At 48.0% G+C, this 144,179-nt stretch overlaps 1 protein-coding gene across 1 annotated transcript; it reads left to right on the top strand.

Moving 5' to 3' along the window:
• Window positions 1-35,700: 35,700 nt before the first annotated feature.
• On the top strand, window positions 35,701-136,086 carry gcgra (glucagon receptor a). Its single transcript, XM_060844770.1, has 14 exons — window positions 35,701-35,868; window positions 92,078-92,235; window positions 101,988-102,084; window positions 103,597-103,704; window positions 104,655-104,776; window positions 105,694-105,800; window positions 106,455-106,608; window positions 116,640-116,799; window positions 117,700-117,760; window positions 121,900-121,969; window positions 122,073-122,161; window positions 124,369-124,507; window positions 127,056-127,097; window positions 128,933-136,086. The coding sequence occupies exons 2-14, from the start codon at window positions 92,182-92,184 to the stop codon at window positions 129,236-129,238; spliced, it is 1,509 nt and encodes a 502-aa protein (XP_060700753.1). The 5' UTR covers window positions 35,701-35,868; window positions 92,078-92,181; the 3' UTR covers window positions 129,239-136,086.
• The last annotated feature ends 8,093 nt before the right edge of the window (window positions 136,087-144,179 follow it).

Genomic DNA, 144,179 nt, shown 5'->3' with positions numbered 1-144,179 from the left:
CCCTCTGTTTGAGCAGAGTGGTGAATTTGTTTTATTTTCTTGTTGGCATTGACCTGTCTTGTAATAGATAGCAATAACTGGTCACTTCATGATTTAGCTTCCTTGTTTTGAATGTTGACCTTTCATTTGCTTAGTGACTTTACCAAATACTGTAGCTATAAACTGACAGAGGCTAAATACTGATATAAGCAACATGTCGAGTTTCCGATCACTCGTGTGCCCCATGCACTAAGACCCTTCATCCAAATAGTCGTCTGTGCTTTTCGCCAGGCAGAATATATCAGCCCGCCTCTCTGCCTATTGAGTCTGAGTGTCGATGTGTCACAGTGGGTCACATTCTCACCTTTACATCAGAAGGTGCTGAATTCAAGCCTCAATCCAGAGGTGTAAGTACAGGTCGCTAGGCTGTAGCTCCAGTACAGCACTGAAGGAGTGCTGCTCTGTCTGGTACACCTGTCTCCGATGAAATATTAAATCAAGGCCCCTTCCTCTCATAGATGAATAACTCCCCAGAGGCTGATATCCTGTCACCAAGTCCCCCTTTATTTACACACGGAGAGCCCTTGACACTGATCCAGCTCCCTCAGAGTGAACAGAACCTCTGACCATCCTGTTTTTTTTTATTTTATTAAACAAATTACAAAAACAGTTTACAAAAAAAACATTTACAGCTGTACAAGAGACAGCAATTTTACAAGGGAGAGGAGCAGCAAAGCTAGGCCCCAAACCCTGCCATTTGACCATTTTACAGGGAGATGAGGACAAACCTCAAACCCCAGTTCCACACATGACAAGATAGTGACAACGACATTTGTACATTAAACAATACGATTACATACAGAAGTGCAGACAATACAGACCCAGCAAGCCCCTGCCCCTCCCACCTTCCGACCACTCTAAGGCAGACTATCCTGGAGTCCCTGATTGGGGCTGTTAACCTGGTTCAATCAGGGAACTCATATTCTATGAGGTGCACCTGGCTGACCTTGTTCCAATCATTACAAGAGACACAAATGATTGCATAGCACTTTTCTGAAGCAGAGTATGCAGTGGTGATGGCCTAATGGTTTATCACTGGGCTATTACTCCAGAGACCCAGGGAATGCTCTGGGGACCCAGGTTCGAATCCCACCATAGCAGATGGGGGAAGTTTGAATTCAATATAACAAACCTGAAATTGCCAATTGTTGGGGGAAACATCCAACTGGCTCACTATCGTCCTTTAGGGAAGGAAACTGGCATCCTTACCTGGTCTGGCCTCCATGTGACTCCAGACCCACAGCAATGTGGTTGACTGTTAACTGCCCTCTGGGTAATTAGGAATGGGCAGCAAATGTTGACCTAGCCAGCGACACTCTCATCTCGTGAACAAAGTTTTTAAAAATTACCACCTGGTTAATATCAATTCCTCAATCTGATTGTGGGATCTTGCTGTGCACATATCAGTTACCACTCTTCTGTATTGGCTCTAAAGCCCATTGGGATACCTGAGGGTTGCACAAAGTGTTGTGTAACTGCTGGCCTCTCTCCTGTGTTATGTAACTGTTTTGGGGTAGTTCTTGGCTAGTGCAAGTCTCACTCACAATGTTATTGTCAGCCAACAGGTAGGAACATCACACAGTGGTTCATGTGCATTGTGGGTAATATTCAGTAGCAGTGTGCCTGTATCCGTGAGGCTTCTTTCACAAGAAGCAATGGTTGTGTACAAGTTAGATTACTTACAGTGTGGAAACAGGCCCTTCGGCCCAACAAGTCCATACCAACCTGCCAAAGCACAACCCACCCATACCCCTACATTTACCCCTTACCTAACACTGCGGGCAATTTAGCATGGCCAATTCACCTGACCCGCACATCTTTAGACTGTGGGAGGAAACCGGAGCACCCGGAGGAAACCCACGCAGACACGGGGAGAGTCGCCTGAGGTGGGAATTGAACCCGGGTCTCAGGCGCTGTGAGGCAGCAGTGCTAACCACTGTGCCACCATGCTGCCCACATTGCTGTCGGTCTGGAGTCACATGGAGGCCAGACCAGGTAAGGATAGTGCTCTGTGCACAAGATCTAATTATATCAACAGCAGAAACTCACACAAGGCAGAACAAGCCAGGTCAAAGAGGCCATCTGTTCTACAAAATTCATAAACTCATCATTAATTAACAAAAGGATGGATTTCAGGCTTTCTGGTCCAGGCTCCATTGAGCTTTGTTGTGTCTGTTGGTTAATTTGTATTTGTGTGTGATTCTGGGCATGTCACTCATTGACCATTTCACAAGCATTAAATTAGACAGGGGTCTGGCCTCCACTTGTGAATGATCTACGGGAGCTAGAAGGACTGAACAATGGAGGTCCTGCTCTGTATTTAAAGACTTATATAGAGTCAGGATTGACTTAAAGCAAATAATTCCCGGTGTGCCCTTGTTCCATTGCTACAGCCTCAGCACAGAGACTTCACCTTAACGCACACGGTCTCAGGTTCAGTGAGAGTTGGAACCAAGTTTCGAAGGGACAAACTTAGTTTGCTAGCTATCCTGTTTTCGGATTCCTTGTTGACACCGCTGCTTATTAACAGGACACCAGTGTCGGTCAGACTTGATCTGGATGACTCCGCGGTCTGCTGGCTCAGGGAGTTGTGGGTTCAAGTTCCATTCCTTGGAGTCCTGTACAAATCCTTCAGTGACATGTCAGTGCAGGGAAAAGGGAATGCGGCACTGTCTCAGATGCTGGTGGCTCAGGGTGAGATGTTAAACCTGTGCGCCCTCCTCAGAGGGACATCATACAGCCTTTTGCCACTCATCCTCTGAAGAAGACCAGGGTTGTTCTGACCAAAGCCACTCCCTCAAACAACACCTAAATATAGGTTGTCTGTCACTACCTTCATGTCACTGGACAAGAGATAAGGGGTTTCCTCCAAAATAATATTTCTGAAAGTATTTTATTGGCTGTAAGGTGATTTTTAATGCTGTGAAAGGTGCTATACAAATGTACATGATGCACGATTGAATACTGCAGACTTCAATACAAAGTTCAGCTCTTTGATGCTGACAATGGTATGGCTGTCTGGTGAATGTTGTTTGGAAAGAGTAGACTAGAATAGAAATATCTTGTCAAGTGTACTTTTACATGAAAAATACAGTGAAAAGTTTCATGAGTCTCCCCATCGCGGTGCCTACCTCAATCACACCATAATAATAAAAAGTAAAATTAAGACAAAGTTCAGCACAGGGGCCAAGATCAGAGTGGTGCTGGAAAAACACAGCAGGTCAGGCAGCATCCGAGGAGCAGGAAAATCAACGTTTCTGGCAAAAGCCCTTCATCATGATTCCTGATGAAGGGCCTTTGTCCGAACGTCGATTTTCCTGCTCCTCGGATGCTGCCTGACCTGCTGTGCTTTTCCAGCACCACTCTGATCTTGACTCTGATCTCCAGCATCTGCAGTCCTCACTTTCGCAAAGTTCAGCACAGTTCAGTTAATATCTCCTGGGCTTGGGGAAAGCTGATTGAGGAACGATGGAATACCCAGAAGCTGCAGCCGGGACAAGGCTGCCATTCCGGACCACTGGAACTCTGGGCAACGGTCTCTGTTTGAATTTCTGCTTTTGACATATCTGGACTCCCACAGTGAGGAAAGGGGAATTGGACTTGAAACCTTCACTCTGTTTCTCTCTCCACAGACACTGCCTGACCTGCTGAGTTACTCCAGCAAGTTCTGGTTTTGCTCTTCCGAAATGCTCATTCACCACAAAGCAAGTTGGTTCAGCCCATGGATGTGGAAGGTGCTATGTAAAGGCATCTTTCTCCATTGTTATTGCAGTTTTGCATCACTGATTTGAAGATCTTACCAGGCAAATTCTTGTCACAAGTAATTCATGTTTACACCGAAAGTCTGCATATCACACAATACCATTGTGTGAGCATATTATAGAGAGAGATTCAACAGGGACAGATTCACTCTGGGGTTTGGAAACTCTGTGTACCTGCCAGATGTTTAAACCACCTTCACTTACCAGAGTTCTGGCCTTATTGCATTTCTCCTTTCATCTTTCATCCATAGACATTGAAATCCTTTCTTCTCCATCACGGTGGCTCAGTGGTTAGCACTGCTGCCTCACAGCACCAGGGTCCCAAAGTTCAATTCCAGCCTCGGGCGACTGTCTGGGTGGAGTTTGCATATTCTCCCTGTGTCTGCGTGGGTTTCCTCTGGGTGCTCCAGTTTCCTCTCACAGTCCAAAGATGTACAGGTCAGATGAATTTGCCATGCTAAATTGTCCATAGTGTTAGGTGGATTAATCAGAGGGAAATGGGTCTGGGTGGGTTACTCTTCGGAGGGTCGGTGTGGACTGGTTGGGCCGAAGGGCCTGTTTCCACACAGTAGGGAATCTAATCTAATCTTAAAAAAAAATCTGTGCTTTGTGATTTCTCAACTGGGTAAACAGCCCCTGAATGGGCCTTCAAACCTTCACTAAGGCTCATTAATTGAGCAAGAACATCAGGGTTTAAGATAAACCCAGCCCGTCATAATAAATGACAAACATTGCTGGTTCTCATTGAACTTGAATAACCTGAAGAGAATTCTGCATCTGCGGGGGTCACCGTACTGATATATCGCATCTGATGAGGAGGGAGAAATCAGCTGACCTCTTTTTTTTTTGATTTCCACCCTCATGGTTAGTCAAAACAATTACTTAATTTCCTCTTGGCATGAATTAAATTAATGATTAATTAGTTAACAGATCAATTAAAGTGTAATTCTTTAGTTGTAAAAGAAAGAGCTAACTACAAGGTTTCCTTGAGTGAAATAAAGGGTTTGTAAAGATTAAAAATTAAAAATGTAAAACTACAAATAGGAATTTAAGAAAAAAATAAAGAACTACAAGTTAAACAAACACACAACTTCGGTAATAACTTTTAGCCAGAGACGAGGGAGTGGTACAGACAGAGAGATGGAAGGCGAAGCTGTTTAAAACTTCTTAGAGTTTTTGAGGAGTTAGATTTTAAACTGATGCCACAGTTGGTTAATTTATCACTCTTATCTACAGCAGCAGCAAAGGCAATATGCACTTTTGCTGTTAAAGAGTCATGGAGTGATGCCACATGGAAACCCTCCATATCTCTAACTCCTCTATCCTCCCTATCTCTATATCATCCTCCACCTCCCTCACACTCCCTATCTCTGTAACTCCCTCCAACTCCTCTATTCTCCCTATCTCTATAACATCCTCCACCTTCTCCACCCTCCCTATCTCTATAACACCCTCCACCTTTCCCACCCTCCCTATCTCTGTAACTCCCTCCACCTCCCCCACACTCCATATCTCTATAATTCCCTCCAAATCCTCTATCCTGCCTATCTCTCTAAATCCCTCCACCGCTCCCATACTTCCTATCTCTGTAACACCTGCCACCACCCCACACTCCCTATCTCCATAACACCCTCCAACTCCTCAATCCTCCCTATCTCTGTAACCCCCTCCAACTCAACCCACCATATCTTTGGTCCGACCAGTCCATGCCATCCAGGTTTCCCAAACTAAACCAATCCCACTTGCCTGTGTTAGTCCCATGTCCCTCTAAACCTGTTCGTCCCATGTCCCTCTAAACCTGTTAGTCCCATGTCCCTCTAAACCTATTAGTCCCATGTCCCTCTAAATCTGTCCTGTGTTAGTCCCATGTCCCTCTAAACCTGTCCTATGTACATACCTGTCCAAATGTCTTTTAAATGTTATAACTGTACAACAATGATCACTTCCCCTGGCAGTTCATTCCACATACGTAAAACCCTCTGTGTGAAAAAACTGCCCCTCAGCTCCCTTTTAAATTTTTTCCCTCTCACCCTAAAATCATACCCTCCAGCTTTAAATGGCCCTAACAGATGGAAAAGACCTTGTCTATCTATCCTATCCATGCCCCTCATGATTTTGTAAACCTCAATAAGGTCACCCGTCAACCTCCGACGCTCCAGTGAAAACAATCCCAGCGTTTCCAGCCTTTCTTTATAACTCAAACCTTCCATATCCACAACATCCTGGTGAATCTCTTCGGAACCTTTTCCAGTCTAATGATATCCTTCCTACAGCAGGGTGACCAGAACTACACACAGTACTCCAGAAGAGGCCTCACCAACATCCTGTACAACCTCAACGTGACATCCCACCTCCTATACTCAATGGTCTGAGCTAGGAAGGTAAGGATGCTAAACACCTTCTTAACCACCCCATCTACCTGCTGGATTTCTCTCGCATTTTCCATTTTAATTTCTACTTGAATGGAGCCAATTATGCACAGCATACAATCACAAACATTAATGCGATAAATACTCTGTTTTCATGGCGTTGGGTAAGAGAGTAGGGAAGCTCCTTTGCTTTTTAGTAAATATCTAAAAAGAGATCTCAGAGTCATAGAGATGTACAGCACAGAAACAGACCCTTCGGTCCAACTTATACATCCACCTGGGAGTACAGTCAGAGATTATCGTTCCCTGTAAGGACAGAGTCCTAAAACAGAGTGGCACTCCCTCAGCTCCACAGTGAAATATCAGCCTGGTTTATCTGCCCAGGATTTTGATGTGGGGTAATGTTGTCATTTGTTAAACTTTGAATTACCCTCCCTAAACTTCCCTTTATGTCTCTGTCACTCCCCTCCTCTTCCCCCCCCCATTAAGGACAAATCCTTTAACAAACTGTCCATTTGACCAGGACATCTACTCAAACCTAGACTCATGTGGCTCAGTGTCAAACTGTGTTTGGGACTAAGTTAAAGGTGCTATATTAATGCGAGTTGTTGGCAATCGAAGCATTGAGCTGAGGTGTCGGGAAAAGTCTTGTCAGAGTTGATTATTCAAACACAGCTCCAGAGCAGTGCAGAGTGGGCCCTGCCACAGCCTGCGTCTGCTGGTGTTGTCTACATGATCAGTGAGTTAATGGGAGGGTACACACTAACTGCAAACAATATCATTAAGGGAATTGAAACAGAATGGAAAAGCAAAGTTGCTTCAGTAGATAAGCTTGGATAAACAAGATAACTGTTTAAATAATCCAAATTAACTCAAAACCTACAGTCACTAATAATCCAAATGACTAACAGGATATAAGCAGAGGGAATGATGTGATAGTGGTTGGTGTAACGGTTACACTATGATTTCATTGGACCGCATAGCTCACTCCCTCCAGCTCCTCAACCCTCCCCACCTCTGCAACTCCCTCCAGCTCCTCAACCCTCCCCACCTCTGCAACTCCCTCCATCTCCTCCAAACTTCCAATCTCTATAATTCCCTCCAACCCCTCAATACATCTTATCTCTGAAACCCTTTCAACTCCAGACCACTGCTTAAGATTCCAGGTAAATGCCATGTAGCATGTCCATTCTGAAGAAAGGCCACTGAACCTAAAATGTTAATGTTAAATGAACCGGGAGTCGTTAACTGAGGTGAAGGAACAATAGGGTTTCAATAAAAAACTATTTTACAGCTTGCCTTTGTCCCTCCTCTGCCTTTTTCAGAAGTATGAAAAACAAATCACCTTTTTCCAATTCCTTTCCATTCTGAAGAAAGTCATATTCAAAGTGGAAAGGTGAACTCAGTTACTCTGTCCCCACAGATGCTGACAGAACTGTTCCAAAATTCGCTGTAAAATACAACAAAAACCTGAGTCTGAAACACACAAGGGCGCGGGGTTGGCACAGCAGGTCTGGTGGCAAGAGAGAAGCAGGGTTGGCATTTCAGGTCCAGTGTCTCATCTTCAGAAGAAAGGTTCTGGAGTGAGTGGGGGTTGGGTTGGGGGGGGAATGTGGAGAGGGGGCAGGGGTTTCTGGACTCGATAAATTAACTCTGTTTTTCTCTCGCAGATGCTGCAGGGTCCTGCGATGTTTCGCCGGCAATTTCTGTTCACATTTCTGATTTTTCACCAGCAGTTCTGGTCACCTCACGACCGGACTGACGCCAGAGTACCAGAGAGGTTCACCAGGATGTTGCCTGGGATGGAGAAACTGAGCCATAAGGAGAGACCAGATAGGCTTGGGTTGTTTTCTTTACAGCAGAGAACACTGAGGGAGATAAGATTATGAGGGGTATGGAGAGAGCAGCTGTTCCCCTGGGGCAAGGGAGCATAGTTTTAGGGTAAGGGGCCAGAGATTCAGAAGGGATTTGAGAAAAAAACTTTCACTCAGCAGGCGGTGGGAACCTATAACGCTCTGTCTGGGAAGGTAATAGAGGCCGAAAACCTTAACTCTAAAACATATTTGGACAAGCACTTGAAATATCGTAACATTCAAGGATATGGTGCAATCACAGAAAATTGGGATTAGAGCACCTTTATTAGTAATTATTTCGATACAACATCGATGGGCCAAAGGGCTTTTTCTGCACTGAATGGCTCGATAACTCCTCAACCCTCCCTACCTCTATCACCCCCTCCAAATCTTCAACCCTCCCTATCTCTATAACCCCTTCCAAATCCTCAACTCTCCCTACCTCTATCACCCCCTCCAAATCCTCAACCTTCCCTATCTCTATAACCCCCTCCAAATCCTCAACCTTCCCTACCTCTATCACCCCCTCCAAATCCTCAACCTTCCCTAGCTCTATCACCCCCTCCAAATCCCAACACTCCCTACCTCTATAACTCACTCCAACTCCTCAACCCTCCCTACCTCTATCACCCCCTCCAAATCCTCAATCTTCCCTATCTCTATAACCTCCTCCAACTCCTCAACCCTCCCTACCTCCATAACCCCCTCCAACTCCTCAACCCTCCCTACCTCCATAACCCCCTCCAACTCCTCAACCCTCCCTACCTCTATCACCCCCTCCAAATCCTCAACCTTCCCTATCTCTATAACCCCCTCCAAATCCTCAACCCTCCCTACCTCTATCACCCCCTCCAAGTTCTCAACCCTCCCTACCCCTATCACCCCTCCAAATCCTCAACCTTCCCTACCTCTATCACCCCCTCCAAATCCTCAATCTTCCCTATCTCTATAACCTCCTCCAATTCCTCAACCCTCCCTACCTCTATAACCTCCTCCAACTCCTCAACCCTCCCTACCTCCATAACCCCCTCCAACTCCTCAACCCTCCCTACCTCTATCACCCCCTCCAAATCCTCAACCCTCCCTACCTCCATAACCCCCTCCAACTCCTCAACCCTCCCTACCTCTATCACCCCCTCCAAATCCTCAACACTCCCTACCTCTATAACTCCCTCCAACTCCTCAACCTTCCCTACCTCTATCACCCCCTCCAACTCCTCAATCCTTCCTATCTCTATAACCCTGTCCCGACTCCTCAACCCTCCACATCTCTATAACTCCCTATAACTCCTCAATCCTCCATATCTCTATAACACCCTCCCGACTCCTCAACTCTCCCTATCTCTATAACCCCCTCCAACTCCTCAGCCCTTCATATCTCTAAAACCCTCTCCAACCCCTCAATCTTCCATATATCTATAAGCACCTTCAGCTCCTTAATCCTCCATATCTCTAACTCTGTCCTGACTCCTCAACCCTCCATATCTCTATAACCCCCTCCTACCCGCTAACTCTTCATATTTCTGCAACCTCTTTCAGTTCTCCAGCTTTTGATGTTCTCCATGGTCCAATCTTTCCCAATTCTGGTCTTTTGCGCATTCCTCACTTTGCGCTCTCCACCGTTGGTTGTCATGCCAATACTTGACTACATTCTAAGCACTGGAAACCTCTGCTTTCTCCACCTAACCTCTTTCTCACGATAGTTTGTCGAACACTCCTCTTCAACCAAGCTTTTGGTCAGTTTTCCCCAGATCTCCCGATGCTTGAACTTTATTTGAAAAATGTTGCTCTGAAGTAGCTTGGAACATATAACTAGGTGATGGCTGCTATACACGTGCACCTTGTTGTTGTTATTGCTTCTATTGAAGGGTGAGTGAGTTGAGCCAGCAAATAGCAGGGATGCGGAGCTCATGAAATTTCAGAGCTCTGTCCTGATGAGCCTAGTCATTAAATAATCACAAGTTGGGAAATTGGAGTTAGTGTGGAAGGGCATTTTGGTTGGATCAGTTTGGGACAAAAGCTCTTTATGTGCTGTGCCACTCTAAGACTCTATAAGTTGTCTTTAACAATCTTAGCTTTGAAACATATAGTAGGAAAATTGGGAGATTTCTTGGGCAAAAACAATGATCATCTCCAATAAGAGACAATCTAACCAACAGCCCTTGACATTCAATAACATTACCATGACTGAAAACGCCTCGGATGCTGATAGTGGGGTAATCATTTATCAGAAATTCAATTGGATTCGCCATATAAATTATAGAGACTATAAGAGCAGGCCAGAGGCTGGGAATCCTGCTGTGAGTAACTCACCTCCTGACTCCCCAAAGCCTGTCCACCATCTACAAGGCACAAGTCAGGAGTGTGATGGAACACTCCCCACTTGCCCTGGATGGGGGCAGCTCCAACAACACTCAAGAAGCTTGACACCATCCAGGGCAAAGCAGCCCCCTCTTGATTGGCACCACATCCACAAACACCCACACCCTCCACCACTGACCCTCAGTAGCAGCAGTGTGTACTATCTACAGGGTGGACTGCAGAACTTCATCAAAGATACTTAGACAGTACCTTCCAAACCCACGACCACTTCCATTCAGAAGGACAAGAGCATGGGAACACCACTCCCTGCAAGTTCCCCTCCTAACTACTCCCCATCCTGACTTGGAAATATATCGCTGTTCCTTCACTGACGCTGGGGCAAAATCCTGGACTTCCCTCCCTAAGGGCACTGTGGGTCAACCCACAGCACATGGGCTGCAGCAGTTCAAGAAGGCAGCTCACCCCCACCTTCACAAGGGGGCAACTGGGGACGGGCAATAAACGCTGGGCCCAGCCCAACAAGTGAACAAACAAAATACTGCTTGAGATTTCTTGAGTTCCTGTAACTGAGAATCTGGGATCCCTGCTGGGATCTGTGCACCAAGGACAGTCAGTTGGGGGCAGAATTGGGCCTGGCAGTGAATCCACCACAGTCTCACTCAAACAATGGCATGTTTCGCCAGGCATGAAGCGCAATAATGTTGCTTCATGGGTTAATGACCAGACTGGGGAAGACGGGGGCATCGAGACAGACATGGCAAAGAAGAACGATATGGAAAGAGGCAGCAGAAACAATCTTTGAGCGGACCCAACAGGAAGTATACTGCCTCCCTGTCCCTTCAAATCAAATGGATCATTCGTTTCTTCAACTGCTTCATTGACCATTCAACGTGCTAAAGCCTTTACTCCCTGCACCCACTAGGGTCATTGTTCTGCAGTTTTAACATGACAGCGTAGTTACGGTCCTTGTTTTCTTTGTGATGTATAAGGTTTTGGCAAACATGATCCGAATGAGATAGTTTGTTGTAGGAACATGACGACAAACAGGCCATTAGCACTCTCGGCAGGTCAGTGACCTGTTTGTGTAACGTTACTGAGCAGGAAGCAAACATTAATCAGGTGCTTAGAATTGAGCAGGAAAACACAACTTGGCAGTGCACCTTACCACTTGTAAACCGATTGTTCTGCTATATCGCGCGTTTCGTCAGCGCAAATTGGCTATAACGTGATTGATGAATTGTGGATGGTGTTTGGATAACGTAAACTTTCAATTGAACAGTTATAGCAATTTTCGATTAGTGAGCATTTACCGCAGGATTTTCTCTCGCGGTTTTCCATTCAGCGACTGTCCGTAGCATGGGATTGCAGAGGAACACAGCAGATCGGCCCGTTCTCACTTAGTGAGCTTCTGGAGGGAGCTGGGTCACGGAGGTGGCTGTGGTGATGGCATTGCCGGGTCTGGAGTGTGGCAACAGCTAGGGGCCCAGAGCGGGGTCTAGAATGGTCAGGGATTGAACCCTGCGCTGGGGGAGGGTCCCGGGATTTGCAGAGGTGGTGAAGCAGGCAGTCCATGGTCTTCTGGGAGTGGGTCAAGGCAGAGGAGATCAGGCCCTGCTAGGGAATGGAAGCCCAGCATAGCTAAGAAAGACTTTTGAACTTTTAACTTCTTTACTTTTCTATTTAGTTTCTAAACTGCACTGTAATATTTGGCTTGCAGCTTTATTTTTCTACTGAAGATTTTGTGTATAGGTACCTTTGTATCGAAGATAGTGCTGGGAATGGTGATATTGTACACATATCCCTGTACTCCACATTCTGAGTACATGGGGTGGCACGGTGGTTAGCACTGCTGCCTCACAGCGCCAGAGACCTGGGTTCAATTCCCGACTCAGGCGACTGACCGTGTGGAGTTTGTACATTCTCCCCATGTCTGCGTGGGTTTTCTCCGGGTGCTCCGGTTTCCTCCCACAGTCCAAAGATGTGTGGGTCAGGTGAATTGGCCATGCTAAATTGCCCGTGCTGTTAGGTAAAGGGGTAAATGTAGGGGTATGGGTGGGTTGCGGGTCGGTGTGGACTTGTTGGGCTGAAGGGCCTGTTTCCACACTGTAAGTAATCTAATCTAATGTGGCAATCAAACTTCATTCTAATTAAATTTTAGCAAACAGATTTTGGTTCTTATTTGTCAGGAGTGATCGGCTACATGTACCTTCTGGTTATGGTATCAGTGAAGGAGAAAGGATTACGTTTCGCTGGGAAGAGAACTTTCAGACATCGTTAACCCTGAATCTTTGCAGTTAATGCTGGCCACATGAGATTCAACCCGGGAATCAATGTTAATGATCCTCCATGTCCCACCTAACCCCATCAGACCATAACGAGTGGAAAATCTTCAATCTGATGAGAATTTCCATTCTTATGGTGTAACCCCCTGGAAAACCCTTGAGAAAGTTTCACCTCATCCAATGAGGTGTAACTCAGTTTTTTTAATGACTTCCTAAATTCCAAATGACTTCTAAACAGTCTCTCTGGCCCTGAAAAGATTATGTTTGTAGAATTTATCCATTAGGGTAAAACGTTCCATAGATTTTTCAGGACTCTGTTCAAAATGAAACAAAGATGTGAAGATTTGAAACAAAAATGGAAATTAGATTAGATTACTTACAGTGTGGAAACAGGCCCTTCGGTCCAACAAGTCCACACCGAACCGCCGAAGCGCAACCCACCCATACCCCTACATTTACCCCTTACCTAACACTACGGGCAATTTAGCATGGCCAATTCACCTGACCCGCACATCTTTGGACTGTGGGAGGAAACCGGAGCACCCGGAGGAAACCCACGCAGACACGGGGAGAATGTGCAAACTCCACACAGTCAGTCGCCTGAATCGGGAATTGAACCCGGGTCTCAGGCGCTGTGAGACAGCAGTGCTAACCACTGTGCCACCGTGCCGCCCTCAATTGCTGGTGAAACTCAGTGGGTCTGGCAGCATCTGTGGAGAGAGAAACAGAGTTAGTGTTTCAAATCCAGTGACTTCCCCAGAACATTTCTGAAGAACGGTCCCTGGACAATTGTTTTTAACAGTTTTATTTGTCTTTGTTTGAGCTTCTATCATCATCTAATACAAATGATTTATTTCACAATCTGAATGTTGAAATTAAAAGTGAAAGGATTTAGTGCTTTTAACGTCCAGTTTTGCTGTCTGTAGGAATACTCCAATGGGATTGTTTGCTTACATCATTGCGCTGGTGATCCTCTTGATAGGATGTTAAATCAGGAAAGTCAATCCCCATCTCACAGAGATTGCCAGATCTTTGTCATTAGTTTCCCTCAAGGTCAGCAGGATCTGTTCTGCAAAAACACAAAGGATTTTCATCATTAACCTTTTTTTAAGATTAGATTCCCTACAGTATGGAAACAGGCCATTCAGCCCAGCAAGTCCACACCGACCCTCTGAAGAACAACCCACCCAGACCCATTCCCCTACATTTATCCCTTCACCTAACACTACAGGCAATTTAGCATGGCTAATTCACCTGACCTGCACATCTTTGGACTGTGGGAGGAAACCGGAGCAAACCCGCACAGACACGGGGAGAATGTGCAAACTCCACACAGACAGTTGCCCCAAGCAGGGATCGAACCTGGGTCCCCGGCACTGTGAGGCAGCAGTGCTAACCACTGAGCCACCATGTCGCCCATTTGTCTATCAAAAAAGTTTTCAGTTCAAATTTCTCATTTGTCAATAATGTTTTAAAAAGTTTAGAAGCCTCTGTGGGATAATTATATTAAATGTCTTTGAAAATTCAGAACGCTTGTGTCTTGAATCATTGATCTAGGTATTTCTTCAAAGAGTCAGGTCGATTCTCCAATCAGAGCTTGTTCCTTCTAAACCGAAATCTGACCTTTGACTTCTGCCTCCTCCAACAAGACTCACATTCCAGTCAGACCACATTCGGAATATTGTGGGCAGGTGTGGGCCCTGTATCTAAGGAAGGATGCACTGGCCTTGGAGGAGATCCGCAGGACGTTTATGAGAATGCACCTGGGGATGAAGGGTTTATCATTTGAGGAGCGGTCGAGGGCTCTGGGCTTGTGCTTGCTGGAGTTTAGAAAGATGAGAGGGGAATCTGACTGAAACATACAGAATACTGAGAGGCCTGGATAAAGTGGACATGGAGGAGATGTTTCTATCAGTGGGAGAGGCTAGGACTCGAGGGCACAATCTCAGAGTGAAGGCACGACCCTCTCGAACTGAGATAAGGAGGGAATTTGTTCAGCCAGAGGGTGGGGAATGTGTGGAACTCAATGCTGCAGGGGGCTGTGGAGGCCTAGTCACTGAGTGGATGTAAGACAGAGATAGATAAGTTCTTGATTATTAGGGGGATCAAGGCTTAAGGGGAGAAAGCAGCTGAGAAACATCAACAATGAGGGAATGGCAGAGCAGATGGACCGAATGGTCTAATTCTGCTCCTATGGCTTATGGTCTAAGACATTTTGACCTCTTTGACTAAATTCCTGGTCATCTGCCCCACTACCAGCTTCCGTGGTACAATTTCAAAATTTACTCAGTAACACACAATGGGCCGAATGGCCTGTTTCCACACTGTAGAGATTCTGTATTTTATACAACTCCCAATCTTCACCAATTCCAGTTTCTTTTAATTTCTTTTAAACAACTTCTCTTTACAAGATTCAAAGATATAAGGGAAACTTTAGATAACATGTCGGGGGTGAAATAACTCTCCAGAGGCTGGTATCCTGAGACCACATTCCCCCGTTATTTACACACGGAGAGTCCTTGACACTGATCCAGCTCCCTCAGAGTGAACTGAACCTCTGACACTCTGTTTATTCTTTTTTTCTCTTTCTTTTCGCTAACCCCCACACTCCCGCCTAACTGCGGTAGTGTTTCTTTTTTCCCCAGCACCCATGGTGTGTGTGTGCAGGTGTGAGACACAGTGAGAGACACAAGGTGCACGAATCTTTATTCAATTTCCACCACCAGGAAGATAGGAAAACACCCGGGTGGCCAGTGACAAGCAGTGTCCTTACATCAAAGGGCAATGCTGTGTGAACAAACAGTGAAGGGGAGGGCAGGGGTTAAATCAAAATACACTCCTGTTTACATCTGTCAGCCAGAGCTCCCTGATTGGACCAGGTTAACAGCCCCAATCAGGGAACTCCTATTCTATGATGTCCACCAGCTGACCTTATTACAATCACTATAGGAGGAACAAAACAAAAGTGACAAGTCACTGATAGAAAGGCTTTAAAACTCTCTGTCAAACGATAAGGGGTGAGGACGGTAAGGGGGAGCTGAAACCTAACATCAAGCATGGTTGTGTTGAATGGCTGTACAGCAGGTTCGATGGGCTGAAGGGTCTACTCCTGCTCCGTTTCTTGTGTTCTACTGCATGAGGAGAGGTCAGGCAAGTTTGTGCTGTATCAGGCAGTGTGCTCTCCACACCTCCAATACACTGTCCAGACGGTGCCCAGCAGGCAGGGACTGGGGAACTGAAGGGTGAACATCTCTTTGAAATGTACGCGTTCAGGCAGAGTGTGGAGATCAGACCGGCTGTGATGGGGCTGCAGGTAGGTAGAGCTTTAACAGGGCACTGGGTACCTTGACTGGCTGAGAGAGGTTACAGTGCAGAATGGTGGCTCAGTGGTTAGCACTGGTGGCTCCGGGATCCGGGTTTGATTCCAGCCTCAGGCCATTTGTGGAATTTGCACATTCTCCCATCTTGGTGTGGGTTTTCTCTGGGTTCCTCCTATAATCCAAAGATGTGCAGGTTAGGGTGGACCGGCCATGCTAAATTACTCATAGTGTTCAGGGGTGTGTGGCTAGGTAGGTTAGTTTTGGGAAACGCAGGGGTAGGGTAAGGGGGTGGGATGCTGTCTGAAGGGTTGCCATATTCCTGATGGGCCGAATGGCCTGCTTCCGTGCTGCACATGTTCTTAGAGTGAGGAAGACAAACAATTACAAGTTTGGATAAGTCCCATGATTCTCATTGGTTGCCCTGGGGTTTCCCATCATGCTCAAAGATCAAACCAAAACAAACCGGTTTTATTAAAACTGTGCTTGCCTTTTGCCATGTGGTCTCCACTCGTCGTCTCCAGTGTCTCTCTGAGACTGACAGGATGGTGGCCATTGGCGGTGAGCCCGGCCGCTCTGGCCTCTATCTGGTTCTCTCTCCAGAGCGGCCTGGGGTTTTCTACATCATCCTCAGTGTTATTTTCCACTGCTCCTTCCTGCTTCTATTTATCCTTTCAGTTGCATGACAATGTGATCTTTTGCTGTAAGTTCTGTGTCTTACCATCCTGCTCCACAGTTACCTGAGGAAGGGGCAGCGCTCTGAAAGCTTGTATTTCCAAATAAACCTGTTAGACTATAACCTGGTGATGTGTGAGTTTTAACTGTGTACACCTTCCTGCTTCTCTCTGTCTCTCTCTGTGTGTTACGATGCTCAGGCTTTTCCCGTGACATTCCAGGTGCTGAGTGATGGGGTGGAGGGGATGGCTTCTGTTTCCCTCAACTCCTTCAACTCAAGGGAACGTCAGATCCACCAGAACCTGGTCACAGATAGCAGGATCCATCGGGAGAAGGAAGTGTGATTATGATGTGACATTTGGCTGACACACCCCACATCTCACTGAGGGAAGCCTATAATGTCAATGGAGCAGGTTTAATTTCATTCGGGCTGCAATTGTCCAGCTAGAAAATGGAACTGTAAATATAACAGGCAGCAGGAAGGGAATACTGGAAGGGATGAATCTGCAATTGAGGTAAACACACTCCGCTGTGTGTAAAAACAGCTTCCTGAAAGGCCTCATACAAATTTTAAACTCTCTTCTTCTGGATACTGTCACGGGAGAAAAATCGTTCCTCTCAATATACTCTCTATACAAGTTAAATACCTCAAATTGCCCGAGAAGGGATCACTAGTCTTTTAGATTAGATTACTTACAGTGGGGAAACAGGCCCTTCGGCCCAACAAGTCCACACCGACCCGCCAAAGTGCAACCCACCCATACCCCTAACCTTACACTACGGGCAATTTAGCATGGCCAATTCACCTGACCTGCACATCTTTGGACTATGGGAGGAAACTGGAGCACCCGGAGGAAACCCACGCAGACACGGGGAGAATGTGCAAACTCCACACAGTCAGTCGCCTGAGGCGGGAATTGAACCCAGGTCCCTGGCGCTGTGAGGCAGCAGTGCTAACCACTGTGCCACCGTGCCGCTTGTTTATGCAACTGGTTATAATTTAACTATTTTAATCCTACCTGATAAAGGAGCAGTGCTCCGAAAGCTAGTACTTGCAAATAAACCTGTTGGACTATAACCTGTTGTTGTGTGAGTTTTAACTTTGTCCACCCAGTCCAACACCGCCATCTCCAAATCATGTTTTAATCCAGTTCTCATACTGCTCAGGATCGAACACAGTAAGTCAACCTGATCTCCAATCGAACTGCAGCATTAACTGTGGTTCCATTGCATTGGAAATGCAAATTCTTCCACCAAAGATATCGCCCGATTCAGAGGCAATGACAGGTTTTCGAAATACACCAGTATTCACTTCAGTACAATCACAGCGGAGTTATTTTCTAGACTGCCCGGAGATGTAAATCTCTCACTTATCGCAGTGTAAAATGTGCAGCCAACAGTACCTGTACTACCTCTAACATAGAGTCGTAGAGATATACAACATGGCAACATATCCTTCGGTTCAACCCGTCCATGCCGACCAGATATCCCAACCCAATCTAGTCCCACCTGCCAGCACCCGGCCCATATCCCTCCAAACCCTTCCTGTTCATATACTTATCCCTCAACCAACATCGCAACAAAGCAGACCGTCTGACTCTGGTCACATCGCAGCTTCTGGGCGTGTGCTGTGCACAAATTGACTGCTTTGTTTCCCACAATGCACTGGAGGCCACACAGTGCAAATGCTTTTTACATGTTGCAATTGTACCAGCCTCTACCACATCCTCTGGCAGCTCATTCCATACACGTACCACCCTCTGTGTGAAAAGGTTGCCCCTTAAGTCTCTTTTTATATCTTGCCCCACTCACCCTAAACCTATGCCCACCTCAGGGAAAAGACTTTGTCTATTTATCCGATCCATTCCCCTTATGATTTTATAAACCTCTATAAGGTCACCCCTCAGCCTCCGACACTCCAGGGAAAACAGCCCCGGTCTATTCAGTCTCTCCCTGTAGCTCACATCCTCCAATCCTGGCAACATCCTTGTAAATCTTTTCTGAACCCTTATTATTATATAGTACCAATCTTTTGTCTTTTCTGCATACCCCTACACACCACTATTACCCTCAATAAAAAACATCGAACGCTCTCTTGAATATCTGAGTGAAAATGCCTCCACACCATTTCCAGACAGTGTATTCCACACCCTAACTACTCACTGAGTGTTTCTTTTCCCGCACACATCATCCTCGCTTTGTTTTCACAACAATTTGAAGAGATTTTAGGGTTGGATTTGATCAAGTATTTCCACCTGCAACTAAGTGTCAAACTTTGAGATAGTTCATGGTATTAAAGGCGCTTTGTAAATGTAATCTATTGTTCTTCGTGTCCTTTCACGGCAGAAATGCAAGCTTCAGCTGAATGAATTTGAGTACAATGCATTTTCTTTTCATGGTGATTGCACTGAGACCCCAGGGCTCTGAATTCCTGCAGAAACGTGTTCCTGGACGATGAGAACATCATCCCATTGCTCTGAGCAATGGATGTTGGTCAGGGTTAGCATATCATCGCCCTCTGCTGGCAATGCACGCAGGTGCAGCAGCTGCATGGGGCAGAGATTCATATAGAGACAAGTCATGCAGCAGTAGCAGTGCAGAAAGAGGCCCATCGGCCCGTGGACTCAATGCCAGCTCTTAGCCAGAGCATCCCCACTGATGTGTTGGCCTCAAACATTTCCTGTGGCAGAGAGTTCCACAGGCTCCCCACTCTCAGGGGGAAGACATTATCCCCACTCTCAGGGTGAAGACATTATCCCCACTCTCAGGGGGAAGACATTATCCCCACTCTCAGGGGGAAGACATTCTCCCCACTCTCAGGGTGAAGATATTGTCCTCACTCTCAGGGTGAAGATTTGTCCCCACTCTCAGGGTGAAGAAATGTCTCCCCACTCTCAGTCCTAACCAGCCGACCGTGTACTCTTAATCTGTGACCCCTGAACTGGGTTCCCCAGTCATGAGGAACATCCTTCCTGCATTTATCTTGTATAAACACATTAGAATTTTACAGGTTTCTGTGAGAACCCTAGTCATTTTACTGGACTCCAATTAATTTAGCCCTAACCGATCCTGTCCCTCCTCATACATCTGTATTACAATCCCAGGGATCAGTCTCGACTGTACCCTGTCCCCAGTTTGAAAATTTGTCAATTTTGAAACTGTGCATTGATTCCTGAATCTAATAAGAGTCAATTTTAGGGATGGAAACTGCAGGTCTTACCTGGTCTGGCCTACGTGTAACTCCAAACCCACAGCAACGTGTGGTTGACTACAAACAGCCTTCTGGGTAATTTGGGATGGGAAATAATTACCAGCATAGCCAGTGATACCCTTGCCCCATGAATGATTAAGAGAAAGTCATTGATAAGGATTGGGAACCAATAAAAGAGCCATCTCAAATCCTACTGAATGATAGGTTTGCATTGCTCCAATGGCTGGCTCTAATATACAGTGTTCCACAGTACTGTTATCGTCAATGAAATGCTTTCTGATGTGTGGCCTCCAGTGCATTGTGGGAAACAAAGCAGTCAATTTGTGCACAGCACACGCCCAGAAGCTGCGATGTGACCACAGTCAGACGGTCTGCTTTGTTGCGATGTTGGTTGAGGGGTAAGTATCGAGCTGGGGATTGGAGAGAATTTCCCTGTTCCTCCCATGGTTATGAATCCGTTTACAACCCCTTGAGCAGGTCCTCCATTTAACATCTCCCCCGAAAATCTCTGTAGCAGACCATTTCCCACTTTTCATCAGTCTGAGTTGACCGTTGGCAGCACTGTTTACAAATCCGTTGCCAACTTTATCCAATTTATTTCCATATATTTATATTGAGAATAATTCTGTTGCACACAAATTAGTAGCAGTGCAGTAAAAAGCAAGGCAAAGCAAAGTGAGATTCATTTGAGTAGATTACAACTTGGTTGGAAGTTATCATTTAATTGTGGCTGTATTAATTTTGGTTACATGAGGTAGACGGGGAAAACAATATAAAATCAGTGACAGGAAAATACAAGAGAAAATTACAAAACACAGGAAAGCTGGTGGCTAGAGAGTCACTTTTCCTATTTAATTGTTTATAAAAGCAGCAAATGTGGTAATTGGCCACTTAAGGAATTCTGGTACAAGAGCTCTGATCAGAGTTTTGTTTATTTTAGTGAACTCATTCAAAGTGGCAGATGCTCATGTGGAGAGCAGAATATTTTCTGATAATCTCGACCCAGTGTGACCCTCCATCATTCTCCGGAACAGAAACCTGAGCAAACGTGCAGCTGGCCTGAATCGAATTCATTCCCCGCTGGGCCAGGACTTGTGTTTCGGCTCAGTGAGCTCAAGATACGGTCAATCGAACCGCAACACATGTTGGCTTTCGACGCCCTCCATTGTTTATTTCACCGACGGTAATCTGAGTTTATTTATCCCGCGGAGAAATGAAGGAAAGGTGCAGGCTGGAATACCCTGCCAGTGAACAATGAGGCTCGGATTACACCTCAGCACTGATTGGAAGACAGAGGAACCTTTGGGAGTACTGTGCGCAGTTTCGTGCCCCACATCACAGGAAGGATGTACTGATCTTGGAGCTTTACAAGAGTTGCCCCAGGAATGAAAAGCTTAACGTTTGAGGACTCTGGGTTTATACTCAATGGGGTTTAGAAAGATGAGGGGGGATCTAATTGAAACACACAGAATAGACTGGACAGAGTAGATTAGATTACTTACAGTGTGGAAACAGGCCCTTCGGCCCAACAAGTCCACACCAACCCGCCGAAGCGCAACCCACCCATGCCCCTACACTTACCCCTTACCTAACACTACGGGCAATTTACCATGGCCAATTCATCTGATCCGCACATCTTTGTGACTGTGGGAGGAAACCGGAGCACCTGGAGGAAACCCACGCAGACACAGGGAGAACGTGCAAACTCCACACTGTCAGTTGCCTGAGACAGGAATTGAACCCGGGTCTCTGGCGCTGTGAGGCAGCAGTGCTAACCGCTGTGCCACTGTGCTGCACTGTTGGGAAGGTGTTTCCATTGGTAGGACAGACTAGTCCCGAGGGCACAGCCTTAGAGTAAAGGGAAGACCTTTTAGAACAGAGACAAGGAGAAACTTCTTCAGCCAGAGAGTGGGGAACCTATGGAATTCACTGCCACAGAAGCTGTGGTGACCAGGTCATTGAGTATATTTAAGGTGGAGACAGATAGGTTCTTGAGTGTCAAGGGATCAAGGGTTACAGGGAGAATGTGGGAGAATGAAGTTGAGAAACCTATCAGCCATGATTGAATGACACAGCCGACTCAATGGGCCGAATGGCCTAATTTCTGCTCCTGTGTCTTATGATCATACGGATGTTGCAAAATCTTGAGGGTGTCAGAATGACTGTACAAGGCAGAGTGGTTAAACCTGACTTCAGCAGAATAGGCTGGTGAAGAAGACAGAGAACATGCAGGAAGTACAGATAGCGCTTCAGGCAAAAAAATACGCGAGTTCAACATGTTAGATGTATCATTACAGACAGGGTGAACATTAATCAGCATTTCACTTGAACACATCTAAAGTGACACTGACTGAAACTATGGTGCTGTTACATTAGCAGGTACATGTATTTACAAAGTAACACACTGTTAGTAAATAGAAGACTGGGGAAAGATTGGCTCCAGTTCAACCAACGTTTAACAACTAGCTTTATAGATCAGAATGCAACATGGCACTGGCATCTCAGTACTGGGGAGAGGGTGGCCTATAGACGTTATCGTCAGACTATGAAGCTAGGGACCCTGGCAATATTCCAACAATCTGGACTTCAATCCCACCAAGGCAGATGGTGGGCTTTGAGTTCAATACAAATCTGGAATTAAGAGTCTAATGATGACCATGAAACTGTAGTCAATTGTTGGAAAGTTCCACCTGATTCACCAATGTCCTTTAGGGAAGGGAACTGCCATCCTTATCCAATCTGGCCTACACGTGACTCCAGACCCACAGCAATGTGATTGACTCTTGACTGTGTGTCTGGGCAATTAGGGATGGACAATAAATACTGATCATGCCCATATCCTGTGAATGAATTTTTTAAAAAAAATACTGATTAAAAAAGAGTGACAGGGTTTATCCCCACAGTGACATGATTTTCATGTCAGTTGAAAGTTGTACCAAATACAGAAGAGCTGAAAATGTGTTGCTGGTTAAAGCACAGCAGGTCAGGCAGCAACCAAGGAACAGGAAATTCGACGTTTCGGGCCAGAGCCCTTCATCAGGAGTGATTCCTGATGAAGGGCTCTGGCCCGAAACGTCGAATTTCCTGTTCCTTGGATGCTGCCTGACCTGCTGTGCTTTAACCAGCAACACATTTTCAGCGCTGATCTCCAGCATCTGCAGACCTCACTTTTTACCCAAATACAGAAGAATTTTCTTTAAACTTTGCACAACAAACTAAAATGAAATAATTATGATATGGTCTCATTTTGGTGATCCAAAAATTGTGCTGTTTAGCTGTGAGTCTAATTTTGCACTGTTTTACTTTCTCTTCATTTATCCTTTTTAATTTATATTGTGGGGGGGGGGAGCGGGAGAGGGGATTCCACAGAATTTCACCAAATATTCTTGCATTCCTTTACCAAAAAGGTGTCCAACCCAGGAAGCTAGAATGAGAGGAGGGCTGTTTAATTCAAGGGCATTAGCCGAATGATATCGTAGAGGGGCCAAGTTCCTGGGTACCCCATCCAATCCTGTAGGATGGTTTTATATTGCCTTCCCTCCAGCCCTGTGCTTGCCACCAGAACACATTTCAACGATGTTCTTTACATTGTCTAAACCCAACGCAATCAATAACCACATATTCCCTAGCAGACTTGACAGCATGCATTGCCTTATTTCACTACATGTTGACAAACCCAGTGAACTCATTACTGCTTCACAAAGACTGTCCAACCCCCTCAACTCTTGGCTGACCCCACTGCAGATTGTAGACTGCACGTAACCTGTAGACTGCAGGACTCTGAGAAGGAAACTCCAGAGATCATTAAAAATAATGTTTTGGTACATATCCAGGAACTAAGATTTTAATAAGGGAAGTCTTTGCAAAGATGCATCTGTCACATGGCTGCTCTGCTGAGACAGGTAGACTTAGGAAATGGGAGCAACAGCAGGCCATTCAGCCCATTGAACTAGCTCTGCTGGTCAAACAGATCATGGCTAATCATCCATCTCAACACCATCACCCAGCACTATCCACACCTGGAAATCTATTGATTTCCTTTCTGGATCAGGTTGAATTGTGAAGCATGCACAGCCCTCCATGGTCCTGAATTACAAAACCTCAGGGCACATTAGGTGAAGAAATCCTTCCTATGTCAGCCCTCAGTGGCCCTGAGCCTTATTCTGAGAGTGTTGCTTTGGGGCTGGATTCACTTGCCCGGGGAAACATCCCATCCCAACCTGGTGTGCCGATCATGGTAGGAATTTTGGAAGCTTCATTGAGATCATCACTAGACAATAGCCAGAAAGTGCGGACCGCAGATGTTGGAGATCAGAGTCGAGGGTATGGTGTTGGAAAAGCGCAGCAGGTCAGGCAGCATCCGAGGAGCAGGAGAATCGACGTTTCGGGCATAAGCCCTTCATCAGGAAAGTGAGGGAGGCTCAAGGGGGCTGAGAGATAAATGGGAGGGAGGGGGTGGGACTGGGGTAGAAGGTAGTCGGGAATGTGATAGTTGGATGAAGAGGGGGTGGGGCTGGGAGAACGTTAGCTGTGAATGCAATAGATAGATGAAGTTGAAGGCATTACCTCCGCCTTCACCTACCTATCGCATTCCCAAATACCTTTCCCCCAACCCCCCCCCCTCCCATTTATCTCTCAGCCCCCTTGAGCCTCCCTCACTTTCCTGATGAAGGGCTTATGCCCGAAACGTCGATTCTCCTGCTGCTCGGATGCTGCCTGACCGGCTGTGTTTTTCCAGCCCCACACTCATCAACTCTAGAGAAAAAGGCCCAGTTTTCTCAATGTCTCTTCAGAAGAAAGCTCTGCCTCCCAGGGTGAACCTCAGTCACATCCCCTCTGTGTCAAGTGTATCCTCAGATGGGTGAGTCAGGCAGTAGTCAGCTCATTCATTTTATATTGACTGTCAGCATGAGGAGAGAGGTTAACAGATATTTCATCATGCTGTTGGAGACTGGAATGTTTTATCTTAGTGAGATGTTAAGGCAGAGACTGTGGCATCTTTTTTTAAAGAGGAAACTGGGTGAGCGTTTCACTCAGAGGAACATGCTGGGGCTGTTTGGAGAGAGATGTATAGGAGGATAATTTTAGTCACTCTTTCCACTGATCTTGTAGATAAAAAGGAAGGCACGTTTCAATTTATTCTGGGAAACCTCACAGTCAGTTACACGCAATGGACTGGCAGCAAGAAATAGCCCATATTCCACACTATGTTGTTGAAAGCGGACTGCAGGTTTTATAAGGAGTCGAAAAGTGTGGTGCTGGAAAAGCACAGCAGGTCAGGCAGCATCTGAGGAGCAGGAGAGACGACGTTTCGGACGTAAGTCCTTCATCAGGAATGTTTTATAATCCAGAGTGGTCTCAGGACCCCAATGAACTGAGCCTCCAATGAAATGCACTGTCTGAAAGTGCGGTGGACCCTGCACTGGAATTGTGACTTCCAAAAGGCCACTTGGCACAAAATTCCTTATTCTTTCACTGGACCGTGGTTGTCGCTGGCTGGGCCAGCATTAGCAATCCCCCCACGCCCGTCCCTAACTGCCCCTTAAACTGAATGACATGCTCAGCCATTTCAGCGGGCAGTTAAGAGTCACACACATTGCTCTGGGCTTGGAGTTACGTGCAGGCCAGACCAGGTACGGACGGTAGATTTCCTTCACTGAAGGATCCACTAGTGGTCACCATTCACTCAGGCTAGCTTTCCATCCAGATGGTTTACCTTAACAATATTAAATTCAACCAGTCACTGCACCCCCATGCATTGGACTGGCTCACTCGATATCATTAGCAACATTTTCATTATTTCACCAGTCCCTGAAGGAAGGGTAAGGGTGCAGTATACACAGAACTATACAGAAAGATCAGGAACTGACATTCCTTGACCAACATGGACACATTGTCTTCCTTCTGCTCTGCGACACTGTATGACTTGACATCCCACCCTATTGTATACTTGCTTACCTTCGTGAATACTGATCCAGAAATGGACTCTGATCTTTCCTAATGCCTTCTCAACCAATAAAAGGGAAAACATTCCTGTGGGCTAGGGCACTTCTGAACAGTGGGGTGCTTGAAAAGTACAAGTGGGTCAGGCAGCATCCGAGGAGTAGAAGAGTCGATGTTTCGGGCACAAGCCCTTCATCAGGAATGAGGCTTGTGGGCTGGGAGGCTGAGAGATAAATGGGAGGGGGATGGGGCTGGGGGGGAGGTAGCTGCGATTGCGATAGGGAGATGAAGGTGGGGAGAAGGTGATAGGTCGGAGAGGAGGTTGGAGTGGATTGACATCTCTGACTCTGGTTTGGAATATTGCTGAGGATGCAGTCAACACCAATGTTGGGTTGCCTCCTGGTGCTCTGGGGTTTCCTCCCAGAATCCAAAGATGTGCAAAGGAATGGCTGTGGGAATGTGCTCATAGTGTTCAGGGATCTGCAGAAGAGGTGTCTTATTCTTGGGAAATGCAGGGTTACAGGGATGGGGTGGGATGCTCTTCAGGGGGTCAGTATGGACTGAATGGCCTGTTTCCACACTGTGGGGATTCAATGATGTCCTAGTCATAGAGTCATAGAGATGTACAGCATGGAAACAGACCCTTCAGTCTAACCCGTCCATGCCGACCAGATATCCCAACCCAACCTAGACCCACCTGCCAGCACCCGGCCCATATCCCTCCAAACCCTTCCTATTCATATACCCATCCAAATGCCTCTTAATATTGCAACTGTATCAGCCTCCACCACGTCCTCTGGCAGCTCAACCCATACATGTACCACCCTCTGCGTGAAAAAGTTGCCCCCTAGGTCTCTCTTATATCTTTCCCCTCTCACCCTAAACGTTTGCCCTCTTGTTCTGGATTCCTCGACCTCAGGGAAAAGACTTTGTCTATTTACCCTATACATGCCCCTCCATAAGGTCACACTTCAGCCTCCGTTGCTCCAGGGAAAACAGTCCCAGCCTATTCAGCCTCTCCCTGTAGCTCAAATCCTCCAACCCTGGCAACATCCTTGTAAATCTTTTCTGAACCCTTTTAAGTTTCACAACATCTTTCCGATAGGAAGGAGACCAAAATTGCACGCAATATTCCAACAGTGGCCTAACCAATGTCCCATACAGCCGAAACATGACCTCCCAACTCTTGGAATCAATACTCTGACCAATAAAGTCTTTGGAATATGAGACAATCATCAATCCTTTTAGAATTATATTAATTTGAGACTGCTGAATTTAAAACTGTTGCAAATTTGCATTTTATCAGGAGTCAATCAGAAAACGTGTGAATGTTATTAAAAGGGGTTTCCGCTGATGGGTGAGTGCCAAACCAGAGGACAGAGCTTAAAAATACGGGGCAGACCATTTAGGACAGAGATGAGGAGAAACTTCTTCACCCAGAGAGTGGTGGCTGTGTGGAATGCTCTGCCCCAGAGGGCAGTGGAGGACCAGTCTCTGGATTCATTTAAGAAAGAGTTGGATAGAGCTCTCAAAGATAGTGGAATCAAGGGTTATGGAGATAAGGCAGGAAGAGGATACTGATTAGGAATGATCAGCCATGATCATATTGAATGGCAGTGCAGGCTCGAAGGGCTGAATGGCCTACTCCTGCACCTATTGTCTATTGTATATTGTCTATTGTCACTCCAGGAGATAGCCAGGGATGTGCATACATCAGATTAGCGTCACAATATGGTCCAACTGAAATTCAATCGCTTGATAGATAATTTCACATCAACCTGTCCAAAGATGTAATTACATGCAGGTGGGACTTGAACCTGGGACTCCTGGCCCAGAGGAAGAATGGTATTCAAGGCTGTCCAGGGAAGGTTCACCAAGCTGACAGCAAGTCTGGGGGAGAAGTTGAGTAGATTGCACCTATTACTCATTGGAATATCGAAGAGTGAGAGGCAACCTCATTGAAATATGCAAGCTTCCTAAGAGATTTGACAGGATAGATCTAGAGAGGTTCTTTATCGGAAAGTTTAGGTCCGGAGGCCAAAATCTCAGAATAAGGTGTTGCACGCTTAAAACAGAAATGAGGAGGAATTCCTTCTTTCAGTGGGCATTGACTCTGTGGAATTCCTCACTGCAGAGGGTTGTTGAGGCTGGGTCATTAAGTATATTCACAGTTGACGTAGGTCTTTATTCAGTGAGGGAGTCAAGGGTTATAGGGAAGAGGCAGGAAAGTGGAGTGGAGGATTATCCAATCAGCCAGGATCTCACTGAATAGCACAGCAGGCATGATGGGCTGAATGGCCCACTCTTGCTGCTGCATCTTGTGGACAAACCCCAGATCCAAGTGTGTTTCTTCAAAATTCCTGATTATAAACCTCCTCCAGGTTCCCTGATCTGACACTGTTATTGAGATAATGCTGTCAGGACACTGAGTAATGACAGGTCCGGAACATCCTGGGGAATTCTGACTGGGAAGCCATACTCCATTACATCTCAGTATTCCTGCCGATGGACCTGTCACCAATTCCACATCTAGGAAAGAGAGCACTTGGTAATTAAGCTATTGACAGTCACTGCAGGTTTTGCATTTGAACATCTGAACCTTAGGGAAAACTGGTGTGCAGTGGTATTGACTAATTGACTGTCCACGGCACCTAATACTTTCCATATAAGTTGATCTACTGTGACGTTGTTCATTGGGTGATCCAGAGTCTCAAATGTAAATGTAGCCTTTGACCTAGCTCCTTCTTTTAAGCACAGCCCAAGCTTCTGTTTGCGGGACAATTGGTCCTGAGGTCAAATAAATACGGAGCTCCAGCTGTTGAAATTACCTTCCTCTCAGGACAGCTCCCCTTTGGGACAGATCAAATTCAGAAATAAAAAATCACAGCATCAAGGAAGAGCAGGAGGTCGTTCTGCACATCATCCCTGTACTGGCTCTATTAGAATCACCCATTTTACCCCATTCCCCTGTCGTTTCCCACAGCTCTGTGGGTCCTATCATCCTTCATTCTGGAATTTTTATTGAGGATCAGGTGGCTCAGTGGTTAGCACTGCTGCCTCACAGCACAAGGGACCCAGGTTCCATTCCCACCTTGGATGACTGCGTGTGGAGTTTGCACATTCTCCCCGTGTCTGCGTGGGTTTCCTCCAGGTGCTCCAGTTCCCTCCCAGAGTCTGGAGCTGGTCAGGTTAGATGGATTGGCCATGCTAAGTTGCCCCAGAGTGTTCAGGGTAGGTGGGTTCATGGGAAATGCAGGGTTACCAGGGTAGGTGGGGCCAGACATCCAAGAAAACTCTTTTGAATCCTAATCATTAACATAGGAAATGTGTACTCCATGCAGAATGAAACCTCAGGGACTGTAATCATGATTAAAAATGAGAAAATCTGGCTCTGTATTTGGGTGATGTGGACTAGTGGGGAATTAATACTGTCTCAGACCCCCGGGGAGAATTCTCCTGCTGTTCTTACTAATAGCTCCAGGGTCTGATATCTCAGTGAAGACACTGACAGTGCTGCATTCCCTCAGCAACTACACCACGATTGGTAGGCCAGAGTTGCTAGTTAAGTCTCTGGGGTGAACCCAGCACCTTCTCAGCTTGGACATAGCAACAGGGACCAAGTGGTGGCTACAGCAACACAGAGGAAACTCTGTTTAAGTAAAGTCACCAGAGCGACAACTGATGCTAGTTTAACCCGAGGGTCAACATGCCTCAGGTGAGGGGAGAGGCTGACAAGGAGAGTCCTTCACAGAACTGACCCCAGAATGTTAGCGTCACTAATCAGCTGTCCAGCGATCTGAACTAACCAGCTGATTAGATTAGATTCCCTACAATGTGGAAACAGGCCCTTTGGCCCAACAAGTCCACACCAACCCTCCGAAAAGCAACTCACCCAGATCCATTCCCTTACAATTACTCCTGGCTAATCCACCTAACACTACGGGCAATTTAGCATGGCCAATTCACCTGACCTGCACATCTTTGGAGTGTGGGAGGAAACCGGAGCACCCGGAGGAAACCCATGCAGACACGGGGAGAACGTGCAAACTCCATAGAGGCAGTTGCCCAATGGCGGGAATCGAACCCGGGTTCCTGGCACTGTGAGGCAGCAGTGCTAACCACTGAGCCACTGTGCTGCCCACTAAATGGTGGTCACCACGCTAATCTATCCCTGGTCAGACCCCACTTGGAGTACTGTGAGCAGATCTGGGCACTATATCTTAGGAAGGATGGATTGGCCATGGAGGGAGCACAATGTAAGGTTTACATGAATTATACTTGGAGAAGGTGAGGGCTGCAAGGTCAGAAACCCCCTGGTCCTCACCTTCCACCCCACCAACCTCCACGATTCTCCTGCTCCTCAGATGCTGCCTGACCAGCACCACACTCATAGTGAATGATACCTGAACTTCAGGGGTTAGGTTATGAGGAGAGATTATACAAATGAGGCCCATTATCTCTTGATTTTAGAAGATTACAGAGTGATCTGATTGAAGTCTTCAAGTTATTAACAGGAAAAGAAAGGGTAGATAAAGATAAACTACTTCTACTGGTTGGGGATTCTCAAACTAGGATCTGAACTAGGTACAACTTAGGGTCAGACCGTTCAGGAGAGATAAAAACTGAAAGACCTGTGGATGCTGTAAATCTGAAACACATAGAAAAAACTCAGTGTGTCTGGCAGCATCTGTGGAGAGAAATCAGGGTTAACGTTTCAGGTTTGAGTGACCGTTCAGAGGCTGAATAGGCTGAGACTGTTTTCCCTGGAGCGTCGGAGGCTGAGCGGGTGACCTTATAGAGGTTTATAAAATCATGAGGGGCATGGATAGGGTAAATAGACAAAGCCTTTTCCCTGGGGTGGGGGTGTCCAGAACTAGAGGTTTAGGGTGAAAGGGGAAAAGATATAAAAGGGACCTAAGGGGCAACTATTTCATGCAACGAGTGGTACGTGTATGGAATCAGCTGCCAGAGGAAGTGGTGGAGGCTGGTACAGTTACAACATTTAAAGGCATCTGGATGGGTATATGAATAGGAAGGGTTTATCATAGAATCATAGAATCCCCCTAGTGTGGAAACAGGCCAATTGGTCAAACAAGTCCACACCGACCCTCTGAAGAATCACCCACCCAGATCCTTTCCCCTACCCTACTACTCTACATTTGCCCCTAACTAATGCACCTAGCTCACACATCCCTGAGCACAATGGGCAATTTAGCCTGGCCAATTCATCTAACCTGCACATCTTTAGATTGTGGGAGGAAACTGGAGTACCCGGAGACACAGGGAGAATGTGCAAACTTCACACAGACAGTTACCCAAGGCCAGAATCGAACCTGAGTCCCTGGTGCCCTGAGTCCCTGGTGCCCTGAGTCCCTGGTGCTCTGAGTCCCTGATGCTTTGAGGCAGTGTGGGCTAAGTGCTGACAAATGGGACTAGATTAGGTTGGGAGATCTGCTCAGTATGTACGAGTTGGACTGATGGTCTGTTCCCCTGCTGTACATCCCCATGACTATATAACTCTGGTTAACTCTGGTCTCTCTCCACGGACGCTGCCAGACCTGCTGAGCTTTTCCAGCAATCTCTATTTCTGTTGGTTCAAGAGAGACACTAGGAAGCACTTCAACACAGAAAGGGTGGGAGGGTTTGGAGCTCTCTTCCAAACAGCAGAGATGGTAGATTAGTTGTTAATCTTAAATCGGAGATAGATCATTTTAGTTAGGCAAGGATATTAAGGGATATTGGCCAACATGGAGTGAGTCAGTCATGATGTCATTGATAGGCGGAACAGGCTAGAAGGGCTGAATGGCGTCCACTAATCCTGTGAGGGGATCCGAGGGGGGTCTCCTGGGCTGAAGCATCGAACAGCCCCTTGTTTGAACAGACTGTCCCCAGTGATATCCCAACTGCACAATGTTCACACTGGCTAGTGCCCTTCCTCCCCTTCTCCTTCAGCAGACCTTCCTATCTCACTGGGAAACGTTTATCATAAAATCTCTGAGGGAGCAGAAACACAGGTAACCCTTCTCCAGTACAGACCCCAAGACTCCCCCATACTGGGTCCATAGTGGGGGTGATGTAGAGAGAATATAACTCTGGTCCAGGTGACTGGAAAGGTAAGAGCTAACAGCCCCAGTCCCTCTCAGATGGTGCGTTTTTCCAGTAGGAATATGCAGAGATCTATCTGCTCCTGTTCCCCTGATCCAGACGTCAGATCTCTCACAGAGAGACCGTCCCCAATCCTTGACTGCTCTCAGAGAGATCGAGATATCTCACAAAAAAAACAACTCTCATTTTCCAAGACGTTCCTCCCCATTCCGAATTCATTCTTTTCATCCCAGCGACCCATTTGGCGCGGATCACGTTAGTTGAACAGAGATGAAACAGGACAGTGAGTGTGTGAGTTACTGGGAAAGATCTCTCTCCAAAACAGGAGAGTGTGTGTGTGTGTGAGTTACTGTGGGTGCTGGAGTTCTGAGTTAAATACAGGAAGTGCTGGAGAAACTCCCCAGAGTTTTACATTCCCTGTATCAGCAGTTAGAGGGTCGGAACGCAACCCATTCCGCGTGGGAAACGTGAGTTCTGTTTCGCTCTCCAAAACAAAACCTGCAGAGTTTCTCCAGCACTTTTTGTGTTTAGTTCTCATCCATTGGGCGATGACTTTGCAAAAGATTTAAGGTCTAATCTGGGGATCAAACCTGAAAAGTCAGAGTGTACTCCAAAACAGGATCTCTCCCCGATACAGGAGTGTGTGTGTGAGTTACTGGGAGGGATCTCTCTCTGATACAGGACAGTGTGTGTGTGAGTTACTGGGAGGGATCTCTCTCCAAAACAGGACAGTGTGTGTGTGAGTTACTGGGAGGGATCTCTCTCTGAGTACAAAATGAGGTCTGCAGATGCTGGAGATCACAGCTGCAAATGTGTTGCTGGTTAAAGCACAGCAGGCCAGGCAGCATCTCAGGAATAGAGAATTCGACGTTTCGAGCATAAGCCCTTCATCAGGAATAAGAGAGAGAGAGAGCCAAGCAGGCTAAGATAAAGGGTAGGGAGGAGGGACTAGGGGGAGGGGCGATGGAGGTGGGATAGGTGGAAGGAGGTCAAGGTGAGGGTGATAGGCCGGAGTGGGGTGGGGGCGGAGAGGTCAGGAAGGAGATTGCAGGTTAGGAGGGCGGTGCTGAGTTGAGGGAACCGACTGAGACAAGGTGGGGGGAGGGGAAATGAGGAAACTGGAGAAATCTGAATTCATACCTTGTGGTTGGAGGGTTCCCAGGCGGAAGATGAGGCGCTCCTCCTCCAGCCGTCGTGTTGTTGTGTTCTGCCGGTGGAGGAGTCCAAGGACCTGCATGTCCTCGGTGGAGTGGGAAGGAGAGTTAAAGTGTTGAGCCACGGGGTGATTGGGTTGGTTGGTTCGGGCGGCCCAGAGGTGTTCTCTGAAGCGTTCCGCAAGTAAGCGGCCTGTTTCACCAATATAGAGGAGGCCACATCGGGTGCAGCGGATGCAATAGATGATGTGTGTGGAGGTACAGGTGAACTTGTGACGGATATGGAAGGATCCCTTGGGGCCTTGGAGGGAAGTGAGTGTGGAGGTGTGGGCGCAAGTTTTACATTTCCTGCGGTTGCAGGGGAAGGTGCCGGGGGTGGAGGTTGGGTTGGTGGGGGGTGTGGATCTGACGAGGGAGTCACGAAGGGAGTGGTCCTTGCGGAACGCTGATAGGGGAGGGGAGGGAAATATATCCTTGGTGGTGGGGTCCGTTTGGAGGTGGCGGAAATGGCGGCGGATGATACGTTGTATGCGGAGGTTGGTGGGGTGGTAGGTGAGAACCAGTGGGGTTCTGTCTTGGTGGCGGTTGGAGGAGCGGGGCTCAAGGGCGGAGGAGCGGGAAGTGGAGGAGATGCGGTGGAGGGCATCGTCGATCACGTCTGGGGGGAATCTGCGGTCCTTGAAGAAGGAGGCCATCTGGGTTGTGCGGTGTTGGAATTGGTCCTCCTGGGAGCAGATGCGGCGGAGACGAAGGAATTGGGAATATGGGATGGCATTTTTACAGGGGGCAGGGTGGGAGGAGGTGTAGTCCAGGTAGCTGTGGGAGTCAGTCGGTTTATAATAGATGTCTGTGTTGAGTCGGTTGCCCGAGATAGAAATGGAGAGGTCTAGGAAGGGGAGGGAGGAGTCTGAGATGGTCCAGGTGAATTTCAGGTCGGGATGGAAGGTGTTAGTAAAGTTGATGAACTGTTCAACCTCCTCGTGGGAGCACGAGGCAGCGCCGATACAGTCATCGATGTAGCGGAGGAAAAGGTGGGGGGTGGTGCCAGTGTAGTTGCGGAAGATGGACTGTTCCACATATCCTACGAAGAGGCAGGCATAGCTGGGGCCCATGCGGGTGCCCATGGCAACTCCTTTAGTTTGGAGGAAGTGGGAGGATTGAAAAGAGAAGTTATTCAGGGTGAGGACCAGTTCAGTCAGTCGAAGGAGGGTGTCAGTGGAAGGGTACTGGTTGGTGTGGCGGGAAAGGAAGAAGCGGAGGGCTTTGAGTCCTTCGTGATGGGGGATGGAGGTGTACAGGGACTGGATGTCCATAGTGAAAATAAGGCGTTGGGGACCAGGGAAGCGAAAATCCTGGAGGAGGTGGAGGGCGTGGGTGGTGTCCCGAACGTAGGTGGGAAGTTCTTGGACTAAAGGGGACAGGACCGTGTCGAGGTATTGGGAGATGAGTTTCCCGAACGTAGGTGGGGAGATAGGGTTAGGGTTAGGAGCGATCTATCTCTAATACAGGACACTATGTGTATTTTTTCTGGAACTGATCTATATTCAATATAGAACACTGTGTCTGATAATTACTTTGAGTTGTCTATCTCCAGTACAGGACTGAGGAAATGGGCAAGTGCATGTCAGAGGGAGTTAACCAGGTGGGAGTGATTGCCCTTGACATCAAGGCAACATTAAACCAAGTGTGGCATCAAGGAGCCCTGGCAAAACTGGCATCAGTGGGAAATGGGGAAAACTGTCTCTTGGTTGGAATCATATCTGGCACAAAGGAAGATGGTAATGGTTGTTGGAGGTCAGTCATCTTTGCTCCAGGACACCTTTGAAGAAATTCATTGGGGTAGATAGTTTCCCAATGTTCAGATCCATGTTAAGACACACCTCAACAGCTCTTGTCTCAGAGGTGGGGACATGATCGCTGGACCAGAAGAACCCACAACCTCCTCCAATCCCATTTTCAGCTGCTTTACCAATGACCTTCCCTCCATCACAAGGTCAGAAGTGGGAATGTTCGCACAATGTTCAGCATCATTCACAACTCCTCAGGTACTGAAGCAGCCCATTCTCAAATACAGCCCGATCTGGACAATGTCCAGGCTTGGGCTGACAAGTGGCAAGTTATGGTCACGCCACACAAATTCCAGGCAACGGGGTGGCATGGTGGCTCAGTGGTTAGCACACTGCAGCTGGGACCTGGGTTCGATGGGTTCCACACCATCCTGAGGTGGAAATATATTTGTGGTTCCTTCCCTGTTACTAGGTCAATATCCAGGAATTCCCTCCATAAGGGCACAGCATGCGGACTGCAGTGGTTCAAGAAGGCAGCTCACTATCAACTTCTCGAGGGCAACTAGGGACGGGCTATCAATGCTGGTCCAGCCAGGCACCCCCACACTCCAAGAGACGGTAATAAAAAGTCCCAAGTTGAGCTGGGGTGTGAATGGTTAAGCACTGACTGGGATCACATGAAATAGTTCAAATCCTCGAAATGTTAAACAATTGTTAGCCAACAGGGAAAGAGCCAGCAGTGGTACGTTGGGTTGAATGGCCTCACACTGTACGGTAATGATATTTGTGGGGGGGGCGTGGATCGCTGCGCATGCGCTCCCTCCCCTTGCTCAGTGCTGGGGAGTTTGTGTCCGTATTGCCCCCAGTCAGAGAGTGAGCAGAAAGCAGGCTGCAGCTCAGCTAATCCTCCAGTAAACTTTCCTCAGTTCATCACCTCCTACAATTGGACTCTGGGATTATTTGACGCGTTCGGGAAAGTGTGAGGAACTTCACACTGTGCTCAGGGGCAAGATGCTGCTGCCAGTTCCCGCCTGCCTCAGCTCCTGGACGGTGAGTTACCTACTCCACGTTTCTCAATATCTGCCCGTGTGTTGTTCTCTCTGTGTGAATGTGTGTCTGTCTATTTGTTAGTATGTGAGTGTCTGTCTCTCTGTGTGAAATTGTGTGTCCGTCTGAGAGTGAGTGTGTCTGTGAGAATGAGAGTGTCTATGTGAGTTAGAGCCTGTGTGAGAGTGTCTGTGTATGTGTGTCTGTGTGTGTGTGTGTATCTGTGCTTGAGTGTCTGTATGTGAGAGTGTGTGTTTGATTGTGTGTGTCTGTGTATTTGATTGTGTGTCTGTGTGTTTGAAAATGTGTGTGAGTGCCTGTGTGTGTGTTTGAGAGAGTTTGAGTGTCTGCGTGTGTGTGTTTGAGTGTCTGTGTGTGTTTGAGAGAGTTTGAGTGTCTGCGTGTGTGTGTTTGAGTGTCTGTGTGTGTTTGAGAGAGTTTGAGTGTCTGCGTGTGTGTGTTTGAGTGTCTGTGTGTGTTTGAGAGTGTTTGAGTGTCTGCGTGTGTGTTTGTGTGTGTTTGAGTGTGTCTGTTTGAGAGTGTCTGTGTCTGTGTGTGTGTCTGTCTCTGTGTGTGTGTGTCTGTGTGTGTGTCTGTGTCTGTGTGTGTGTTTGAGTGAGTGTCTGTGTGTGTGTGTGTTTGTGTCTGTGTGTGTGTGTGTTTGTGTCTGTGTGTGTTTGTGTCTGTGTGTGTGTGTTTGAGTGAGTGTCTGTCTGTGTCTGTGTGTGTGTTTGAGTGAGTGTCTGTGTGAGAGTGTGTTTTGTTTCTCGTCTCTCTGCGGCTGATGTTGTTGGCGCTTCTCCCGGAGTCGGTTATCCAGGGAATCCTGCCACGGCCCGGGACAGTTAATCCCAGGGAGAGCGATCAGGGAGAAGGATAGGGATGGGGAGTGGGATAGGGAGAGGGACAGGGAGACGGAGAGGATAGGGACAGGGAGAGGGACAGGGATGGGGAGTGGGATGGGGAGTGGGATAGGAATGGGGAGTGGGATGGGGAGTGGGATGGGGAGTGGGATAGGGAGAGGGACAGGGATAAGGACTGGGAGAGGGACAGGGATGGGGAGTGGGATGGGGAGTGGGATAGGGAGAGGGACAGGGATAAGGACTGGGAGAGGGACAGGGATGGGGAGTGGGATAGGGATGGGGAGTGGGATGGGGAGTGGGATGGGGAGTGGGATGGGGAGTGGGATAGGGAGAGGGACAGGGATAGGGACAGGGATGGGGAGTGGGATGGGGAGTGGGATAGGGAGAGAGACAGGGAGAGGGATAAGGATTGGGAAAGGGACAGGGAGAAGGATAGGGATAAGGACTGGGAGAGGGAGAGGGAGCGGCTCCCGCGGTCTCGGAGCGGCACGGTGGGGGTTTGGGCTCTGTGCTGACAGCGGGGTGGGGGTGTTAGTCCCCGCGGTTAGTTTCGCAGAATGGGAGGGGGGAGAGGGGTCCATGAGAGAGTCCAGGGCCACACCATCCCAGCCTCAGGAATACAGCGTACTGGGAATGTTCAGTGTCTCTCTGCATTGCTGTGGCGCTGCTCTCATCCTCGCTGCCTGGTTTGAGAGGCGCGGATCGAAAACCGCAGCCCCATTCCAGACCCAGTGCGGGCCCCGGGTATTCCCCCCCCCCACCCTCAGGGTATTCCCCCCGCCCCGGGTATTTCCCCCCCACCCTCAGGGTATTCCCCCCCGCCCCGGGTATCCCCCCCCCCACCCTCAGGATATCCCCCCACCTTCAGGGTATTCCCCCCGCCCCGAGTATTCCCCCCCACCCTCAGGGTATTCCCCTCACTCCAAGGTTTCACCCGAGTATTCTCCAGGCATTCCCCCCTTAAGGATATCTCCCTGGGTAATTCCCCCCCACCCCCAGGATATTCCCCAAGCCCTGGGTATTTCCCCCACCCTCAGGGTATTCCTGAGTGTGGGGACGGTTTGGGAGTTTTGATGTTGGGGTTGAGAGTATGGGGGTGGGGGTGAGAGTGTGGGGGGTGGAGGTGAGAGTGTGAGGAGGTGGGTTTGAGAGTGTGGGGGGGTTGGGGTGGTGAGAGTATGGGGAGGTGGGTTTGAGGATGTGGGGGGTGGGGGTGAGAGTGTGGGGGTTGGGGTGGTGAGAGTGTTGGGGGAGTGGGTTTGAGAGTGTGGGGGTTGGGGGTGAGAGTGTGGGGGGTGGGTTTGAGAGTGTGGGGGTTGGGGTGGTGAGAGTGTTGGGGGAGTGGGTTTGAGAGTGTGGGGGTTGGGGTGGTGAGAGTGTTGGGGGAGTGGGTTTGAGAGTGTGGGGGTTGGGGGTGAGAGTGTGGGGGAGTGGGTTTGAGAGTGTGGGGGTTGGGGTGACAGTGTTGGGGGTTTGAGAGTGTGGGGGTTGGGGGTGAGAGAGTGGGGGGGTGGGTTTGAGAGTGTAGGGGTTGTGGGGTGTTGAGAATGTGGGGGTGGGTTTGAGAGTGTGGGGTTTTGGGGTGAAAGTAGGGGGTTGAGAGTGTGTGGGTGACAGGTTGGAGGGTGGGTTTGAGAGTGTGGGGGTTGGGGGTGACAGTGTGGGGGGTGGGTTTGAGAGTGTAGGGGTTGGGGGGTGTCGAGAATGTGGGGGTGGGTTTGAGAGTGTTGGAGTTAGGGGGTGAGAGTGTGGGGGGTGGGCTGAGAGTGTGGGGGTTGGGGGTGACAGTGTGGGGGGTTTGAGAGTGTGGGGGTTGGGGGTGAGAGAGTGGGGGGTGGGTTTGAGAGTGTAGGGGTTGGGGGGTGTTGAGAGTGTGGGGGTGGGTTTGAGAGTGTGGGGGGGGGGTTTGAGAGTGTGGGGGTTGGGGGGTGAGAGTGTAGGGAGTGGGTTTGAGAGTGTGGGGATTGGGGGTGAGAGTGTGGGGGTGGGTTTGAGAGTGTGGGGGTGGATTTGAGAGTGTAGGGGTTGGGAATGAGAGTGTGAGGGGGTGGGTTTGAGAGTGTGGGGGGTTGGGGTTGGTGAGAGAGTGTGGGGGAGTGCGTTTGAGAGTGTGGGGTTTGAGGGTGAGAGTGTGGGGTGGGAGGTTTGAGAGATTGGGGGTTGGGGTTGAGAGTGTGGGGGGATGGATTTGAGAGTGGGGGGGGTTGGGGTTGGTGAGAGAGTGTGAGGGGGTGGTTTGAGAGATTGGGGTTGCGGTGAGAGTGTGGGGGAGTGGGTTTGAGAGTGTGGGGTTTGGGGGTGAGAGTGGGTGATGGCGGGTTTGAGAGGTTGGGGGTGAGAGTGTGGGGTGTAGGGTTTGAGAGTGTGGGGGTTGGAGGGGGAGAGTCTGGGTGGTGGGGGTTGGAGGGGGAGAGTCTGGGTGGTGGGTGTTACATTTGGAGCTGGCAGTGTGTTTGGTGAAAGATTTGAAGTGTATTTTGGGGAACATGGGAGTTGGAGCTGAGATAAGGGGGGGAGGGGTGAGAGGGTGGATTTATACCCAGATTGGGAGCATAATTCCCCCCAACCTGCGTCTCTCGGTACATCTCCCCCAAACTTCAGTGGGAAACCGCAAGGGAATGGTCAGCGAGGTGGGGTTGGTGGTACGACAGAGAGGGGAGAGGAGGGACAATATGGGCATGTGAGGAGAGAGTGGGGGGAGAATGAGTGAAAGGTGAGAGTGGGAGGGGGAGAATGGGGGTGAAGGGAGGGGACAGTGTGAGTATAAGCCTCCCGCTCCCAGACCCTGAGGCTGGGTCTCTCTGAGGGTCTCAGGTGAGAGCTCACTGTTCTATGTCAGGGGCTCAGGGTGAGGGGTAGGGAATGGGGGTAATTCCAGCTGGGACCTGGGGTCTGAGCAGGACTGACATCTCCCCCCCTCCCCCACACCACTCTACACATTCCCCCACTCTCCCATCCCTCTCCCCTTCCCCTTGCCCTCCCCCTCCCCCTCCCCTTCCCCTCCCCCTCCCCTTCCCCTTCCCCTCCCCTTCCCCTCCCCCTCCCCCTCCACATTGCTCCCTCTCCTGCATCCCCTCCACATTTCCGCTCACCCACTCCCCCCTCCAGCCCTCTGTCCGTTCCTCCTCCCTTTTCCCCTCTCCCCCCCTCCATCCCTGACCCTCACCATCCCCCTTCATGTCGCCCTCCACATCTTACTCCCTATCCCCCTGGCCCTCTCATTCCCCCCACTGGCTCTGAGCCCCCCTGTTCTCTCTGTACGCCCCTGTTCTCTCTGTGCCCCCCTGTTCTCTCTGAGCCCCCCATTCACTCTGAGCCCCCCTGTTCTCTCTGTGCGCCCCTGTTCTCTCTGTGCCCCCCTGTTCTCTCTGTGCGCCCCTGTTCTCTCTGTGCGCCCCTGTTCTCTCTGTGCGCCCCTGTTCTCTCTGTGCCCCCCTGTTCTCTCTGAGCCCCCCTGTTCTCTCTGAGCCCCCCATTCACTCTGAGCCCCCCTGTTCTCTCTGTGCGCCCCTGTTCTCTCTGTGCGCCCCTGTTCTCTCTGAGCCCCCCATTCACTCTGAGCCCCCCTGTTCTCTCTGAGCCCCCCATTCACTCTGAGCCCCCCTGTTCTCTCTGTGCGCCCCTGTTCTCTCTGTGCGCCCCTGTTCTCTCTGAGCCCCCCATTCACTCTGTGCCCCCCTGTTCTCTCTGTGCCCCCCTGTTCTCTCTGTGCGCCCCTGTTCTCTCTGTGCCCCCCTGTTCTCTCTGTGCCCCCCTGTTCTCTCTGAGCCCCCCATTCACTCTGAGCCCCCCTGTTCTCTCTGTGCGCCCCTGTTCTCTCTGTGCGCCCCTGTTCTCTCTGTGCGCCCCTGTTCTCTCTGAGCCCCCCATTCACTCTGAGCCCCCCATTCACTCTGAGCCCCCCTGTTCTCTCTGTGCGCCCCTGTTCTCTCTGTGCGCCCCTGTTCTCTCTGAGCCCCCCCATTCACTCTGAGCCCCCCTGTTCTCTCTGTGCCCCCCTGTTCTCTCTGTGCCCCCCTGTTCTCTCTGTGCGCCCCTGTTCTCTCTGTGCGCCCCTGTTCTCTCTGTGCGCCCCTGTTCTCTCTGTGCCCCCCTGTTCTCTCTGTGCCCCCCTGTTCTCTCTGAGCCCCCCGTTCACTCTGAGTCCCCTTGTTTGCTCTTTACACCCCCCCAATTTGCTCCATGCCCTCCCTCCCCGATCACTGTGTACCCTCCACTACTCCCCTCCCCCCCACAGGAATCTGTGATTGACAGCAAACCCCAGTACAGCACCCCCTGTACTGCCCAGTTCCCAGCCTCATGTTCCCTTCCCAACCCCTCAGCTCCAGCCCTGGCGCCAGAACCCCTGTTCACCTATTAAACCTTCCCAACCTCATCCCCATCTCTCCTCTCCCTCTCCCTGTTTCTTGCCGTCTCCTAATCCCCACCCTCTCCCCTCTCCTTTCCTATCTCTCTCCTTTCTCTATTCCCCTTCCCTCCCTATTCCTCTCCTATTCCTCCACCCTCCAACCCTTGCCCTCCGTTGATCAGGTGTTGGGCTGCCTAGGGTTATGTGACCTCTGCACTGAGCATCCTCGGGTGCGGGGTGAGGATGGGAGGGAGAGAATGGTCACTTGTACACTCTGCCTGCGCATCTTTTAGATTACTTACAGTGTGGAAACAGGCCCTTCGGCCCAACAAGTCCACACCGACCCACCGAAGCGCAAACCCACCCATACCCCTACATTTACCCCTTACCTAACACTACGGGCAATTTAGCATGGCCAATTCACCTGATCCGCACATCTTTGGACTGTCGGAGGAAACCAGAGCACCCGGAGGAAACCCACGCAGACACGGGGAGAACGTGCAAACTCCACACAGTCAGTCGCCTGAGGCGGGAACTGAACCCGGGTCTCTGGCACTGTGAGGCAGCAGTGCTAACCACTGTGCCACCGTGCCGCCCACTCCTGTGCCTGTCCCTGCTCCCAGAGAGTGAGGAACTGCCAGGGCGATTCTCTCTGAGAGCGAACCTGCCTCTCACCTTCCAAGCTGAAAATGTGTTGTTGGAAAAGCGCAGCAGGTCAGGCAGCACCCAAGGAGCAAGAGAGGCGACGTTTCGGGCATCAGCCCTTCTTCAGGCAGAAGGGCTCATGCCTGAAACGTCGACTCTCCTGCTCCTTGGATGCTGCCTGACCTGCTGCGCTTTTCCAGCAACACATTTTCAGCTCTAATCTCCAGCATCTGCAGTCCTCACTTTCTCACCTTCCTAACCAAGACATCACCCTTCATACCTTAGCTGCCCCCACACTGCAGCCGTTCCTCAGGTCGTCAGTCAGGGTGGGAGCTGCGTTGATCTCGCTATTTGTATGCAGTGGTTTGATCTGGAGACCGAAGGGAATGTTGGCATTGTAGCTGTGAGACTGGTTGGCATCAGTGGGGAGCTGGCTGTGGGTTCCTCTACAGCACCAAGGAGATAAGTTTTAAAGATCTAGGATTCTCCATCCTAGGGTAAAGTCTGAATGTGGTGAGATTTTCCCTTGTCTTTATAAGGTAATCACTCTGATACTCCTGGTTGCTTGAATTCAGGCTTTGCAAACTCAGTGTCTGACTGTATTCGAGAGGTGACTGTGTGTCTGTTTGTGTGTCCATGTCCAAATGTGTGTGCAGGTCATTGTACCTGGCTTTGTCTGTATGTATGTCTGCCTGCCTGTGAGACCCTGTGTGCGCCTGTGTTTCTGTCTGCTTGTCTTCATGCCTGTGTCCATCTGTGTCGGCCTGTCAGGCTGTTTGGCCGTGTGTTTCTGTCGAGCTGTGTGTGTGTGTGTGTTTGTGTGTGTGTGTTTTTGTGTTTGTGTGTGTGTGTTTTTGTGTGTGTGTGTTTTTGTGTGTGTGTCTCTGTCTGTGTCCGTATGTCCCAGTGCTTGTAACCAGCAGTCTGCCTGTCCGTCTGGGTGTCAGTCTGCGTGTGTGTCCAGCTATGGGTGTGCAACTGACATCCAAGATTCTGTTTGAATGAAAGGTTGTGCATTTATATAGCTCTTTTCACATTTTTAGCACATACCAGCATGCTTTGCAGACCACCTAATACTTTGGAAGTTAACTCTGTAGTAATGTAGCCGAGAGTGTGTTGCTGGAAAAGCACAGCAGGTCAGGCAGCATCCGAGGAGCAGGATAAAGGGTTTATACCCGAAACGACAATTATCCTTGGATGCTGCCTGACCTGCTGTGCTTTTCCAGCAACACACTCTCGGCTACATTACTACAGAGTTAACTTCCAAAGTATTAGGTGGTCTGCAAAGCATGCTGGTATGTGCTAAAAATGTGAAAAGAGCTATATAAATGCACAACCTTTCATTCAAACAGAATCTTGGATGTCAGTTGCACACTCTGATCTCCAGCATCTGCAGTCCTCACTCTCTCCTGTGTCATAGTGTAGGACAGACAGCAGGTAATTTTCACACAGCAAGGTCCCAAAAACAACAATGATCACATAATGATGCAAGTTTCTGGAAGGGTGCTCAGAGTTACCTGCCAAGCCTCCCTATTCCCTGACCAATATCTGCCTCAGGTTTGCTGCAGTGCTCCAGTGATGCTCAGCGTAAGCTGGAAGAACAGCACCTCAGTCTCTCTCTCTCTGGTGCCTCTCAGCCCTCAGCATTCAGTTTAACAGTTTCAGAGTGTGTCCAGCCACTCCATATTCATTAATCACCCCCCACGGCCCAGGTCCTGTTCTTTTTGGGTTGCTCTCAGCATGGACAATACCTTTTCAATTATTCGCATTCCTCATTAGCACCCATTTCAGCGTTTAGCTCCCTTTTGGCTTATCATCAGCAATCCCTTTGTTGGCTGTGCGTTTTCTTCTCTCTGTCTCTCTTTCTCTCTCTGTGTCTCTCTCTGTCTCTCTCCCTCTTCTCTCTCTCTGTATCTCTCTGACTGACTGTCTCTCTGTCTCTGTCTCTGTGTCTCTCTCTCTCTGACTGACTGTCTCCCTCTCTGTCTTTTTCTCTCTCTATCTCTGTCTCTGTCTGCCTGTCTCTCTCTCTGTATCTCTCTGACTGACTGTCTCTCTGTCTCTGTGTGTCTCTCTCTCTCTCTCTGACGGACTAACTCCCTCTCTGTCTTTTTCTCTCTCTGTCTCTCTCTGTCTCTCTCTCTCTCTCTCTGTATCTCTCTGACTGACTGTTTCCCTCTCTGTCTTTTTCTCTCTCTATCTCTGTCTCTGTCTGTCTCTCTCTCTCTCTCTGTATCTCTCTGACTGACTGTCTGTCTCTCTCTCTCTGTCTATCTTTCTCTCTGTCTCTGATTGTTGATTGATTTATTGTCATGTGTACAGAAGTACAGTGAAAAGCTTTGTTTACGAGCAGTACAGACAGGTCATAGTAAGCATAGTACAGATCAGGAGGATTTAGACAGAGGCATACAGTTTACACTGAGGCCAGAGAGCCCATTCATCAAACTTGGGAAGAAGTGGTTCCTGAACCAGCTGCTGCCTGTGTTCAGGCATGTTTGGAAAGTTCTTTCTCTCTCCACTGTCTCCGTGTACAGTCACCCCGATTCTCCAAAGGGCATGGGCACAGAGTATTTCTTTTGGTTAATTGAGTGCTGGATAATCGATGCTGGATAACATAGTTGGCCAAGCATCGCGTCCTTGCAATCTTGTTCAGATAATCCGAAATTCAGTTAATCGAATGCTGGATAATCGAGGTTCCTCTGTACTCTGTTCACTCCCTTCTCCACCCCCTCCCCCACCAGCCTTTCCCACCTGCTTCCTGATCCAGGGTCACTGGACCCGAAATGTTAACTTTGTTCCTCTCTCCAAAATACTACCAGACCTGTTGAGTTTCTCCAGCAATTTCTGTTCATGTTTGATTTCCAGCATCTGCAGGTCTTTCTGTTACAATTTCAATCATCTGTTTTAGTCTGTTACAGAGGAAGGGAAATAACAACAACAACAACCCATATTTACATAGCAACTTTAATGCAATGATGTGTTTGAAGGCACCTCCTGGAGCGGAAATAGGAATTAAAGTAGGAGAAATAAATTACTTGGGAATAAAAAAGAGAAATTAAGGAATTAAATGATCAAGGAACATAAAACAAAACAGTTAAATGCTTTAAAAGCATATCAGCATAAAAAAGAAGGTGAACATAGGAAAGGAATGTGATGGGGGCAAGTTGGATGATCCCACAGGTAATCACAGAGAAACAGCAGAAATCACAAACAATAAGACCGGAAGACAATGATTGTGTTTCGTTATTTACCTGAGAGCTAGACCAGGTAGACAGGATGAGACGTAGTGGAGGCGACAGAGTAGGGGCCTGTATCCATTAACTCCTGACTCACAAGGTGAGAGTGCAGCTCACAGGGCTGGCTGGGTTGAGGGTCCAATGTGCAGATATCACTGAGGGGGTTATCGAAGTCCACAGGTAGAGCCAGCCTGACAGATTGAGGTGAACTGAGACACTTTCTCAGCACTTGGCAGGACCATATCACTGCTAATTCCAGCAATCCGCGTTACACGGTCATTAATATAACTTGGAGGAGCCGGGGTGGACAAAGGTAAAAATCACACAACACCAGCTTATAGTCCAACAGGTTTATTTGGAAGCACTAGCTTTCGGAGCGCTGCTCCTTCATCAGGTGGTTGTGGGTGAAGGAGCAGAGCTCCAAAAGCTAGTGCTTCCAAATGGACTATAAGCTGGTGTTGTGTGATTTTTAACTTTGTCATTAATATCTAATTTCACCAAAACAATTTATTAGGTGGTTGTGGTCCCCATTTTCTGTGATTTGGTGTTTGCCAGAGTCTGTTTGCCGTGATCTGTCTGCGTGATCTGTCTGCCGTGATCTGTCTGCCGTGATCTGTCTGCCGTGATCTGTCTGCCGTGATCTGTCTGCCGTGATCTGTCTGCCGTGATCTGTTTGCTGTGATCCTGTGTTCTCTGAGATATTCTGGGCCACCCACTGAGGACAAAATTGATGCCTTGCAGGAAGCTGGGTTTGATCTGATTTGACTTATTATTGTCACATGTACCTAGGAACAGTGAAAAGTTGTGTTTTGCGTGCAGTACAGGCAGATCATACCATGCAGAATTCGTAAGGTGATAGAACAGAGTGAGGAACATAAGGTTACAGCTGTGAAGACAGTGCAGAAAACAAATTCAACATTCAATTTGAAATTTGAGAAATCCATTCAGAAGTTTAATAACAGCAAGTAACAAGCTGTTCCTGGTTCTCATAAGAATCCCTCCAGTGTGGAAACAGGCCTTTCGGCCCAACTAGTCCACACCAACCCTCCAAAGATTAACCCACCCAGACCCATTCCCATATGTTTACCCCAGACTAATGCACCTAACCTACACACCCCTGAACACTGCAGGCAATTTAATTTAGCCAGTTCACCTGACCTGCACATCTTTGGATTGTGGGAGGAAACCCACACAGATATGAAGAAAATCTGCAAATTCCACACAGACAGTTGCCCAAGGCTGGATTTGAACCTGGGTCTGTGAGGCAGTAGTGCTAACCACTGAGCCACCGTGCCACCCCAACTTGTTGGTACCTATATTTAAGCTTTAGTATCATCTGCCTGATGGAAGCGGTTGAAAGCGATTATAACCGGGGTGGGAGGGGTCTATGATGATGTTGGCTGCCTTCCCGAGGCAGTGGGAAGTGTAGATGGAGTCAATGGATGGAAGGTTGGCTTGTGTGATTGATTGGGCTGTATTCATAACTCTCTGTAGTTCCTTAGGGCCCTGGGTACAACAGTAGACATACCGAGTAGGTGGTAATAGCCACGAGAGTCTTCTACTTCTAACACCCAGATCAAAGGTCTGGGGATCAGCTGTGGTCCCCAGCTTCTAGCTTCACAAACAGAAACCACTACAGAGGGCAGCAGTGGGTAGAGGCACCTTCACTGTGCGCCCCCTTCCTACCGTGGCCTATCCACCATGTGTAATACACAGTTGCGAGACCACCTCCAGGCGCTGGTGGGGTAAGGCCATTGACCAGTGTGGACCCAGCAATGGTCCCTGTGATGATTATCTTTAAAGTGGGTGTGGTTCTGCCCACAGTCACATGGTAATCTCTTCAGCATGGCAACACCAAAGGAAATGATCGCAATCTAACAGCAGCCCCTGACGTTGGAAAATGATGTTCCTAAATATATAGAGCAGGTTTAGTTAGTGGTATTAGGAGCTGCAGGGAGGGTGACACTCCCAGTGGATGGTGCTTGTTTCCTGCACTTCCCTTACTCTCCTCTAGGGGAGTGTGTATGAATGATGGCAGCCTGAGGAGGTGATGGCCCAGTGATATTATCGCTTGGCTATTAATGCAGAAACTCAGAGGGCTTTCTGGGGACCTGGGTTCAAATCTTGTCACAGCAAATCAGTTCTTCAAGAATCTACCGATGACCATGAAATGATTGTCAATTGTTGAGGAAAAGCCCATCTGGCTAACTAATGTCCATCAGGGAAGGCAAACCTGCTCTGACCTCCATGTGACTCCAGGTCAACATGGTTGACTCCTCAGAAATGGCTTAGCAAGCCATTCAGTTCAAAGGCAGCTAGGGATGAGCAATAAATGCTGGCCAGCCAGCAATGCCCATGTCCCATGAAGGAATAAGTGTTCCAGTGAATACCTTCCCTAAGAAATTGTCAGATGCAGTTCATTTTTATTTGGCTACTTCAGGCACTTGGGTGCTGGGGGGAGTGGGGTGCTGCCAAGGTGAGGCAGCCACCTACCAGATGAGGTGCTACTTTGAGGCCCTGTCCCCACTCTCAGGTGAGGGTAAACGGTCTCACGCTTCTATTTTGGGGAACGGGGGCACTCGGCCTGGAGTTCAGGCTGAATAGGTTGGATTCAATGTCATCAGATGTGTCCATCTAGCCATTGCCACATTGCTGTGTGTGGGAGCTTGCTGTATACAAACCGGCTGCTGCATTCCCCACACAACACCACTTCCAAAGTACTAAAAGGGGCTAGTTTAGGTAGCTGTACGCTTTCAGCAGTACAGACTGAATGGACCGAAGGGCCTTTTCCGTACTCTGTGCACCTCATTGGCTACGAAACACTGGGAGACCTGGAGGTCATAAAAGATGATGTATGGAGTCATAGAGATGTACAGCACGGAAACAGACCCTTTGGTTCAACCCATCCGTGCCGACCAGATATCCCAATCCAATCTAGTCCCATCTGTCAGCATTTGGCCCACATCCCTCCACACCCTTCCTATTCATATACCCATCCAGATGCCTTTTAAATGTTGCAATTGTACCAGCCTCCAGCACATCCTCTGGCAGCTCATTCCATACATGCACCACCCTCTGTGTGAAAACATTGCCCCTTAGATCTCTTTTATGTCTTTCCCCTCTCACCCTAAACCTATGCCCTCTAATTCTGGACTCTCCCACTCCAGGGAAAAGATCTTGTCTATTTACCCTATTCTCAATGTATATTATTTATTTTGACATTCTGCAATAAATTGAAGCAACAAGTTTGGGGTGGGTGCGGAGATAGAAAAACAGAGGGACTGTTTACTTCTTGTTGCTTTTCCAAGACCAACACCAACATTTGAGGTAGAGGATGGGAAAGGGCTGAGAATTAAACCTGCTTTTGTCGCTATGTCCCTGAAAGGGGAGTGGGTGATTAGTATAGAGTCTGTGCGGTTTATAGGGAGATATTAAGGTGAGCCTGGGTTAGCAACAGATGGGGTTTCTGAGCTGCCAGTAACATTAATGTGACTAGTGTCTCAGCAGTAAAAAGGGCATGTGCCTGATTGTCCACATTGTACAGTAGCTATTTGCAATGGGATTAATGTGACAGGGCTACGGACAGATTTATTACCAGTTATCTTCACTTTGCAAAAGAAAACAAGGTGGATTTTAAATCATGCTACTGAGCTATAGCAAACAGAAAAATAAATATGCTGGATTTAAAATATTCATCTGACATTTCAAAACAAGCTCCCCAGTGAAATTGAACACCCCCCTCCCCCCCCAGAACTGAACCAACCAGCTCCCTCCCTCATGGAATACCTGCAGTTTATCAGAGGGGGAGAGGAATAGTAAGAATGCATTATACAGCAACACAGAGGTACACAGGGAGAAGAGAGATACTGTACAGAGTGTCTGCAGAGATAGTGGGAGAGCAGACAGTGAAATGTACAGAATAAGGGAGATACAGAGTTGGAAACCGAGATAGGTTTGGCTGGTGTGAATGATTCAGAGAGAAGAATGGAATGCACACAGAGAGGGAAGAAGACTAGCAGGCAGGATTGGCACAGTGACTCAGTGGTTAGCACTGCTGCCTCACGGCACCAGTGACCTGGGTTCAATTCCAGCCTCGGGTGACTGCCTGTGTGGAGCTTGCATGTTCTCCCTGTGTCTGCGTGGGTTTTTTCCGATTTCCTCTCACTCTTCAGCGGGTCAGTGTGGTCTTGTTGGGCCAAAGGGCCTGTTTCCATACTGTAGGAATCTAATCTTTCAGTTTACTGAGCTCTGCTTAGAGAAGACAAGTGGGGAGTACTCCATCATATGCCTGACTGATGCCTTGCAGATGGTGGACAGACCTTGGGGTGTCATGAGATGAGTTACTCACCACAGTATTCCTAGCCTCTGACCTGCTCTTGTTTAGATAGAGGAGTCCAGTTGACTTTCTGGTCAGTGGTAACCCCCAGGGATTCTGTGATGGCAACGCCATTGAATTTGAAGAGGTGACATTTAGATTTTCTCTTATTGAAGATGGTCATTGCCTGATATTTGTATGGTACAAATGTTACATGCATCTTTCCAGTCCAAGCCTGGATAATGTCCAGGCCTTGCTACATTTGGATAGAATGCCTCAGTATCTGAGGAGTCACAAACTGTGCTGAACATTGTGCAATCATGAGCAAATATCCCCACTCTGACCTACTGATGGAAGGAATGTCATTTGGAGTACTGCGTACAGTTTAGATCTCCTCTCCTAAGAGAGAAGATATCGCATTTGAAGCAATTCTAGATTGGATCACTCGGGGATGAAGCCTTTAATCTTAACGAGGAAGCATTGAGTCTGCATCCATTGGAGTTTAGATAAATGTGAGATAATCTTTTTGAGATATATATGAGATCCTGAAGGGGCTTGGCAGGGCGGACAGTGAGAGGATGCTCCTTTTTGTAGGGGGAGCTAGAACAAGGAGTCTGAGTTTAGGATGACCCCCTATTTAAGACAGAGATGAGAAATGTTTCCTTTCAGCTGTTATGGAGTCTTGGGAACTCTGTTCCCCAGAGCGTGGTGGGGTGGGTCATTGGATATTTTTAAGGCAGAGGTAGTTAGATTCCCAACCAATAAGATAGTTAGTTAGAGGTTTAATTAGGTAAATGGGGTGAGGTCATAATCAAATCAGCCGTAATCTCATTACATAATGGAACAGGATAGAAGGGCTGAATGACCGACTTCTCCTGATTTGTATGTTTGTATCAGTGGAGCAAGTTGCAACTTTTAGACCAACTCGCAGTTTTAAAGCATTAAATATCCCAAGGTGCTTTCCATGGGTGTGTGAGACTGGTCGAAAGAGAAGGCTTAAGAAAAGTGCCTGATAGAGTGATAGAAACATAGAGATATACAGCACGGAAACAGACCCTGACCAGATATCCCAACCCAATCTAGTCCCACCTGCCAGCACCTGGCCCATATCCCTCCAAACCCTTCCTATTCATATAGCCATCCAGATGCCTTTTAAATATTGCAATTGTACCAGCCTCCACCACTTCCTTTGACAGCTCATTCCATACACGTACCACCCTCTGTGCAAAAAATGAATTTGCTTTTCAAAGTAAGATCTTTAGAGAACTTAACCAGGCTGCGGTTACAAGCAGTGGAAGTCAGAAAACATTGCTGGGCATGTCAAAGGTCACATTTAACATGGATTTGAAAACAAAATTCCAGATAATGAGCCAATGGTTTAAACAACAAAAGCCTACTCTAATCATTAATAGCTACTGTTCACTCAGAACAGACTCCACAAACATACAGAACCTTAATAATCATGGAAAATAAATATGTGGCAATGAAACTTTAAAATCCTGGGCATGATAAAACTATTTGAGTCAGGACTTTGGGAAGAGTTATGTAGCAGTTTTTATTTAACTGCTGAGTCAGCAGGGGTGAAAGTTCAGATTTTCTTAATCACACAGATACAATGAGCGTGATGGAAAAGCACCAGACTGACCACTCAATATTATTGTCTGATGATGTTCATTCCAGAATAGTCGGTCCTGTTGTTAGACTGACAGTTGATTATGAGCATCTTTGCCTGTTCTTTGCAGTAAAATTAAAAAGAAAGATGAATTTAGCATTTACATAGTGCCGTTCCCAACTTCCAGATATCACAAAGCATTTGGCAGTCAGTAGAGCACTCACAAAGAGTAATCATTGCTCCATTTACACACTACGAGGAGAAAGTGAGGTCTTGCAGATGCTGGAGATCAGAGCTGAAAATGTGTTGCTGGAAAAGCGCAGCAGGTCAGGCAGCATCCAAGGAGCAGGAAATTCGACGTTTCGGGCTAAAGCCCTTCATCAGGAATGAAGAAAGTGTGTCCAGCAGGCTAAGATAAAAGGTAGGGAGGAGGGACTTGGGGGAGGGGTGATGGAGATGTGACAGGTGGAAGGAGGTCAAGGTGAGGGTGATAGGCCGGAGTGGGGTGGGGACGGAGAGGTCAGGAAGAGAATTGCAGGTTAGGAGGGCGGTGCTGAGTTCGAGGGAATCGACTGAGACAAGGTGGGGGGAGGGGAAATGAGGAAACTGGAGAAATCTGAGTTCATCCCTTGTGGGTGGAGGGTTCCCAGGCGGAAGATGAGGCGCTGTTCCTCCAACCGTCGTGTTGTTATGTTCTGGCGATGGAGGAGTCCAAGGACCTGCATGTCCTTGGTGGAGTGGGAGGGAGAGTTAAAGTGTTATGCCAAAAACCCACGCAGATAAGGGGAGAATGTACAAACTCCACACAGACAGTTGGCCAAGGTTGGAATCGAACCTGGGTCCCTGGCACTGGGAGGCAGCTTATGCCTGAAACGTCGAATCTCCTGCTCCTTGGATGCTGCCTGACCTGCTGCGCTTTTCCAGCAACACATTTTTCAGCTCTGATCTCCAGCATCTGCAGTCCTCACTTCCTCCCTGAAGGGCTCAAAGGGCTGGCAGATCTGAGGGGAGCACCACCCAATTCAAAGCTAAAGGCAATCAGGCTGCAAGAGTGAGCTTTCATTCCCGTGCATGTGCAAAGATGTGAAAAGTGAAAGATTAACAGGAATAGAACAAAGGACCAAGTGAGTCATGGAGTATGGGTGAGCTGACGCTGGGGTCAGAGGGAAATGCAAATTTATTCTAAAGCCCACTAGCTTTAGAATGTGCTGTTTGAGCTATATTACAGGGCAACATTCCTGATGAAGGGCTTTTGCCAAAAACATTGATTCTCCTGCTCCTCGAATGCTGCCTGACCAGCTGTGTTTTTCCAGCACCACACTCTCGACTCTGAGCTATATTACAGGGGAGTTTGTCACACGTGGGGATGGAATGGACTCCTCTGTTTGCACATACTATTTGGTCAAGTGTACATGTGCAGAGCTTTATCAGCAAACAGATCACAGACAATCAATGTCAGCAGAGTTCAGGGCTCTCCTCGGAGACAATAAAAGCACCGATGCTTTGCGTTCTTGTATTCATCGGCTGGACGAGCACCAAGTCAAATAGTGAAGTCCATCTGCGGAAGACAACCTTCAGGTTGTTTATTTGCAGAGACGGCATTTATTTTTCCCTCTTCTGCCCCCTCCCCCCACCTCCATTTTATTGTTTGAGAGCTCTCAGCTGTAATGTAGGACACACTGACACAGTGGGAGTCAATGACAGCAGCAATGCCCTCATGCAATGAGACAGATTGACACTGGGAATCACTGGCACAATAGATAGAGATAAAGTCATATAGATATACAGCACGGAAACAGACCCTTCGGTTCAACCCGCCCATGCCGACCAGATATCCCAACCCAATCTAGTCCCACCTGCCAACACCCCGCCCATATCCCTCCAAACCCTTCCTCTTCATATACACATCCAAATGCCTCTTAAATGTTGCAATTGTCCCAGCCTCCACCACTTCCAATGGCAGCACGTTCCATACACGAACCACCCTCAGCGTGAAAACTGAAGCTTCCAAAGGAAATTGAGGAGGGAGAGAGACTCACAGTGCTTATTGGGAAACAGCAGCAGATGGGGCTGGTGGACGTACTGGTTGGAATGAGGTTAGCCAGGTGCATCTCATAGAATAGGAGCTCCCTGATTGAGGTTGTTAACCTGGTCCAATCAGGGAGCCCTGGCTGACAGATATAAATAGAAGTGTATAATAAGCACTACCGCAGTTAGGTGGTAGTGTGGGAAAGAAAAAAAAAATAAACAGGAGTGTCTGTCACAGGCCACTCGGGTGTTTTCCCGGTTAGGAGTTAAAAGAAAAAAGAAAAAAAAATAAATAGAAGTGTAAATGCTTAAAAAAAAAGAAGTGTCAGGGGTTATAGCAGTGAGGTAGGTGTGGATGGCATGTTCATCAGAGGGTTGGTGTGGACTTGATGAGCCGAATGGCCTGCTTCCACACTGTAAGGATTCCATGACTCTATGCCTCTTCTACCAGCTGCTATAGCCTCTCTGGTACTTTATTCAGTTGTTTTATATTCTTCAATGAAAAGGTAGCTCGTTATTACACACCTTATTCCTGTTACCTTCAGGTCTAATTATCCAGGGACTGTAGAAACGAAAACAGAAATTGCTAGAAAAACTCAGCATGTCTGGCAGAATCTGTGAAGAGAAAGCAGAGTTAATCTTTCTGCTCAAGTCAACTATTCTGAAGAAGGATCACCCCACCTGAAATGGTAACTCTGTTTTCCCTCCACAGATGCTGCCAGACCAACTGAGTTTCTCCAGCAAGTTCTGTTAGGGTTTCTGATTTCCAGCGCCTGGAGTTCTTTGGGGTTTTCATTTTTCCCAGGGTCTATGTTTTGTAACAAACTTAACTTCAAAGTAAGTTTGTGCCATTCGGTTAGATTTTGGTTTTTTATAGGTTTGGGGAAGTGGGGGGGTGGGGGAGGTGGTGCGGGGGCGGGGGAGGTGATGTGCTGAATGTGTGGAATATCTATGAATTCTCCTTTCCTGGTGGTTTCCTCTCCGCTGATCTGTGCAAGGGAGACAGGCAGGAGGCTGGAAAAACACAGCAAGCCAGGAAGCGTCAGGAGGTGGGGAAGTCAACGTTTCGGCTGTAACCCTTCTTCAGGACTGGGAGTGGGGGATGGGGGGGCTGCAGATCTGTGCAAGAAGCCAATCCTAGTTCACCCAAAGGAACCGGCTGACTGGGCTGGGACTATCTGTTCAATATCCAATGAGAGAAGGACATCTTGTCAGTTTGGAGGTACAAGCTTATTGGGTCAGGAGGACCCATTCAGTTAAGGGCTTTGGCCGTTCAGTGGTAGTGTCTTAAGTTCCCTACAGTGCAGAAAGAGGCAATTTGGCCCATCAAGTCCGCACCAACCCTCCCAACCCACTCATCCCATCCCCATAATGCTGCATGGGGTTTTGCCCATGGCTAACCGGTCTAACCGGCTCATCCCTGGACACAATGGGCACTATAGCACGGCCAATCCACCTAACCTGCACATCTTTGGACTGTGGGAGGAAGCCCACGCAGACAAGGGTAAAACATGCAAACTCAACGCAGGCAGTCACCTGAGGTTGGAATCGAACCCAGGTCCCTGGCGCCGTGAGGCAGCAGTGCTAATCACTGAGCCACCGCCCCCACCTCAGGGTCAGGAAACTTGAGGTCATGTCCCACCTGCTGCAGAGGTATGTGTTAACATCTGTGAACAGGCTGATTAACATATCTTCAGATCCTGGGTTAGGAATACCTCTCTTGGATCAAGTTGATTGGCCTCGGAGAGCTGGAGGAGGCTTAGTCCATCAGAAGGCTTGGTTCTTGAAGTCACAAGTAGAGCATCCCTCAGTGGGAACACTTAGTCAGAGAGTCATAGTGATGTACAGCATGGAAACAGGCCCTTTGGTCCAACCTGTCCATGCTGACCAGATATCCCAACCCAATCTAGTTCCACCTGCCAGCAACCCCCCATATCCCTCCAAACCTTCCTATTCATATACCCATCCAAATGCCTCTTAAATGTTGCAATCATACCAGCCTCTGCTACTTCCTCTGGCAGCTCATTCCATACACATACCACCCTCTGTGTGAAAACGTTGCCCCTTAGGTCTCTTTTGTATCTTTCCCCTCTCACCCTAAACCTATGCCCTCTAGTTCTAGACTCCCAGACACCAGGTAAAAGACCTTGTCTATTTATCCTATCTATGCCCCTCATAATTTTGTAAACCTCTATAAGGTCACCCCTCAGCTTCCGACGCTCCAGAGAAAACAGCCCCAGTCTGTTCAGCCTCTCCCTTTAGCTCAAATCCTCCAACTCTAGCAACATCCTTGTAAATCTTTTCTGAACCCTTTGAGGTTTCACAACATCCCTCCGATAGGTTCAGGGAAGAGTGATCATAATACCGTGACGTTTACATTAATGATGAAAAAGAACAAGGAATGGGAAGATGGTACATTCCATGAGCTGCAATAAGACCTGACCCAGGCAGATTGGAAATGCAGGGTGATGGGGAAAGGTTAATGGAGCAATGGAAGGGCATCAAGAAGAGACAGACTCTGATTTATGGGGATTCTGTTTCCTAGATCCAACTGCTGATCCTGAGTACGATTATTGCTCAGCCTCCAGCTCTCTCGCTGCAGGCACTGTGAAACAGCGCTGGTCTAGGGGACCGGCATTAATTCCATGCTACAATCAGGGCCCCTTCTTCCTGCAGTGATAATGAACGCCATTAACCCCAAAATACAGAAATTGGTAAACTTTCAACCCAAGCTTCTGTTCACAATGTGTCCTGTGACCTGGCACAGGGTCCTTATTACGAAACATGGATTTTGGACTTTTTTTAAAAAACAAATGTACAATGTTTGATAATTGTCCTTCAAACTGTGCCTGAACTTTATTTACACGTTGGTTCTGAAGAGGGGAAAAGTAAACTGTCACAAGGGGCAGAAGGGGAGAGACAGCACGGGGTTGTTCTGCTGGGAGGTAGAGAAGGACCATGTTGCTGTAGTCCCACTTTTTCACATCCTGCAGTAGATTCCTGACCATTGTGCCAACTCTCCCCATCACTCTACGGTATATATCCCAGTCCATCTCACTGGAGTTTCGGACAATGAGAGGCGATCTCATTGAAACGTATCGGATTCTTAAGGGGCTTGACAGGGCCAATACAGAGAGGATGATTTTCTTCATGGGGGAGTCTACGACCAGAGAGCACAGTCTCAGAATAAAGAGGCACCAATTCAAGGCTGAGATGAGGAGGAATTTCTTCTCTCAGAGGGCTGTGAGTCTTTGGAACTCCTTGCCCCAGAGAGAGCTGTGGGGGCAGAGTCCTTGTGGATATTGAAGGCGGAGATAGATTCGTGATCAGTCAGGGAATGGAGGGTCATAGGGAAATGGCAGGAAAGTGGACTCGAGAAATCTTAGATCAACCATGATACTAGTGAATGGCTGAGCAGTTCTAATCATAGAACATACAACAGGATAGAACAGGCCCTTTGGTCCACTATGTCTGTACTGACCATAATGTCATCCTAAACTAATCCCATCTGCCTGTATATGGTTCATATCCTTCTATTCTCTGCCTCTTTGCATGCCTATCTAAATGCCTCTTAAACGTTGCCATTGTATCTGCTTCCATCACCTCCCCAGGCAACGCGCTCCATTTACCCTCTGGATGTCTCCTTTGAACCTTCCCCCTCTCACCTTAAACCTATCCCCCCCCCACCTTGTATTTGAGATTTCCATTCCTGCCTTTCCACCCTATCCATGCCCCTTCTAACGTTATATACAGATCCACCTTGGTTATCCAAACATCAATTATCCGAACATCAATTATCCGAACAAGATCTCAAGATTCTGTAAAAACATTAGGAAACTCGGTATTCAGTTAAACAAAAGTACGGCGTACGTTGCCAGATAACCATTGCATGTTCAATAACCAGCACTCATAAATCACTGCTTGTTTACAATCAGATCAATTATCCGAACAAAATACCACCCCCCCTCCCCTGCCCATCTTGTTTGGATAATCGAGGTTGTTTTGTACTTCTATCAGGTCGCCCTTCAGCCTCCAATGCTCCTAGTGAAAACAATCCAAGTTTGTCCAAACTCTCCTTATATCGAAATCACTCCAATTCAGGCAACACCTGGTAAACCTTTTCTGCACCCTCTCCAAAGCATCCACATCCTTCCTATAATGTGGTGACCAGAACAGCACACAACACTCCAAATGTAGCCTGACCAAAGTCTTACACAGTTGTAACATAAATTCTCAACGTTTAGAACATAGAACATACTGTATTAAAATGCAGTACAGGCCCTTCAGCCCTCGATGTTGTGCCGCCCTGTGAAACCAATCGGAAGCCCATCTAACCTACACTATTCCATTCTCATCCAAAGGCCTATCCAATGACCATTTAAACGCCCTTAAAGTTGCTGAGTTTACAACAGTTGCAGGCAGGGCGTTCCACGCCCCTACTACTCTCTGAGTAAAGAAACTACCTCTGACATCTGTCCTATATCTACCACCCCTCAAGTTGAAGCTATGTCCCCTCGTGCTAACCATCACCATCCAAGAAAAAAAGCCTCTCACTGTCCACCCGATCTAACCCTCTGATTGTCTCATGCCTCAATTAAGTCACCTTTCAACCTTCATTTTTCTAACGAAAACAGCCTCAAGTCCCTCAACCTTTCCTCATAACACCTTTGCTCCATACCAGGCAACATCCGAGTAAATCTCCACTGAACCCTTTCCAAAGCTTCCACATCCTTCCTATAATGCGGTGACCAGAACTGCATGCAGTACTGCAAGTGCAGCCACACCAGAGTTTTGTACAGCTGCAGCATAACCTCATGGTTCCGAAACTCGATTCCTCTACTAATAAAAGCAAACAAATCATATGCCTTCTTAACAGCCCTATTAACCTGGGTGGCAACTTGGAGGGATCTCTCTGCTCATCAGCACTATCAAGAATCTTACCATTAGCCCTGTACTCTTTATTCCTGTTAGTAGTTGCAAAGTGCATTGCCCACACTGTTTAATTGCCTCATCTTCTGCCTAGGAACCCTCCAACCACAAGGGATGAACTCAGATTTCTCCAGTTTCCTCATTTCCCCTCCCCCCACTTTGTCTCAGTCCCAACTCTCGAACTCAGCACCACCTTCCTAACCTGCAATTTTCTTCCTGACCTCTCTGCGCCCACCCCCACTCCGGCCTACCACCCTCACCTTAACCTCCTTCCGCCTATCTCATTTCCAACGCCCCTCCCCTAAGTCCCTCCTCCCTACCTTTTATCTTAACCTGCTTGGCACACTTTCCTCATTCCTGAAGAAGGGCTCATGCCCAAAACGTTGATTCTCCTGCTCCTTGGATGCTGTCTGACCTGCTGCGCTTTTCCAGCAACACATTTTCAGCTCTGATCTCCAGCATCTGCAGTCCTCAATTTCTCCTAGTACAGCATCTTACCCATGTTAATAGATGCATCAGCGAAAGCATCCTAACTGGATGTTTCACAGCTTGGTATGGCAACTGCTCTGTCCGGGGCCGCAAGAAATTACAGAGAGTTTTGAACACAGCCCAATCCATCCATCACCCAAACCCAGCCTTTCGTCCATTGACTCCATCTCCATTTCCCACTGCCTCAGGAAGGCAGCCAACATCATCGAAGACCCCTCCCACCCAGGTTAGACTCTCTTCCAACCTCTTCCGTAGGGCAGAAGATACACAAGTTTGAAAACACAGATTTAAGACCAGCTTCTTCCTCGCTGTTATGAACAGACCTCTCATATTATTAGAGTTGATCCCTCCTGCACTTGCTCTGTCGCTGTAATGCTATCTTCTGCATTCTGTTCTGTTACCCTGATGTACTTATGTAAGGGATGCTTTGCCTGGATAGCACACAAAGCAATATTTTTCAATGCATCTCGGGATGTGCATCACTAATAAATCTGACTGTGTGGAGTTTGCACGTTCTCCCCATGTCTGTATGGGTTTCCTCCGGGTGCTCCGGTTTCCTCTCACAGTCCAAAGATGTGCAGGTCAGGTGAATTGGCCATGCTAAATTGCCCGTAGTGTTAGGTGAAGGGGTAAGTGTAGAGGTATGGATGGGTTGTGCTTCGGCGGGTCGGTGTGGACTTGTTGGGCTGAAGGGCCTGTTTCCACACTGTAAGTAATCTAATCTAAAAAAAAATCACTCCCTCGGAGCTGCGCTGGAGAGTTTGCCCTGGTTTTAATGTTCAGGCCCGAGAGTGGGATTTGAAACCAGAGGTGTCTGTGTGTAAACTGCAAGGTGCAGTTCCAGAGATGTAGAGGCATTGAACAGGGCAGTACTGAACACTGGAGGAATGAGAGCATTAGGATCCTGGAAAATACTCTCATTGAGAATGGGCGTGCCCTGCCTATCATTCTTAGTGATGATGTTACACAGTGTGATAACAGGGCAGTAAGTGGAGCCCTGTGTAAGTGATCCCAGTTGATGTGGAGTTTATTTAACAGCAGATCCTGCTAATGCTGCTGCAGGGAGAGGGACCAGATTGGACACTGAATGTTGGTATAATTTGTTGCAGTGGTTGAAAGCTTTGGCGGCACCTTTGATGGTTGGGGATGTGGTTGTTTTCAGTCTCCCTGTGCACTTACCTGTCACTTACCTGAGCAAGGAAACATCCTTTGAGCTGATAAATACAGAGCTGAGGAGAACGGGCCAATCTTCGGTACCTCTGCTGCTCCCAGTAGGAAGTACATTCACATGGGAATTTTCTGGTGATCTGTGACTGATCTCCTTGACAGGTTCAATAGATGACCCTTCCCTCACCTCTGACCTTCCACCCTTGTCTTCATTTTGCTAGTTGCTATTTATTTACTGCTCCTGGAATCACTCTTATAAAGCGATTGTAAATCTCCTTGAATTTTTCACATTGTTTAAACTCATTCCTTCCGGCAGTTTCTGTTCGGAATGCCTTGGTTCTTCAGCTTTTCCTCCATTTTTCTTTCCTGTCTCAATCCACAGTGTAGGCGAAAGTGAGGACTGCAGATGCTGGAGAGCAGAGCTGCAAATGTGTTGCTGGAAAAGCGCAGCAGGTCAGGCAGCACCCAAGGAGCAGGAGAAACAACGTTTCGGGCATGAGCCCTTCTTCAGGAGAAGGGCTCAAGAATTTCCTGAAGAAGGGCTCATGCCTGAAGCGTCAATTCTCCTGCTCCTTGGATGCTGCTTGACCTGCTGCGCTTTTCCAGCAACACATTTTCAGTTCTCAATCTGCAGTGTCTCAAGGTGGTGCCCCCTTAGCTATTGTTCCGTACACCCTTCCTCGTGTGCTCTTCTTTTCAGTCATGGGGCCTAGTTCTTCAAGAGTCCATGGGATTTCTGATTAGTCAGATGTGAGCAACCAATGCTTGGATGAGTCACTAATAGAGGACATCTTAGGTTCGATTCTGCTCTGGTGTGAATTTGATCTCCATCTGTTTTTCAGAGGCTGTGTTTGTAGTGTTGCTGTAACCTATTAAGGGGCAGTTAGAAGGCTCTGTCAGTTAGTTAAATTGCTTGCTGCTGCCCATTGGGTCCGGTCAATGGGATAGGGTCACCCAACCTCAGAAACACCAGTCCTAAATGGATCCCATCTCAGAATCTGTCATACTACAGGAAAAGGAGACACGTTGTTCATCAGGACAGGTACCGAAACCCAAAAGGCTACAAGTTATAAATTGTTGTTCCCTTTTGAGTTTTGGTGTTCTTGCCATTCAGTCCTGATGGGTGCAAGATGAGAAGCTTTGCTAGCCCATCTCCTGTTTGTTCTCAATGATCATCCTGATCAGTGGTTCTCACGGTGGGCTCTGTAGACCACTGGTGTTCCTCCAGGCACCTCAAAGTGACACCCTGCACAGGTTACTGACGCTCAGCTGAGGCTGAGACCTCAGAATGTTCTAGAAGCATTGACTGCTCATGTTTTGTCACACACCAGCTCCCAAGTGCATGGCATAACTCATGATAAGTGTGAGTAATTGTATTATTGTTTGGTAAGACGGTGTTTGGTTAAACTGGCTGCAAGAATAGACTCAGTTTTTCAGAAGATAATGGTCATGATGATTTCACAATATAAATTAGATTGTTTCAAATAAATGTTTTCTCATGTATTAATGTTTATCATATGAAAATATTTTTATGGAAATAATTAATTATTTTGTGATTGAAATGAATGAATATATATTAATTGCATTTAGTGGCAGTGTTTCATTGACCATTTCAGTGAAATCCTGTTCATTCTGACAAGTTCTTTTTGGCTGGGTGGGGAGAATGACTTGGCTAGGAGCACAGGGCTGGGAGCGTGGGGTCTGCATGGCTCATGTGCCATCTCATGGGTCTGTAAATGAAAGGGTTTGAGATTCTTGGATATTGGAGCTCCCCATTTTGGATTCCTGCCCAGATACATGGTGATTCTATTGTTGCTTTGAACTAAAATCATGTAATTTTGCAATCATTTTTGAAGTTATTTGCTCATGTTACTTTCTTTTACCCTTTCCCTCCCTCTCTCCCTTTCTCTCTTTCTCTCCATCTCTTTTTCTTTCTCTCTCTCTCTTCCTCTCCATCTCTCTCTCTCTCTCTCCCTCTCCCTCTCCCTCTCCCTCTCCCTCTCCCTCTCCCTCTCCCTCTCCCTCTCCCTCTCCATCTCCATCTCCATCTCTCCCTCTCCATCTCCATCTCTCTCTCTCTCTCTCTCTCTCTCTCTCTCTCTCTCTCACTCTCTCAGACTATCTGACCAGGCAGTTTTGTATCATTGTCAGGAGGGGACAGGTTCCGTTAGTGATCTCTGAACAGAGGGACTCTCCCGCAGATCAGTTATCCTGTAGGAGGGAGATGGGAACACTTTCACCTCTACTCACCAAGTCTCCCACACACTCACACTCTGTCACTCATACACTCTCTCACACACACACACACACACACTCTTACAGACACACTCTCAACACACACTCTTGTGTCTCACGCACCCACTCATTCACACACATTCACACACACACACTCTCTGGCAAACACACAGTCTCTCTCTCTCACACATACACTTACACACTTTCTCTCTCAAACACACACACTCTCTCACACACAATCATACATACTGAGATACACAGACACACATGTGCAAACACACATGCTGACTCTTGAACACACAGGCACACACTCACTCTCATGCACACACCCTCACTTACACAAACCCACACTCTCTCTCTCACATGCTCTCACTCACTCTCACACGCTCACACTCGCTCTCACACGCTCTCACTCGCTCTCACACACTCTCACACGCTCTCACATGCTCTCGCATGCACTGATGCACACACTCTCGCATGCACTGATGCACACGCTCTCACATGCACTGATGCACACACTCTCGCATGCACTGATGCACACACTCTCACTCTCACTCTTGCTGACGTTGACCATAAAACATGGAGCAGAAGTAGGCCATTCGGCCCCTCATTCATTGAAGGTGGGTTAAAATGCTGCAATTTTGGAGTCACCTTTACCCCTCAGACTGAAGCAGATAGTGAAGACGTACCCATTCCATCGAAAGGGCAGTTAGGGCTGGCTAACAAATGCTGGCCTCTCCAGCCATACTTGCACTCAGTAAATAATGGAGCACGGGGCTGAAATTAACATTTTCATTAAAACTCCGCTGCTGCACAGTGAACCTGTCACGAGGGGAACCCAAAAGGGAATTAGAGTTAGCGAGGGGTTCATGGGAACGTGGACTTTGTAAACAGACCAATCAGCCAAGATCAGACTCAAGGGCTGAATGGTCTACAAGATCCTGCTCCTATTCCATCTGTGGGGCCTTAAAGCCATCTCAGTACAATGATGAAGTAGTTGACCCTTAGCTCCTTTCCCAAGTGGTTACGTGACCCTGCTGTTGCGCTAGATCAAGGTAAACATGTTAGAAAAGATACCCGCTGTCTGACTGACAGAAATAGGAAAGATTTGAGCTATAGAGAGAGGCTGAACAGGCTAAGGCTATTTTCCCTGGAGCATCGGAGGCTGAGGGGTGACCTTATAGAGGTTTACAAAATTATGAGGGGCATGGATAGGGTAAGTAGGCAAAGACTTTTCCCTGGGGTTGGGGAATCCAAAACTAGTGGGCATAGGTTTAGGGTGAGAGGGGAAAGACATAAAAGAGACCTAAGGGGCAACTTTTTCACACAGAGGGTGGTATGGGTATGGAATGAGCTGCCAAAAGAAGTGGTGGAGGCTGGTACAATTGCAACATTTAAGAGGCATTTGGATGGGTGTATGAATAGGAAGGGTTTGGAGGGATATGGGCCGGGTGCTGGCAGGTGGGACTAGGTTGGGTTGGGATATCTGGTCGGCATGGACGGGTTGTACATCTCTATGACTCTATGAATACAAGTTTTATTGCTAAGGAATCAAACAGGGCTGAGTGGGAGAGTTTAAAGTCAATGAAATGAGAATTTGAAGGGAAGTTATAGAGTCACAGAGATGTACAGCACAGAAACAGACCCTTCGGTCCAACCCGTCAATGCAGACCAGATATCCCAACCCAATCTCGTCCCATTTTCCAGCACCCGGCCCATATCCCTCCAAACCCTTCCTATTCATATACCCATCCAGATGCCTTTTAAATGTTGCAATTGTACCAGCCTCCACCACTTCCTCTGGCAGCTCATTCCATACACGCACCACCCTCTGTGTGAAAAGGTTGCCCCTCAGGTCCCTTTTGTATCTTTTCCCTCTCACCCTAAACCTATGCCCTCTAGTTCTGGACTCCCCGACCCCAGGGAAAAGACTTTGTCTATTTATCCTATCCATAATTTTGTAAACCTCTATAAGGTCACCCCTCAGCCTCCGACACTCCAGGGAAAACAGCCCCAGCCTGTTCAGCCTCTCCCTTTAGCTCAGATCCCCCAACCCTGGCAACATCCTTGTAAATCTTTTCTGAACCCTTTCAAGTTTCACAACATCCCAGATGTTTTTCTGTAAGCGTTGTCAGGAACGTTCTCTCTGAAAAGAGGATGGGCGTAGTATCCATCATGGTGGACGGATACTCAAGGATGCTCGCCTGCAGGAAGTTGATCAAAAATCAGGGATGGCCGTGAAGTTACACAAAACTGCCCGATCAAAGAGCTAACTCAGGGACAACTCAATGGCCTCCTCATCTGCAGTCTGTTTCTATCACCACAGGAACAAGAGAAAGCCACTCAGCCCCTTTCACTTGGATTGTGCCTGATCCAACATTCCTCACGTCTAGTTTCCTGCCCTTTCCCCACAACGTTTGACTCCCCATGCAATCAAGAATCTCTCTAACTCCGCCTTCAATATACACAAGGACTCTGCCTCCACACCTCTCTGGGGCAAGGAGTTCCAAAGACCCATGGCCCTCTGAGGGAAGAAATTCCTCCTCATCTCAGCCTTGAATTGGTGCCCCTTTCATTCTGAGACTGTATCCTCTGGTCCTAGACTCCCCCATGAGGAGAAACATCCTCTCAGCATTGACCCCGTTGAAGAGTCCTGTAGATTCCAATGAGGTCTGGAATGAACTTTATGAAGAAGTCTATTCTCTGTTTGGTACATGGATCAGCCTCACAGTTCTGCTTCTTTCCCCTTTCCTCTTTCAAGGGGGAGTATGAAACCTTTTAAGGAATATTGTAATCCCTTTTTCCACTTCATGCAATGCCTTCCAACTCTCTTCACAGCTAAACATGATCCCTAACTTCAGGCCATCTGAAACTGAGGGTTAACATGTTCCCCCATGTCAAGGCTGTCTCAATATTAAGGGAGAGGGTCCAAGCATCACTCCTGGAGGGGTTACCTCTGCTCACATCTTTCTCTCCCAAAACGCAGCCTTTAGACACAAATCTGTTTTCTGTCCTTTAGCCAAATTCCTATCTAAATTCTCCCGCTGCCTTAAATATCATGGGCTATAATTGTATTAAGCAGACTCCGATGAGGCACCACTCCTTTACAAAATACACATGTCCAAGATCCTCATCGCTTTCTCTAACAATCCACTCCCATTGCCTTAAAGAATTGTATTGCATCTGTGAATAATGAAATGTCTTTGAGTGTGTCTGGGAAAATTAACAAACAGTGAAATTCACAACTAATCTTGGTGGAACTGTTGGGTGAAGTTCACATCGCAGAATCAGATCAGTGAATTGTTTTAAGTGTGTGGATTCTTTCTTGATTATATGTTTTTTGAGATATGTCTCTTGATTAAACTTAAAATATAAGCCATAGCTATTAATTTAACCTGGGGCAGTGTTTGTAGAGAAATAAGACTGTGTTATTTTCTGGGTCTGTAGATCGTGAAGGAGCAAAAATGGTCTATGTACTTCTTGTCAGATGTGGGAGTTTAAAGAGAGTTTAAGGGTTACTGCGGATTATATCTGCAATAAATGCTGTTGGATGTGAATCTTAACAGATCGAATGGATCGGTCGGTGAGACAGTTAGCAGCAATGAGGAATTTGCAACAGCAACAGTATGTAATGGATGGCAGTTATAGGAAGGAGGGAAAGTCCCAGATACAGTCACATAGATGGGTTAACTCTAGGAAGGGTGAGAGAGGTAGGCATCTAGGGCAGGAGTCTTTTGTGGATATCCCCATTTCAAACAGGTATGCTGTTTTGGAAAATGTAGGGGGTGATGGATTCACAGGGGAACATAGCACGAACAGCCAAGTTTCTGGTATTGAGACTGGCTCTAATGCAATGAGGGGTATGTTGGGCTACAAGAGATCAATTGTGTTAGGGGATTCTGTAGTCCGAGGTACAGACACGTTTCTGTGGCCAGCAGAGAAAAAGCAGAATGGTGTATGGTTTCCCCGGTGCCAGGATCAAGGATGTCTCGGAGAGGATGCCGAATGTTCTCATGGGGAGAGGGGCCAGCAAGAGGTCATTGTACACATTGGAACCAACGATATAGGAAGGGAAAAGTTTGAGATTCTGAAGGGAGATTACAGAGAGTTAGGCAAGAATTTAAAAAGGAGGTCTTCGAGAGTAGTAATATGTGGATTACTCCCAGTGCTACGAGCTAGTAAGGGGAGGAATAGGAGGATAGAGCAGATGAATGCATGGCTGAGGAGCTGGTGTATGGGAGAAGGATTCACATTTTTGGATCATTGGAATCTCTTTTGGGGTAGAATTGACCTGTACAAGAAGGACGGATTGCACCTAAATTGGAAGGGGACTAATATACTGGCAGGGAGATTTGCTAGAGCTGCTCGGGAGGATTTAAACTAGTAAGGTGGGGGTGGGACCCAGGGAGATAGTGAGGAATGAAATCAATCTGAGACGGGTACAGTTGAGAACAGAAACGAGTCAAACAGTCAGGGCAGGCAGGGACAAGGTAGGGCTAATAAATTAAACTGCATTTATTTCAATACAAGGGGCCTAACAGGGAAGGCAGATGAACTCAGGGCATGGTTAGAAACATGGGACTGGGATATCATAGCAATTACAGAAACATGGCTCAGGGATGGGCAGGACTGGCAGCTTAATGTTCCAGGATACAAATGCTACAGGAAAGATAGAAGGGGAGGCAAGAGGGGAGGGGGAGTGGCATTTTTGATAAGGGATGGCATTACAGCTGTGCTGAGGGAGGATATTCCCGGAAATACATCCAGGGAAGTTATTTGGGTGGAACTGAGAAATAAGACAGGGATGATCACCTTATTGGGATTGTATTATAGACCCCCCCAATAGTCAGAGGGAAATTGAGAAACAAACTTGTAGGGAGATCTCAGCTTCTGTCAGAAAAATAGGGTGGTTATGGTAGGGGATTTTATCTTTTCAAACATAGACTGGGACTGCCATAGTGTTAAAGGTTTAGATGGAAAGGAATTTGTGAAGTGTGTACAAGACAATTTTCTGATTCAGTCTGTGGATGTACCTACTAGAGAAGGTGCAAAACTTGACCTACTCTTAAGAAATAAGGCAGGGCAGGTGACTGAGGTGTCAGTGGGGGAGCACTTTGGGGCTCTATTTCTATTAGATTTAATAGAAAAAGGGGGAGATACTAAATGAATATTTTGCTTCAGTATTTACTGTGGAAAAGGATATGGAAGATATAGACTGTAGGGAAATAGATGGAAAAGGATAGACCAGATCTAAAAGTTGAAGTTCTAAAATGGAGAAAGGCCAATTTGACGGTATTAGGCAAGAACTTTCAAAAGCTGATTGGGGACAGATGTTCGCAGGTAAAGGGACGACTGGAAAATGGGAAGCCTTCAGAAATGAGATACTGAGAATCCAGAGAAAGTATATTCCTGTTAGGGTGAAATGAAAGGCTGGTAAATATAGGGAATGCTGGATGACTAAAGAAATTGAGGGTTTGATTTAAAAAAAAGAAAGAAGCATATGTCAGATATAAACAGGATAGATCGAGGGAATCCTTAGAAGAGTATAAAGGAAGTAGGAGTATACTTAAGAGGGAAATCAGGAGGGCAAAAAGGGGACATGAGATAGCTTTGGCAAATAGAGTTAAGGAGAATTCAAAGGGTTTTTACGAATACATTAAGGACAAAAGGGTAACTAGGGAGAGAATAGGGTCCCTCAAAGATCAGCAAGGCGGCCTTTGTGTGGAGCTGCAGAAAAAGGGGGAGATACTAAATGAATATTTTGCTTCAGTATTTACTGTGGAAAAGGATATGGAAGATATAGACTGTAGGGAAATAGATGGTGACATCTTGCAAAATGTCCATATTACAGAGGAGGAAGTGCTGGATGTCTTGAAACGCATAAAGATGGATAAATCTTCATGACCTGATCAGGTGTACCCTAGAACTCTGTAGGAAGCTAGAGAAGTGATTGCTGGGCCTCTTGCTGAGATATTTGTATCATCGATAGTCACAGGTGAGGTGCCGAAAGACTGGAGGTTGACAAACGTGGTGCCACTGCTTAAGAAGGGTGGTAAGGACAAACCAGGGAACTATAGGCCGGTGAGCCTGACGTCAGTGGTGGGCAAATTGTTGGAGGGAATCCTGAGGGACAGGATGTACATGTATTTGGAAAGGCAAGGACTGATTAGGGATAGTCAACATGGCTTTGTGCATGGGAAATCATGTCTCAAAAACTTGATTGAGTTTTTTGAAGAAGTAACAAAGAGGATTGATGAGGGCAGAGCAGTAGATGTGATCTATGTGGACTTCAGTAAGGCATTCCTCAACTCTGTTCTAAATGGCCTACCCCTTATTTTTAAACTGTGTCCTCTGGTTCGGGAATCACCCATCAGCGGAAACATACTTCCTGCCTCCAAAGTGTCCAATTCCTTTTGACTCTTTTGACACTCTGCCTTGGCAACTCCAAACAGCTTCCCAGTTCCAATGAATATGTGCATTTATGTCCATGCCCATGTTTACCTTGCACAGTCCAAAGTACCACCTTAATTTTCCCAAACGATGTCTTATCTCATCAAGAGGAAACTTAGCCTCAACCCAACGTTGTCCCAGAAGCATATACAGAGGGGTACCTAACCTCTCCAAGACAAGACTCTGTCTATCCCACTGAGTCCACAAAGTTCACAACAGCACGTAGGTGTTCTGCTTCAAAGTATCTACGGTGCTTACTGGAATTGGAATGCATTGCCACCGAGAGCTGAAGAAGCCAAGTCATTGAATGTATTTAAGCCTGAGATATTTAGGTTGCTGATTAAGTGTCAAAGGTTATGGAGAGAAGACTGGAGAATGGGGTCGAGAACCAGAACCAGTGGGCAGAATGGCCGAATTCTGCTCCTTGTGGTCTTGTGGCATACTAACTTCAGCCCCTCTCTGTGATAGCCCCATTCGATACATTCACCACTCCTGGCAGGATGACCTTTCTCCTCAATTCCTGCTGGATTCCTCAGGAGCTATCTTATTTCACGGCTTCTTTTCATCACAATAGGAGGCATTTTATCCACTCGTTCAAAACCTTACATCATTTGGAAGATCTCTGTTAGGTTTTTTTGTTCTAAGTGACACAGCCTGTCAATCCATTCCTGGAATCCACTCCTCTCTGGGGTCAACCTTGCAACTTTTCTCTGTCCCCCACCTATACTGGCTCTGGTAGCCATTTCACGATGATTATATTCTAGACGTGATCTGACCAAGGCTTGATATGGGTTTAGCAAATCTCCCTTGTTTTACAAACCTGGCTCTCTGGAAATAAAAGCCAGTGCACATGGTTTGGCTATTTTTCATGGTTTTGCTAACCTCTGGTTCAAGCGTTCGGGGTACGTATGAACTCTGATCCTTATGTTCATGTACCTCACTGAGACATCCAGCTTCCAAGTAGGAAGTGACCTCACTGATCTTCCTTCGAAAGTGTACCCCTTCATATTTATTGAAATCCATTTGTAAATTATTTGTCTATTCTGCAAGTTTAATAAAGCCCTCCTGTAATTCTTCACAATCCTCCTCAGTATTGATGATCTCCCTCAATTTGGTGTCATCCGCAAATTTAGAAATTGTGTTTTTGATTTCAAAGTCCGAATTGCTGAGGTAAATTGTGAACAGCAATGGTCCCAGCATTGATCCTTGCAGACGGTCAGGTTTTTTCATCTGTTCATGAGATGTGGGCATCACTGGCTGTGCCCAGTATTTATGGCCCATTCCTAGTTGCCTCTTGAGAAGGTGGGGCTGAGCTGCCTTCTTGAACCGCTGCAGTCCATGTGCTGTAGGTAGACCCGCAATGCCATTAGGGAGGGAATTCCAGGATTGTGACCCAGTGACAGTGAAGGAACGGTGGTACATTTCCAAGACAGGATGGGGAGTAGCTTGGAGGGGAACTTGCAGGGGATGGTGTTCCAATGCATCTGCTGCCCTTTGTCCTTCTGAATGGAAGTGGTCATGGATTTGGCAGGTGCTGTCTCAGGATCGTTGGTGAATTTCCGCAGTGCATCCTGTAGATAGTACACACTGAGCTGCTACTGAGCGTCAGTGGTGGAGGGAGTGGACGTTTGCAGATGTGGTGCCGATCAAACAGGGTCTGCTATGGCCTGGACGGTGTTAAGCTTCTTGAGTGTTGTGGGGCTGCACTCATCCGGGTAAAGTGGGGAGTATTCCATCACACTCCTGACTTGTGCCTTGTAGATGGTGGACAGGCTTTGGGGAGTCAGGAGGTGAGTTCCTTCTAGAATGTCTAGATTTGCTTTTGTAGTTACAGTATATGTCTCATTCAGTTAATTTTGTAGCCAATGGCAACATCCAGGCAGCTGACACCCCCACCTCTGTCAGTCCAAACAACTCCCTTTTACATCCCCTCTCTGTTTCCAGTCCTGAGGTCATCTGTTCGACTACATGTCCCCCATCTCCACATTCGCCTCTCTTACCCATTTGTTTATTTGGGTGCACCTCACCGAATGCCTTTTGCAATCCAGACCATTTACATCTAATATATTACCATTGTATGCTAACTTGCTCATGAAAGGATTATGAAAGGATTGGGCACTCTGGCAGCAGCAAACATGTTTCCGCTGATGGGTGAGTGCCGAACCAGAGGACACAGCTTAAAAATATGGGGTAGACCATTTAGGACAGAGAGGGGGCAGTGGAGGCCCAGTCTCTGGATTCATTTAAGAAAGAGTTGGATAGAGTTCTCAAAGATAGTGGAATCAAGGGTTATGGAGATAAGGCAGGAAGCGGATACTGATTAGGAATGATTAGCCATGATCACATTGAATGGCGGTGCAGGCTCGAAGGGCTGAATGGCCTACTCCTGCACCTATTGTCTATTGTTCAGCTCCTCAAACTTGCAGAGTTAAGGCCTGTAGGTTGGAATGTATAAAACACAGTGTAAAACACACCTTAAGGTATGATTGAGATTTAAAAGTCTATGAGTTTGAGCAAGGAGATGAGACGGGGTGGGTGAAAAATTCCGCACTTTTGATGCTTTGGAGTAGGAGAGCAACAATGTGGGTTTGTTTCAACCCAGTGAGGGTCGGGACACGAGGAGCAGAGATTCAGAAGCAGTCTGCAGTGATTAGAATGAACTGGAGAGCAAGGTTCAGAATGGTTCGAAGAATTGTAGTGCCAATGTATGGAGGAAAATAGACGAGGGAATTGAGACCAACTGAACATTTCTCTCTTTTATCTTCAATAGGCAGGAAGTGAAGAATGGCAGGAAACCAGGAGAGGGAGGGAGAGAGGGAGACCAGGAGACGGAGGGAGAGAGAGAGGAGAGACCAGGTGAGGGAGGGAGAGAGGGAGACTTGGCAAGGGGGCGAGAGAAACCAGGTGAGGGAGGGAGGGCGAGAGAGAAGAGACCAGATGAGGGAGGGAGAGAGAGAAGAGACCAGATGAGGGAGGGAGGAAGGGCGCGAAAGATGAGATCAGGTGAGGGGGGGAGGGAGAGAGAGAGAAGAGACCAGGTAAGGGAGGGAGGGCGAGAGGTAGACCAGGTGAGGGAGGGAGAGTAGGTGAGAGAGGAAGAGAGACAGGTGAGGGAGGGAAGATATCAAGCAAGGGTGAGAGAGAGAGAGAAACCAGGTGAGAGATAGAGAGGGGCAAACCAGGTAAGGGAGGGAAGGAGGGAGTGAAGGAGGGAGACCAAGAGAGGGAGGGAGGGGAGGAGGGGTGGAGAAGAGAGAGAGAGACTGGGAGAGGGAGGGAGGGAGGGAGAGAAAGTTGGACAGGGTGGGAGACCAGGAAAGGGGTGGTGGGAGGATCAGAGACTGGGAGAGGAAGACTAGGAAACTGGGAAGGTGATGGCGGAAGACTGGAAGATGGATGTGTGGAAAACGTTGTCGCGCTGTAGTGGTTGACGAACGGGTTAAGGTCGTCAGCTGTGAGCTTCTAGGCTTCTTCACTGGGTCCCAAAATGCTTTGACTAAATATAGCTCGAAAAGTCAGAATGACAAGGTAGTATGCGGGTGATTAATGAGCTTTCACTATCGAAGACTAATTTACTGTTTATCCTCCCACGCAAATTTGAACAAAAGCTGACAATGTTGTCAAATGTCCTGCAAACATAAAAGGAAATCTTTCTCTTTCCCATGTCAAAGAGCCGCCATTCGAAAGCAGGAATAGTCTTAAAGGGATAAGATTGTGAGTTGGAGGAGGAGGCCTGGGATTCTGACTGACACATGATGATTAGATAGGGTTGACCATGAGAACCTTTTTCCACGTATGGAGTCAGCCATTACGAGGGGGCATAGCTTTAAATTAAGGGGTCGTAGGTATAGGACAGATGTTAGGGATAGATTCTTTACTCAGTGAGTCGTGAGTTCATGGAATGCCCTGCCAGTAGCAGTGGTGGACTCTCCCTCTTTATGGGCATTTAAATGGACATTGGATAGGCATATGGAGGATAGTGGGCTAGTGTAGGTTAGGTGGGCTTGGATCGGCGCAACATCGAGGGCCAAAGGGCCTGTACTGCGCTGTATTTTTCTATGTTCTATGTTCTGTGGTCCACGAGTGAAGTAGGCCCAATGTAGAACATTTTCCTGCAGCTAATCTTTGTAAACTGTGTGGAAGGAATTGGTTCTTTAAGAGTTTTAAATCGATTGGGTGAAAGCAGTAAGCAAAAACAGAACTTGACCTTCAGTACCAAAGGATGTGTAACCACAGATATAATGCTGGGTGTTTTGTTGGGGTATGTTCACAAAAGCCCACTGCCGGTGCCTTGTCATTTCCACTTCCATATATAAAAAAAATGAGAGAACTGCAGATGCTGTAAATCAGAAACAAACAGAAGTTGCTGCCAAAGCTCAGCAGGTCTGGCAGCAGCTGTGGAGAGAAAGCAGAGTTAATGGTTTGGGTTCGGTGACTCTTCAAGTGTTCCCATGTATCTGCTGCCCTTGTCCTTCTTGATGTAAGTGGTCAGGGGGTTTGGAAGGTGCAGGTTTAAGGAACGTCGGGTGAATTTCTGCAGGGCATATTGTCGATGGTACACACTGCTGGTACTGAACGTCAGGTGTGGAGGGAGTGGATATAGTGGTAATGAAGCAGTTTGCTTTAAACGTGAAAATCCCATAAGGTCATTCTGCCTGTTGAGACTGCATCGCCATTCGATTGTGACTGATCGGTTTCTCAACTCCTTTCTCCTGCCTTCTCCCTGTAACCTTTGATCCCCTCACCAATCAAAAACTTGTCAATCTCTGTCTTAAATACACTCAGTGACTAGGCCTCCACAGCCCCCTGTTACAATGAGTTCCACAGATTCCCCACTCCTAGTTGAAGAAATTCCCCCTCATCTCCCTTCACTCTGAGACTGTGCCCTCAGGTCCTAGTCTCTCTCGCTGATGGAAACATCTGCTCCATGTTCCATCTATCTAGGCCTCTCAGTATCCTGTACGTGTCAATCAGATCCACGGTTAGCCTTCGCAACTCCATTGAGTACAGACCCAAAGTCCTCAAACCCCATTGAATCGTGAGGCTGTGAATGCCTGTTAATATGATCATGATGGATACAGCAGCCTGATGGCCATTATCTCAGTGTATCACTGAGTGAGTGTCAGTGTTTACTGTATGTGAGCCAGCTGTCAACCTGAAGCCAGCAGAGGTACTGAGAGAGGCCCCTGTTTGATCAGTGTAACTCCTGATGCCAAACGGCCAGGTGCCAGGGGACAGTTGTCCGTGTGCTCTCATTGCCAGGACAATTGTGCCTTCCTTCACCATGATACTACTTTGGCCCTGGGCCAGTCTGTCACAACAACTTAAACTGGGTGAGGGGACGAACAACAGTCAGTCCGCTTTGAAAGAAATGGTTTCTTTCCTCCTATCTTCATGATATTCCAGTGGAAAATCAATTCTCTCTGAGAGGGCAGCCAGGGTGGGGGTGTGGGAGTGGGAGGGGGCAGCGGGGGGTGGTGTGTGTGGGTGTGGGAGGGGGCAGCCAGGGTGGGGGTGTGGGAGGGGGCAGCGGGGGAGTGGTGTGTGTGTGGGTGTGGGAGGGGGCAGCGGGGGGTGGTGTTTGTGTGGGTGTGGGAGGGGGGCAGCGGGGGGTGGTGTGTGTGGGTGTGGGAGGGGACTGCGGGGAGTGGTGTGTGTGGGTGTGAGAGGGGGCAGCGGGGGGTGGTGTGTGTGGGTGTGGGATGGGGCTGCGGGGGGGGTGGTGTGTGTGGGTGTGGGAGGGGGCTGCGGGGAGTGGTGTGTGTGTGTGGGTGTGGGAGGGGGCTGCGGGGAGTGGTGTGTGTGTGTGGGTGTGGGAGGGGGCTGCGGGGAGTGGTGTGTGTGTGTGGGTGTGGGAGGGGGCAGCGGGGGGTGGTGTGTGTGGGTGTGGGAGGGGGCAGCGGGGGGTGGTGTGTGTGTGGGTGTGAGAGGGGGCAGCAGGGGTGGTGTGGGTGTGGGAGGGGGCTGCGGGGGGTGGTGTGTGTGGGTGTGGGAGGGGGCTGCGGGGGGTGGTGTGTGTGGGTGTGGGAGGGGGCAGCGGGGGGTGGTGTGTGTGGGTGTGGGAGGGGGCAGCGGGGGTGTGTGTGTGTGGGGGTGGGAGGGGGCAGCAGGGAGGCAGTGTGTATGGGGTTGGGAGGGGGCATGGGGGGCAGTGTAGGTGAGAATGGGCAGCAGGGGGTGGTGGGGGTGGGGGTGTTGGTGGGAGTGAGGAGTGGGCACTGGGGGAGTGTATATGGGGTTGAGAGGGGTCCGTGGGGCGTGGTGGGAGGGTGTGCGGTAGGGGACTGTGTGGGTGGGAGAGGGCAGCAGGGAGACAGTGTGTATGGGGTTGGGAGGAGGCTGTGTGGGTGGGAGGGGGTAGCAGGGAGGCAGTAAAGGTGGGGCTGGGTGTCAGTGGGCATGATTGAGCCCAAAGTCAGGTGGGGAGTGGGTTGCTGTCGGTGAGACTCCTGTGAGGGGTGTAACCCCAGCACGGCCAGGCAGTTATTGTCTGTGCTGATGAACTGTGTTCCTTTGTTTTTCTATTTCTTTAGTAAGATGAACTGTAATGTTTAACTTTTTAACTTTGTTTTCTTTATTTTTTTCTGCTTTGTACCAAGAATCTGTCCCTCGGTACCTTTGTACCTAAGGATGATGCTGTAAGGGGCGATTTGTAAACTTTTCACTGAACTCATGTGAGTCCACGTGACAAGAAACCAAATATAATTCAATTCCATTCAGTTAACAGAGCAACTACTTGAGCACATTATCTTGGAAGTGCTGAGTGTAAGATACATCTGCTCCCTCAAAAAGCTGCAGTCAAACCGCTCTTATCCATCCCCAGACAGTGTGTGTGAGAGACAGTAGGAGAGTGGGTGTAGCCAATGTAACGTGAACATTAAACCCTTCAGCAACGTAATTGCACAAGGAAGGATTCATCTGTCTAACTGCAGAGTGCACAATGATCAACTTAGAAAGACAGTGTTCAGAACTCCTATTAATTCACTGGAAAAAAATAACGGGGCTTTTAACCCCAGGGTGCAGCTTTTGGACCTCACATTGCATTATTTTGTAAATAATTTCAAGATACATTTTTATTGATTTTCTTTGGAGATATGGGTACAATTACAACATTTCGAAGACATTTTGGATGCATGAATAGGGAAGGTTTGGAGGGATATAGGCTAAGAGCAGGCAGGTGGGACTGGTTCAGTTTGGGATTATATTCGGCACGGACTGGTTGGACCGAAGGGTCTGTTTCCGTGCTGCTCGACTCTATGACACATTAATAGATTACAATTTCAAAGTCTGAGGCAGAGCTGAGATCATTCATTGCCAGCAAAACTCCAAAATAGACCTGGGTTTGTGCCAAGATGAATTTGTCATCGGTTTTTAGCTTTCTGTCTTCATTACTTATGGTTAACTATAAATCCAGTCCACTTCTTCCAATGGTGCCGTATTTATGTCTTTATTTTCTCCATAAAGAAATGGGGAGCTCACTCACTGATCCAGTTGGCCAGAATATTGCTAACTGTGACACCTTCCTAGTGTCAGAACAGCAATAATCAGAAGATCTAAGTCCATCGTGAGCAAATGTGGTTGGCATTTTGTCATTTTAAGGAAGGGGAAGGACAGATTATGCTTAGAGTGAGTAAGCAGTTTTGTTGAATGCTGTTAATTTGGATAATCAAAGCAAAATATATATTTGTTCATAGAACCCCTTCAGGTACAGAAACAGGCCATTTGGCCCAATAGGTCCATACTGACCCTCTGAAGACTACCCCACCCCAACCCATGGGACTGGAGCTTACAGCGTCTGGTTGCCCAGACCTTTGAGTGTAGGAGTTAGGCCGTCATGTTGTATAGGACACTGGTGAGGCCCTATCCTGGAGGGCCGTGTGCAGTTCTGGTCACCCTGTTATAGGAAGGACATTATTAAACTCGCGAGGATTCAGACAAGATTCGCCAGCGTGTTCCTGGGAATGGACAGTATGAGATATAAAAATAGACTGGGACATTTTCACTGCAGTGTAGAAAGTTGAGGGATGACCATGTTGAGGTTTATAAAATCATGAGGGGCATGGATAAGGTAAATGATGAGGGTCTTTTCCCTCGGGTGGGGGAGTTCAAAACTAGGGGGCAAATTTTTAGGGTGAGAGGAGAAAGGTTTAAAAAGGATGTGAAGGGGTAACTTTTTTTTACACAGAGAGTGGTTCATGTGTGGAATGAGCTGCCACAGAAGGTGTTGGAAGCAGCTACAGTTACAGCATTTAAAATACATTTGGATAAGTTAATGAATCAGGAAGGTTTGGAGGGATAGGAGCCAGGAGGAGGCAGGCAGGACTAGATTAATTTGAGATTATGGTTGACATAGACTGGTTGACATAGACTGGTAGAGACCAAAGGGCCTGTTTCCATGCTGTGCCTCTCTCACTATTTGACTTGAGGTCGCACTCTACCCACTGACCCCACAAGACCTCAAAAGTAAGAGGTCATTACTAACAGTCCAATAAAGTATTGCAGAAATGTCTTTACCTGGTGAATTGGTTGAATTTGGAATTCATTACCACAAGAAATGTTTGAGGTGGGTAGCATTTGCCAGAAGTGGATAAGGGAGGAAGGAATCGAGGGTTTGATGGTAGGGTAAGATGAGGTGAGTGCTGCATAAACACCCACTGTCAGACTTGAGAACTAACTTAAGGGCGGCATGGTGGCACAGTGGTTAGCACTGCTGCCTCACTGTGCCTGAGACCCGGGTTCAATTCCCGACTCAGGTGACTGTGTGGAGTTTGCACGTTCTCCCCGTGTCTGCGTGGGTTTCCTCCGGGTGCTCCGGTTTCCTCCCACAGTCCAAAGATGTGCGGGTCAGGTGAATTGGCCATGCTAAATTGCCCGTAGTGTTAGGTAAGGGGTAAATGTAGGGGTATGGGTGGGTTGCGCTTCGGCGGGTCGGTGTGGACTTGTTGGGCCAAAAGGCCTGTTTCCACACTGTAAGTAATCTAATCTAACATTCAGACAGCCATTTTCACACAGAACTGAGGGAGAGGACACAGAAAAGACTGACAAGAGTAGGTCAGGAGATAAGAGACCTCAATTCCACAGATAGAATCGTGAAGTTGGGACTGTTCTTAAAGAGAAGGTTTAGAGGAGGTTTGACAGAGATATTCAAAATCATTAGGGGTCCACACGAAGTTACTGGGGAGAAGCTGTCCAGATGGACAGAAGGATTATCAGAGGATGCCAAGATATTGCAAGTGGCAAGAAAAGTGAAACGCAAGGGTAAGTATTTGGGCCCTGTCAGTGTGGGCGGTGGCAGGTTTGATCAAGGGTTGCAAAAAGAACTTGGATCCTTATGTGAAGGCAAAAATGCTGCAGTGTTAAAAGGCAGGTGAGTGTCTTTAGCTGAGACACTCTCTCAGAGAGCTAGCATAGAAACAATGGGCCAAAGTTCCACTTTCCACACTGTAACCAGGCAATGATTCTATGAAAGATTGGTGATTAGACTTAGACTTAGACTTACAGTGTGGAAACAGGCCTTTCGGCCCAACAAGTCCACACCGACCCGCCGAAGCGAAACCCACCCATACCCCTACATTACCACTTACCTAACACTACGGGCAATTTAGCATGGCCAATTCACCTGACCCGCACATCTTTGGACTGTGGGAGGAAACCGGAGCACCCGGAGGAAACCCACGCAGACACAGGGAGAACGTGCAAACTCCACACAGTCAGTCGCCTGAGTCGGGAATTGAACCCGGGTCTTCAGGCGCTGTGAGGCAGCAGTGCTAACCACTGTGCCACCGTGCCGCCCACAATGTGTAGGAGCTCTGACTGATTACATGTGGCATCTAACCCGGTGATACAGTCACGAGAATGTATGCTGTCTGGGTCTATGTCTGGCTCTTGAACCTGTGGAATTCTCAACCAGGGAAGGCCTTGGAGGCTAAGGAAGAGATCGACGTTTTGAGGGTTCGGGGGGAAAGCAGGAGTATGTCATTGAGATAGAGGATCAGCTGTGAGCATATTGAATGGAGGAGCAGGCTTGATGGGCTGAATGGCCTACTCCCCCTCCTAGTTTCTGTCTGTCTGTCTCTCTCTCTCTCTCTCTGTATTTTTGTTTGTCACTGACCAAATGCTGAGAGTGACTCCGCCTGAAACCTTCAGACATTCCTCAGGCGAGTTTGTCTCTTTCTTCACGAGTGGATTCAGTCACCCATTGGTGGCCACTAACAGTCCCCATGAATAGCTACTCACCCTCCCAGCCAGATTGTTATCCATCCCTTTATCTGTCCAAGTGTTCTTCTCTTCCTTGGGCCTGTATCTCCAGCTTTCATTTACTCCTTACCCCCTGCCTGTCCCCCACCCCATCTTCCGCGTACAAACCGACTCTTTCCTACCTCCCATCAGTTCTGAGGAAGGGTCACTCGACCAGAAACGTCAACTCTGATTTCTCTCCACAGATGCTGCCAGACCTGCTGAGCTTTTTCCAGCAGATTCTGTTTTCGGTGCGGCTCAGTGCTCTGCTCTCTCCCTCCCTTTCTTGAGTGAGTGTCCCAACCTCTGAGCCAGGAGGGGCTGCGTTCAAGTCCATCTGCTCCATAAGGGCGTGATACCTTTGCCGAACAGATGGGTCAGAACATATAAATGGGGTCTTTAGATTGTCCCCAACACAAGCTGTTGCTTCAAGCTTCCCCTCCCCCTCCCCCCACACCTCCCCGACTCTGATCATTCTGTGAAACTGCAGACCAGGATGGATAGCAGAGGTGAATTCCAGCTGGAGATCTACAGGGTGGTGCCTCACTGCTCTGTCCTCTGATCCTCTCTGCTGTGAAAGGCTGGGGCTGTTTCAGTCAGAGTGGGTCACCATCCATCACTGGCGCTGCTTTCCCGTTCTCACTGGCCCCCCCAATCACAGGCAAAGATTCCTTCCCCTCTTTGTGCTCGGTTCGTGTTGCCTGAGGAGGACATTTCAGAGCGACAAACAAGTGGATTTATTTGACAAGCTCGCTGCCTTACACTCTCAGCCTGCACTTCATCCTGTTGAAAAGCAGCGCAGTAATGTACACAACTTAACACGGCCATCAATTGCCACTTGACCCAGGCAGCTGTATGGAACAGAATGGGAACTGACCCCAAAAGCTCAGCCAGGTAAACAGACTGGAGAGTTAGAACATCAGGAACTCTGCCCTGGAGAGCCGTGAACTCGGGCCACACTCTCTCAAGAGTTTAGCCCTCCTACAGGGTAGCAAGTGGAGGGGCACGTACCGTTGCATGAAGGAAAAGAGGGTCAATTGAGGTCCCATTACCCCTGGGGTAGAGTGAGAGGGTGGGATGAGGTCCCATTACCTCTGGGGTAGAGTGAGAGGGTGGGATGAGGTCTCATTACCCCTGGGGTAGAGTGAGAGGGTGGGATGAGGTCCTATTGCCCCTGGGGTAGAGTGAGAGGGTGGGATGAGGTCGCATTACCCCTGGGGTAGAGTGAGAGGGTGAAATGAGGTCCTATTACTCCTGGGGTAGAGTGAGAGGGTGGGATGAGGTCCTATTACCCCTGGGGTAGAGTGAGAGGGTGGGATGAGGTCGCATTACCCCTGGGGTAGAGTGAGAGGGTGGGATGAGGTCCCATTACCTCTGGGGTAGAGTGAGAGGGTGGGATGAGGTCCTATTGCCCCTGGGGTAGTGAGAGGGTGGGATGAGGTCTGATTACCCCTGGGGTAGAGTGAGAGGGTGGGATGAGGTCCTATTGCCCCTGGGGTAGAGTGAGAGGGTGGGATGAGGTCTCATTACCCCTGGGGTAGAGTGAGAGGGTGGGATGAGGTCCTATTGCCCCTGGGGTAGAGTGAGAGGGTGGGATAAGGTCCCATTACCCCTGGGGTAGAGTGAGAGGGTGGGATGAGGTCTCATTACCCCTGGGGTAGAGTGAGAGGGTGGGATGAGGTCTGATTACCCCTGGGGTAGAGTGAGAGGGTGGGATGAGGTCCTATTGCCCCTGGGGTAGAGTGAGAGGGTGGGTTGAGGTCCTATTGCCCTGGGGTAGAGTGAGAGGGTGGGTTGAGGTCCTATTGCCCCTGGGGTAGAATGAGAGGGTGGGATGAGGTCTGATTACCCCTGGGGTAGAGTGAGAGGGTGGGATGAGGTCCTAGTGCCCCTCGGGTAGAGTGAGAGGGTGGCATGAGGTCCTATTGCCCCTCGGGTAGAGTGAGATGGTGGGATGAGGTCCCATTACCCCTGGGGTAGAGTGAGAGGGTGGGATGAGATCCTATTACCCCTGGGGTAGAGTGAGAGGGTGGGATGAGGTCCCATTACCCCTGGGGTAGAGTGAGAGGGTGGGATGAGGTCCCATTACCCCTGGGGTAAGGGAAGAACCAAAACTTCCTTCCGTTTCGCAAACAGCCCATGAACATTTTCTTGAATAATTGTCAGTAAAGAATAATGCCATACCCAGGTGATGTCACAGCAAGATCATTCTAAGTTAGAATCACCTCCAGTTTGGTGCCTGTTCCTTCATTTCATTTCTGCAGAAGAACATACCATTGGCTTTCATTAACATTCACCCAAATGCTGCAAACTAATGAGAGTTTGGGAACCTTTTTAATTGGAGAAAGTGAGGACTGCAGATGCTGGAGATCAGAGCTGAAAATGTGTTGCTGGAAAAGCGCAGCAGGTCAGGCAGCATCCAAGGAACAGGAGAGTCAACATTTCGGGTATGAGCCCTTCTTCAGGAGCCCATTCCTGAAGAAGGGCTCATGCCCGAAACGCCGATTCTCCTGCTCCTTGGATGCTGCCGGACCTGCTGCGCTTTTCCAGCAACACATTTTCAGCTCAACCTTTTTAATTGTTTGGGTATCTCCATAACTTACAATGGCGAACCACAGTACAATGCCAGTATTGATTTTTGTGCTAAATGAATGCATTGTTGTGTGATGCGGATTGACAGTTATTTCTCATTAATCAACTGCTATCGATCACTTCATATCAGGTAAAGCTTTACTATTGTTATCTAAAGAATGACCATTGTTGACATCCACCGCATCAAATAGAGGAGTTAACATTGAGTTTAACAATTTCAGAACATGAACATCTCTTCCATCTCTGACCTATCCCACACCCAGATCCTGCACTTGGCTTTCAGCACAGCTGATGTCAATTCTGTTGCAGCAATACAGGACATTGGTTAGGCCACGATTGGAATACTGCATTCAATTCTGGTCTCTCTGGACAGATGTTGTGAAACTTGAAAGGGTTCAGAAAAGATTTACAAGGATGTTGCTATAGGGAGAGGTCGAATAAGCTACAGCTGTTTTCCTTGGAGCGTCAGAGGCTGAGGGGTGATCTTATAGAAGTCTATAAAATCATGAGGGGCATGGAGAGGGTAAATAGACAAACTATTTTCCCTGGGATGGGGGAGTCCCAAAGTAGGGAGCACAGGTTTAGGGTGAGAGGGGAAAGATTTAAAAGGGACGTAAGGGGCAACCTTTTCATGCAAAGAGGGTGAATATCGTCCTGTTGGCCCTGGGATAGAGAGAGAAGGTGAATTGAGATCCCATTACCCCATGGGGTGGAGACAGAGTACTTGTATGGAATGAGCTGCCAGAGGAAGTGGTGGAGGCTGGTACAATTGCAACACTTAAAAAGGCATCTGGATGGGTATACGAATAAGAAGGGTTTAGAAGGGTATGGGCTAAGTGCTGGGAAATGGGACTAGATTAGGTTAGGATATCTGGTTGACATGGATGAGTTGGACCAAAGTTTCTGTGCTGTGCAACTCAATTCACTGTATGACCTGTTTCATCTCCTCATAGTCCCCATTATCACCTGTCTAGCTTCTCTTCTTCCCTGGCTTACTCTCAACAATGCCTCTGCCAGCCCACCCCTTCTCTGTCTCTCCCTCTCTGAATCCCACACCCACACACCCCCCACAACTGGCACCACCATCATCATCTTAAACACTGCTGTTTCCCAGCTGCTCTCAGTTCCAAAGAAGGGTCACTAGACTTGAAACGTTACGTTTTCTCTTCACGGTTGCTGTCAGGCCTGCTGAGTTTCTCCAGCAATTTCTGTTTTTATTCCTTCCAAACCCAGAATGCCAATGTGATCCAGCTGACAGAGCCAAGATACCGCCTGGAGATATTTTTTGATCCGAGGTCCCAATGTCCTCTCGAATTGTTAGACATTTTAACGGAGTGGGAGAGAGTGAGAAGCTGGAGATCAGGGTGGGTAAAGTGTGGAGCTGGAGAATCCCAGCAGGTTAAGTAGCATCACAGGAAGAGGGAAATGACATCTCAGGTCAGACCCTTTCATCAGAACTATTTAAAAGAAGCCCTCCACAAACACTGATGAAGGAGCGTCGCTCCGAAGGCTAGTGCTTCCAATTAAACCTGTTGGACTATAACCTGGTGTTGTGTGATTTTTAACTTTGTACACCCCATTCCAACACCGGCATCTCCAAATCATATTTAAAAGATAACCTTTTAAAGAATACCTTTCTTGAGACGTGGGACAAAGCCAGTATTAGTTGCGACCCACTGAATTATGAACATTGAATTGGTAAATCTGCCCAGTGACCAGTTTGCCTATGATGCTATCTGTGTTTGTTTTTAAAGGGTTCATCTTTCCCTCAGGATTTCTCTTACTCTTCAAGTACGTATAATATTCCACTACCAGCCTTCACATTACTCATTTGTTTCACTGAGTCCTTATTTGCAGTTCTGATACTAGTGTATCTTTTATGCTTTTCAATATTTCTCTTCTCTTTATGAATTAGTTATTCACCTGCTAATTAGTTTGATCATCCTTTCCTCCCAGTCTGTTGAATCATCACTTTCCTTGGCATTTTATGCTGCCTCTTATCTCCAGTACTGGCTGTGATAGCTAGACTTTCTAAGTCAAGGCTTTACTCAGGAAGGGGAGGCATTTGCATTGGATACCTGTCAGTTTTCCCCGAAGGTGTGCAGCTGACTCTTTGATGCAGTTTAACGTGTTCAGCTTCTGCTGCGTTCTGTGAAAGTCAACCTCCCTGAGGTTAACTTTATAACCTTTGGATCGCATGTGATCTTTCTCCTTCTCAAACCCAGCCTCAAACTCCGTCGTCTCATAGTCTCTGTTCACCTGATGCTCACTTCCTGTCAGTTTACTCATTCATTCAGATTGGTTACACCGTACCAAGTCCAGCGGGGCATGGTCCCATATCAATCCTAACACATTTTATGAGAAGATGGATCCGGACACATTGGAGAAACATTGAGATATGCTGAGCAATAGATGGTCTATGTGAAAAGTAAACTTTCCTGTGATGGTGATTTTGCCTTTGCAACCAATTTCACTGATCCACAGTCAATAGATTAGATTCCCTACATTTGGAAATAAGCCCTTTGGCCCAAGTAGTCCACACCGACCCTCCGGAAAGTAACCTACCCAGACCCATTTCCCTCTGGCTAATGCACCTAACACTACGGACAATTTAGCATGGCCAATTCACCTGACCTACACATCTTTGTGACCGTGGGAGGAAACCGGAGCACCCCCACGCAGAGAATGTGCAAACTCCACACACACACACAGTCGCACACGGCTAGAATCGAACCTGGGACCCTGGTACTGTGAGGCAGCAGTGCTAACCACTGAGGCACCGTGCCACACTAGATGTGAGGATGGAAAAGCACAGCAGGTCAGACAGCATCCAAGGAGCACCTGAATTCCAGCATCCACTGGAATCCAGCATTCCTGATGAAGGGCTTTTCCCCGAAACGTCGATTCTCCTGCTCCTCGGATGCTGCCTGACATGCCATGCTTTTCCAGCACCACTCTAATCTTGACTCTAATCTCCAGCAACTGCAGTGCCCACTTCCGCCTTTCAGCATCTGCAGTCCTCACTGTCCCCAAGTCTCTAATCAACACATCTCGATATTGTGTTCCTGCAACACTGGTGTCAGCTCCCACCTGCTTTGTTTATGGGAATTGGCGTCAGTTAACAAGCTCTGCTCTGCCTTTATAGCTCCTTTCCTATCTCGGTTTCTGATCCCCACCCTTTCCTTTTCCCATTTTAAGGTTATCAATTTTTTAGTCATCTCTAGACAGAAACTTGGCAATAAAACACCAACAGAATTGTGAATGCTATCACTTAGAAACAAAGCCAGAAATTGCTGGAAGATCTGAAAAAAGGGTCACTCAGTGAAATGTTAACTCTGGATTTCTCTCCACTGATGCTGCCAGACCCGCTGAGCTTCTCCAGCAACTTCTGTTACAGAAACTGCACGTTGGTAATGTCGCACATTCCAGATATTTTCCGATCAGCCTGTCCTGAGATGTTGCGATACAACTTTGGGGCAGCTGGGACTTGGGTCTTCTGACCCAGAGGAAGAGACACTACCAGAGCCTGATGCCACACCTCACCGACTTTGGCAATGCTACATACCATCGATGCTATTAGTCAACCCCTGTTCAGAGATGTTGTGACCCACCTCTGAAGTGGGTTGGACGTGAATCTAGGTCTCCTAGATCAGAGGTACAGACACTACCACTGTGCCGCAAGAGCCCGTTCACCACATATGTACACGTATGTTAGTTATATTTGTGAAGAGTGTTCTGTACTGAGGTACTAGAACCGAATACAAAGAGAGGCTGGGGTTTCATCTGGGTAATTGTTTGTCTTGGGGGAAACCTCCTGTTAATTTTTTTTTCTTTTTTCCTTCTTTTTTGCCCTAAACTGGGGAGACTCTAATATATATATTTTTGGGTTTTTTTCTTCCTTTTACCTCCACACTACCACCTAACTGCGGTGGTGCTTATATTATCCCCAGCACCCATGCTGTGTATGTGCAGGTGTGAGACACAGTGAGAGACACAAGGTGTACAAATCTCTATTCAATTCCCACCAGCAGGAAAATAGGAAACATCCAAGTTGTCAGTGACAAGCAGTGCCCTTCACCTCAAAAGGCAATGCTGTGTGATCAAACAGTGAGGGGGAGGGCAAGGATTAAATCAAAATAGAGTTGGAGGGGGAAATAAAACACTCCACTCCCTGCAGCGTCCACCTCTCCCTGAACAACTCCAGGGTGTTGGTGGACACCGCGTGCTCCTTCTCCAGAGACACCCGGGCTCTGAATCCTCCTGTTTAGAAGGGTCTGCCATCTCCTGGGTTTGTTGGTCTAACTAATTTATTTAAAATGGGGTAAAGAGAGACTGCTGTGTTAGTCAGTAAAGAATAGACAAATGTATTGCTGCAGCCTGTCACAGGACCTACTCTCAGGACCAGGATTAGTCTCCAGTTTCATATTTCACCAAATAGTTTGGGATCAAATTAGATTAAATTAGATTAGGTTACTTACAGTGTGGAAACAGGCCCTTCGGCCCAACAAGTCCACACCGACCCGCCAAAGCGCAACCCACCCATACCCCTACACTTACCCCTTCACCTAACACTACGGGCAATTTAGCATGGCCAATTCACCTAACCTGCACATCTTTGGACTATGGGAGGAAACTGGAGCACCCGGAGGAAATCCACGCTGACACGGGGAGAACGTGCAAACTCCACACTGTCAGTCACCTGAGGTGTGGCAATGCCACACATTATAAACCTTATGTGTAACCCTACGGACATTGGTATACAGGTGTAGCCTGTATTGTAAACTTTTTGTCTTCTTTCAGATTTCTTGGTGGCACGGTGGCACAATGGTGAGCACTGCTGCCTCACAGCGTCAGAGACCCGGGTTCAATTGCAGCCTCGGGCAACTGTCTGTGTGGAGTTTGCACATACTCCCCTGTGTGGGTTTCCTCTGGTTTCCTCCGGAGGTTAGGTGAATTGGCCATGCTAAATAGCTCATAGTGTTAGGTGTAAGGGAATGGATCTGTGTGGGTTGTGCTTCGGCGGGTCAGTGTGGACTTGTTGGGCCGAAGGGTCTGTTTCCACACTGTAAGTAATCTAATCTAATGAGCATTTGCTTCCATCATTGACCCCATGGCTCTTACCATATATCTGAACTCTAACCTGAGTGTACAGAGGTACAGTCCTGGCCAAGCTGAGGAAGGCCAGCTGACTTTAATTTACACTGAAAGACCCACTGACCCCTCCACTTCCCCATACCCAACACCACCTATATTTGTGCGGCCAATGTCAGGGCATTTGTTATTTCTGAAGTACAGATGGGAACCGTTCATGACCTGGACACAGATAGTTATTGTCCCGGTAGAATATAGTTACCTCGGGACTGGCAAATCTTTCTAGCCCCATCAGGGAGGGGGAGGGGGAGAGGGAGAGGGAGAGGAACAGGGAGACGGAGAGATACAGAGAGAGGGAGAGGGAGAGAGGGACAGGGAGAGGGACAGGAAGAGGGAGAGAGACAGGGATAAGGAGAGGGAGAGGGTGAGGGTCAGGGAGAGAGAGGGACAGGGAGAGGGAGAGGTTCAGGGAGATGGACAGGGAGAGAGAAAGAGGGATGGGGAGGGGGAGAGGGTTGGGGGAAGGGGAGAAGGAGGGCGAGGGGGAGAGGAGTATGTGATAAATGCTGGCCTTGTCAGTGACTGGCATGTTGCAAACATTTTTTTTAAAGTGTTTTCTGTGTGCTGCGTACTTTTATTTCACCTGTTTGCTTGGTTCTGTGTATAAAAGCCCTTTGCCACTTTCTGTAGAACTGAGGTCAAGCTGTGTGGCAGTGTTTACAGAATATGAGTCAGCTCATTGGTGACTGGTTTAGCAGATAGTTTTATAATCCGTCCTCTCCACATCAAATCAGGGTTTCCTTAACCTCACCTCGTTAGCCCAATCTCCCTTTTCCTGTCACATGACAGTGGGACCAACAGTAAGTGTCACCATTGGCTCAGCAAACTGGTGGTTCTGATGGAAGACACCAACTCGACCTAAAGGGCAGCTGAAGGGAATTGGAACAAATAAACGAGCAAGAGAGAGAGAAGCGTGCGCATTCCAGAAGCTAAACAATGACAGAGAGCGAGGTTTGAACTTTGGATTAGAGCTGAAACCAAGTGACCCATGTTTCTGTGCATATGACCATGAACTTCCCAACAAGAAGGAGCTGGGCCTGGGAACTGGCTCCATCCGTTCTGCCCTGCATGCTGTTGGGTATTTTAATTGCGAGCTGGCTAAATGACTAAATGACTAAACCACCTGCAGTAAAATGTGCTGGCAGCTCAGGTATAACCGACACTCGACTGGGCAGTGTAGCCATTGGCATCTGGCTGATTACATATTAAGAGCAAGAGTAACACCGTCATCGTCCATTTTATTGGCTATTTCTAAAGCCACAGAGGCAGCAATGCAGCTGCTAAGGGGTTTGGTTAGTTCAGTTGACTGGATGGCTAGGTTTGAGGTACAGAGTGTCGCCAACAGCATGGGTTCAATTCCCGCAACTGACCGGGGTCACCACGAAGGGATCTCCTTCTCAAAACTCCTCCCTCTGGAGGCATGGTGACCCTCAGGTTAAACCGCCACCAATTCCCTCTCTCTCCCTTTGTCTTAATGCTGGCTAATGTATTCAAAATGCGGCTGGATATAACACTTGGGGTGAATGGGATCAAAGATAATTGGGAGAGAGCAGGATTAGGTTATTGAATTGGATGGTCAGCCATGATCGTAATGAATGGTGGAGCTGGGCCGAATGGCCTCCTCCTGCACCTATCTTCTATATTTCAAAAGGGTCTATGGCAAGAGATAGAAACTGGTCCAGTGTTTGGACAAGCAAGTGACTGACGCACTATAAGGTCAGAAAGTGTGAGGTTGTTAACTAGGTTGTTAACTAGTAGATGTTTGAGAAAGTGTGGGACTAGTAAATGCTGCTGGGGTGAGTTAATCAAATGCTGATTTGATGCAGCCTTATGGCAACAGGATGAGTCCAATCCGCAGCAGCTGAGGTTACTGTGAGAACTCTCCTTCTTCCCCCTGCCCAGTTGTGCCTCTCTAATGGGAGAGTGGTCCTCTAGACCATGGCAACTTTAGTAAACATTGATATCTGGAGGGAAATTGGTCATCCTAGTGCATGGATCACAGAACTGTATAGAACAAGGACAGAAAGGAAGAGACATGTTAGTTTTAATGGCAAGAAGATTGGAGAACAAGAGTAAGGAAGTCTCATTATACAGGGTTTGGTAAGTCTACACCTGGAATATTATGTGCAGGAGGATATACCTGGCTTGGAGGGAGATCAATGACGATTCATTAGATTACGTAGCAGCACAGTGGCTCAGTGGTTAGCACTGCCGCGCTTACAGCGCCGGGGATCCAGGTTCGATTCCAGCCTCAGGCAGACTGTCTGTGTGGAGTTTGCATGTTCTCCCCATGTCTGTGTGTGTTTCCTCCCACAGTCCAACGATGTGCAGCTTAGGGTGGATTAGCCATGCTAAATTGTTCCATGGTGTCCAGGGATGTGCAGGTTAGGGGGGACTGGCCATGGGAAATTGCCCTAGAGTGTCCAGAGATGTGCAGGTTAGGGTGGGTTGGCCGTGCTAAATTGTCCCGCAGTGCGCAGGAATGTGCAGGTTAGGATGGATTGGCCATGGGAAATTATCCCGTAGTGCCCAGGGACGTGCGGGTTAGCCATGGGAGGCATGGGAATAGTGGGGAGGGTCTGAGTGGGGTCAGTCTCCAAGCTTCTTGTAGACTCACTGGGCTGAATGGCTTCTTTCTGCACTGTAGGGATTCTATCATCATCCTTGGGATGGAAACATTGGCCAACTTGGTGAAGTTGAGTCAAATGAGCATATGCTCTCTATGTTGAAAATGTGTTGCTGGTTAAAGCACAGCAGGTTAGGCAGCATCCAAGGAATAGGAAATTCGACGTTTCGGGCATAAGCCCTTCATCAGGAATGAGAAGAGAGGGAGGAAGAGAGCTTCTTCAAGGAAGGCATCCTTGCAAGAGGATTCGCAGTAGGTTAAAATCTTCGGGTAAAAAATGAGGTCTGCAGATGCTGGAGATCACAGTTGAAAATGTGTTGCTGGTTAAAGCACACTAGAAGGACGCGAGGTGATGTAATTGAAATGTATGCAATTCCTGGAGATGCGTGTCACGGTCAATACTGCATGACCATTCCCTATGGCTGGGGAGTCTAGAGAAACGGGATAACATTGGCTGTTTTGGACTAAGATGAAAATGTCTTCCCTCAACATTGTGATTCCTTGTAATTCTTTAGCCTGGAGAGCAGTGGATGTTCAGTCACTGAAATATATTCAAGACTGATATGGAGCGATGTTTGAACACTCCGGGAATTCGGGGATATCAGATGGGGTGTGAAATTGGATTTGCTGTAAAAGTTCAATTATTATATTGAATGGCAGAGAGGACATGCCCTATCTCCATCCATGGAGCTGAGGCAGAGAGGGTCAAGAGTGTCAGGTTTCTAGGAGGGACAATCACCGATGATCTGGCCTGGACTACCCACGTGGGTGTGACAGTCAAGAAGGCATAGCAACACCTCTTCTTTGTCAGCATGCTAAGGAAATTCAACATGTTCACCAACTTTTACAGATTTACTATTGAAAGCATACCGTCCGAGTGCATAACAGCCTGGTACGGTAACTGCTCTGCCCAGGACTGTAAGAAACTACGAAGGTTGTGTGCACAGCCCAGACCATCGCGGAAGCCAACCTCCCATCCCTGGCTCCATTTGCACTTCATGGTGCCACAGAAAGGCTGCCAACATCATCAAAGACCCCTCCCACCCCGGTTATAATCTCTTCCAACCTTTTCCCTTCGGCAGAAGATACAGAAATTCCAACACACGCCTCAACAGATTCAAAAACAGCTTCTTCCCTGCTGTTATTAGACTGATGAATGGACTCTCTACCTTCAGATAATGCTGATCTTGCTTTGTGTCCCTGTTGGGCAGCTGTAACCCTGTGTGCCTCTCTCTCTCTCTCTGTCTAAGCTCCCTGTGATCTGTATGCCCTTGTATGGTATGTTCTGCCTGTTCTGCTCACAAAACAAATCTTTTCACTGTACGGAGGTACATGTGACAACAATAAATCAAACCCACCCCCTCCCCGAGGGTCAGTATATCCTGCTCCTGTTTCACAGCCAGCACTGGAGGAGGCCAGTGAGCCCTGACAACCCAATTCTAGCCCCTTCCCCATGTCTCTCATAATATCATTCCCCATCAACCATTGAGCCAATTGTCCTCTGAAAGTTATGCTTAGGTCTTGCTTCCAGGCAGCTCCATCTGTACTCCTTGTTTGAATGGTCATTTGGAAAATCAGGAGTTGGGTTGAGAGATTTGAGCTACAGGGAGAGGCTGAACAGGCTGGGGCTGTTTTCCCTGGAGCGTCGGAGGCTGAGGAGTGACCTTATAGAGGTTTACAAAATTATAAGAGGTATGGATAGGATAAATAGACAGTCTTTTCCCTGTGGTTGGGGAGTCCTGAACTAGAGGGCATAGGTTTAGGGTGAGATATAAAAGAGACCTAAGGGGCAACTTTTTCACACAGAGGGTGGTACGGGTATGGAATGAGCTGCCAGAGGATGTGGTGGAGGCTGGTGCAATTGCAACATTTAAAAGGCATTTGGATGGGGATATGAATAGGAAGGGTTTGAAGGGCTGGGTGCTGGCAAGTGGGACTAGATTATGTTAGGATATCTGGTCGGCATGGACGGGTTGGACTGAAGGGCTGTATATATCTATGACTCAATGCAGGAAGATAGGGTCGAGGGTAAAACTCAGATCAGCCACCATCTGATTGTATAGCAGAGCAGGTTTGAAGAGCCGAATGGCCTACGATTGTAAATTGTTTGTGCTCCAGATACCCCTCAAGTCAACTCTCCTCATTGTGCTACTGATTGTTTTGGCCACAGTCATAGAATCAACGTTAGCAAATCACCAACTCACCAGCAACAATTGAATCTGACGAGAAACTTTGTGGTTTTGAGCATTTCTAATAAAGCCCCCCCTCCCCACCCCCATAGGTTCTCTGCTTAAAGGAGAACAATTCTGACTTCTCTGATGTCTCTGTGGAACGGAAGCCCCTCATTACTGCTCCCATTCTGGCAAATCTCCTCCACACTACCCACCTTTGCACGTTCCCCACTGCCCTGGTATCCTGCCCACAGAGAGCTGCGGAGAATTCACCTGGAGCTGGGGCCAGTGACCTGGGAATTTGAAAATGGGGAAAGAAGGGAACGTTTCCGTCAGTTTTGGAGACATCCTTCAGAAGTGAGTTATCATCAACCATGAGATGGTCAGGTGAGGAAAGGGAGCCCAGTACTGCTGGTCTCTGGGAAAGCTAACAAGTCAGTACGGAATCCTTGGGCTGAATGACCTCTGTCCAAGCTGAAATGGAATTGAACAGTTAATGCCTGCCCCCAATCTCCCCTTCACTGTAATTTATTTATCAAGACTCCCCCTAAATCTGACACTGAAATGCAGGACACAATCCTGACCAAGAATAACTAAAGTTCTCTCCATTTGATCCATTAAATTAGCACCTTGCTAACAGTGTGTAACAGTACAATCTAAATGAATATTTTGCTAATGGCTCATTACAGTACAGTATAAATGGGCACTTTGCTAACAGTATGTTGCTGTTCAGTATAAATTAATGCTCTGCTAACACTGTATTTCAGGACAGTGTAAACTATTACTCGAAACAGAAAGTGCTGGAGATCACAGTGGGTCAGGCAGCATTCATGGGGAGAGAGCAAGCTAACATTTTGAGAGCTGCTCCGATGAAGAGCCGAAACGTTAGCTTGCTCTCTCTCCACGGATGCAGCCTGATCCACTGGGATCGCCAGCATTTTTGATTTTCAGAGCAGATCCCAGCATCTGCAGTAATTTGTTCCTGCAGTGTGGATTAATACTTTGCTAGCAGTGTGTTACAGGGCAGTATATATCTGTGTGTGTCCACAGCTGGGTGCTCCTGCCTAGGTTAGGTGTTTGATGTGATTGACTGATTGATCGGTGGTTCCTGTGTTTCAGGTGGCTATGTTAGCAGCTCCCATACTCTCAACCACTCCATGTGGGCACTGAACGTTACAGGACGCCCCCTGATGCACCAATGATTTTGGCAGCACTACAGAGGCATGTTACAAGCACGATTCCTTATTCTCCTTGTACCGTTGTCCATGAATTTTCAGGTAAGGGTGCCATCTTTGTCCAAAACCGCCTCTTGCCTGATGAGCACTTGCTGTGGGTTCCATCTGTGTTGAGTGAGCTGTGTCTGACAATAGCCCTCCAATGTGTTTTTACCAAGTGTCAGGCTAACACAGTGTCTTTAACTATGTGATTAGTACCTGTCAATGATTATTGCTTTGATAGTCATTCTCTGGATGTGGGTCATTTATTTCAACGATCTTGGAAAGCTAAGGGGAAATAATCAAACTGACCTCGATAATAACTGACCAGAGAGCAAAGGTTGAATGAAATAATGAAGCGAGTTTACACAGCCTTCCCTGAAATTCGGTGATTTGATTAAAGTTTTTGAGCTATTGGAAGGGAACACGTTAGGGTAATTTGAGAGAGGCTATTTTTCCTCTGTTAGGAAATCCAGGATCAGGAAACATCTTCAGGAAATTGCACCTCCATCTACCTGTCGCATTCCCAGCTACCTCCCCCTCCCCCACCCCAACTCCCCAGCCCCACACCCCCCTCCCATTTATCTCTCAGCTCCCTTGGGCCATCTCCCATATTCCTGATGAAGGGTTTTTGCCCGAAACATCGACTCTCCTGCTCCTCGGATGCTGCCTGACCTGCTGTGCTTTTCCAGCACCACACTTTTTGACTTGGGAAAATGGAAAACTTAGATCCAGACCTTTTGGGAGGGAAGGTGCGTACAAATGTTTTATTCACTCATGGGATGTGGGTGTTACTGTCCAGGCCAACATTTATCGCTCATTTCTGATTTCCCGGAGGGCAGTTAAGATTTCACCACATTGCTGTGGGTCTGGAGTCACATCTAGGCCAGACCTGGTAAGGGTGGCAGATATCAGTGATCCAGGTGGGTCTTTTCGCAAAGCCTGGTTGGCATTTGGAATTCCCCTCCACAAATGGTCATTGATGCTAGATCAATAACTGATGCTAAGACAGAGTTTGAGAGAGAATTTTGTTATTCAGGCATTCAGGACAAAGGCAGGGATATAGAATGAACAATCAAAACTTCCCGACTCAGGCGACAGACTGTGTGGAGTTTGCACGTTCTCCCCGTGTCTGCGTGGGTTTCGTCCAGGTGCTCCGGTTTCCTCCCACAGTCCAAAGATGTGCGGGTCAGGTGAATTGGCCATGCTAAATTGCCTGTAGTGTTAGGTAAGGGGTAAATGTAGGGGTATGGGTGGGTTGCGCTTCGGTGGGTCGGTGTGGACTTGTTGGGCCGAAGGGCCTGTTTCCACACTGTAAGTAATCTAATCTAAAAAAAACCTCACTGAATGGCAGTATAGGCTGGAGGGGCTGAATAGCCTCCTGCACTTCCCAGAAACAGATGTTACAACACGTCTCAACAAGGAAGTAAATGATTGGACCAAGATTGTCCACACCAATAATGTTAGAAATAGATGTAACAAACGCAGACAGAGGTAGAATCTACACTAACAGGAGATTCTGAAAGGTAAAGCTCAGAATAAAACTGCTCATCAAGGGATTGAAGAGCAGATTGGTCAGTAGCTGTGTTTGTGGGAATTATCTTTAAAGTAAACAATTACAGCTCTTTATACAAGGCCACAGTTTTCAAAGGATTCTGGGTACTGATACATCATGAGGTCTGATCTGTGCCCTGCATCTCTGATGTAATCAACTCAGAGATACAGAGGGAAAACTTTTTCAGGGTTTACTTGAAAAGCCTGGAGGATAGAGAACTCAGAAAGCTATTGTCAGCACAATGAGAGAGCATCGCCTGATTAACGTCTGTTCATTACACTTCAATATTACGTATCTCCTGGTTACCCAATCCAGGTCATTGCAAACCATGCAAAAGGGAAGAAGGTTGACTGGACAGTCAACCCAACAGCTGCTGGTTGATCCCCAGTTAATTCTGGAGAAGGTGATGGTGATGGTGATGGTGATGGTCGTGATGGCAGTGATGGCGATCGCGATGATGGCAGTGATGATGATGATGGTGATCGCGATTACAGCAGTGATGATGACGATTGCGATGATAGCAGTGATAGTGATGATTGCGGTGATGGTGATGGTGATAGAGATGATGGCAGTGATGATAATGATGGTGATATTAGCAGTAATGGCGATTATGGCAATGATGGTGATGTTGGCGGTGATGGTGATCGCAATGATAGCAGTGATAGTGATGATGGTGGTGATGGCAATGACAGTGATGGTGGTGGTGGTGAGGGCGGTAATGGTGCTGGTGATTGCTGGTGATAGTGATGACAGTGATTGTGGTGGTGATGGTGGTGGTAAGGACGGTAATGATGCTGGTGATAGTGATGACAGTGATTGTGATGGTGGTGGTGGTGAGGGCGGTAATGGTGCTGGTGATAGTCATGACAGTGATTGTGGTGGTGAGGGAGGTAATGGTGGTGATGGTGGTGACAGTGATTGTGGTGGTGATGGTGGTAGTGAGGGCAGTAATGGTGGTAGTGATGGTGGTGACTGATTATGGTAGTGAGGGCGGTAATGGTGGTGGGTGATGGCAGTGATTGTGGTGGTGAGGGTGGTGGTGAGGGTGGTGAGGGCAGTGATTGTGGTGGTGCTGGTGGTGGTGAGGGTGGTGGTGACAGTGATTGTGGTGGTGATGGTGTTGGTGAGGGCGTAATGGTGGTGATGGTACTACTGTCACCATCACTACCACCACCACCGTTACCACCCTCAACACCACCATCACCACCACCATCACTGCCATCACCATGACCACCACCATTACCGCCCTCACCACCACCATCACTGCCATCACCATGACCACCACCATTACCGCCCTCACCACCACCATCACCACCACAATCACTGTCACCATCATCATCACCACAATCACTGTCATCACTAGCACCAGCACAATTACTGCCCTTACCACCCTCATGGTGCTGGTGGTAGTGATGGTGGTGACTGATTGTGGTGGTGAGGGCAGTGGTGAGGGCAGAAATGGTGGTGGTGATGGTGATGGCAGTGATTGTGATGGTGATGGTAGTGGTGAGGGTGGTAACGGTGGTGGTGATAGTGAGAGTGATTGTGGTGATGATGGTGGTGGTGAGGGCGGTAATGGTGCTGGTGATGGTGACAGTGATTGTGGTGGTGATGGTGGGGGTGGTGAGGGTACCACTCCCACCATCACGCCCCCACCACCACCATCACCCAACCCCCCCACCATCCCCCATCACCACCACCCGCACCACCACTCCCCCACACCACCCCCCCACCACCACCATCACCCCACCCCACCATCCCCACTACCACCACCCCAACACCACCAGCACCACCCTCCCACCACCCCCCCACTACCATCCCCCACCACTCCCCCTACCAACCTCCACATCACCATCACCCTCCCACCACCACCCCCCCACCACCACAATCACCACCACCACCACCCCCCCACCACCCCCCCACCTTGCCCCCACCACCACCATCACCCCACCCCACTTCCCCCCACCCCAACACCACCACCACCACCCCACCACCACAACCCCCCACCACTTCCCCATGAACCCCCACACCACCACCCCCCACCAACACCCCCCCACCACCATCCCCCACCACCACAGCCCCCACCACCACCACCCCACCACCACCACCCCCACCCCTTCAACACACCCCTCTATCCCCCCACCACCACACCCCACAGCCTCCCCCACTCGCCACCACCACCCCCTACCACCCCCCACCACCACCGCTCCCCCACCACCACCAACCCCCCACCCCAACACCACCACCACCCCCCCACCACCATCCCCCACAATCCCCCACCACCAACCCCCACCACACCCCCCTACCAACCCCCACACCACCCCCCACCACCACTCCACCACCTCCACACCCCCCACCACCACACTTACCACCACCAAACCCTCCCATGACCATCCCACCATCAACACCACCCCACACCTCCACACCCCCACCACCACCAACCCCCACCACACCCCCCACCACCACCCCACCCCAGCCCCCCTCCACCACTCCACCACCCCTCCGCCACTCCCCCACCACCACCCACCAACCCCCCCTTCACCACCCCTCCACCACCACCCCACCTCCCCCATCCACCACCCCACTCCACCCCCCTCCATCACCCCCATCCCAACCACCACCCCACCACCACCACCACCCCCCTCCACCACACCACCTCCCCCCCTCCACCACCACCACCCCACCCCACCTTGATAGAAACCCATACAATAATGGGTTGCATAGATAGGGTTGACGGTCAGAATCTTTCTCCTCAGAGGTAAAATGTCTAATACTGAGGTGGGGTGAGGGGCATGTATTAAAGGTGAGAGGGAAGAGTTCAAAGGAGATGTGAGGGGCAAGTCTTTTACACAGAGATTGGTAGGAGTGTGTGGAACACAGTGCTGGATGGTAATGGAGGCAGATACGATGGGGCATTTAAGGGCCTGTTAGAAAAGCTCATGAATATGCAAGGAAAGGAGGGATATGGATTAGGGCAGGCAGAGGGATTACTTTAATTCAGCGTCATGTAGGCCTGTGTTGTACTGTTCTGTGTTCCACCCAGAGAAGTTTCATTTCTCAATTGGAAAAAAATCTCGGCCCCTCTGACAGGGTCTGCATTCCCTCAGTGCGTTTCCAAAACCAAAACCCCGCCAAACCAACCCACAGTGCTGGAGAAACTCAGCGGGCTGTGGCAGCATCTGTGGTGAGAGGAATGGTGCTAACGTTTCCAGTCCGGTGGCTCTACTTCGGAGTGCTGCATGGGCTGAAACAGTCACCAAAAATCCCGGCAACGTCCCAGCCGTTCAGGCATCTGCACGGGGCCAAACAGAAGCCAACGTTTCAGAGTGTTGAATAAACGGGCCTCATTAACTGGCTTTCGACTCGGAGGCAAATATTACAGGCATCAAGGCTGGCACCTCTGTGAGGAGAGAATCCTGTGTGACCCAGATAAGTGTTCACTGGGACATTTGCCCAGTTTGCGGTGATCTTGTTTAAACGATTTAGACAGCGTACAATATATCATGGTGGAGTTTTGAAATATTTATCCTCCATTGACTGAATGGGCTTAAGGCCATTTCAGTGTACGCTGTTTCTCCTCATCAGGACATCAGTAATGCAGAGGGAGTGCAGGCCGACTGTGCCTGGCCCAGATAATGCAGGGCTCCACACTAAGCAGGGCCGGTGATGGGAGCACAGAAATATTCATTGCTTTCTTCCAAGCACAAGGGTGGCACGGTGGCACAGTGGTTAGCACTGCTGCCTCACAGCGCCAGGGACCTGGGTTCAATTCCCGCCTCAGGCGACTGACTGTGTGGAGTTTGCACATTCTCCCCGTGTCTGCGTGGGTTTCCTCCGGGTGCTCTGGTTTCCTCCCACAGTCCAAAGATGTGCGGGTCAGGTGAATTGGCCGTGCTAAATTGCCCTAGTGTTAGGTAAGGGGTATATGTAGGGGTATGGGTGGGTTGCGCTTCGGCGGGTCGGTGTGGACTTGTTGGGCCGAAGGGCCTGTTTCCACACTGTAAGTAATCTAATCTAATCTAATCACAGCAGGCTCAATGGGAGAGAAAGACTGAGACCAATAGGTATTGTAACTCATCAGAATGAATTGATGTGGTCCTGTAACCTGTGGGTAAGAGACCCTAACTAATACAGGCACCATCTGAATAAAGCACAGTGTCTCCCCTCTGTCCCTGGATGTTGTAAGCATTGGACCGCAGATGCTGGAATCTGAAACTAAAGGAGCAGAAGGTGCTGGAGAAATGCAGGCACAGTGGCTGGGTCTCCCTTTTCATTTCTGTTGCATGCTGCTGTTATTGTTGGAAATGTGGTTTACGGTGGGGTTAATCCTTGTTAGAGTTCAAAGAGCACAGCCACTCAAGGACTTGTGGTTGAATAGAGACAGATATTGCCTCCTCACCTCAAGTTGTCACTCAACCCACCCCCTTCCCCACCCTCACATCCCGGATCTCCCGTTGGGATTTGGGCCCCCTCGCTCTTGCCAAAAGCTACCTTGCTGCGTCGACATGGTAACGGAGGGAGATTCCAAGAGGACGAGGGAGCAGATGCCAACTGCCTGTGGCCTGGCGCTGAGAGTTAACATACAGCAATGAAAGGCAAATTCACAGAGCTGAAGTAACTAAACAACACGTATCTAAAGAGCACCCTGGACATGATGAAGCATTTTAAGGAGTTTTCCAGGAATGCTAGCAAGCAAACCATGACAATGAAAGAGAAATAACATTAATATAATGCCTTTCGTGACATTGGGATGCTCCAATTCCAGTGAAATGGAATTAAAATGCAGGAATCAGATTCCTGATGAAGGGCTTTTGCCCGAAATGTTGATTTTCCTGCTCCTGGGATGCTGCCTGACCTGCTGTGCTTTTCCAGCACCACTCTAATCTAGACTCTGGTTCCCAGCATCTGCAGTCCTTGTTTTTACCTAGTTCATTAATCAGCACTTAAAGAAGCAGTTTTCCCAAATCCTTGGCATGGGGAAAGAAAATAAAAAAGAAACAAAAAACATACAGCCTCTAATTGTGTCAGGAATCTATTCCGTGATTGGCTCGGTTCTTCAAAATGTCTGACCAGGTCTCCTAATGTTGGCCTGAGAAAAATCAGCCCTTTCCTGAAGAAGGGCTCATGCCCGAAACGTCGATTCTCCTGCTCCTTGGTTGCTGCCTGACCTGCTGCGCTTTTCCAGCAACACATTTTCAGCTCTGATCTCCAGCATCTGCAGTCCTCACTTTCTCCTGAGAAAAATCACTTCCTATTGTCATCTTATTTCATTGATGCACTCGGACACTGGAGAGACAGTATGGCGAAGGAAGGATAGAATATAGATATATTAATAAATTAGGTCAGTTCTGTGAAGGTCTTTTTTCATTAAAAAGCTCAGAAAGTCATTCTGTAACATCCAGAACAGGACCTGAAGAAACCAATCCCCTCTTCCACCACCACCCCCACCCCCACTGCAATCTTAATATATAAGATGTTTACACTGAGGAGATTATGACTGGCAGAGTAAACTAACACCATTATTGGGTTTGTTTTGACTTCAGAGCGCAATATTCTTTTTTACTTCAGTAGAAAAATTCCAGAGTTCAGTTGAAAAGACAGAATAGCTTCAATGAGGAGGGAAAGCTAGGTTTTTTAATCCCAGTTCAGCTCAGGGAAACCAGTCACACCAGAAGGAATGAGTTATTTTTAAGTTTTCAAAATATTTTATTTTTGATGCTTTTTTAAAACTCAGTCGCAAATATATTAACATTTTTCTAAGTTTGTACAAATATCTGAAATTAAAAACGATAAGCAGCAGAATAAATCCACTTTAGACACCAAGTTACAGTTTTAAATGCAAATAAAATTTTAAAAATAGACTACATTTCACACATGCATACGTACCCACACGCACAGCAACACGTCACATTTTACATTCAACACCTCTGCTGATTCCACACTGACAGTAGGCTCTTGATAGGAGAGAGTGAGCACTGCAGATTAGATTCCCTACAGTGTGGAAACAGGCCCTTTGGCCCAACAAGTCCACACCGACCCTCTGAAGAGTAACCCACCCAGACCCATTTCCCTCTGAATGATGCACCTAACACTACGGGCAATTTAGCATGGCCACTTCACCTCACCGGCACATCTTTGGACTGTGGGAGGAAACCGGAGCACCCGGAGGAAACCCGCACAGACACGGGGAGAATGTGCAAACTCCACACAGATAGTGGCCTGAGGCTGGAATCGAACCTGGGACCCTGGAGCTGTGAGCCACCATGCCGCCCTATGCTGGAGATCAGAGTCGAGAGTGTGGTGCTGGAAAAGCACAACAGGTCAGGCAGCATCCAAGGAGCAGGAGAATCGATGTTTCGAGCATAAGCCCTTCATCAGGAATCAAGTAGGCTCTTGATATCAGTGCGGCTTTAAAGAATGCCATCAATGTAAGTAACCAGCACACATGCTTTCCAAAGAGGCTGCTTTGCAATGGAATTGAGTTCCATTCTGTGAAGCTACTGCACCAAGGATACTTGTATTGAGTCTCCGATATGTCAGAATTGAGAACACTTCAACCTTCAGAATTGTGAGGGGTTCGTGATTGCAGACTTGGGAAAGGAATCGCAAAATTATCTCCGTGGCCCCCGCAAGGCAAGAGCCCAGGAGGCAATCAGTTAGCTCCAAACTTAGAGTTGAGATTGGTGTCTAATTTCTCTGGCCTTGAGTCCCTGTAATGGATTGTGTTGGGAAATAACTTGAAATTTTGTTTTGCTGTTTGCGTTTGTTTCATTCTGTGTTCTATTGTTGAGGAACATCTGCAGCCTCATGTGCATATTTTTCAGTCACATTCGCTACAAACAAAATTAGGAAGTATGATCTATCAAGCCAGCTTTCATACAGGGAACTGATTTGTCCAGCATTGCCTTGAGCTGAAATTGTAAAGAAATGGATAAGATAGAAGCTGGGAGGTTGTTTCCATTGGCAGGTGAAACTAGTGGAAAGGGGTATAGCCTCACAGTAAGGGGGGGGGACAAATATAGGACTGAGTTGGGGAGTAACTACTTTACCCAAAGGGTTATGAATCTGTGGAAATCCCTGCCTAATGAGGTTACCTCGGAGAACGTTTATAGGCAAAGTGATTGATTTTTGACCAATAAAGGAATTATGGATTATGGAGAGTGGGCGCGTCAGTGGAGCTAAGTCCAAGCAAAGAATAAAGTCCTTACAGTGTCAGATCAGGCCATTCAGCCCACAAAACCCTCCAAAGAGCATCCCACCCCACCCCCGTAACCTTGCATTCCCCATGGCTAACCAGCACACTACAGGTGATTTAGCATGGCTGACCCACCCTAACCTGCACATCTTTACACTGTGGGAGGAAACCCACACAGACACAGGGAGAATGTGCAAACTCCACACGGAGAGTTGTGCGAGGCTGGAATCGAACCCAGGTCCCTGATGCTGTGAGGCAGCAGGGCTAACCACTGATCCACCATGCCGCCTTGCTATGTTGGTGTGAAGATCAGCCATGACCTTAATGAATGGTGGAGCAGGCTCGATGGGCCAGATGGTCGACTCCTGCTCCGTGTTCCCACCTAAGAACAAAACCATCAGCCTCCCTCCTGGTGAACCTTCCATCCAGATTGACTTGACATCCTGTTGGGATACAGACAAAATGCATTTGCTCATCCTGAGACACCCACCAGTCTGGGAGAATGGAGCAGATGTGAACGATAATTTCAAAGCTCAAAATTGCAGCAATTTGTCAGCAAAATTACATGATTAACGTCATCATCCACAGTGTGGGATTTTCTCACTATTTCATGTTCGCATTCGGGCCTACATTAATCCTTTAGACAGGCCATGGTCAGTGAATTCTCTGATCCTGTTTTCCCAGTGTGTGTTCCTGAGGGCTGCACAATGGCCACCCCAGGTTGTTCCTCAGCATGGCGTGTGTTTAGGGTATGCTGGGCTAACGTTCCACAGCCATTCTCTCACTAGGAATGTACGGCATGGAGTTTTGTAGAAGTCTTATTTTTTTAGACTAATTTTCTAGGCTAAAGGTCACAGGGTATTAAAGAATTGATTAGAATTGAAAGAATTGAGGAGCCCACACTTGTACCAGATCCAGTCTGCCAATGGTACCTGACAGAGGGAGGGTTATCCTCCCATACCTCCCCTCACTGTTTTCACCCTCTGTGCCTTTTCTCACTTCCATATGAAGATACATGGAGCGTGGAAGCATTTACAATGTTCTGCTGTCATTACTGTCTTCCAGGGAGCGTCCGTTGAAGTCCTAGAGAACACAGTGGAAAAGTGGAAAAGATATTCTGACGAATGTTTCCGAAACATGTCCCGGACCTCACAGCCGAAAGGTAGGATGACCCCCTCCCCATCCCCCCAATCCTTCCCCTCCCCCAACAGCCCCACTCCCCAACCTGAACTCCGAGTTGTGATATAGTTTGAGGACTCAGGCGGAGACTCCTGGGTTTGTGTCTCTGGGAGGAGGGGTGGAGGCTGGAGGAGCTGTTACAGGATGCTGAAAGCCTAATGGGGCACATCACCTCCCCAGCCTGGATAGCCCAGCCTTCCCCATTTCCTTAAACTGCCACCCCCCCCATCCCCCTTTGGGAGTACATGCCCCACTTTGATTCCATCCTCTGTTTCCATCCAATGCCTTCACAGCATTCTCCTTTTCCACCATCAGAATCACTAGCATCATTTGTTGTGAAGGGTAATAATAACTAATGCAAATATTATAATACTGGATTACAGTAGTTGCTATGTGTCTTGCCAATCTTTCACACATTGGGACAAAAGACCAACTTGAAGCATTTGCACCAATCTTCAGCCGAGTGGATGATCCATCTTGGGCTCCTCCAGTGGTCCCCAGCATCACAGATACCAGTCTCCAGCCAATTTGATTCACTCCACACAATATCAGAAGAACACGTGGATGCACTGGATACTGCAAAGGCTATGGGCCCTGACAACATTCCAGCAATTGTACTGAAGACATGTGCTCCAGAACCGGCTGCACCCTTGGCCAAGCTCTTCCTGTACAGTTACAACACTGGTATCCACCCGATGATGTGGAACATTGCCCAGTACACACAAAACAGGACAAATCTAACCCAAACCATCGCATCAGTCTACCCTCGATCTTGATGCAGCAAGAGCCTGGGCAATATCCAGGCTTGAGCTAACTAATGGGTTCACGCAAATACCAGGCAATGACTATCTTCAACATAGGGGGAGGATCTGTGTTATTGGCCACTGAATCAACATCCTTAGGGGTTACCACTGACCAGAACCTAGACTAGCCAAGTAAATACAGTGGCTGCAAGAGCAGGTCAGAGGCTAGGAATACTGCAGCAAGTAACTCACCTCCTCACTCCTAAGTCTACAAAACACATCCACAAGGCACAAGTCAGGAGTGTGATGGAATACTCCCCACTTGCCCTGGATGGGGGCAGCTCCAACAACACTCAAGAAGCTTGACACCATCCAGGATAAAGCAGCCCCCACTTGATTGGCACCACATCCACAAACACCCACACCCTCCACCACCGACGCTCAGTAGCAGCAGTGTGTACTATCTACAGGATGCGCTGCAGAAATTCACCAACGATCCTCAGACAGCACCTTCCAAGATATGAACAGCCCCCTACAAATGTCAAGGTCTCTTGCTTCAGGTTTCCATGTTGACTTTTCCACGTGCTGCAGGAAGCAGGTGAGGCCAAAACATTGAATGTTTTCAAGCAGGCGACAGGTCTTGTTCTGAAGGTAAGAGATTCGAAGATATGGAGGGGGGAAGCAGAAACAGGGGCCGGAGTTAACATCAGCTTCCATCTGCAAACCTTCTGTCTCGTATGTTTTTTCGGTAGGTGTGGTGTGTAACCGAACCTTTGATAAGTATGCCTGCTGGCCCGACGGTCTCCCAAACACCACTGTGAATGTCTCCTGTCCCTGGTACTTACCCTGGTATAATACAGGTAAGAGAACATGCTGAGAACATACTGTGAGCTCCTTTGATTTATAGATTTGCAGCGGGGATGTAGCATTATTGAGCCATCCAGTGCTAAAGAGGCCCTTCGGCCCATCGGGTCTGCTCTGACCTTCAACCTCATCTAGCACTTGGCCCACAGCCTTGAGGGTTATAATGTGCCAAGGTACTTTTTAAAGGATATGAGGCAATTTGTCAGCAAAGCTCGGGACATCAATGGCCAATCTGTGTCATCCATGCATTTGTCCTCTCGGATCACAACACACTCTCTCTCAGCATGGATTAATGCCCCTCTTCTTTGTTTAACTTATCAACCATATTTATGCTGTTGTTTCTCAGTAACTCACACATGTAGGAGTTTGCGATACTCTCCTTGCGCTAACCGGTCACTCATAAACACAAAGTGCAGAACATTGTGGCTGAATTGTGAGCTTACCCATTTAATCAACTCATAGAGTTATAGAGATGTATGTCATGGAAACAGACCCTTCGGTCCAACCCGTCCATGCCGACCAGATATCCCAACCCAATCTGGTCCCATCTGCCAGCACCCGGCCCATATCCCTCCAAACCCTTCCTATTCATATACCCATCCAGATGCATGTTTCAGCCTCCATCACCTCTTCTGGCGGTTCATTCCATACATGTACCATCCTCTGCGTGAAAAAGTTGCCCCTTAAGTCTCTTTTATATCTTTCCCCTCTCGCCCTAAACCTATGCCCTCTAGTTCTGGGCTCCCCCATCCCAGGAAAAAGACTTTGTTCTTTTATCCTATCCACGATTTGATAAATCTTTATCAGGTCACCCCTCAGCCTCCAACGTTCCAAAGAAAACAACCCCAGCCTATTCAACTCTCCCTAAAGCTCAAACAGTTTTCAGTCTTCCGGTGTCACCAGAGTTTAATGCAAAGGAGGTGATTAATGTCTCTGTCTTTTACAGTGCAGGATGGCTTTGTGTTCAGAAAGTGTGGACCTGACGGTAACTGGGTGATGGAATCCATTAGACACCCCTGGAGGGACAGTAGCCAATGCAAAGATGACCCCAAGGATGACCGAGCTCAGGTAGAAGCACGGATATCCCAAGCACCGGAACGATCGAGTAATTACAGGAATCGCAGTGGGTTTTGCAAATGTGTGTACAGGGGGCAGCAACACGTTACAAGACAGTGACAGCCCCACCTATGCCAGTCCTGCTCCAAACTTTATTTGTTGAGCTAAAGACATGAAATATTACACCAGGATTTTAACAATACTGCTGTTTAGCTAGGAAGTGGTAGACAGTTAATCTAGACACCCAGGTAATGTTCTGGGAATACAGATTCAAATCCCACCATGGCCGATGGTGGAATTTGAATTCAATAAAAAACTATGAGTCTCAAGATGGCCATGAACCACTGTCGATTGTCGGAAAATCCCATCTGGGTCACGAATGTCCTTTAGGGAAGGAAACTGCCATCCTTACCTGGTCTGGCCTCCATGTGACTCCAGACCCACAGCGATGTGGTTGACTCTTAACTGCCCTCTGGGGCAATTAGGAATGGGCAATAAATGCTGGCCCAGTCAGCGATGTTCACATCCTACGAATGAATAATAATTTTAAAAAGCTGAACTTTGAGTCATATTTTATAGAAACAGTTCTAACCCTGCACTGTGGAAAAGGAGTCAGGAGGTGGGGGTCTCGGACTTGAGTTTCAAGGAGCTAGTAACAGCTCAGTGGGATGAATGGCCTCTGTACTATGCCTTCCTGTATTATATTCTTAAGTTTCCACACCCACTTTTTTGTATTGATTTCTCAGATATTCCCTGATCTCCATCCATCATTCCAACATCAATCTCTCGACTGTTTCATCAGAATGAACAAGAGTGGCCTCTTGCCCACATTTCTGTACCGAACAGTTCGGGGGTTCCATCTGGACATCACTGAGCTGCTGTGCGACCCATCATGCCTTTGTTAATCGGTATTTTCTGTCACTTTTCAGCAGGAACAGGGGAAGATATTACATGGCTTCAAGATAATGTACACAGTGGGATATTCGCTGTCCTTAGGAACCTTAGTGTTGGCCCTGGGAATTCTGGTGGGATTTAGGTAAGAATATTCTTTGGTAATGTTATCAAATATTGAACTGCTGTTAACTTGACCTTTCACCTTTAGTTCTCTGATCTTTCATTTCTAATTACAGTGCACTCACTTTTCACCTCTAATGTGCTAACGTCGCCTCTGACCTCTCACCTCTATCCAGGCCAGAGAGGCGGGTCAAAGTTGACCCATTCCCTCTCCAAGCTCATGCCAAGTGATTCCATTGCAAAGAGTGCTCATATATTCTGCTGAGTGGTCAGCCTACACCAAGAGATGCTGGCCTGTTGTGGTGCAGTGGTATTGCCCATTCCTCTGGGTCAGGATGCCGGGTTCCAAGTCCCACCTGCTCCAGAGGTGTGTCACAACAGTCTGAAGGATTGCTTAGAAAATATTTTCACCAGGAGGTGTGACCGATGGGGAAAAAGTCAGGATGGGCCGTTGAAGATGTTCTGGTGTTGGGGCAGAGTGAGTGGGGTCTAACTCCTCATCTCATTGCTCTACACCCAATCTTGCTGTTCATGTCAGAGCCCAAAACTGGGGCAACATTCAACTTCCCCTCAGCACAAACCTCACAGGATCAAATACCCCCTCCGCCAATATAAAACTTGTCTGACCCACGGCTGAATCCTGCACGGTTCCTAATCATCTCTATCTCTCCCCCAGGAAGCTTCACTGTATGAGGAACTACATCCACATGAACCTGTTTGCCTCATTCATCCTGCGAGCAGTCTCAATCCTCATTAAAGACGCTCTTTTCAAAACGCAGTACAAACAAATCACAGAGGATGTTGACATTAAAGTCTGGTTTAACAATGAGGTAGGTCCTCTCTGGTGATTCTGTGCTGCTTTGAAGGAGTAAGCACTCACTGGTAACAAGATCATTGGCCACCATAGTTTTTTTTACTCAATCCTTTCTTAGGATATCGGTGCCACTAGCAAGGCCAACATTTATTGTCAATCCTAGCTGCCCATGAGCTGGGGTGGCACGATAGCTCAGTGCTACCTCACAGCACCAGGGTCCTGGGTTCAATTCCAGCCTCAGGTGACTGTGTGGGGTTTACACATTCTCCCTGTGTCTAGGTTTCCTCCCACAGTCCAAAGATGTGCAGGTCAGGGTGGGTTGGCCATGCCCATAGTGTCTCAGGGATGTGCAGGTTGGCTGGATTCACCATGGGAAATGCAGGGGTACAGGGATTGGGTGGGAACTCTTTGGAGGTTGCTAAATGGCCTGCTTCCCCAGTGTAGGGATTCTAACTCAGTGCCTTGCCAGGTCATTTCCGAGGGCAGTGAAGAGCCCCCACATACCTGTGGGTCTGGAGTCCCATGGAGGCCAGGTCAGTTCAGGACGGCAGATTTCCTTCCCTAAAGGACATTAGCAAAGTGGATGGGTTTTGACAATGGTCACCATTAGGGTTAGCTTTTAGCTCCAGAATTTTGTTGGATTTGAACTCCACCCTCTGTTGAACTGGGATTCGAAACCCACCTCCCTCATCTCATGGACATTACCCTGGAGCCTCTGGATAACAGGTCCAGTGACCTTAAAACTACATCACCACCTCCACTGTGATAGTACAGCAGCCGTGCTCCGCTGGGGATCGAGACTGCCTGATGAATCGGAAATATTCATGTCAGAAAATTTTCCAGCCAGTCAGGATTTGGGAAGTGTACATTATCAGAAGCATGTTACATGGGCCAGTGCATTTCTGGGCCTATTTGGTCCCTTCCCCCATTTCTAATTAAGGAGAGGGAACAAGAGAAAGACTTATGAGCTGGATAAACTACTTTGCTGTTCTTCAAATCCTTTTGACAATGGTCCAGTGTAGTTATCCCAAGGATCTAATGATTAGTGAACCGAACAGTATGCTTAGTTCAGGATTACACGTGAGGTTTAGTCCATAATTAGGAACTGAACAGTCTTGATTGAATTCTGTTTCCCATCTAGTCTAGCCCAGGTTTAATGACAGACTATTAAAATGTTGGTGGAGTTTTTTCAGGAACTGCCCAGTAGTGGGAGCTGATGTCTGGTAAGGTAACCGTCGGCTCGGGGGGTGTGGGGGTGTGTACATTTTTCTGAGAGTCTCGCTGTTGTCCATCAGGGTCCTGCCTGAAGTGATGCTGGCTTGTTCCCCCAGGCAGTCTCAAAGACCACGGCAAGAAACTGACCTGAAAATTGGCAAATCTTAAAGATTGGCAGCCAGAACACCGAATGAGTGACTGAATGATTTTACCGTCATGTGTGTTTTACAGTGAGAAACACAGCCAAATACGGTGAAAAGCTTTCGTACTGTCACCACGACGTGGCACCATTTTGATTAGTTTAAGAATAAGAGAAAGGTTTAGCTCAAAAAGAGACCATCGCTCCTGGTCATGCTGCAGCAGTGCGACAGTGTTGTCCATTGGTTTGCACATCTTATTAAATTAACTCCATTTCAATGGAGCAGTTTTAACGAATTGCCCTCATTGGGATACAGGGGCCATTCAGATTTTACAGCCCACTGGGCCTCACTGTTACTGAGGTCAGCAGGGGGTCAGACAGGGTGAAGAAGAAATCCAAGGGGCTTCGCTCTTGCTGTGGGTGAGCTTGGGGTGGAATGGGAACTTAACTAAGCAAGGCAGTGCCTGGCATCAAACTCTGCTGCCCAACCAGCTCAAGGCGAAAGTGAGGACAGCAAAAGCTGGAGATTAGAGTCCAGAGTGTGTTGCTGGAAAAACACAGCAGGTCAGGCAGCGTCCAAGGAGCAGGGGAATCGACGTTTTGGGCAAATGCCCTTCAACTGAGGAAGGCGATGTGGCTGTGGTAGCGACTCTGCTTCAGGATGTGGCTCAAGAGCTTCAGGGCTGAGGAGATGACCTGGAGGGTGCAGTGAGAGAGAGACTCACTGAGGTCATAGAGTCGTAGAGATGTACAGCAGGGAAACAGACCCTTTAATCCAACCCGTCCATGCCAACCAGATATCCCAACCCAATCTAGTCCCACCTGCCAGCACCTGGCCCATATCCCTCCAAACCCTTCCTATTCATATACCCATCCAGATGCCTCTTAAATGTTGCAATTGTACCAGCCTCCACCACTTCCTCTGGCAGCTCATTCCATACACGTACCACCCTCTGCGTGAAAAAGTTGCCCCTTAGTTCTCTTTTATATCTTTCCCCTCTCACCCTATACTTATGCCCTCTAGTTCTGGACTCCCCCACCCCAGGGAAAAGACTTTGTCTACTTATCCTATCCATGCCCCTCATTATTTTGTAAACCTCTATAAAGTCACCCCTCAGCCTCCGACGCTCCAGGGAAAACAGCCCAGTCTGTTCAGCCTCTCCCTATAACTCAAGTCCTCCAACCCTGGCAACATCCTTGTAAATCTTTTCTAAATCTTTTCTGAACCCTTTCAAGTTTCACAACATCTTTGTGATAGGAAGGAGACCAGAATTGCACGCAATATTCCAACAATGGCCTAACCAATGTCCTGTACAGCCACAACATGACCTCCCAACTCCTGTACTCAATACTCTGACCAACAGAAAGAGGAGGAGAACTTCTTCAAGGTAAGCATCCTTGGAAGAGGCTTCGCAGTGAGGTTAAAATCAACCTGGAGGCAGTGAGGACTGCGAAGGCTGGAGATCAGAGTCGAGAGTGTGGTGCTGGAAAAGCGCAGCATGTCAAGCAGCATCCGAGGAGCAGGGGAATTGACGTTTCAGGCAAAAGCCCTTCAACTCCAGCTAACCAGCTCCTGCTGAGCTGTGTAAGGGAGCCACCCAAACTGCCCTGTGCCCACCTCACTCAAGTGGCCCCATCCCCTACCCTGGACTCCCACACCCACCTCTCCATCAGCCCTTCCTTTACACATCCAGTTCCTTGATCCAGGGATTTTGGGGAGGGGGAAGGGTGGAGTGTTGTCCTTCCATTAGTGACCACAACCTTCTCAGGGGCACTATTGAGAGCAAGAGCAGCCAGCATCTGATTGGCCAGCAGCCTCTCTCATTGGCAGGAAATGCCACCCCCCCACCCCCAGTCTCTCTCACACAAGGCAGGTGGGTCACTACCCAGCCACTGCCTGATCGCTGCGTCACAAACTGATGTCGCTGGAGAAAGTGACAGAGGGTCTCCCAACAACAGACAGGACCTCGCCAACCTCTCAACAAGGTAACACCTGAGGCTCCACCCAATCCTGTGAGATTCCCACCCGGAGAGTTTGGGTTAAAGCTACGGGTTCCCTTCCATGGAATCCCAGTCCAGATGCAGAGCTTCACTCACTCAGACCCACCACCCGACGTTGGAGCACTCACTTCCTGCAGGGTTTCCCCACCCAGTTTGCTGTAGCTGGAGTGAATTTGATTCGGCCTCTGAACACACACGGTATTGGGACCTGGACCGCTCATCAATCCGAGAATGAGGAAGTGTGGGCCACTGACAGTCCTCAGCCTGGCGGAAATAATTGCCAATTTAGAATCATAGAATCCTTATTGTAATGGAACAGGCCATTCAGCCCATCAAGTCTGCACTGAGCCCCTCCACCCCCCCATCCCCAGCCAAAGCAACCCAGACCACCCCATCCCTGTAACTCTGCGTTTCTCATGGCCAATCCAGCCTGACCCGCACATTTTTGGACTGTGGGAGGAAACTGGAGCACCCGGAGGAAACCCACACAGACACGGGGAGGATGTGCAAACTCCACACAGAAACTGTCGCCGGAGGCTGGCACCGAATTCAGGTCCCTGGCGCTGTGAGGCAGCAGTGCTACCCTGCTTGTGGGACAATTTAAGGAGAAGGAAAGTTGTATGATTGGCTGTAATCTCCAGCTGTACCTGGAGGCTCTCTGTTTCTGAGCTGCGTTGACAAAGCAGCTTAGTCATCAGTTGTGGGGAGTGTTGCCCATGTCCATCTTTCTCCCCCATGGCACCAGGCTCTGTCCACCTTCTCAGGGGCGCTATTGAGAGCAAGAGCAGCTAGCATCTGATTGGCCAGCAGCCTCTCTCATTGGCAGGAAATGCCACCCCCCACCCCCAGTCTCCCTCACACAAGGCAGGTGGGTCACTACCCAGCCACTGCCTGATCGCTGCGTCACAAACTGATGTCGCAGGGCCATCTGTAATTTCTGAAAAGGTTAATGCAGTGCTCACTAATGATCCTAATCCATCACTGAACTCCACTGTGTTGGAGATAGTCTTAGTTCCTCAATATACTGGACTGCCTCTCCCACTGACGACACATCTTTCATAACAGATTCCTTGTACGTTTTCCCATTGCTTGCAACTATACCCCCTTTACACATGTTCCCCGCAACAAACCAAGTGCATTAACTAAATCTGTTTCCTATTAATCTGTTGCATTGTCAAAAACAATACTCTTTGGTAACTTATAATGTCACACTGGCTCCTATGTTAACTCAGAAACTGTGTAGTTATTTTCCAAAAAGAAACTTCCTTAATAAAATTTGAAAAAAGACATTGCAAGGTACTTTAACTTAAAAATGACTTGAGAGTGCAATAAAATTCAACTTGAGCATGTTTAAACCTTTGATGTCACACCACACTTCCAATTCTCTTGATGTTTAAATTAGCACTCCATGTCAGTCATGAAGTCTAAGGACATAATAGTTCCAATTGCAAATTCCAGAAAGTGCAATCAAATTAATCTTTCTCTGGATGCGTTTTGTCGGATTGAAACTCCAATTGGCAAGTCTTCGAGGTGCTCCATTTCAGGATCTGGCATTAAACTGAGACGCCGTTAAAGATATGGAGCAGCCAGGGAACTCTTCTTGTTTCCCAGCTCATGCTAACCCTAAACTAAAATCAGGAAAACAGGACCATTGTCATCTTGCTGTTATTTGGACTCTGTGGGAATTCTCTAGGGAACGTAGAGGGGTAGCTGATGGAAAATGGGTGTTCTGAGATCAAAGCTAGTCCGCACAGTGTTGGGCAGAGTGGAGGCAGGGATTTACCCAACCATACCTGAGCATGGAGAGTGTGTACCTACACTGGTTACCAGGTCCCATCTCTCGCTGCGGATATTCCCTCACCTTGTTGAACACCTAAGTAGCGATGGGAAAAGCAGGATGTACCTGATGGATTTCAATCCCACTCCCATGGGAAGGGGTTTAACCATCTTGTGAGAATTTGATTTGAGCGGGTACATGGGACAGTTTTCACATCCCGGCCTGAGTTTGCCCCCTGCCCCTGCCCACTCCTGCCAATTCTCAACTGGGCAGTGGGTGAAGTGGGGTTCAGTCTGTCTTCCCCATCGATCTAAGCCCCGACATTCTCTTACACATCCTGACCCTGTGCCCTTGATTTCCCAGTTAATACCAGTTGATAACAACTGGAGCACGCACTTTGACACACTCAGCTGACGCAATATTTACAACATGAACAGCTCCTTGTTGTTTCTGACAGCACAGAAAGAGCTGAAAATGTGTTGCTGGTTAAAGCACAGCAGGTCAGGCAGCATCCAAGGAACAGGAAATTCGACGTTTCGGGCCAGAGCCCTTCATCAGGAATCCGTAGGCAGGTGCTGAGGAAGGAGATGTGGCTGTGGTAACGAGTCTGTTTGAGAACGTGGCTGAAGAGCTTCTGTGCAGAGGAGATGACCTGGGGGGTGCAGTGAGAGAGAGACTCACTGAAATCCTTGAAGAGGGAGGAAGAGAGCTTCTTCAAGGAAGGCATCCTTGCAAGAGGATTCGCAGTAGGTTAAAATCTTCGAGTAAAAAGTGAGGTCTGCAGATGCTGGAGATCAGAGCTGAAAATGTGTTGCTGGTTAAAGCACAGCAGGTCAGGCAGCATCCAAGGAACAGGAAATTTGGGCTCTGGCCCGAAACGTTGAATTTCCTGCTCCTTGGATGCTGCCTGACCTGCTGTGCTTTAACCAGCAACACATTTTCAGCTCTGATCTCCAGCATCTGCAGACCTCACTTTTTACTCTAAGCACAGAAAGAGACCATTCTTCTCCATTGGTCAAAGCTGGGGCTTATGCTGCACACAAGCCTCCACCCAGGGCTCTTGTAGTGCGATGGTAGCGTCCCCACTTCTGGGCCAAAAGAAAATCCAATAGAATTTGTATTTAGTGTTTTGGTGACATTTAGCCAATGAAATGATCCATTTCGGGGTATAAAACCGGACATTTTGATCAGTTAGGGGAGAACTGCCAAGCAAATAGTACTCTGAAAGGTGCCTGTCCAGAAGAAAAGTTGTGCAGCAGAAGACCACAGAAGAGACTGTCCAAGAAAACCCAGAGAAGAATCGACAGAGCTGACTGGTTTTGAAGCATGTTTTTTTTTGTAAATCTAAATCGGGTTTTTTTGTTGGACCAGTATTGTAGAGTGGGAGGTAAAGGATAGGTTAAAGAGAAAAGAATTGTAAAAAGTTATTTTAATGTTCTCTGTTGGACTTGAAGTAAAAATTAACAATCTTATTCTTTAAATAATGAAATATGGGATAGTTCTTTGCCTCTTGAAATTTAACGGATTATGGCGCAAGATGAGCTTCTCTATGTGTTGGGTTTAAATTAGCAGAGGGGTTTATCCAGTGTCATAACAAGTAGTTACAGGTTTGAAACGTTCTGTTTAAGGACCTTGATGAATTTCTACAGTGCATTTTGAAGCTGGTCTATAATGCTATACTGTGCATTGGTAGTGAAGAGTGTGAATACTTGTGGATGTGGTGCCAGTCAAGCAGCTACTTTATTGTGGATAGTGTAGATCATCTTGTGTTGTTGGAACAACATTCATCCTAGGCTCGTAGGGAGAATTCCATCATATTCCTGATTTGAATATGTGGATTGTGGGCAGGCCTTGAAAGGTTAGATGAGTTATTTGAAGCAGGATTGCTAGCATCTGTGCTAGCATCATTTGTGGGTGGCACGATGGCACAGTGGTTAGCACTGCTGCCTCACAGCGCCTGAGACCCGGGTTCAGTTCCTGACTCAGGCGACTGACTGTGTGGAGTTTGCACGTTCTCCCCGTGTTTATATTAGATTACTTACAGTGTGGAAACAGGCCCTTCGGCCCAACAAGTCCACACCGACCCGCCAAAGCGCAACCCACCCATACCCCTTACCTAACACTACGGGCAATTTAGCATGGCCAATTCACCTGAGCCGCACATCTTTGGACTGTGCCCTCTATGTCTGCGTGGGTTTCCTCTGGATGCTCTGGTTTCCTCTCACAGTCCAAAGATGTGTGGGTCAGGTGAATTGGCCATGCTAAATTGCCCGTAGTGTTAGGTAGGGGTATGGGTGGGTTGCGCTTCGGCGGGTCGGTGTGGACTTGTTGGGCCGAAGGGCCTGTTTCCACACTGTAAGTAATCTAATCAGAGTTCTAATCCCATCCACCACGGAGGTGTGTCCGAACAGATTCGTCAAAACTCTGTAACTTGCCTCCCACCCTTTGAAGGACTCACCCTCACGTCTCAACCACCCTTTTGCTGCAGCAGGTTCCCCAGTCCAGCCACTCTCTGGGTAAAGGCATTTCACCTGACTGCCCTTTTGGATTTGTGGATTGGTTATATTGCTGTCCTTAGTCTTGGTCTTCCACAAGTAGAAACATTCTGTCTAAGAAAAAAACCCAAAATCAAAGTTATCAACAACTTTTGTTGCCTTGACCGTCTCTATCGAGTTAGTTCTCTTTTCCGAGAATGGAAGCCGCCCCCCACCCACCACCAAATGTACAGTCTTTTGTGAACGATACGGCCTCTCAGTTTCTGTAGCGTTCCTGTGAATCTGTTTCTGAGTCCATTTTTTGTTGGAGACAGGAAGTGTTTATGGTTCAGGGTGGCTGAAAATGTGTTGCTGGTTAAAGCACAGCAGGTCAGGCAGCATCCAAGGAACAGGAAATTCGACGTTTCGGGCATAAGCTGATTCCTGATGAAGGGCTCTGGCCCGAAACGTCGAATTTCCTGTTCCTTGGATGCTGCCTGACCTGCTGTGCTTTAACCAGCAACACATTTTCAGCTGTGATCTCCAGCATCACGGTGGCACAGTGGTTAGCACTGCTGCCTCACAGCGCCTGTAGACCCGGGTTCAATTCCCGACTCAGGCGACTGACTGTGTGGAGTTTGCACGTTCTCCCCGTGTCTGCGTGGGTTTCCTCCGGGTGCTCCGGTTTCCTCCCACAGTCCAAAGATGTGCGGGTCAGGTGAATTGGCTAAGCTAAATTGCCCGTAGTGTTAGGTAAGGGGTAAATGTAGGGGTATGGGTGGGTTGCGCTTCGGCGGGTCGGTGTGGACTTGTTGGGCCGAAGGGCCTGTTTCCACACTGTAAGTCTAATCTAATCTAATCTGCAGACCTCATTTTTTACCCGATGGTTCAGGGTGGGCTAAGTGAGGTTCTGTACAAGTTTGACATCTCTTCTCAACTCTATCCTCCCCCAGCCCCAGAAACAAACCCACATGCTTCCTTTCATCTTCTTGTGGCCTCACTGACCTCTGCCTGTTTTCAAGTTTAACCTCAAATCCCGTGGCTCTTCAAACTCATTGGGACATTTGTTTTTGTTGGGATTATGAGACCTCCTCACTCCTCCTGCCTGAATCAATGGGCTCACACTGATCTATCTCACCGTTCATTTCGTTCTCACACATGCTGTACATTCGCATGCACACTGTACAGTCATACATACACATTGTACACACACAGTACACTCACACTGTACACTCACACATATTGTACACACACACACTATACATTCATACACACTACGCACACACTGTACACACAGACATTGTACACACACATTACACACAAACTATATACACACACTGTACACACACTACACTCACGCTGTACAATCACACTGTACGCACACATACACTGAACACACACACTGAACGCTCACACACACACTGTACACACACAGTGCACACACGCGCACACTATACACCCACACATTATACACTCACACGCACCCACACTGTACACTCACAAATACTATGTACACTCACACACATTGGACACACACACTATACACACACACATTGTACACTCACACTGGACACTCTCACACACTCACACATACTCTGTACACTCACATGTACTGTACACTCACACTGGATACTTACACACACATTGTACACACACACACTGTGCACACACACTTTAAACTCACACATTGTACACACACACTACACTCACACTGTACAATCACACTGGACGCACAAGCACATTGTACACACACACTGTGCACACACACGCACACTGTACACCCACACACTATACACTCACACGCACCCACAGTGTACACTCACACACACTGTACACTCACACATACTGGACACACACACACACACACACACACACACACACACGTTGTAGACTTACACTGGGCACTCACTCTCACACACTCACACATACTCTGTACACTCACATGTACTATACACTCACTCACACTGGATACTCTCACACACACATACTGTACACTCACACATACCGTACACTCAAACACTGTACACTCACACACTGTACACTCACACACACAATACACTCACGCACTGTACACACACACACTGTACACTCACACCCACACTGTACACTCACACACTGTACACACACACAGTACGCTCACGCACTGTACACTCACACTATACACTCACACACACTGGACATTCACACATGCACTGACACACGCACACATTTTACACATTGACACATTGTACGCATACACAAACATTTTACACACGATGCACACAAAATTGCACACACACACACACACACACTCTTACATACACTCACATGCACATACTACACATTCATACACTTTTTATACACATCCATTGTGCACACACATGTGCGCAGACGCACGCACACACACTGCTGCACCCATTGAGTGTTGAACGGTCTAACCTGCATTTCTGTCTTTCCAACAGACTGCAGCAGGTTGCAGAACAGCTCAAGTGCTCATGCAGTACTGCATCGGGGCGAATTACTATTGGCTGCTGATTGAAGGGATCTACTTACACAATCTGCTGGTGATCGCCGTCTTCTCTGAAAAGAGCTACTTTAATATTTATTTATGCATCGGCTGGGGTAGGTGGTTCAGTTCACTCCTGCTCATTGTTATCTGGGAACAGGGATTAGCCAGTATCAGTCAGATCTCCATCATGACCATTTCCAACAGACCCCAGAACTTCCAAAGGAATCAGGGTTGGATCAGTGGATCATGCACTGACAGGTGTCTCCAACAACTAGAGTTACAGAGATGTACAGCACGGAATCAGACCCTTTGGTTCAACTCATCCATGCTGACCAGATATCCTACCCTAATCTAGTCCCATTTGCCAGCACTTAGCCCATATCCCTCCAAACCCTTCCTATTCATATACCCATCCAGATGCCTTTTAAATGTTGCAATTGTACCAGCCTCCACCACTCCCTCTGGCAGCTCATTCCATACACGCACCACCCTCTGTGTGAAAACGTTGTCCCTAAGGTCCCTTTTAGATCTTTCCCCTCTCACCCTAAACCTATGCCCTCTAGTTCTGGACTCCCCGACCCCAGGGAAAAGACTTTGTCTATTTATTCTATCCATGCCTCTCATGATCGTATAAACTTCTATAAGGTCACCCCTCAGCCTCTGACACTCCAGGGAAAACAGGCCCAGTCTATCCAGCCTCTCCAGGCTCTCCCTGTAAGTCAAATCCTCTGACCTTGCCATCATCCCTGTAAATCTTTTCTGAACTCTTTCAAGTTTCACAACATCCTTTCTATAGGAGGGAGACCAGAATTGCATACAATATTCCAAAAGTGACCTAACCAATGCCCTGTCCAGCTGCAGTATGACCTCCCTACTCTGATGATATGAGGAAAGTGAGCTGTGAGTAAAAAGCACACACAGAGGCATTGTTCTGGGAGCACACTCTCTTCTGAAAGGATTACCAGTTTGACATCACAGTAACCCAAGTTGTACTGTTTTCTGTTGGCTTGCAGGAGCACCGGTGTTATTCGTTGTTCCCTGGGTGGTTGTCAAGTATTTATATGAGAATACTGGGTAAGTTGACCCCATGGCATGAATGCTTGGTTATGAAGCCTGAGTCCTTTTCTCTGATAATACTTTAAAAATCTTATTTTGTCCTGGACTTTTCTTGAAGAGAGTTCATAAAGGCAGAGGTACTGAAGAGTCTAGGGAGTTTGACAGTTTAACAATGGCAGGGGAGTGGCCAGTTCTCCTGGTTCAGACTTTTATTTTGCTGTAGCAGTACAGGATATCGGAGTCCTGGGGAGTTGCAAGCTTCGGAAAACGATCCCTCCAACTTTCTCTGAAATCTCTCTCAATGCTGTTCCCTCCTGCCTGTAAGAATCTGTGTTTGACTTTCCCTTTTTGCCAAGGGTTGTGTTTATGGGATGTTGCTGTATTGCAACAGATAATTAGTGTTCGTTACTGTATCAGGTCAGTTAAGTTTTACAATAAGATAAGTTATTCTAAATTTCACCTTTTTTTGTTCGCATTTCAGCTGTAGTGTTTAAATAAATTCTGTTTTGCCTAAATCCGACTGGTTTGACCAATTTGAGACTTTGGAGAAGATTTATAGCTCAGATTTGACTAGTTGTATCACCCTGGAATATCCACTTCACAAAGCAAATGGTAGGGTCTAGGCTACCTTCTGGAAATATTTTGAGGGGGGGGGGGGGAGGGGGGGGGGGGGGGGGGGGGGGGGGGGGTGGAGGTGGAGGGGGTCTGGCCTAGTCCATAACACCTTTTTCCCAACTCCAAGGTGGAAGGGGTAAGTGCACTGGCAATCAAGCCATCCCACTTCGCAAGCTTCAGACATGGGGAGATGACCAACTGAATGACCATGATGGCCCATCTGCCATCCAGCACAAAACAGACTCACACTAGGTTTCACCAAAATACTTGCTGGGCTAGTACAGACACAATGAGCTGAAGGGCCTCTTTCTAAGTTATAACATGATGTAGAAGTGCTGGTGGACAAAATCAGAATCACATGATACCAGGTTATAGTCCAACAGGTTCATTTCACGTAACAAAGGAGCAGCGTTCTGAAGGCTTGTGATTTCAAATAAAACTGTTGGACTGTAACCTGGTATTGTGTGACTTCTAACTTAAAATGATTTGCAATTAACCAATACCATGTAAACTTTAACTTTATCACCTTCAAACTCAAACATTCATCTGCATATAGGACAGATAGGTCACACAGCTCTGCAGATTGATGGAAAATAGGTTTTAAAAAAAAAACAAATTCTGTGGAACAATGGTGGAATAAGATTACTTTCTTACTGTTTTATTTTTGGTTTCTGGCAATGATATCATGGTGTTGACCACAGTGCAATAGAAAAGCCTCGATTTGACAGCTGATCAGTTGGACCTAGGGCTCTGCTTGCGTTAGAAATTCTTCTTTTCAGGGTCATTGAGTGTTTAATTTTTTGGTGAAAAAGAGTGAAACCTGATATCTCTACTAGGCTTTCCAGAGTTCCGATTTCAACTGGACTGAGATAAACAGTGACTTAAAAATTTCAAGATTATCACTCATCAATTTTCCAAAGGCACTTGCTCACAGTTTGTCTGACAGTCTTGAAATAACAACACAGAGGCCGGTATCCTGTCACCAAGTCACCCTTTATTCACCAGCGCGCAGTGGACTTTGACCAACCAACTCAGAGCCAGTCCCTAGAGTGAGGGGAGACTCTGAATCTCCTGTTTATATCTGTCAGCCAGGGCTCCCTGATTGGGGTTGTTAAACTGGGCCAATCAGGGATCTTATACTCAATGAAATCCATCCGGCCCTGGTTCCAATTACTATAATTTGAACGTTTTAAGTGCAGCTTCTCCAACTGTAAGGTGACCTTGTGTAACCAATAAATGAACACTGCATAGTTCTGTTTCTGACCTTAGAGTTGCCAAATGAACCAGAGCTGATAGGCTCTCTGTAACACGGCAGTGTCCATTTTTCACAAAAGGCTGAAATTGCTGGGGAAACCCACCAGGTCTGGCAACCCCTGTAGAGGTGAAAACGGCAATTCGAGGCCTGCAACTCTTCTTCAGATACTGCCAGACCTGCTGAATTTCTACAGCGAGTTTTGTTTGTTGTTCCAGCATTCGCAGTTCATTGTTCTATTTCCATTTTTCGCAGTTTATTTTCCAAAGAGACATGTGCAGTCTTTAGAAGTGCTAAAGCCACCTACAAATGCTCTCTTATTTTCTGCAGACTATTTGAAGGATCAGTCGAGGCTTGAAGCCTGAGTGTATGACAGTCATTTTGTTTTATTATTCTGACGATACTGCGGCTCTGTGAGGTGTCCTTTCTTTTTTACAAAGAAAGGTTGAGAACAAGGTGCCAATCTGTCTACTCAGAACCAATAATGTAAACTGCTAGTGAGGCCTTAGGGCTTTTTAAAAAGTTGAAACAATAGAAGCAGCCTGAATGGGTGGGATTAAGCTCCCAGGATATTTAGTTTTAGATTTTCAGTAGCAGTGGCTAGAGACTTGAAGTTGGGTTTGGATGCTGCTGTATGCCTTTCCCTGTGGCATTCTCTCTCAGAGTTTTCCCTAGCTGGTCTTTCTTCCAGGACTGGAAAAACATTGCCTGTGAGGCAATCTATTTTACTGAATATGCCTCTGCCAAGAGTGTGTTTATGATGGGATGTTGATGCTTGGTAGTTAAAAAATCTATTATCCCATTAAATTTTCCAATAGAGTTAATTTATTTCAATTCTTTATTTTGTTGTATTTTAACTATAGTGACAGAATAAAGTATGTTTTGCTTCACAATTGGTAGGTTGACCAATCAAATTGCACCCAGAATGCAGCACCTCGCACTAACCTATAAAAGACGAGAAAGTTAAGGTCTTGCCTAACCTCTTAATATATTTTGAGGGGGTTTGGTCTGGACAATAACACATTATTTAACCCATTTATCTCATAAACTTGATCAGCGATGTTATTATGCACTTCTATGGTAGGTGACCCGGGGTAGGGGCACAACCACTGCACGACAAAGCTCTTATGGAGCGTGAGTGCTTCACTCAGTGCAGTGATGACCATGTCAGAAGGGGAGCACAGAGTGTCCCATTCCATTAGAAAAGGTTGACTCTAAACATGTCGCCCACAATGGGGAGTGCTGAGTGTGTATCCGTTCACTCTGAGATTATATCGGGGATTCCCACACACACATTCAGCAATGGTTACAATCCTGGATGGATTTGGTTTCTTTATCGTGGGGTTGGGGGATGGAGTGAGGCTGGAAGGTTGGGAAAATTCTTCCTATGAGAACATATCCAGGACAAAATCTGGCCATTCTGCCCCAAGGGTCTCTGCTGGTGTAAATGGTCTACCTTTCTTCATGTCATGCCACCAATGTGTTCCTGTCTCCCTTCTGAACTCAGGCAACCTCAGTGAAGTGATGATTCTCTACAAGAGCTTTGTGGTGCTGTGGTAGTGTCCCTATCCCAAATTCCACCTACCATAGCAGTGCATAATAACATCTCTGACCAAGTTTATTAGAAATGTGGGTTAAATAATATATTATGGACCAGACCAACCGCCCCCCCCCCCTCCCCAATATATATTAAGACCCCAAGACCCTAACATTTGCTTAACTGCCCTTCCAACAAATAAAGGAGCAAGTCAAGGAGTTGAATCCTCGACCAGAACATTCTAGATAGGATTAATGCTCAAAGGGATCAGAGGCCCACAAATCTCCAAGGGTTAGGAGTCTTCAACACACTTACCCTCTTCCATTGCCCACCCAGTGCGCACTCGGGGAACTGATCCTGGCTGAGGTCAGTCATACAGTCACTCAGGACAGAATAGGGCCCTTCATCCCATCAACCTATCTGTACTAACCCCACTATCCAGCACCAGGCCCACAACCATGAATGTTATGACATTTCCAGTGCTTGTCCATGTGCTTTTTTTAAAAGTTTGTGAGGTTTCCCACCTCAGTTATCCCCACCAGATTCCTGTCACTCTCTGGATATCAATCCTAAAGGAAAAGTATTGAGCAATCCTCATGCATTTCTGTATCAGGTCAAAGTTTCATTGAGGCCTTGTGACGGTGACAGAGCCTGGGAGTTAGTGTTGATAGGCTAGCTGTATGGAAGCAGAGGAAAGAAGTGGGAGAGTCTGTCTCTGATGTTCAAACTCACCGACACCTTGTTTACCTCCAGGTGTTGGACAACAAACGAGAATATGGCATACTGGTGGATTATCCGCTCTCCTATCCTGCTCTCTATACTGGTACAGTGGACAATATTTCACCCCATGTCCAAGATTTCATTGTCAAAATTCAAAATGCACCGTCACATTAATTCTTGTGGCCTCTTGTTCTCTTATCTCCTAGATCAATTTCTTCATTTTTATCAGAATTATTCACATTCTTGTGTCTAAACTCAGAGCTCACCAAATGAGGTACACAGATTATAAATTCAGGTAAGACTCTCTCTATAGTCTCTCAGGTTATCTTCCCCGTCCTGTATCTCCCCTCCATCCGCCCATCAGTCACATTGCTTCCTTTCCCCACCCCTTTTCTTTCCTCCTGTTCTCACGCAACTCCCCCTCCCCTCCCTCCCCCCCCAACAATGTGGTTTATTTTTAATCTTTAGGGTGTTGAAAATGAGGCGTAATAAACATGGTGACCCAGGTGAGTAAGGCCTTTAAAACAGAAAGCATCGTTCTCGGGCCTGTCTTTAGTGGGGACAGAATTAAAAAGTTGAGAGGTGACATTTAACTTAGAATAGAATCTAATCCCTACAGTGTGGAAACAGGCCCTTCAGCCCAACAACTCTACACTGACTCTCTGAACAGTATCCCACCCAAACCCATTCACCTACTACTCTACATTTACCCCTCAGTAACACATCCCTGAACACTGTGGGCAATATAGCACGGCCAATCCACCTAACCTGAACATCTTTGGCTTTTGGGAGGAAACCCGCATAGACACGGGGAGAATGTTCAAACTCCAACGCAGACAGTCACACAAGGCTGGAATCGAACCTGGGTCCCTGGTGCTGTGAGGCAGTAGTGCTAACCACTGAGCCACCTTACCATCCTTTACTCAGTCTGAAAGTGGTTGAGGGCAATGTTTTCCAGAAGGTATTGGCTATAGATGTCGGGGCTAAAGGGTGTAGACAGAACGTGGACCAAGTTATGGAGTTGGATGACCAGTCAGGATCATAATGGATGGCACAGTAGGTTTGAAGGGTCAGATGGCATTCTCCTGCCCCTATCTCACCAGCCACTTTCTATCCCCCCCTCTCTGCTCCAGTTTGTCTCTCAATTCTTCATTCTCTTCCCCACCTCTCCCTTGTCTCCCTCCTTTCTCCCCCTCCTCCCCTTCCCTCCTTCCTATGTCCCCATGGTGGTGATTTCTCAAGCAGAGAGTTGCACAGTTGGACAGGAGTGGGATAGGTGTGTGACCCCTCCCTCAGAGCCCCCAATGGGGGAATGCCTCTGCTCCTCAGTACAGTGACAGTGGAGGGTGGGAGGGTTGGGTCTATCCAAGTGATGTTGAATCTGCCGCTGTGGAAACTGAAGCATTTCAGACATTTCGAGACCCGCAGCCGTCTGTTGAAAGAGTTACAGGATGGTTTTCCAATCCTTTGGCTTGAGATCCTGTCACCCTCACTCTAAGTGGGCATGAGATTGTGTGTGGTACACCCCCTTTGGGCATCGTGCCCAGGTTTGGCCTGCCAGTTGCCCCATGCCACTTCCGTGGGGACCTGCTGAGGAGGGAGATGTGGAGAGCGAGCTGACACTAGGTGGAGAGCCGCTTGTCAGGCAAATGGAGAGCCATGGCCAAAGGGCCAGTCCTGAACCACCAATGGCCACAGCTAAAGCATAGAGGGTTAAAAAAAAAGCAGTCATGTCAAATTCCTGGGGTTGACAAAAATCTGCCCTCACTTGAACAGAAAGGGTGATGTTCCCAGCAACTGATGTCAGTGAGTGGAGTCTGGATGCTTCGGTCTGGACAGTTTGTCTGAACGGTGCAGTCTGGGTGGTGGGTGTGGACGCCGTGTCTGGACAGTGCAATCTGAATGGTGAGGCTAGGATCTAGTGAGTGAAGTTGGGATCCGGTTAGTGAGCGCTGGGATCTAGTCAGTGAGGGTTGGGATCCGGTCAGTGAGGGCTGGGATCCGGCCAGTGAGCACTGGGATCCGGTCAGTGAACGCTGGGATCTGGTCAGTGAGGACTGGGATCTGGTCAGTGAGCGCTGGGATCTGATCAGTGAGGGCTGGGATTCGGTGTTTCAGGGGGGTGTGAGCGAGGTGCTGATAGAGATGGGGATTGCTGGGCCTTGCTGTTTATGGGGGAGCTGGGAGTCACAGGCAGACTCTGTCCATTCCACACTCATGACTGTCTCTGTCTGTCTGTCTGTATCTCTCTTTCTCTCTGTCTCTGTCTCCCTCTCTCTGTCTCTCCCTGTCTCCCTCTTTCTGTCTGTCTCACTGTGTCTGTCTGTCTCTCTCTCTGTCTCTCTCTCTCTCTCCCTCTCCCTCTCCCTGTCTCTCTTTCCCTCCCTTCTCCTCTCTTTCTCGCTTTCTTTGTGTCTCCCTCTCTCTTTCTCTGTCTCTTTTTCCTCTCTCTCCCCGTCTCTCTCTGCTACCCCATCTCTCTCTCTCTCTCTCTCCGTACAGACTGGCCAAGTCTACGCTGACCCTGATCCCCTTGCTGGGGATCCATGAAGTGGTGTTTGCCTTTATCACAGACGAACACGCCCAGGGGACTCTCCGCCACGTCAAGCTCTTCTTTGACCTCTTTTTGAATTCCTTTCAGGTACTCAAGACTCTCACCACTGTCCCGTTGGTCAAGTTATTGAGTGGTTTCTGGGTGCCAGGCAGCTGCTGGCTTGGGCATGACGACGTTACGTGCTAACTCACTGACTCCGAATCAACAAGGGAGGGCAATTAATAAAGGGTTCCCCCCCCCCAGTATCTACCCAGAGATGGGCAGGGCCGTTGCCATGCTGGTAGTAGGCCAAGGTGGAGTTGTCAGCAGGTCTCCGACTGGTGGAGGATCCCTCAGTCAGAGCCTCTGGCTGAGGGGCCCAGTATTGCGAGGGTGTGACCCCCCCCACTCCACACCCCATGACACTTGTCCCACCCTTGGCATTGCCCAGATCTCCGGTGGGCACCTTACCAGCAACAAGCAGCAACCCCCTCCTGGCACTACCGAGCAAGGAGGAGGCACAGGGCTTTTATCTGGCGAGCAGCAATCGGAGGGGTAGATGGGCAGGATTTCCATTCGCCGCCCTCACCTCCCTGAAGGGGAGAGGCATGAGCCATGAGGATATTGATGGATTGGGAGGGTCACTCACCAGGCAAATAGTGTGGCGCTGGAAAAGCACAGCAGGTCGGCCCCACCATCCCAGGGGCAGGGAGTCGGCATTTGGAGCATAAGCCCTTCAGCAGGAAACAGGTGGATTGGCCATGCGAGATTACCCACAGTGTCCAGGGATCTGCAGGTCAGGTGGATTAACCATGGGAAACATTCCTGATGAAGGGCTAGTGCCCGAAACGTCGACTCTCCTGCTCCTGAGATGCTGCCTGACCGGCTGTGCTTTTCCAGCCCCACACTTTCCCACTCCCCGGCATCTGCAGTGCTCACTCTACGCCAGCGTCACTCACCAGACTGGCAGGTATTGACCATCACTCAGAGCTGCCCTCGCTGAGCTGGTACATTCCTGCAGGGCTCCCTCATTCCTGTGAGGAAGGCCGGTCCAGGATGTTGTCCCAGAGCCGATGAAGGAACGCTGAGACAGTTCAACATTGGAATGGTGTGTGGCTCATAGGGTGCCCCAGCCCTCTTCCCGCTAGCCCTGTGTTTGCAAGGGCACCCATTGCTAAGGGGCTTTTCAAAAAAAGGTGACAAGCTGGGGTGGGCAGTCCAGCTGACAGACAAGACTCCCACCAATTCTCGAGACTTCCACTCCATGCTGATTTCAGTCCCGATCCAGAACTGCCCGTCCCACTCCCCAACTCTTTTGGTGACTACTTTTCTCTGAGGAAGTGCAGTGCGTAGTGAACCTGCCTCAGAGCTGGAAGTTCCCAGGCTGGGTCCCCCTCCAGGACTTGACAGCCTAAGGAGGGTTGGGGGTTGATAATGTGGCTAAAGAGGTTGGGGGTCAACGTGCCAATCCCTCCAATGCTGGCCATTGGGAGGAGGGATTCCTGACCAATCAGGTGAAGAATATTGGAGGCTCTGCTGTCACACTGCATTGCCCCAACATGCTTGTCAGTTACCATGGCAACTCCCAACTCCTTGGTGGGCCGGTTGGCTAAGAGGGTGCTTTGTACCCGACTGCTGCTCCAATGGTTGGGTTCACTTGCTGAGCGGTCCCCCTTACCCTCGCCATCATGGGGAGGATTTGAGTTGAACCTGTCTTTGTACAGAGCTCCTCTGCTTTAACCAGTGACCTCTCCCCCCTGCACTCATTAACCAGTGACCTTTTCCCCGCGCTCATCGGAACCTGTTTAACCAGTGACCTCTCACCCCTGCACTCATTAACCAGTGACCTTTTCCCCCGCGCTCATCGGAGCCTGTTTAACCAGTGACCTCTCCCCGCTGCACTCATTAACCAGTGACCTCTCCCCGCTGCACTCATTGGAACCTGTTTAATCAATGACCTCTCCCCGGTGCATTCATTGCAACCTGTTTAACCAGTGACCTCTCCCCCCTGCACTCATTAACCAGTGACCTTTTCCCCCGCGCTCATCGGAGCCTGTTTAACCAGTGACCTCTCCCCGCTGCACTCATTAACCAGTGACCTCTCCCCGCTGCACTCATTGGAACCTGTTTAATCAATGACCTCTCCCCGATGCATTCATTGCAACCTGTTTAACCAGTGACCTTTACCCCGCGCATATCAGGACCTCTTTAACCAGTGACCTCTCCCCCCTGCACTTATTGGAGCCTGTTTAACCAGTGACCTTTAACCCCGCACATATCGGAGCCTCTTTAACCAGTGACCTCTTCCCCCTGCACTCATTGAAATCTCTTGAACCAGTGACCTGTCACCCCTGCACTAATCGGAACCTTTTCCATCATTAATGAGGTAATATCGTTGCAGCTTGAGTGTTTGACTGAGACCAGGGGATTACTTGCGTTTCTGGATTAATGATCTCACAGTAAAACCACTAAACCATCCATCCACAATGGATCGAGGCAGGTAGATCTAAAGTGACCTGAGAACACAGCCAGTTGGTTTTGATGAAGCACCCATGAGCCCAATTCCACTCTCTAATGCACATTATCCCAATAAGAAAATCTATTTGTCACCATGACAATTTCATGGAGATACTAACAGCATCTTCTTGTCTTGCAGGGTATGCTGGTGGCCATATTGTACTGCTTTGTCAACAGAGAGGTAAAACGGCCAATGGAATTGGCTTCTGTCTTTTCTGTACTATTCCTGGTGTGGGCTGGATGGGGAGGGTCAACTTTCTGAAGATCCCTGGCCTTGCTGTGGGCCAAGGGCTTTGTTCCTGACTTGGAGTCAGGTCATGGGACAACAATGACATGGCGTGGGGGTTGGAGGGCGGGGTGGGAGGAGGAGCGCCCCCTTAGGGGCGGGGAATGGCCACTGAGGTCTGTTACTTGTTCTCATCACTGGCCTAGGGCCAAGAAAAGGTGGTACCTCAGATCTTATCCTCAGCGTGAGGTAGACAAAAGAAGCAGCTGGCCTTTCCTGGTACACCTTGCGTGAGCTCCGAGGCTCCCCGTGCGTTTTGTGACGGGGTTGGGGGGGGACTGCAGCGGGCATTTGGTGCACAGGAAGATCCCACGGGTAGTGCTGGTGAGAAACGGTCACGTGGCCTGTTTCGGTGGGGATTGCAGTGGCAGAGTGCTGCCATCAGACCCCACGTGGGGTCTTAGTCATCCAGAAAGCCAAAACCTTTCCACAGCGCAGCATTAGTGTCAGTACTCACTACATCGCCCGAAACTCCGGCTCCATCTCTGGAAGTGGGTGGGGGGGCATTTAGCTGTTCACCTTCTGTTTTCAGAAACAAAAGTAATCTCCACCTGAGCTAGATACTCAAACTGGAGAGCACCAAACCAATAAGATCAGGAGAGTCTGAATGAGAGTCGACATTCCTAGGGAGACTGTGACAGAGAAACGTTGACACTCAAGAGCAGGTCATTGAGGAGGAACTTGAGTGGGGAAAAACAAGGACTGCAGATGCTGGAAACCAGATTCTAGATTAGAGTGGTGCTGGAAAAGCACAGCTGGTCAGGCAGCAGCCGAGGAGCAGGAAAATCGACGTTTCGGGCAAAAGCCCTTCATCAGGAATATTCCTGATGAATGGATTTTGCCCGAAATGTCGATTTTTCTGCTCCTCGGATGCTACCTGACCTGCTGTGCTTTTCCAGCACCACTCTAATCAAGGAACTTGAGTGTTCCACTCCTAACTCCGAGATGTACCATTTGTGAATCAGAGACACTATGAACCTGTAGGAGCAGATGTCTGAGAGAGTAAGGAATTAAAATGTTAAGGAATCTAAATTAGCCCCGAAACAGAGGTGGGGTTGGTCACAAGGGACCAATGGGAGCAGGAAAATAGAGACTAAGACACTGGTGGGCCAGAGAGGGGAATGAGCTCCTGTCACTCAGAAATGGATCCCTTATCCCTCATAAAGTTGGAAGGCAAATGAATGAAATTTCTAAAAAACTGAAAGAACTGTGGATGCTGTTAAAAGATACAGAAGTTGCTGGAAAAGCTCAGCAGGTCTGGCAGCATCTGTGGAGAGAAATCAGAGTTGACGTTTCAGGTGGAGTGATCCATGGTCGCCTTCCCACTCTGTGAGGGGTGTCACAATTCCCTTCTCCCTTGGCTAGTTGCCCTCCTTCAGGCTGGGAGAAAGTGAGGACCACAGACGCTGGAGATCAGAGTGTGGCGCTGGAAAAGCACAGCAGTTCAGGCAGCATCCGAGGAGCAGGAGAGGCGAGGTTTCAGCAATAGGCCCTTGATCAGAAATGTGATGACCCTGATGAAGGGCTAGTGCCTGAAATGTCGACTCTCCTGCTCCTGGGACGCTGCCTGACCTGCTGTGCTTTTCCAGCACCACACTGTGTGACTCCTTCAGCTGCCTGTGACCCTCGCTCAGTTGTTCCTCTGAGACTTGCTCTCACACAGTTCTGTTTATAAACCACCCAGCCCCTCTCGATGTTTCCTCTTTCCTCTGATCACTCTCCATTCCCAGGTCCAGTCGGAGCTCCTGAAGAAATGGAAGAGATGGAAGCTGGGCCAGGACATTGAGGAAGAGTACAGGCACACTTATAGCCAGCCTGCCCAGGCGAGGAATGGGAGTGCCAACCTGGACAAACACAAGTTAGTCAGCAACTATCACAACGGGACAGGTGAGATCTCCCAGCACACCGTGGGACCCCCGGCCCAATTCACCGAGTCGTCATCTGAACAAATAACATTGAAGGGAAAGCCCCCCTACTTCGAGTGTCCAAAACAAACAGACCACAAAGCTTTCTGTCTGTTGGAGAGTCATTGTTAGATGCACCATCACCCCCAGGTTTCTGATGGGACAGACAAGGAGGAGTGACTGGGAGCCCAAGGCAAGACTTTGAAAACCGCCGAATCTGGAGCCGAAAGCAGAGAGGAGCTCACCCACCATGATTCCACCAAAATGCTTGATGGGTTTTTTTTTCAGGGGACTTGGGTCATGTCCATTTTGACTTCATCCTGTTTTCAGAGCAGTGTTCCTGCTACACGTGTGCCCGGCCCCGGGCTGACACTCACAGGACTCTTACTTTTTTTTCAAAAACAAACATGTTGCAGTAATAAAACAATTCAGGCGACGGTGAACAAAAGCGCTATCTACCGAACGGGTAACTGGGAAAGGTGTTAAGGTGACACTTGAAGGGGCACTGATGGTTCAAGAGGAAGAAGGATTATTTTTAATAGATATTAAATGTCCCCACAAAACCCACCAGAGGGATTTAAGATAGTGTGAGGCTTATCGAGAGGGTGTGACTAGCCAGGTGGTGGCTACAGTAAGCTCTCGAGAGAAACCACCTCATCCTTGCTGCAGATTTCCCTTCAGCTAATGCACCACCACCAACTCTGACTGGTCGAGCCCTGCTAAACCTAAATTATTGGTTGTGTGTGTGTGTGTGTGTGTGTGTGTGTGTGTGTGTGTGTGTGTGTGTGTGTGTGTGTGTGTGTGTGTGTGTGTGTGTGTGTGTGTCTATCTGCATGTTTTTACCTGCCACAGGATGTGGGCATCACTGGATAGGAGAAAGTGAGGACTGCAGATGCTGGAGATCAGAGCTGAAAAATGTGTTGCTGGAAAAGCGCAGCAGGTCAGGCAGCATCCAAAGAAGAGGAGAATCAACGTTTCGGGCATGAGCCCTTCTTCACTGGATAGACCAACATTCACTGCCCATCATTAGTTGCCCTTATAAAGGGGGGACTGAGCTGCCTTCTTGAATCACTGAAGTCCATCTGATGGACCAAGTGAGTGTACTTATCTGTGTGTGTGGCAGGCTGTGCCTGTAGCTTTTTGGTCGTGTGTGTGTGTGTGTGTGTGTCCACCTCAGCCTCACGTGAACAAGATGTTCAATGTGGTTTGGTCACATTAGAAAGATGCTGTGGGATCAAAGATGAACTGATACATCAGCACATCAAACAGCAGCAGACAGCTGGTGTACAGAGTTATATCTAAACGTCAACATGTGTGCATAAAGTCTCCAGCACCCTGTGAATTCTCGAGTTGGAAATCTAAACTTTAACATTTGTTGTTAGACAGCAACAAGGTCTACCAGCTGTTTAAAAAACTCGAACAAATCTTCATCTGAAATGAAGATCTTGACCATTTCTCAGTGATGGTGGATTTGGTGAAGTTAATGCTACTTATTCATAGTTTTCCATTGCCCAGTTCTTCAAAACATCAAGGAGTAACAAGTCTCTAATATTCCTCATCTCCAGTGAGAACGCAACCTGGCCGGTCAGCAGGTATAAAATATACACAAAAACATAGCAAACATTACCCTGGAAGTTAGGATGTGTGCAATATACACAAACACTTCTAGATACACACACTCTTATAGACATGCACACTCACCCACACACACACAGTTATAGACAGATACACACACACACACAGAGTTATAGGCAGATATGCACACACCCACACCCACACAGTTATAGACAGATACACACACACATATGCATAACACACACACACAGTTATAGACAGATACACACACACCCACACACACACAGTTATAGGCAGATACACACACACCCACACAAACACAAGTATAGACAGATACACACACCCACACACACAGTTATAGACAGATATACACACACACACATGCACAGTTATAGACAGACAGACAGACACACAAGGTTATAGACAGATACACACACACACACAATTATAGGCAGATATTCACACCCACATACAGACAGATATATGCGCACCACCCATCCACACACACCCACACACACACCCACAGTTACAGACAGATACACACACACCCACATACATACACACAATTATAGATAGATACACATACCCACACACACATCCATACACACACACACATACACAGTTATAGACAGCTACCCACGCACACACCCCATACAGTTAGAGACAGATACACCCACACACTCATACCCATACACACACACTTTTATAGGCACATACGCACACACCCACCTACACACTTATAGACACACATACTCTCATAGACACACAAACATTTACAGACATGTACACACAGTTATAGATACACCCGAACACATATACATGCAGATACACACTTATACACAGGAATGCACATACATTCACACACATGCACATAATATGCCAGATTCTGTTTGGAAATGAATACCAAGTCATTCAAGAGAAAAGGTTTTGCATTATTCACTCAGAGGAGTGGTTGGCTCTGGCTAGACCAGCATTTATTGCCCGTCCCTACTTGCCCTGGGGAAGGTGGTACTGTGCTACCTTCTTGAAACGCTGCATCCGTGTGCTGTAGGTACACCCACAATGCCATGAGGGAGGGAATTTTAACCGAGTGACAGTGAAGAAATTTTATTCACGTACCTGCAAAGAAAGTGTTTTCATTAGCACAGGGGCCGGAAACCAGAGGACAGGGCTGTAAAATAATTGATAAAAGGACAGTGGTAGGAGCATGCATGGGGAAGGGCCTGTTATAACAGACAGGGGGAGAGATTATTTTACACCGGGGGGTTGATATGACCTGGAATGCAAGGCCTGGGCGGGATGGTCAAGTGCAGAATTCAAGGGGGACCCAGAGATGTATTTACAAAATTTTGCCAAAAGAAGAGGGGACTGGGACTAATTAGACTGCCAATTTATAAGGAGCCAACATTGTTCCAATGGGCCAAATAGCCTCCTGTGTGCTGCAAGATTCTGTGAAAATTAGGGGGAATCAACCAAAGCTCTTGCTGTTTTGCTATCCACCTTAACTTTGACAATAACCCATCACAAAACTGCAAGCAGAATCGGGAAGAAATTATACCGAGACTCCTGGGCATGAGGGTTATCAGTGATAGACTGAGATGGGTGGCCTCCCATTGTGGGATTGAGGCCTAGTACAGAGGTTGCAGCTGAATTGACACAGAGGGAGAGCAGTGGAGGTTCACCAGGTTGATATTGGGATGGAAGCATTGTCCTTTGAAGAGAGATTGGTTCAAGTGCACCTGTGCTCGCTCGAGTTTAGGGGGATGAGAGGGGGATCGATTGAAACATCCAACATACTAACTGGGCCGGACAGACTTGATATACAGAGGAGGCTTCCACCCAGGCAGGGTAGTCTGGAACCAGGGGTTATATCCTCAGGGACAGACAATTCTGGACTGAGATCAGGAGAAACTTCATTACTTAAAGGGGTGTGAACCTGTCAAATTCTCTACCACAGAAAGCCGTGGAGGCCAAGTCACTGAATATATTCGAGAAAACGATTTATAAGTTTTCAGGTTTTAAAGACATCAAGGGCCATGGGGAGAAAATGGACCCGCTCTGATATTGAGTGGGAGAGTGACCTCAAAGGGCTGCATGACCTACTCCTGTCGCTGGTTTCTGTATCACTATGAAATGAATGGGAAGCAAAGCTGGGCCTATGTCAATGCCAGCTCCTTAATGGGGACCTTCTCCCAAGCCTCCTCAATTATCCGCCCCACCTCACACCCACCCCTTGATGTATCCAAACTAGTCAGCTGTTCAGGTGGTTGAATATAATGGCCAGTGTGGGGACACTGATGGACACCACCGTCCCGAGCACAGATCATCTCCCTGCTTCAGCACATTCACTTTGACTCCTTGCAGTTGTGATTTGGTGTCAGTAGTGCATAGTGTTGGATCACTGCTTCCCAGAGCTTCAGGTCGGAGTTAAACAAGGAGTAAACATATGGCCAACATTCTGTGCCTCCACTGGGTTTTCACCTCACTCCAGTCTTATTACAACGTGAGGTAATAATCTGATCGGAACTCCGAGTTTCAGAATCCCACGTTCAGCTAGAACTCTTGAATAATTCACCAATGCCTCAACTTTCGTAGAGTTTCTTGCTAGTTCAGATTGTAGCATTAACTAAAACTTGGGATGTGAACAATTGTTGCCAATCTTGAAGTGCTAGGTCAGCCATACTGGAGTCACATGTAGGCCACAGCGGATAAAGATGGCAGATTTATGAACAAGATGGCTTCCGATGACAATCCATGATAGTTTCTGTTACTGTAAACAGCTTTCAAATCCAGATTCTTAATTGAGCGAATTTAAATTCCTTAACCATCGTCGGTGAAATTTGGAGCAGTTTCCCCAAAACAGCAACCACGGCCTAGATTACAGTCCAGAGTCTTGGGTCATTGTGCCACCATTTCCTTAGCTTTACTGCTCAACCCTGGGCCTAGACCCTAGGCTATGGAGATCGGGCTGGAGGGTGGGACCAGCTGGGTAGGGGTAGCTCCTCCGGGAGTTGGTACAGACATGATGGGCCAAAGGGCCTCCTTCTGTACTGTAACATTTTCATTTACCTTCTCATGTTGGGGAAAGAGTTCAAAGGTTACTCAAGTGGGCTGGGTTTCCATGGGAACTGAGCCATCCAGGAGTTTGGAACTCTACCTCCGGGAGTTATCCAGTTTGGGGCCTAGCATAAAAACCCAAGGAGAGATTCCAAACCTGCGATAACAGGATGGGGCAAGACTGAGGAACATACACCATGTTCAGCAGGGTCAGGGGTCAGTGGGCTGTAGCATCTCCTCCCCAGAGCTAAAGAGAGGGCAGAGAAACCACCTCATGGTTGGAGCTTCTGATTGTTGTCCAATAACAGCCAGTGGAGAGTGAGCTGTGAGGCCCCTCATGGTCGATTGACTCCAGGTGAAGGTCAGAGATGCGTGTGGAGCCTGAACCTAGCAGGAGGTGGGGGAGGGGGAGAGGGTAGGAGGATTGGGTGCCCGGAACAGTGCCGTTGGGATCACTGCCGTTGCACTCTCTGGTTTGGACATGGTTTGTCAGCCCTTATCCCCAATCTCCAGCTGGGTGCTGAAGAGAGAGAGAATAAAGAGCTGAGGACATTGGAGAACTAAATGAAAGAAAATACACACACAGAGCTGGAGAAACTCAGCAGGTCTGTCTGTGGAGAGAGGAACAGAGTCAATGTTTCAAGTCAGATGTCCAAGAAGACACGGGGAGTGTCAGATCAGGCCTGATCCTAGAGAGGGGTCAAATGGCCTACTCCTGTTCTGATTCCTTATTGTCTTCTAACCCTCAATGAAACATTAACTCTCCTTCTCTCTCCTCAGATGTTGCCAGAGCTGCTGAGTTTCTCCAGCACTTTGAGTTTGGAGGTCGAGCAGAGTTCAGTTTAATGAGGATGTCGAGGGTTGAGGAACACAGAAAGAAGCCTCGACCCTCTCACTAAAGCAGACCTATCCCTCTCGAATGCAGTAAGATAGTCAGTGATGTATCATTCCCTCCAGACAGTGCGTGGAGATGAGGAGAGGGGGTTCCTCTGTGCAATGTCCTTTATAAAGAAGGGGTTATTTCCTGGATACACAGGAAAACTCCTCTAAGAGAATGAACATCGACAGTAATTATCCCTTTTAGGGACAACCTGACCTTGGGCAAGGAGGAATCCTTTCACTTATCTTTGTATTCCATGGTTTTGCCTTTAATTTATAGATGGGATTGTTCCTTTCTTTACCCTGTAATGCAAGCCTTGAGGCAGGGAAAGGTTGGGCTCATTAGCTGTTCTCTTTGATGTCCCCTCACATTCTTTTCCATCCCAATGCCTCACTTAGCGCCTCTTCATGTAATTTGCTTCAGTCGCTGGCAGAGTGTGTTGTCAATTGAGGTCAGGTACCATGTTCAGTGCCTGTTACCGGCTTGCACAGTGGACCGCAATGGATATGTTTCTTTTTTTTAACGTTGTCTGGCAAATGCTTGGAGATGTTAAATGTGCAATGAATTCCAAATTGGTTTTGGAAATGTGCGTGTAAAAATAACTCAAAAAATCTAGAAATTGTTAAAGCCTATTTGCACAATTTAATTTATGTGAACATGTGAATACCAGTGTACAGATATCTATATATATATACACGCCATAAAGACTTTTGTACGTGACATTCCCAGGTAGACATTCCCATCCTTTTGAGCTGATGGTGTTGCTAATGATTATAGTGCCCTCTTTACATTAAGGGTCCCAGAGACTGAGGGAGGTTCTGGGGCTAGTGGTGGATCAGACGCGGTCCTTCTGAATGTAGCTTTTCATGGAGAATGCATGCCCCCAGCATGATCACCATCTTTTCCTGTGTGTGCAATAAGCTTGGCCCACACTTAGCTGTGTTTAGCTGACAATATTGACGAGAGGGGAGGTCCCTTTGGTGCTTTCAGGGGTCCTTCTCTTCAGCCCCCTCCCCACCCCTCGCACTCTCGGACCCTCCCCTCATGCCTCGGCCATCTGCTGATCTCCCACCAGCTTCCTGTAAACACATGCAGGTTTGTCACCGATGAAACTGAAGAGGGACCAGACAAAATGAGTGAATGTTATGTTTAGTCCCCTGTACCACATTGTGAAAATAAAAGCAAAGGCAAGCTTTTGTTGATCACCTAAGGCCTAATAGTTTTCTGTTTCGTACTGCAACTGCATGGTCTTAAAAAAAACAATCCTGCATTGCTATAGCACCTTTCACAACATCAGGGCTTCTCAGGGTGCTTTACAATCGAGCGTTCGTTTGGAAGGGTAACAGGGAGAGAGGTGTGGAGGTGATGGCCTGGTGGTATGATCGCTGTGTTATTAATTCAGAGACCCAGATAATGTTCATCCCTTCATGGCAGATTCAATAAAAAAAACCTGGAATTAAGAATCTAATGATGACTGTGAAATTGTTGCCAATTATCAGGAAAAACCTTTAGGGAAGGAAACTGCTGTCATACAGCCGTCCAGCACGGAAAGAGACCCTTCAGCCTAACCACTCCATTTGACAATAATCCCAATCTAAACTAGTCCCACTTGCCTGCGCTTGGCCCATATCCCACCAAACCTTTCCGATTCATGGCCATGTCCAAATGTCTTTTAAATGTATCTGTACCCACATCCACCACTTCCTCTGGACATTCATTCCACACACAAACCACTCTCTGTGCAAAAACTTGCCCCTGCTGTCTTTTTAAAATCTCTCTCCTCTCACCTTAAAGGTCTTGAAATCTCCCACCCTTGGGAAAAGGCAGCTACTATTCCTCTTATTGATACCCCACATGCTTTTATAGACCTCAATAAGATTACCCCACAACCCCCTACGCTCCAGTGAAGAAAGTCCCAGCCTATCCGATAATTCAAACCCTCCAGTCCTGGCACCCTCCTGATAAATCTTTTCTGACCCCTCTCCAGTTTAATAATATTGTTCCTATAACAGGTTGACCAAAACTACACACAGTACTCCAGAGGAGGCCTCACCAACATCCTGTACCACCTCAACATAACGTCCCAACTCCTAAACTGAAAGGTCTGAGCAATGAAGGCAAGTGTACTAAACACCTTCTTAACCACCCTGTCAATCTGTGATGCGAACCCCAAAGAATTATGCAGCTGAACCCCTCGGTCTCTCGGTTCTACAACTCTACCCAAGGCCCTACTTTTAATTGTCTTGTTTGTTTTACCAAAATACCCCACATGTGACTCCAGACACACAGCGATGTGTTTGATTGTTAACTGCCATCTGGGGTGGGCAATAAATGCTGACCATCCAATGGACACAGCCAGTTCACGAGAAGACCAATGGGTCAATGAGCTGTCCCAGGGATTAATGTTGGCCAGGACGCTCCTCTGTCCATCTTCAGATAGTAGGACAGGATCTTTCACATCATCTGATGGTTTAATATCCAAACTGGAAACCAGCAACTCCGATATTCACTGAGAGCTCAGCACGGGACACTCTGCCCTAGCATGGCGTTTTGCCGATTACCTATTTCATTTACAATTGGTTCTGCTGTAACACGTGTTTCTTCAACGCCAATTGGCTTTAATGTGATTGAAGAACTTAGACCGTTATTTGTAGAGTGTGAACTTTCCTTCCTGTATTCACAATAATTACCTTTGCCCCGGAGAAGACAACAGCTGAAATAGCCCAGTTGACCCTGCAAAGTCCTTCTCACGAATATCTGGGGGCTAGTGCCAACATTGGGTGAGCTGTTTCCCAGGCAACAGCCTGACATAGTCATAGTCATGGAATCATACCTTACAGACAATGTCCCAGACTCCACTGTGGCAGGACAGACCCAGCAGAAGAAGCAGCACAGTGGTATACCAGAGGGAGTCGCCCTGGGAGTCCTCCACATTGACTCTGGACCCCAAGAAGTCTCAAGGTTTCAGGTTAAACGTGGTCAAGGCAACCTCCTATAGATGACCACAAACCGTCCTTCTTCAGCTGATGAATCGGTACTTCTCCATGATATACAACACTTTGAGGAAGCACTGGGGGTGGCAAGGGCACAGAATGATCTCTAGGTGGGGAATTTCAATGTCCGCCACCAAGAGTGGCTCGGCAGTAGTACTCCAGATCGAGCTGGTTGGGTCCTAAATGCTGCTCGACTGGGTCTGCGGCAGGTGGTGAGGGAACCAACAAGAGGGAAAACATACTTGACCTTATCCTTACCAATGGGCCAACTGCAGATGAACTTGTCCATCTGGAAGAGTGACCACCGCACAAGTCCTTATGGACACAAAGTGCCACCTTCACAATGAAAATAATGTCCTTTTTTGTGTGGCACTATCACTGTGCTAAGTGGGACAGTCTTTGAATAGACCTGGAAACTCAAGACTGGACATCCATGAGGCACTGTGGGCCATCAACAGCAGCCGAATTGCACTCCAGCACAATCTGTAACCTCATGACCCAGCTTATCCCCATCTCAATCATTACCATCAAGCAGGGGATTAACCGTGGTTCAATGGAGAGTGCAGGAGGGCATGCCAGGAGTAGCACCAGGCATTCCTGAAGATAAAATGTCAACCTTGTGAAGCCACCAAACAGGACAAATCCAACCCGGCCATTTACCACCCCATTAGTCTACTCTCGATCATCAGTAAAGTGGTGGAAGATGTCATCAGCAGTGCTATTAAGTAGTACCTGCTCAGTAATTACCTGCTCAGCAATACCCAGTTTGGGTTCTGCCAGGGCCACTCAACTTCTGACCTCATTACAGCCTTGGTTCAAATATGGACAACAGAGCTGAATTCCAGAGGGAGGGGAAAGGGATAGCCCTTCACATCAAAGCTAAATTCAACCAAGTGTGGCATTAAGGAGCCCAAGCAAACCTGGAATCAATGGGCATCGGAGCAAACTCTCCAGTGATTGGAGTCATACCTGACACATAGGAAGATGGTCGTGGTTGTTGGAAGTCAGTCATCTCAGCTCCAGGACATCTGTGCAGGAGCTCCTCAGGGTAGTGTCTTTGACCCAACCATCTTCAGCTGCTTCATCAATGACCTTCCCTCCATCATAAGGTCAGACATAAGGATGTTCAACGATGATTGCATAATGCTCAGCACCATTCGTGACTCCTCACACACTGAAACAATATCCAGGCTTGGGCTATTCAGTGGCAAGTAACATTGCACCACACAAATGCCAGGCAATGACCATCCCCAATAACAGATGATTTAACATTCAATGGCATGGCAATCATTGAATTCCCCACTATCAATAACCTGGGTGTTACCATTGACCAGAAACTCAATTGGACTCAAGTGGGTACAAAAGCAGGTCAGAGGCTGGGAATACTGGCACCACATCCACAAACATCCACTCCCACCACTACCCCGCAGTAGCAGCAGTGGGTACTATCTGCAAGATGTACTGCAGAAATTCACCAAAGGTCCTCAGACAGCACCTTCTAAACCCATGACCACTTCCATCCATAAGGACATGGGCAGTAGATACATGGGAACACCACCCCTTGTGGTTCCCCTCCAAACTACTCCCCATCCTGACTTGGAAATATATCCCCGTTCCTTCACTGTCACTGGGTAAATACCATGGAATTCCCTCCCTAAGGGCATTATGGATCTATCCACAGCACATGGACTGCAGCAGTTCAAGAAGGCAGCTCAGCCCCACCTTCTCAAGGGGCAATTAGGGACGGGGCAATAAATGCTAGCCCAGCCAGCGACCCCCATGTCCCACAAGAGAGTGAACAATAGCTTCTGGTTATCTTTTGATTCCTAGGTGTTCAAAAGAGTAACACTTCAAGTTTGCAAAGTTTAAAAGCCGTTGTACATAATTCTAACCTTTGATGCAACTTGCCCAATGGACACCTTTCACCAATCGAAAGAAACCCAGACACCGCTTTTAAATACTGGAGATCTGAAACAGGAAGTTCGAGAGAAACTGAAGCTGTCTGAAGAAGAGTTATATCAGACTCAAAACATTGACTTTATTTCTCTCTCCACTGACATTGCCAAACCTGCTGAGTTTCTCCAGCACTTCCTGTCTGCGTTGGCCAGTTACATGGCCTGACTCTCCAGGGCAGGTGTGAAAGTGACTCACTGTGAAACATAGACATTTACCTCCAGGTTCATTTGCTGCTGGCTCTTTACACGCCATGCAACATGGCAACTCCGCGGAAGGACAGGCAGATGGGTTCAGGGAGGGATTTCAGATCGGTGACAAGAAACGGTTTTCAGTCATCGAGTGATGGAAATCAGGGCGTGCTGGGTGCCAGACCTGGAGGGGCATGGGAAGGAGTACAACAGGAAATCTCCTCCCACTGAGACGAGGGACGCACCGAAGTAATTCTAGTTCCTTTAACACACCCAGTTTGGTCCCAATGGGTACTGTTTTAGGAAAGACAAGTTAAACTGGAAAGAGTGCAATGAAGATTTACAAGGACTAGTAGGTTTGAGTTGGCCAGGGTTGGACTTTATTCCTTGGAACATAGGAGAATGAGGGGTGACCTTATTGAGGGTCTTGGATGAGATGAATGCAGGTAGTGTTTCTCCCAGGGAATTGAAAACTAGAGGTTTAAGGTGAGAGGGGAAAGATTTAAGAAGGGCCTCGTCTTCACACAGAGAGTGATGCGTGTACGGAATGGCCTGCCAGAAAAAGTGGTTGAGGCTGGTACAGTAGCACCATTTTAAAAACATTTGGATAGGTATATGGATGGGAAGGGTTGAGAGGGATATGAGCAAGTGCTGGCAATTGGAGCTAGTTTAGTGGGTACCATGGTCAGCATGGAGCAGTTTGGGCTGAAGGGACTGTTTCCATGATTCCACAAGTAACACTTTAACAACACTCACAGACATCGCCCACTGCACAAGAAAAGCTTGATGGCTTTTCAGATCTGAGGGAAGGTTTTCCCTGTGTTTTGTCTGATTAATCCTGCCTCAACTCCACAGGTAGATAATAAAAAAAGACAGAGGTGGCATGAGATTCATTAAATCCCATCAGCATCATTCCCAGAGTTGACAGAGGGGACAGACTTTTGAAAGAGTAACCTGAATCAAATAAATGAATGTCAGAATAAATTGCAAGCTCCTGTGAGGGGACAGGATGGTTATCATGACCTGACAGTCAATACATATTGGCATGAACTCCATGTCTGGCTCAGTCAGTAACTGAGACACACCAACCCCACTGTCTCATAAATCAAATGACAAACTCAGTAATGTCAAAGAGAGACACTATAAAAATCATCGGTCGCTATCTCTTTCAACATTGGCAATTATTGATGAACAGTATATTTATAAGTCTCATTAATGGCTTACTTCACTCATTACAGCTCTTTGCAAGAATTATATCGTTATGTCTGAGAAGGCTTGACAATTAAAACCTGCAAAAGCATCCTGTTATCAGTTATGTTTTCTGCTTTATCAGGTGTGTTTATGCTATCCAGGATCTTGTATGTGGGGTTAGTGAATTAGGTCAATTCCTGCAGGGGGTGGACGGGTGGGGAATATATAGAACATAGAACATTACAACACAGCACAGGTCTTTTGGCTGTTGATGTTGCACTGACCTGTTTATTTTTGATTGACAATTAAGCATTTTCTGAAGTTCCCTTTCTCTCATTCTCTTGCCCTTCCTTGTGAATTTGTTGATATTAATTTGAATGAATGATTGTCACAGTAAGAATACAATAAAATCCACTTGTCGCCATGATTGGGCACCATTTTCAATAATTTAAGATTAAGGAAAAGGAAAGAAAGATACAGTTTGAGGAAAGTCCATCAGGTCCTGAGGCAGCTCATCACCATCAACAACACCTGGGCCATCATCCCATCTGAGCCACCATGCCTCCTCCACCGCTTCACTTATACCAGAACCAACTCATGACAAAGTCAGTGATCCTCAGGCACCATCTTTTGTTGCTGGGCCTACCTCGATGTCGCAGTTGTTGATTTTCCAATGCCAGCTCCTATTCTTACACAAGATCCACACTAGGCCCATTCTCCCCTACACTGGGCCCACCCACACTCCCCCACACTGCACTGGGCCGACACCACTCTGCACTGGGTCCACATATCTCCTTATTGGGCCCACACACCTCCGCAATGGGCCCACAAACCTCCGCACTGGGCCCACCTCCGCAATGGGCCCACGCACTTGCTTATTGGGCCCACACACTTGCTTATTGGGCCCACACACCTCTGCACTGGGCCCACAAACCTCCGCACTGGGCCCACACACCTCCACACTGGGCCCACACACCTCTGCACTGGGCCCACCCACCTCTGCTCTGGGCCCACACACCTCCACACTGGGCCCACACACTTCTGCTCTGGGCCCACACACCTCTGCACTGGGCCCACACACCTCTGCACTGGGCCAACACATCCCCACACTGGGCCCACACACCTCTGCACTGGGCCAACACATCCCCACACTGGGCCCACACACCTCTGCACTGGGCCCACACACCTCCACACAAGGCCCACACACCTGAAATGTCGAATTTCCTGTTCCTTGGATGCTGCCTGACCTGCTGTGCTTTAACCAGCAACACATTTTCAGCTCTGAACTCCAGCATCTGCAGACCTCACTTTTTACCCACACACCTCCACACTGGGCCCACACACCTCCTTATTGGGCCCACACACCTCTGCACTGGGCCCACACACCTCCACACTGGGCCCACACACCAACTTATTGGGCCCACACACCTCTGCACTGGGCCCACACATCTCCTTACTGGGCCCACACACCTCCACACTGGGCCCACACACCTCTGCACTGGGCCCACACACCTCTGCACTGGGCCCACAGACCTCTGCACTAGACCCACACACCTCCGCAGTGGATCCACACTCCCCCACATTGGGCCCACCCTCCCCCTTGCTGGGTCCACTCTCCTCTGCACTGGCCCCATACTCCTCTGCGCTGGGCCCACTCTCATGCACACTGGACCCATACTCCTCCACCCTGGGCCCACTCTCCTTCATTCTCTGGATTAATGGTGCTAGAAAAGCACAGCAGTTCAGGCAGCATCCAAGGAGCAGGAAAATCAGATTTTACTACTCCTCAGATGCTTCCTGAACTGCTGTGCTTTTCCAGCACCACTAATCCAGAGATGTGTGGACCCATTGTGGAGGTTTGTGAGCCCAGTGAGGAGGTGTGTGGGCCCAGTGTGGTTTCCAGCATCTGCAATCATTGTTTTTACCACTCTCCTTCATGCTGGGTCCACTCTCCTCTGTGCTGGGCCTACTCTACTCTTTGCTGGGCCCCCTCTCCTCACACTGGATCCACACTCCTCCACCGTGGGCCCACTCCCCTTAATGCTGGACCCACTCTCCTCGGCGCTGGGCCTATTCTTCTCCACGCTGGGCCCACTCGACGTTCACGTGTTGGGCTTCCACCGCTGCTGATGCCATCGAAAAGGGAGAGGAAAACAATGCAAGGAAACATGGAATGCTGGAGGAACTATGTTTTTAACACGAAATGTGGACTTCTCTGGCAGGCTAATTATTGCCATTTATCGCCCATCCTTATTGGCCCAGAGGACCACATTGCTATGGGTCTGGAGTCACATGTAGGATATTCGTGATCTAGGATCTAGGACTTTTACGTGTTCAACGTAAAAATTGATTAGAAAGTTGCCTTTCAGCTAGTTGTTAATTCTAGAAGTTTTAAATTTCACCTTTTGCCCTGGTGGAAATTAATTTGATCTCTATGCCCTAGAGCATTAACCTGGGGTCCTGAAGTCCTAGTCCAATGAGATTACCACTGCCCTGGAAATTACGATCTCTGGTTCCAGGAGCGAGCATGAATGTGGGAATTCTCTAAGACGCCGGCGTTTCTCGCTGACTGGGACAGGAAAAGTGGGCAGTGCATTGGATAACCAACGAGTTGAGATGGTGCAAGGGTAAAGAAGATGGTACAGTATAGAGGGACGGGGTGGGGGGGGGGGGGGAAGCATTGACAGCTTCAACTGAACAACAGAGAGCTGCTGTCTGAGACAATGATGTGGAAGTGCCTGGGTTGGACTGGAGTGGACCAAGTCAGAAATCACACCACACCAGGTTAAAATCACAAGCTTTCGGAGCAATTCACCTGATGAAGTGAACGCTTTGAAAGCCTGTGCTTTCAAATAAACCTGTCAACTATAACCTTGTGTGACTTCTGACTCTAAGACAATAGGAGGGTTGGTTCCGATTAAGAATTGTTGAACTTGACACAGCATCTGGATGGCCATAAAGTGTCAATTCTGAAATCTCAAGCTTCTCTGGAACACTGCAGAGTGAGGACGGAGATGTCAGAGCGGGAGAGGAGAAGGTCCAATTTTGAGTTTGCTCAACCTCTCTTTGTGGGAGACACAGAGACACTTCCCCATGATGAGGGTTGGGATGATGAACCTCACCATCTTGGGTGTTGAACCTGGATGGTGAGTCAGCGATTATGTAATCAAGGGAAGGAGGCATTTTTATTTGTCAATGGGCTGAGGCATTTATGGTAATGTCCAATTACTCGA

The sequence above is a fragment of the Hemiscyllium ocellatum genome, chromosome 25 (assembly GCF_020745735.1).
Source record: "Hemiscyllium ocellatum isolate sHemOce1 chromosome 25, sHemOce1.pat.X.cur, whole genome shotgun sequence".
NCBI lineage: Eukaryota > Metazoa > Chordata > Chondrichthyes > Orectolobiformes > Hemiscylliidae > Hemiscyllium > Hemiscyllium ocellatum.
This window is presented reverse-complemented; position numbering and strand designations above follow the sequence as displayed.

What these genes read in the sequence shown, in the direction of transcription:
- gcgra (XM_060844770.1), top strand. Translation starts at nt 92,182, where the DNA reads ATGTTACAAGCACGATTCCTTATTCTCCTTGTACCGTTGTCCATGAAT. An exon ending in CCAAGGATGACCGAGCTCAG is followed by an intron (nt 104,777 to 105,693) that starts GTAGAAGCACGG and finishes GTCACTTTTCAG; the next exon opens with CAGGAACAGGGGAAGATATT. An exon ending in GGAATTCTGGTGGGATTTAG is followed by an intron (nt 105,801 to 106,454) that starts GTAAGAATATTC and finishes TCTCTCCCCCAG; the next exon opens with GAAGCTTCACTGTATGAGGA.